This window comes from Phoca vitulina, unplaced genomic scaffold, assembly GCF_004348235.1.
Source record: "Phoca vitulina isolate PV1807 unplaced genomic scaffold, GSC_HSeal_1.0 scaffold20, whole genome shotgun sequence".
NCBI classification, from domain to species: Eukaryota; Metazoa; Chordata; class Mammalia; order Carnivora; family Phocidae; genus Phoca; species Phoca vitulina.
This window is the reverse complement of record NW_022589723.1, coordinates 9,881,135-10,023,874: the sequence shown is the minus strand read 5'-3', so window position 1 is coordinate 10,023,874 and position 142,740 is coordinate 9,881,135. Positions and strand designations below refer to the sequence as shown.

The 142,740-nt window shown below is 43.0% G+C and overlaps 4 protein-coding genes and 1 pseudogene across 7 annotated transcripts; 3 read left to right on the top strand and 2 right to left on the bottom strand.

The window, feature by feature from the left end:
* Positions 1 to 3,662: 3,662 nt before the first annotated feature.
* Positions 3,663 to 54,878, bottom strand: RTF1 (RTF1 homolog, Paf1/RNA polymerase II complex component). 2 transcript variants are annotated; one of them, XM_032417431.1, is made up of 18 exons: positions 54,675 to 54,878; positions 41,063 to 41,173; positions 27,924 to 28,071; positions 26,952 to 27,156; positions 20,138 to 20,252; positions 19,311 to 19,422; positions 13,471 to 13,606; positions 12,555 to 12,732; positions 11,519 to 11,601; positions 10,064 to 10,151; positions 9,863 to 9,970; positions 8,983 to 9,060; positions 8,261 to 8,382; positions 8,016 to 8,073; positions 7,500 to 7,577; positions 6,911 to 7,006; positions 6,087 to 6,198; positions 3,663 to 5,845 (listed from the first exon to the last, which is right to left on the bottom strand). In XM_032417431.1, the coding sequence occupies exons 1-18, from the start codon at positions 54,876 to 54,878 to the stop codon at positions 5,739 to 5,741; spliced, it is 2,139 nt and encodes a 712-aa protein (XP_032273322.1). In that variant the 3' UTR covers positions 3,663 to 5,738. The 2 variants fall into 2 exon arrangements, with proteins under 2 accessions (XP_032273322.1, XP_032273323.1); XM_032417432.1 differs by lacking the exon at positions 54,675 to 54,878 and adding an exon at positions 51,822 to 51,944.
* Positions 54,879 to 72,577: 17,699 nt separating this feature from the next.
* NDUFAF1 (NADH:ubiquinone oxidoreductase complex assembly factor 1) lies at positions 72,578 to 89,242 on the top strand. Its single transcript, XM_032417816.1, has 5 exons — positions 72,578 to 72,856; positions 76,342 to 76,990; positions 81,465 to 81,650; positions 87,765 to 87,839; positions 88,590 to 89,242. Exons 2-5 carry the CDS (start codon positions 76,418 to 76,420, stop codon positions 88,737 to 88,739), a joined length of 984 nt encoding a protein of 327 aa, XP_032273707.1. The 5' UTR covers positions 72,578 to 72,856; positions 76,342 to 76,417; the 3' UTR covers positions 88,740 to 89,242.
* Positions 89,243 to 89,916: 674 nt separating this feature from the next.
* NUSAP1 (nucleolar and spindle associated protein 1) lies at positions 89,917 to 124,264 on the bottom strand. 2 transcript variants are annotated; one of them, XM_032417814.1, is made up of 11 exons: positions 124,102 to 124,264; positions 118,025 to 118,093; positions 113,587 to 113,730; positions 112,747 to 112,906; positions 108,085 to 108,186; positions 102,872 to 102,981; positions 98,373 to 98,560; positions 95,934 to 96,091; positions 93,596 to 93,712; positions 92,380 to 92,488; positions 89,917 to 90,821 (listed from the first exon to the last, which is right to left on the bottom strand). In XM_032417814.1, exons 1-11 carry the CDS (start codon positions 124,204 to 124,206, stop codon positions 90,728 to 90,730), a joined length of 1,356 nt encoding a protein of 451 aa, XP_032273705.1. In that variant the 5' UTR covers positions 124,207 to 124,264; the 3' UTR covers positions 89,917 to 90,727. The 2 variants fall into 2 exon arrangements, with proteins under 2 accessions (XP_032273705.1, XP_032273706.1); XM_032417815.1 differs by having other exon boundaries at positions 112,747 to 112,861.
* Positions 103,718 to 104,699, top strand: LOC116640671 (annotated as a pseudogene).
* Positions 124,265 to 124,554: 290 nt separating the features above from the next.
* Positions 124,555 to 138,741, top strand: OIP5 (Opa interacting protein 5). 2 transcript variants are annotated; one of them, XM_032417732.1, is made up of 5 exons: positions 124,555 to 124,885; positions 125,135 to 125,201; positions 129,675 to 129,797; positions 132,458 to 132,539; positions 137,004 to 138,741. In XM_032417732.1, exons 1-5 carry the CDS (start codon positions 124,564 to 124,566, stop codon positions 137,097 to 137,099), a joined length of 690 nt encoding a protein of 229 aa, XP_032273623.1. In that variant the 5' UTR covers positions 124,555 to 124,563; the 3' UTR covers positions 137,100 to 138,741. The 2 variants fall into 2 exon arrangements, with proteins under 2 accessions (XP_032273623.1, XP_032273622.1); XM_032417731.1 differs by lacking the exon at positions 137,004 to 138,741 and having other exon boundaries at positions 132,458 to 135,302.
* The last annotated feature ends 3,999 nt before the right edge of the window (positions 138,742 to 142,740 follow it).

Sequence of the window (142,740 nt, the reverse complement as noted above, 5' to 3'; positions counted from 1 at the left end):
AATGTGCCACCACGCCTGTGTATGCGCAATAAGAACATTTTCTCTCCTGACACACTTCAGAAACAAGGTTTCCCATCCCTCCCAGGAGCCTGTGTTCCTGTGGTTCTCCCTCCTCCCTCTCTCCAGAACTCAGAACCCACAGGATCTCTCCCAGTGGCCAAGGGGAGGCAGAGGGGACCGAGAGCATCTGAGGTCAAGGATGCGGCTGCCGGTCGAAGGGACTGTTCTGAGAACGCCCGGCCTCCGTCCCCCAAGTCCCCACCAGGGCACCTCCCGGGATCTTGTACCCGATGGCGTGGGTGCCTCCCCTAATTCCATTGGTGATATCTCTGCCGGCCTGACTTGCACCCCGGGTGCCCGGCGACCGAGTCCGCAGAGCATCCGGTGGCCGGGCGAAACGAGGAGCCCCCGGGGGTGGGGGCAAGCCGCGCGCAGGCCCCAGGTCCCGGGAGCTAGCGCCGGCTCCGCCTCCGCGCCGGCCTTGGGGGTTGAAAGCTGGGGCCGCGCTCCCAAGTCCGGAAAGTCGCCGGGACGCGCATCCCGCTGGGGTCCACGCCTGGAGGAGCGGGCGCACGTGCAGGCGGCGGGGCCCCGAGTGGGCGAGCAGAGGCCGAGGCTGCGGGCTCGTCGGGGCCCCGCGGCGCACCCGCCCCGGGTGAGCGGGCCGCTGCCATCTGCCGCAGCCGCCTTTCTCGCCGTCTTGGGTCGAACGCAAAGGATGGGCAGCCTGGGGTCTCAGACCCGCGGGCGCTGCCGTCTGGGGACAGGGTGGGACGGACAGGTGGGATCGAATGCCGCAAACGCAGCGGCTCCGCAGGACATCCGCTTGCCCCCTTCCTCCCCCCACATTTATTGGGCGTTAACTAAGTGCCAGGTGGCGCTGGGTGCTGGGGATACGCGGCAGACACAGTTAGCTTCCAGGCTGAGGGTGGAGACTCATAAATAATAACAGTACAGAGTAGTGAGTGCCGCGCTAGGGAGAGCCAGCAGAAGCTGCTCCCAAACCCCAGTGGGAGGGGAGATCAAGGAAGGCTTCCGGAGGAGGTAACCGTTGGGCTGAGCGCTGAAGGGTGAGGTGTTCTCCAGGGGAAATGGATGGAGACAGACCAGTGCATTCCTGCTGAGAGGCGAATGTGGGCTGAGCAAGATCCCGTCTCTGCGCACTTTGCAAAGCAGGGTCACTGACAGCTAAAAAAGAAAATCCTTTAAGTAGGCTCCATGGGGCTAGAACTCTTGACTCTGAGATCAAGGGTCGGTGGCTTAATTGACTGAGCCACCCAGGTGCCTCATAATAACTTGATATTTTAGAGGGTATTGAGATAGTCCCCGTGGGAAGGATCAGAACATTTTGTTAGTCTTCTTTCCCTGTACTTTCCGGTTTGGTACTGTTTTATGTTTGAATGACTCTTGGTGGTGGTGGGTAGGTGAAGCCTCACCATCTTCCTGAGCCTGCTGGGGCGGTGGTGAGGTGGGGTGGCCTTCCGAGCCACGTTCAGATTGGCCAGTCTGGAGAGAGCAGCCCAAAAAGCCGCTCTGCGCCTCTGGACTTCCCCCAGGCCAGCCCCAGTGCCCACCGGAGTTTCTGGGCCAAGTGAGTGCTCCACTCTGGCTGGTCTCCTGCCGCCTACACCGCGTCCCTCGACCTGCTGCCCACTCCATCCCGACCCCTGCCACTCTGTCCCCGGAGTCTCTCCTCCCAAGCCCAGCAGCCTCTGCTCTAACAACAGCTTCTGGGGAAAGGTACACTTAATCTTTGCCAGGATCCTGACAGATCCTATGTTAAAGATGGGAAGTTCGTGGCTCAGCGGGGTTAACTAGCTCAGCCCTAGGTAGTAAGTGGCAGAACTGGGATGTGAACCCTGTACTGAGCCTGCAGTGCCTTGTGACTCCTGGCTCCCCCCCCCCCCCCCCGCCCCGGGCCCAGAGCACCATCTGGGATCCCGAGATGTGCCTGTGCTGCAGTAGCTAAGCCCCTCTGCAGGGCCAAGAAACTCCACCTCCAGGTTCTGCTCAGCCAGGAAGCCAGGCTGCCCCTTGGCCCTCTTACAGTGTTGCTGCTCCCTCCAGCCCAACGCTTTCCTCCTCAAGGGAACTCAGAGGGCCCCAGTGGTCAGTGAAGTCACGCAAAAACTCCATGCTAGGGGTTGATGGTCTCCTGGCTCCCAAGAATTGCTGGACACTGGCGTCCAGGACTACCCAAGGAAAGCCCCCCACACCAGGGCCCTAAGATTAAGTTGACTGACCCTACACCTCTCTCCCCTCTGCATGTGGCAGTCAGCTTTCTTTCTGCCTCCAGGTATGGCTGCCCCAGGGCACTGGATCCTGGGAGATGCACAGGTAAGGCTGTTCTCTGCCAAGAATCCCTGCTCTCGAGGGCGTAGGGAGCCCCCTGTTCCCAGCAGTCAGGTAGTGGGCATGTTAAGGAGTTGGAGAAAACCTCACTGGGCACAGTAGCGGGGTGAGCTCCAGGGACGCCCCCTCCCCCAATACCAGAGGCAGGCTTGGACTGGGCTCCTACCATTTTGATTGTTACCTCCCACCTTCCCATCTCTAAAGGGGAGTAGATGATCCAGGATGTTGCTTCCTAAAACATGGTCAGGAAGGTCTGAGACATCTCCTCAGTGAGTGCGGGGTGTGGAGCCCTTACAGATCACCCTAGTGTGGGAGACTGAGGAAAGGATTCTAGTATTTCCTCCACAGCCTCCAGTCCCTAGGCTCCCCCTTCACAGTGCCTAGGTCAACTGAAGGCTGGAAGCAGCAGCCTCTCACTGGGGTTAGGCAGTGTTATCAGGGTCCTACCAGGTTCTCTTGAAGCTGGTGGGTATCTTCCAAGGTAGGAAGTAGAGCAGGCCAATTGAAGGGCTCCCTGGCTCTAGACAGCTTGCAGAGAAGCTTCTGGGGGAACCAGGCTGCTGAAGAGCTGTAACAGCCACTTTCACTTTGAGGAGTGTCAGGCTAAGAGAAGGGGAAGGAGGAAAACCAAGCAAAAGAGAGGCTCTCTTGGACTTTCAAAACATGACTTTGAGAGTCGCCACTTGGGATGAAATCCTTGGACCACATCTGATCCCCTCGTTCAAACGGTGGAAAGTTTATTTACAAATATCTGTACAGTTTGAGTGACAGGTCAAGACTCCAATGAAGCAAAGAAAACAAAAGCATTCTTTTTGAAGGGAAGTTGTAGGCAGCAGACTTTCCCTGCACCTGTCAGAAGCCAAGACAGACAGACAGACCTATACATCATGAGCTAGGCTGATGGACATTGGCCTTTTTGCTTCTTGGAAGGAAGTGAAAAATGTACAAAACAGCCTTAGGTGCTGCACCCTTCAACACTGAACCACATGGAGGGGGGTGCGCGTGGAGCAGGGAGCCATGGCAGCAACTCCCCAGCCTAAGAAAGACCGAGAACTGCCAAGAAACCCAGCTGGGGTGGGGGCTTTGGGGGAGGGGGACCAAGCCAAAGTCTTACGCCTGGTCAAGATCTCGGTTCAGAGGCCTTGCCTCAGTGGAGATTGGAGACAAGTTCTCGGTCCTGACTCCAATCACCGAGGAGAATACTCAGGAGATATGCTGCTTGGCCTCTCTCCTAGCCGTGTGCTGGCATCTCGGAAGCAAGTTTCAGCAGCTGCGTGGGGGGAGGCAGGGGCAAAGTGGCTACAGTGTGATGCAGTTTTAATAAAAATTTTATTACACAGCCATAATGTAATCGACACTTCTCCAAATCCAAATGATACTAAATACAGATCTACATGGTGGATCAGAATGACTCCAGCAAATTATATGGATTCTATAATTTCATGTCTTTGAAAACCAGAAAGAAAAAAACAGTCCAGGTTTGTCATGATAGGAGAGGTCCCAGCAGCCTCTAGGACTCTGCCGGAGTCCGGGCAACGGTTCGCAGTCTGTGATTCCACATTTACACAAGAGTCTGTAAAGGGTTTCGGTCAATGGACTGTTCAAGTATAGATGATTTAATGAGCCCATCGCCCACCTTTGCCCAACCGAACTGCGACACAGCCTACCGCAGAGCTGTGTGACAGTCACAGTTCACCAAGTTTACAGTCACAATACTTTTTAAAAAACCATCCATTGCTGCTTCTTTTTCAAATAAAAAAAGTGTAAACTAAGTTAAAGCAACACCGAGGCTCCACTAAACCCAGAAGAGTCACCAAGTTCATTTTTCTGTTTAAATACAACTGAAGTCCGTGATTTCCCATCATCCCACTTCCTTACGGAAAAGTAGGGTGAAGAAGTACAAAGCGGAGCCTCTAAGTTCCTCTCCCTCTCGTGGGACTCAGCAGCTCTCAGCTGTTTCTTTAGCTTAGTTCTGGGTATATATAGTCAGCTGTACTTTGTTCTGAAAAGATTTGTTAAATGCCGCTTTTATTTACACTTGGAGCTTTACACCTGAGAATGATTATCAAGCAGTCAGCTTATCTCTTTTCAAACATTTCATAAAGACACACACACTTCTTTGCTGGCTTCACCCTAGCTGCACAACAATATATATGCTTACCATATATATATGTATACACACACACAAAACTGCACATGCTTGGAACATCTGCAACCTAAATCCTTTTTGTGTTCGTTCTCTCCGCATTCACGTTGAATACTTTCTCTTAAAAAAACAAGACAAAATATTATTCTTTCTGAAACAGCAAAACAGATTCACTAGGAAGAGACACGTACATGGGGTGGGGAGAAGATATAGTCTGTGTTCAGCCAAGAAGCTGCGGGCCGTACCCATGGGGTGAGCAAGACGCCTGTGCTGCCCCGTCTGGTACCTGGCCGGGGGGCTTCCCTCCCACCTGCCGGGACACAGCCTACAGGGCAGGGGCCACACGGGGTGCTTTCTGGGAGGTGGGAGGGGAGGGGGGAGGGCTGTGGGGGAGGGGAGGTTACACAGCTACAGCAGTCAGGCCTGTTTAGTAAGAAGAATCACATTTAATGAGTTTCTTTCTTGCGGTTTCAGATGCTCGAGTACAGCTGAAAAAAATCTGAAACGGCTATAGACCCATGACAGACTGATACAAAGAGTACTGCAGTTTAAAAAAATGATAAAAAAATCCACACACTTACAGACACACACACACACACACACACACACACACACTCTCTCTCTCTCTCTCTCAAATAGCCCCCCTCCCTCCCCACAAATGTACACTTTTTGGAAACTAAATTGGATTTGAAAACCTCTCTTCTGCAGAGATGGGAAGAAGAGAAAGATGAGGAGAGAGGAAGGAGGACTGCAGGTGCCCAGTCCCCACTCCCTCCACAAGGGTCCGGTGCCACATGGTCAATGGTTGGGTCCGAGGCAGCCCACGGAGGAGACTGCCGAGTGCCGCCGCTGTCGCCACCAGGGGCTCCAGCAAGAATCCCAGCTCCACGCTAATACTGAATGTGTGCAGAGTGGCCAATGAACTGTGCTGGTTTAAAAACAAAAACAAAAACAAAAAACAAACAAAACAAAAAAAAGGCAAACACAAATCTAAAGACATGGATAAAGCCCAAGAGAGCCCAGGCCCACACTGGGTGAGAGGCCTGGCGGGTGGGTGGGAGATGGTGCAGACAAGGGAGGTCTTTACAGCAAATGGTTTATATTACAGATGACTGGCAGTTTTAGAGTCTCTTCCCAGTTCTACTGCTGCTCCAGCCCAAAGAGGGCAAATCAAAGGAAAAGAGGAAAAGAGGACACTGTGATGGGGCATGCAGGGTCAGAAGCAGCAGGCTGGGTGCGCTCAAATAAGCCCTCGTCGTTTTTTGTAGTCTTCCAAGTTTAGCGATCTCCTTGGAGCCCCATCTTTGGCTGGTGGAGCTTTGGAGGTGATGGCCAAAGCCTTTGACTCTGTGGGAGAGAAGAGCAAATTGGCATCTGAGGATCCTACCAAGGCCTTTGTAAAGTCCTGCGCCCACTCCTCCGGTAGCCTCCCTCTCAGGCACGCCCGCAGCCCCGCTCACTCTGGCCTCTAGAGCCACGGAGGAGCGGACACCCGCACTTTTCCCCGGACACTGGGCCTCCCTGCTGGCCAAGTCAGCCCTGGCACCGTCTGGTCCTCAGCCATCACCGCTCCCCCGCCCTCACCTACCCGAGCTGGGAACCTGTAGATCAATCTTCACGTCGAAATCATGTACTTTGAACAAATCTTCAGAGAGGTCGCTGGCTGACTTAGAATTCAAATCTTTATCCTTTCCCTGACCCTGCAATGTGAAGGGAAAAAGCATCAAAGTATAAATGCAAGTGGGCTTCAAGAGGCGGCAGCCGCTAACGGTCAAAAAAGCTTTGGCTCAAGTTGACCAGCTCTTTCTGGTTCCTTCTCTCACAGGGGCTTTAGGAGAGGCCACAGGAAGGCTTCTTCTCTGAAGTCTAAAAGAGGAAAGGGAAGGCTCATGTCTGTGCTGTGGGGGACGAGGGGCTTAAGACAATAAGCTACCTTCTGACCCAAGATTTCAGAAATTCCTGGGACAGTTTGGCCTCCACAGGAAAAGACCTAACTTACGCAAAAAACTGCTTCTAAATGGGCAGTTTCTCTGTTAACATTTTAGTTCTCAAAGAGCTTTCACCTTTACAACTATCTGATCGTTATGTGTCATCAGCTTCTCCTAATTATCTTGTGAGGCAGCAGGACAGAGTATTATTCCCATTTTACACGTGAGAAAATGTCGATCAGAGGGCTAGATGTCAGTCGCCTAAAGCTGTAATCAAGGCCTTAGTTAAGTAGTGGTGTTGGGTTTAGCATTTAGGTTTTCAAAGTCAAAATTCAGTAGCTGTTTATCGTATTTGTAAAGAATCAGGATGGAGAAAGGGCTGCAAGTGGGATGCTATGTTCCCCCAGGTGGGAAGAGTCAGGCCTAACCCAGGCCGAGTGTCCGGGCCGGCAGCCTGCAGGCCACAGGGCAGCACCGCACTTGCCTTGCTCATTTCCTTCGGAGCATCTGGTAACACTCCAGAACCGTATTTTGCATTCAGCTGGGCCAAGATGGCAGCTTGAACAGCTGGGTCTCTGGACTGAGAGAGAAATTAAGTTATTTTAGAGATTATTTAACACTCACACAGTGCAACGCCAGATTCTTTCCCATCGACCATGATAACATCATAAGCACCACAGTGGACCCATCAGCAGCTCAGTGGGGTTTTCCTCAAGGCAGCAAAGAGAGGCAATTAAAGCTCTGAAGCCCAGCCCAGGCCGGCCTGGCCCTAGGTGGCCCAGCCTCCACAGTCCTAATGTCTGCTGCATCGGTAAACCCACCCCGACCCAGGAGGGGTGAGTCTGGAGGTGTCTACAAATCCGTGCCAGGTTTTCACTCCCTGTATGGCCTACAGCAAGATTTAAAAAAAAAAAAAAGAAAAAGAAAAAGAGGAAGCCAGACCCAAGAGTTCGAGGCAAGCAAATCCCACTAAGACAACATTATTTTTAACTTCCTTATTAATGTCCTAATGGAATTCATTTTATGTCCTAGAATCTAGGTCCTGACTAAAAACGTCCTCTTTCAGCACTCACATTAGAAACGATGGTAGGTTTGCACTGCCGCCTCGTAAAGGGATCCATCTGTTGGTTTTTCATGTTGTGACTTTCAGCCTGAAACAGAGAGCATGCATTACAGAACTGTGTCTCCTTTTCCCCGCCTTTTGTTGATCCTAAGCTTACGTATAAATAACAGTCTTGGCAAGGGCTAAAGAAAGTCAAAAGTGGTCTCTCATCCTCTTCCCTTCAAGAACACCAGAGCAGATACGGGGGCAGCAACTGAAAGAACAAAAGCTCAAGTCGATAAAGACGAACACCTGTGGAGTGGAAGCTAAGGGACGGGGAGGGTAAGACGGGCAGGAGACTGCTGCTTTTCGTTATCCATCAGTAAATCCTATGGGTATATGTGTGCACCCAGAGCACGTGTGTGTGAAGTGTACATGTTACGCCAGTAACTACAAAAATAAACGGGAGCAAGATGTATAGAAGATTTCGTATCGATTTATTCATTAAATCTGTTTTCAGCGATCCAAATACAGTTGTCTTACTCACCACAAGGGCCTTCTCAGACTCCACAATGTTCCACTCCCGGTTCCGCTGGTTGATGTAACTGTGGATGAGTGAAAGGGGGAGTCAGTGCGCTGCGGAAGGAGGGAGGGAACCCCTCAGCCCGGACCCCGGAGCCCCACGGAGCCAGCGCAGCGCAGCGTGTGCAAGGCCACGGGCTCTCCTGACGACTGTGACAAGGTCTGTGGGTCCAGAGTAGGAGCCCGACGGAAACAGGCCCTGTAACACACCTGATAGCGGATATGTTCTTGGTCCGCTGGCGGTCCAGGGCCTCTGCCCGCTCCTCCAGCTCATTCAGCTGGTCTTGGATCTGTTTGGCCTTGTCCTGATCCCCCAGGTCCTCAGCCATGGCCTGCACACAGACAGACGTGTGAGTTCTGGGCCATGACGGGCCCTGTATCAAGTGTCCCCTTACTTCCAGCACAGGCGAGACAGCTCACGTGATGAACAAATGACAGGATATATGACAGGACACTGAAAACAAGCTTTACAAATGCAAGGTATAATTCTTATTATTGTCATTAACACCTTGCCATATCCTATCCAGCCCTGGGCCCCTGGTAGCAGGGATGTGTAACACTGACCTTGGAACCCAGGCCCCATGGGGCTCACTCACCCTACCAAGGCTCACCCCCATCCTGATGTGAAGAATGGAAAGCCACCCACCTCAGCTGGGCTTGGCAGGATCATCTGTTCAGACCCAGTGCTGAGAGGACCCTGGCTTCTGTCTTATTACACATAAAACAAAAGGGACTAGGACGTAAGGAGAATGGAATGGACACGATCAATTTACAGAAAGGAAAATGGCCAAGGGATGGTGCCCGGGTGCCAGGAAGCACCGTGTTGCTTCCTCTGGAGCCCAATCCCGCCACCACCGACTGAGCAGGAGATGAACAAGTCTGATTTCCGCATCTTACAGGACGAGGAAGGAGGTTCAAGTGCAAGTCCTCACCTTTTCCTTTAGCAGCTGAGTCTTCTTCATAGCATAGTTGGGTGGAGCTTTCCTGAACCTTTCTTTCTCTTTTACAATCTGTATCAGAGAGGAGATACCAGCAGTGAGGTATTCCTAAACTATTTCTGTAGACAGGCTAAGTGAGCCCATTTTGGAGGCAAGCAGCTAGTTAAAAGGGGGCTGCTCTTCCTATAGCAGTGTCACGCCCCGGAGAGAGAGAGCGAATTCATTCCAAGGGATACTATGCTGCTTCCGGGGTCACGGAGATTCTTCTGGCACAGTCTGAAGGAACATGCACCAATAAACAGCAGCAGCCCAAGGACCTGGTACTGTAAGGCTAGCCACTGTCCAAGAGAACAGAGATCAAAGAATTTTACCAAAATGTTTTTTTGTTTTTTTTTGTTTTTTTTGTTTTTTTTTTAAAGATTTTATTTATTTATTCATGAGAGACAGAGAGAGAGAGAGACAGAGGCAGAGGGAGAAGCAGGCTCCCCGCGGAGCAGGGAGCCCGATGCGGGACTCGATCCCAGGACCCTAGGATCACGACCTGAGCCGAAGGCAGACGCTTAACCGACTGAGCCACCCAGGCGTCCCTTACCAAAATGTTTTGGAGAAAGGAAACTCTTGAAGGACCAAGCCTAGCAGAATACAGATCCCTGAACTCTCAATACACTTCTGTACTCTAGGACTTCAAATGAGAATGTACAGAGAAAATCTGGATGAACTATTAAGTAGGTAGTAATATCAGTACTCTCTCATCCCTTATGCAATAGTAGCACAGATAAAATCGTCAAGATACAAGGAAAGAGAAGAAAGTCACGATCTTCTTGAACACTGGTTCTTACTGAACCTCCAGTCTCTGGGGCACCAGGTTTCTTACCTCTTCAATGTCCTGATCATTGAATTTATAATTAAGAGCTTCTTTAATAGACAACTCCTTCTTATTGATTTCATCTAGAGTGGGCAACTGCATGCCAGCAGAGAACATCTAGACCAAAACACGACAAAAGGTTATTAATGAGAGATTCTGGAAACTTCCTCAGGGTTTTCATGAACTGCTAGGTACTATCTATAAACTTACCGCTTCTTTCCATTTCATGAATTCGCTTTCAGTGAATTCTTGGTTTGAGACAAACTCTAGGCGGAACACTCGTTGGTCGTTGCCATGCCTATGTAAAAAAGAGACAGCATCTCCAAGAATGGGTATGTTACCTGCGGTAACAGCAAAGCAACCCAACCAGACTGTGAACCACCCATCTCTGTGGTTCTCAATCCTGGCTGCTCTTTAGAATCACCTAGGAAGATCTGTAAAAATTCTTATGTCAAAGCACCACTCTAGTTCAACTGAATCAGAATCTCTGGGAGAAGGGACCAGGCAATGAAATTAAACAATTCTTCCCAGGCTGTTCTAATGGGCAGCCAGGATAAAGAATCACAGCTAGACTGGGGAAAAATTGGACTTGGCCAGTGCTTCAAAAGTCCATTTACAATAAAATCTGTCACTGTCAACTGGCATCAAGAATATGAAATATTATGTAGATATCTGAATTACAAGGAAACTCCATTCCCTAGAGAGAAAGCACACTGCCTTCTGACTGACCCCTATGGTGGCAAAGTTAAGAGAGTCAGTGCCATTCTCCTAGGGACAGTCACTCTCTGCATGTCATCATCACTGCCTACCCCAACTAGTTCTTTTCAAACAGACCAGGAAGGATGATGGGGACAGGAGAAGGGAATGGAGACCACAGAGACCAAATTAGGCCATGGTACAACCGAATCTATCAGCTACTATTTGCAGTGATTCTGGCAAACGACTTCTATTCCTTCTTACACAGGGTCTCTAGAATTTTCAGGCTCCAAGAGGGCAGGGATTTGCATGTGTCTATTTTGTTTTTGCCTCTATCCTGATGCCCAGAACAGTGGCATGTAGCAGGCACTCAGTAAGGATCATGTTACAGAAGAGGAAACCAAGTCCTGAAAGGTGGCTTGACCTGTCAAAGATCAGGTTAGTTAGGGACAGAGCCAGGACCAGAAGCAAGCCTCCTGACCATGGTCACCAAGGAAATGCCTGCAGGACTCTGGATGGGGGGAGTTCCCAACCTGCTTTTTTCCTTCTCTGTGTCCTACCACTTCTTGTCCCGGATTTCCCCTGTGAGAGAGAGATCCCAAAGGCAGAATAAGATTCCCTCCAAGTCCCCTATGGGGACAAGAGAAATTCACTCTAACAAGAAACATCACACTGGGGGGCGCCTGGGTGGCTCAATTGTTAAGCGTCTGCCTTCGGCTCAGGTCATGATCTCAGGGTCCTGGGATCGAGCCCCGCATTGGGCTCCCTGCTCAGCAGGAAGCCTGCTTCTCCCTCTCCCACTCCCCCTGCTTGTGTTCCCTCTCTCGCTATGTCTCTCTCATATGTCAAATAAATAAATAAAATCTTAAAAAAAAGAAAAAAAAGGAACCATCACACTGGGTGAGGCCGCCCCACCAGGCGGTGCCCGTGTGCAGCAGGAGCAGAAGCCCACAGCAGCGCCTCCCCTACCGTAGCTGTAGCCCTTTGTTTGTCCTGGTGCCACCAAGCTGGTAAACTTTAGCGGTTTCCACAACACCCGTGATCTCAGCCACCTAAGTGAAAGGACAGAGATGCCAGTTAAAAACACTTTCAGAGCTCTCCACACCACTCCCTCTTTGGCTCTACCAACCTAACTGCGGACGAGTGGCCCTGCACTGAGAGGACCCCACAGCTGCCCGGGGCTCTGGGCACCTTCCTCAGGTTCAGAACCCAGATGGCCAAGCACCAGAAGCCCCGAAAACAGAGTGAGCAAGCGCCAGGAGAGGAAGCAGTTAGCCTGGTGGGGACCATTAGGAGCTTCCCCTCCGACTTAATTCTACCTTACTAAGGGGGATGTACTTGGGATCCCAGAGGTCACTTTTATCAACCAAATATGAAGACTATGGAAGTCAGTTTCTGTTTGTCAAGCTTTCTGGGACTCGGCATGGCTGCTGGTCCTCACAGAAGGAGGTAAACACATATTAAAACCATACAACCCAGGCTAAAACAAACAAAAAGAAAAAAAGAAAAAAATCAAACAGCTACGTTCCAGCCACCCAGATCATAGAAGCAGTGCCAGAACTCACAAAACAACCTCAATTAGGTTGGAGGGTGGTTTTTTGTGTTTTTGTGTTTGTTTTTAAACCTCAGTATAATTCTGTTTCCATGTAACATGGAAAATTTTCATTTATTTATTTTTCAAATGAACAAAGCTTCCAGATTATGTAACTCCCAATGAATACTCCCTAAATGTCTCTCTTCTTGCTTTTGTATGAAGGGAAAATAAAGAGAGTTAGTCTAAATTCAAACCCCCCTCCATTGGACTCTGAAGACTCTTTCTGGCAGCAGGTCATGCATGATCTCTGGTTACTTCAGACTGTCATTATTCTACAGGCATCTCAATTAGAGTCTATTTTCCCATCAAATGGTAGCAGAAAAGTGACAGACTTGTTCAGCAGCTCCTACTCCCAGTCAAGAATCATTATATTTAAAACATGGACAATTGTCCATGGAAAGAAACACCAACCCGGTAAACTGGTTTGCTGTTGTGGTTTCCAATGCCAATCCGTACAAAACATCCTGTGACCGTTTTAGCAAAGAAGGGCATGTGACACCAACGCTCTAGCTTATGCCGTGATAATCGAACCCGATTCAATTCCTCGGGTAAGGAGACTGGTTGTGATTTGGGAGGGATCTCTTCTTTCCTGTGAGGAATAAAGGGCAATGGGAAAAGTGTTCCTCATAAAAACAGATCAAGGGGTGCCTGGGTGGCTCAGTCGGTTAAGTGTCCCCGACTCTTGATTTTGGTTCAGGTCATGATCTCAGGGTTGCGATATCCAGCCCCGTGTTGGGCTCCACACTGGGCATGGAGCCTGCTTAACATTTTCTCTCCCTCCCTCTGCGCCCCCCACCCCAGCCTCTGGCATGTGCTCTCTCTCTCTCTGGAAAAACAAAACCAAAAACCCCACAAACAAAACAACAACAACAACAACAAATCAGATCAAGATACATAAATACTACCAACTTCTTAACACTTAACTCAACCAAAGTACATGTGATTAACCATAAGAGAAATAAATGAAGCCACAGCAAAGAGTGGTAAGAGAATCCTGCTCCTGTATAAACTGTCTTCAATGAGGCTGTCATTCCAGATAACTTATCAGAGTAAGAAAAGTAATGGAAGATCCAGACCAGTCTGAGGTGACATGAAGTCAGTTCTTACCTGCCAGGCCCAGATGAAATGTCGAGGGGTGCAGGCTAGATTGCCAAAGGCAGGAGCATATTTTTGGGCTGATGTGTTGGGGAACTCAGCGCTGCAATTCAGGGTACTGAACCAGATCAAAGTTCACCATCCAAACAAGAACATTTTGGAAACTACACTAAGTTTCTCCCCAAAGAACCCACCTATCCTGACTACTAGACCAAAATATACACAAGCTTACTCCTCTTCTTCATCAGATGACGATGTTCGGGATGAGCGGTCTGACTTTTCACTGGACTTGTCATCCTCTTCCTCTTCCTCATCATCAGAGTATACCTCACTGGTTTTCAATGGCTGTTTTTTAGCAAGGAGCTCAGCTAAAAAGAAAGGGGAAATGTTTATCCACATTCTCTCAATAAGAAACTGAAACATCTTTCATCCTTGAAAAAGAACCTGGACATGGGAAGGGACTCAAGAGACAGCCCCATCCTCCCTAGATTGCACGGTAATCACTTGGGCTACACACAGAAGTGAGTTAAACCAGAGTTAAAAACATTCAGGCACCAAATGTCAAGCTTTAATAGACAAAAAAGGGCTGTTAAGTTTATTGCTAAGTGGGCAGAAAGGGTCACCCACTCTACTGACAGTTGTCTTTATTACACTCAAGATGCCTGAAGATGGGTAAGAAAGATGGGGAAAAATTTTGTGATGTCTTCAGAGAGTCTTGGAGAAAAACTTTATTTTCAATTTAAAGTACTATTTGAATTAGGAGAAGACTGAAAACAACCCAAATGTCTGCACAGGGGAGTGGCTGAATCACCTCTAGTACATCCACCTAAACAGACTACTATGCAGCTATAAAAAAGGAATCAGGGCGCCTGGGTGGTGCAGTCAGTTGAAAGTCTGACACTTGGTTTCCGCTCAGGTCAGGATCTCACAGCTGTGGGACAGAGCCCCATGTTGGGCTCTGGGCTGAGCACAGAGTCTGCTTCAAATTCTCTCTCCCTCCCGCTCACACTAATAAATAAATAAATAAAATCTTCTTTTTTAAAAAAGATTTTTATTTATTTGAGAGAGAGAGAGATAGCAAGAGAGAGCACAAGTGGGTAGGAGAGGGAGCAGACTCCCCATGAGCAGGGAGCCCGATGTGGGGTTTGATCCCAGAACCCTGGGATCATGACCTGAGCTGAAGGCAGACACTTAACTGACTGAGCCACCCACGCACCCGTAAATAAATAAAATCTTAAAAAAAAAAAAAAAAAAAGGAATGAGCCATTACACTACATCCTGAGTCAGAGAATGTTTTTTGGAGGGGTAGTCAGTAAATATTTTAGGATTGTGCTTCATGTGGTCACTATTTCAACTACTCAACTTTGCTGCTGTAGATAAAAAGCAGCTACAATTATAAACAAATGGGCACTGCTGCTTTCCAATAATACTCTATTTACAAAAACATGTAGTTTAGAGGTGCTTGGCTGGCTCAGTTGGAGAATGCGACTCTTGATCTCCAGTCATGACTTTGAACCCCACAAGGGGTATACAGATTACTTAAACAAAACTTAAAAAAAAAGTCATCTACCAACCACTATGTGACATAAAAACTAAGGAGTGACCTCTAGGATCTGTGGTTAAGTGAAAAAAGCAAGGTAGACGAAAAGTATGCATGGTGAGCTACCATTAATCTAAGATGGAAGGTGAATCTGTGTCCTTTCATTAAAAAAAAAAAAAAGGAAGGGTAAGATATAAAATTTTTTTTTTTTAAAGATTTTATTTATTTGACAGAGAGAGACACAGCGAGAGAGGGAACACAAGCAGGGGGAGTGGGAGAGGGAGAAGCAGGCTTCCCACGGAGCAGGGAGCCCCATGTGGGGCTCGATCCCAAGACCCTGAGATTATGACCTGAGCCGAAGGCAGATGCTTAACGACTGAGCCACCCAGGCGCCCCATAAAAAATTTTTTTAAGTGGTTGTCTGTTACAGGAAGGAGGCCAGGGTGAAATAGAAAGGTATAATACGGGACGCCTGGGTGGCTCAGTTGGTTAGGTGTCTGCCTTCGGCTCGGGTCATGATCCCAGGGTCCTGGGATCGAGTCCTGCATCGGGATCCTTGCTCAGCGGGGAGCCTGCTTCTCCCTCTGCCTCTCCCCCTGCTTGTGCTCTCTCTCTCTCTCCCTCTCAGACAAGTGAATAAATAAAATCTTAAAAAAAAAAAAGAAAGAAAGGTATAGATACTAAATCTCTTTGAATATACCTTGTTTAGCAGCTTTGATTTGGGGAACCCCCCTTTTTTTTTTTTAAGTAAGCTCTACACCCAACATGGGACTTGAACTCACGGACCCTGAGATCAACAGTTGCATGCTCTACTGACTGAGCCAGCCAGGCAACCCTGGAACCTTGTATTTCATATAATCATGGAATAAAATAATAAAAAACTCACCTCTATATATCACAAGAAAAATAAAATATTCAACTGATGGCATAATCACACAACAGGAACTATAAGAGTTGCCATTAAAATACAGACGTTCCAAAGAAAGACACATAGATCAATGAAACAGAAAGCCCAGAAAAAGACCCTTGCATATATGGTCAAATGATTTTCGACAAGCGTGCCTGAGAAAACTGGACATACCATGTGGGGGGAAAAAAAAAAAATAAGTTAGACTCTTACTCTATACTATACATAATTCAAAGACCTAAATGTGGGGCGCGTTGGGTGGCTCAGTCCGTAAAGCGTCCAACTCTTGATTTTGGCTCAGGTCATGATCTCAGGGTTGCAAGATGGAGCGCAGGGCTCCACAGAAGATTCTCTCTCTCCTTCTCCCTCTGCCCCTTCCTACCCTCTCTGTCTAAAAACCAAACCAAACAAACTAACCAAAACCAAAAAACAAAGACCTAAATGTAAGAGCTAAAACTATAAAACTCTTAAAAGAAAACATAAGGGGGGGTGCCTGGGTGGCTCAGTCGTTAAGCACCTGCCTTCGGCTCAGGTCATGATCCCAGGGTCCTGGGATCGAGCCCCGCATCAGGCTCCCTGCTCGGCGGGAAGCCTGCTTCTCCCTCTCCCACTCCCCCGCTTGTGTTCCCTCTCTCACTGTGTCTCTCTCTGTCAAATAAATAAATAAAATCTTTTTAAAAAAAAAAAAGAAAACATAAGGGAAATGCTTCACAACACTGGATCTGGCAATGATTTCTTGGATAGGACACCAAAAGCATAAGCAACGAAAGAAAAAAACATTAAGCTAAATTGTACTTCATCAAAATTAAAAACTTTTATGCAACAAAAAGATACTATCAAGAGTGAAAAGAAACCTATCAATGGAAGAAAATATTTGCAAATCATGTATCTGATGAGGGATTAATATTCAAAATATTTGAAGAACTCACAACTCAACAACAGAAAACAAAGAACTTGATTAAAAAATGGGCAAAGGACTTGAACAGACATTTCATCAAAGAAAGATACCCTAATGGTCAATAAGCACATGAAAAGATGCTCAACACCACTAATCATTAAGAAGATGCAAATCAAAACCACAATGAAATACCACTTAATTCCCACTAAGGTGGCTATAATCAGAAAGACAATTAACGAAGTCTTGGTAAAGATGTGGAAAAAGTGAAATCTTTATACTTTGCTGGTGGGAATGCAAAAAGCCTCTTTGGAAAACAGTCTGATAGTTTATTTTCTTTCTTTCTTTTTTTTTTTTTTTAAAGATTTTATTTATTTATTTGAGAGAGAGAGAGAGAGAGAGACCACAAGCAGGGGGGAGAGGTAAAGGGAGAAGGAGGCTCCCCAGCGAGCAGGGAGCCCAGTGTGGGACTTGATCCCAGGACTCTGGGATCATGACCTGAGTTGAAGGCAGATGCTTAACCAACTGAACCACCCAGGCATCCCGTTACCTTTGTTTTATCTCAGCATCGCTGTTATAAAAAACAAAACAAAAACCTTTGCATTCTGATTCTGAAATGGACTTATCAATATGGAGCTCATAAAGATAAAATTTATCCTTAAAAAAAAAAAAATCCTAGCTCTCTGTACTGAAAGGCTTAGAAGTAATAGCCAACCCAGTAGCATGGGCCCTCCTTATGTCTAGACTATGGTGTCTAGTAACAGTTTCTCATGAAAAGGCTCCTTAGAGAAATGGCAGATTCCAAATCCAGAAAGCAAGGAAGCTACTGAAGACTACTGGAGTCTCACATCAAAAGGACTCAGGCTAGCGACTGAAGATGGGACAATTTGAGAGTCAATTGATTAAATAAATGGATTAAAATACACAAAAGGATGTTTAAATCCATGAATTCAAAAGGATATTCAAAATAAGCAAACAGGGGTGCCTGGGTGGCTCAGTTAAGCCTCTGCCTTCAGCTTAGGTCATGATCTCAGGGTCCTGAGATGAGTCCCACATCGGGCTCCTTGCTCAGTGGGGAGTCTGCTTCTCCCACCCCCACTTGTGCTTTCTCTTGCTCTCTCTCTCAAATAAATAAATAAAATCTTAAAAAAAAAAAAAAATATATATATATATAAACACACACACACAAAATATGCAAATAAACCTCAGTGGTCACCTTTGGAAGCTGCTAAGGTACTATCTCATTCTTTTGAAAACTAGTAATAAAAGGAAAAAAAATCCACCTTTCTGCCTTTCCTATACAAAATGTACCTAATGTACCTAATGATAACTAAACAGCTGATGTGAAGTTTCTCTTTATAAAAGTAGACCGGATAATAAATGAAGAAAGAATGATAGATTAGAGTATCACCATTTTGCAACTCATAATAAATGAAATGATCTAGGTAATGATTATCAATGGCTACTGGGAAAGAACATATTACTATTTCCCAATTCTTCATCCTTCTCGGTACCCATGCCCTTGGCCATGTGACTCAGTAGTTCTCCCAGCCATTAATGATGGGATGTCATGTGACTTGCTTCAGCCAATGGAATATGCACAGACCTGACGTTGCACCTGCCAATGTCAAGTCTAGGCCTCAAGAGGCGTCTCGCGTTTCTGCTTGCCGCTATTACATTTCTACCGTCACCAAGAGAAGAATGTGCCCTAGGTATACTGGTCTGGGGAAGGAGAGAGACAGGTGTAACAGACCTGGTCCCAACCTGCAGCTTGGAGACAATCCCAGCAAACTTGTATATAAGGCAACCCTCTGCTCAACTGCAGATCCATGAGCAGGAGCAAATGTGTATTTCTGAGTTGGGAGCAGTCTTTTATTTCACGTTCTTATGGTAAAAGCTAAATGACAGAGCTGGTAATATCACAAAATGTGAGACACAGGTATTACGTGTCTCCTGATGGAAGTATACACCACCACTAAAACTCAGCCTCCCCTCCCCATCCCCCCCAAAAACCGAAACCAAAACAGAATAAATCCCAATGTGTCCAATTCCCTAGCTCTAACTACAAATTACAGGAAATTCAAGAGACTAGAGCAACATATTCCACACCTCCAATGGGATGTACCCAGCATCTGAGAAACTATAGGACGAAGGACCTAGTTTCTTCAAAATAAGCTGCAAGGGGGAAAAAGAGATGAACAGGAAAACCTAAACAGATTAAGTGACCTCAGGGACATATTAACAACTCAAAATGTGTGGATTTTTTTAAGATCCTGATTCAAACAACCAAATTAGTATATTTTAATTATACATCAACTAGAGAAATTTGAACACTGACTAGATATTCAGTAATATTAAGAAAGTCACTGTTACTGTTTTTTAGATGTGATAATGATATTGTAATGTTTAAAACAAAAGAGTGCTTATCTTTTAAAAACACATACGGAAATATTTATGGTTGAAATACAATGATGCTGTGATTTACTTCAAGATAACCCAATGAAAGAGGGGAATATAGATTTAACAAGACTGGTTATGAGTTGATTGTTGAGGCTGGGTGATGGGTTCATGGAGGTTCATTATACTATTCTCTGTGTTTGGAATTACCCAAAATAAAGAGCTTATAAAAAAAAAAAGAGCTGATAAAAGGGGGGAAAATATAAACGGGCACCAGAACGTCAAATCATATGATCCCAGAGACAAAGCAGCCATTACATTTTCCCCACTTACCTGTTCTGTTCTTCCGTTTTTCTCGCTCTGCTTTTAGCTCCTCCATGGCTTGAGATTTCTTATCTAGTTTCTCATCCCGTTTGGAACGCCGTTCCTTGTTGTGGGATGTTACCTGGGAAAGGAAAAATATGTAGGATGGTGCTTTTTATTAACAGCCAATGACAACATTCTCTATACCCTAACAATCATTCAATTTTCCAGTGGGAATCTATATAGGCTGCAGAAACTGAAACTTGTTTAGGGGAAGAGAGCATCCTCTAGTGGACAAAGAGGATAGAGCATAAAGTCAGCTCCTGTCTTACCTGCCTAATAAACAGAAAGCCTAAGAATTACAGGAATAAACACTTTATGGAAGGCCACCCTAGATGGCTCATATTTGCGGATATTTTTAACAAGCTTTTGTGATGAATTCAGAGATGAATAATTTTTCAGCTACATTTATTACCAAGTCCAGGATGACACACATGTGAGTAAACCTCAGAACTAATCAGGCTACCTGGGACAGGACGTTTATCAACTTTCCCTTAAGGAAGGAATGCTCACACACCAGTGAGTTGTTTTTTAAAAAGCAGACCTGAATGAAGAATTACTAAGGAATTAAACAGCACAGCTAATGATGAAATGATATGTCCAGAGATTAGTGAACCTACAAGATAAAGACAGTATGTCTTGCATGAACTGAACTAGACTGATTAATATAAAACCATCATTTTTTTTCTAATAAAACCATCTTTTACATAAACACACAAATACACACACACACACACACACACACACCCAAAACTGAGGTTTATCTTTTGGATAACAAGGACCACTGAATTTCCTACCTGAGATTCTTGAATCTGTGTCAGCTTTTTCTTTTCCTGCTCCTCTTCTTGCTTTTTCTTTTTTTCTTTCTTTTCTTTCTTTTTGGCTGTTTTTAGTTTTTTCCTGATTTCAAATCTGGTTAAAAGATATTTGTTTGGGTTTTAGATGGCAGTGAAGTATGTACAAAAACTGATTTCTATTAGATAGGATAATGGAAGTAAGTATGGGGAAGGAGTTAAACATCTTGGTTTCCTGCAAGAAACTCCAATGTACCTTATAGGTACATTAAAAATAATGAACATAAGTATACCAGAAGTACTTGAAAGCATTAAGTTGGAATAGATTTAAAATGAGAGAAAATATTCAGGATACTATTGTACCCTGTTGATAACACACAGCTCTTCTTCAACCTTCATATAACATAGGAAAATAGTTGATTTCTGGATCAACTGCAATGCTGTTCCATTAGAAACAGAATGAAACCACAGAGAGCCACTGTCACATTTTTTTTTTTAAAAGATTTATTTGAGAGAGACAGAGAGCGGGGGAGAGGGACAGAGGGAGAGAGAATCCCAAGTGGACTCTGCGCTGAGCTTGGAGCCTGACATGGGCTTGATGTCATAACCCTGAGATCACAACCTAAGTCGAAACCAAGAGTCGGAAGCTCAACCGACTGAGCCACCCAGGTGCCCCCACTGTCACATTTTTTTTTTTAAAGATTTATTTATTTGACAGAGAGAGACATAGCAAGAGAGGGAACACAGCAGGGGGAGTGGGAGAGGGAGAAGCAGGCTTCCCGCGCAGCAGGGAGCCCGATGTGGGGCTCGATCCCAGGACCCTGGCATCATGACTTGAGCCGAAGGCAGACGCTTAACGACTGAGATACCCAGGCATCCCCCCACTGTCACATTTTTAAGGTGGTCAGAACAAAGACTATATCTTAAAAACACCACTCTTGAGGTGCCTGGCTGGCTCAGTTGATGGAGCACATGATTCTTGAACTCCAGGTTGTAAGTTCGAGCCGCACACTGGGTGTAGAGATTATTTAAAAATAACATCTTAAAAACAAAAATAAAAAAACCCACCACTCTCCATCTTTCTTCATTAGGAAAAATGCCCTCCCCTTCACCTCCACACCAGCAAACATAATGAATAAATATGCTGTGAATAAATACACTATTCTCTTCAACAAATGCAATCTAGGCTCCTTCCCTATAATAAAAATCAGGCTCTTATGAAACAAAACTATTTTGGGGGTCATGAATTTAAGGAACATTACGGAAGGAATAAAGGAATATAATAAACATTAAACTTTTCATAACACTTTAAAATAACCCCAACTATCAATTTTTTTTACTTAATTTTTAACAGAGTACACAAATCTCTTTTGTTATGTCCTTTACACTCAAGATTAAGGTTGTTAATGTACTTTTGTAATATGATATAAAGGAGCACTGTTAATGAATTTACTTTATTTAGAAACACATAGCAACATACTATTAAATAACCAATGAGTCAAAGAAGAAATCACAAGGGAAATTTGAAAATAATTTAAGGACTGAAAATGAATATACAACATAACAAAACTTACAGGATGTAGCTAAAGCAGTGCCTACAGGGAAATGTATAGCTATAAATGCCTATATTAAAAAGCAAGGTAGGCATAGCTGGTTGGCTAGCTGGCTCAGGTGGTAGAACATGTGACTTTTGATCTTGGGGTTGTGAGTTCAAGCCCCATGTTGGGCACAGAGCTTACTTAACAACAACAAAAAAATTTCAAATCAGTAACTTAACCTCTACCTTAACAGAGTGGAAAAAGAAGAGCAAACTAAATGTACATCAAGCAGAAAAAAAGAAATAAAGATTAGAGCAGGAATTAACGAAAACACAGAATAGGAAAACAATAATCGATGGAACCAGAAGTTGCTTCTTAGAAAAGATCAACAAAATTGACAAAACTTTGTCTAAATAGGCCAAGAAAAAATGACAGAAGATTCAAATTACTAAAATCAGGTATGAAAGAAAAGACATCACTATCGACCTTACAGAAACATAAAAGATACCATAAGGGAACCCTATGAACAACTATATGGCAACAAAGTAGGTAATCTGGATGGAATGGGAAAAATCTCTAGAAGGCCACAAACCACCAAAACTGACTCAAGAAAAAATAGAAAAATCTGGATAGACCTGTAATAAGAGATTGAAATAGTAATTTTAAAAGTTCCCACAAAGAAAAGCTTATGCCCACATGGCTTCCCTGAAGAATTCTCCTAAACATTTAAAAAAGAACTAACACCAATTCTTCACAAACTCTTTCAAAAAAGAGAAGAGGCAACACTTCTCAAATTATATTCTATGAGGCCAGTATTATCCTGATACCAAAACCAGGCAATGAAATTACAAGAAAAGTAGGTAAATATCTCTTATGAATACTGACATAAAACTCAACAAAATAGTAGCAAATTAAATCCAGCAACTTATAAAAAGGATGATATACCATCACCAAGTAGGATTTATCCCAGATACGTAAGGTTGGTTCAATGTAAGAAAATCAATGTAATATACTTATTATTAATAAAGTACAAAAATCTCATGACTATCTCAACAGACCCGGAACAAGCATTTCACAAAATCCAACAACCTATCTTGATAAAAACTCTCAACAAACTAAGAATAGAAGGAAACTTCTTCAAATGGATAAAAGATAACTATGGAAAAACCACAGCTAATGATAAAACACTGCTTTCCTCCATAGATCAGGAAGACAAGGATACTCTCATCATTTCTACTCAACACCGTACTGGAGGACAAGAAAAAGAAATAGAAGGAATCCATATTGAAAAGGAAGAAGTAAAATTTATCTTTTTTGCTCACATGATCTTAGGTATAGAAAATATTTTTTGTTTTTTAAGATTTTATTTATTTATTTGACAGAGAAAGAGAGAGAGAGAGAGAGAGAGCACAAGCAGGGGGAGAGGAAGAAGGAGAAGCAGACTACCTGCTGAGCAGGGAGCCCAATGCGGGGCTCGATCCCAGGACTCTGGGATCATGACCTGAGCTGAAGGCAGACGCCCAACTGACTGAGCGACGCAGGCACCCATTATGTACAGAAAATCTTAAGAGTCTACTAAAAACTATTAAAACTAATAAATGAGCTCAGCAAGGTTGGAGGGGGCAGGATCAGTATACGACAATTAATTGTACTTCTATATACTTACAATGAACAATCTGAAAATGAAACAAAGGAAACAATTTAATTTATAATAGCACCGAAAAGAAAAAATATATAGGAATAAATTTAACAAGTGCTAGCTTTTTACACCCAAAACTGTAAGACAAGTGTTTAAAGAAATTAAAGAATACCTAAATAAATAGAAAGATAACAGGCTCATGGATTGAAAGACTTAATATTGTTAAGGTGGCAATACTCCCAAATCTGATCTATAGATTCAACACAATTTCTATAAAAATCCCAACTGCTTGGGGCTTCTGGCTCAGTCGTTAAGCATCTGCCTGTGTGTGTGTGTGTGTGTGTGTGTGTGTGTGTGTGTGTGTGTGTGTGTGTGTGTGTGTGTGTGTGTGTAGATAGATAATTGATTTTTTTTTTTTTAAGATTTTACTTATTTGACAGAGAGAGACACAGTGAGAGAGGGAACACAAGCAGGGAGAGTGGGAGAGGGAGAAGCAGGCTTTCCGCTGAGCAGAGAACCCGATGTGGGGCTCGATCCCAGGACCCTGGCATCATGACCTGAGCCGAAGGCAGACGCTTAACGACTGAGCCACCCAGGTGCCCCTGGATAATTGATTTTTGACAAGTGTGCCAAGACTGCAGAAAGAATAGTCTCTTCAAGAGGTACTGAGACAACTAGATATTGGAATGCCAAAGAATAAAGCTGGATCCCTACCTCATAACACATTAAAAAATGATCTCAAAATGGATCATCTAAAACTGTACGACTCTTACAAGAAAACATAGGGGTAAATCTTCATGATCTTGGATTTGGCATATTCTCAGATACGACATTAAAAGCTTGAACAAGAAAGAAAAAAAAATTATACTTCATCAAAATTAAATACTTTTGGTGCATCAAACAACACTAGCAAGAGAATGAAAAATACAACCTACAGAATTGGAGAAAACATTTGTAAGTCACATATCTGATAAGGGTTTGATAAGCAGACTATACAAAGAACTCTTACCACACAACAGCAAAAAGACAAATAACCCAGTTAACCCAGTTAAATAATGGGAAAAGGATTTGAACAGACATTTCTCCAAAGATATATAATTGGCCAACAAAGATATCATAGGATGCTTAATATCATTAGTCAACAGGAAAATGAAAAATAAAGACCACAATGAAATACTACTCTACATCCACCAGGGTAGTTATTATCAAAAAGAGGGGAAAATAACAAGTGTGGGCGAGGATGTGGAGATACTCGACCCCATATATACTGCTGGTAGATAATGCAAAATGGTGCAGCTGCTGTGGGCAACAGTTTGATGGTTTCTCAAAAAGTTAAACATAAAATTACCATATGACCCAGCAATTCCACTCTTAGGTCTATATTCAAAGGAACTGAAAATAAGTACTCAAACAAATATTTGTACATGAATGTTCATAGTAGCACTATTTACAGTAGCAAAAGGTGGAAACAACCAACACGTCAATCAACAGATGAACAGATAAACAGAATGTGGTATACACATAGAAAGAAATATTATTTAGCCATAAAAAGGAATGAAGTACTGATGTGCTATGTGGATGAACTTCAAAAATGTGCTAAGTGAAAGAAGCCGGTCACATATTGTATGATTCCATTTACATAAAATGTCCAGAAATAGGCAAATCCATACAGATATAATTGTATGATTCCATTTACATAAAATGTCCAGAAATAGGCAAATCTATAGAGACAGAAAGTAGATTACTGGTTGCCTAGGGCTGGGAGGCCTGGGAGGAAATAGAGAAATGACTGGTAGTGATAGAGGATTTCCTTCCAGGGTGATAAAAATGTTCTGAAATTTATTGTGATGAACAGCTTTGTGAATATATAAGAGCCACTGAATTGTACACTTTAAATGGGTGTTGTGGTATGCAAAATGTATCTCAATAAAGTTACTTCAAAAAGTTAATAGCTTATTATTTACACAATATGCTTATACATATCATCTCACTCAAGGCTTACAATAATCCCAAAGAGGAAGCTGAGGCAGGAAGAAGGTAAGGGACTCATTCAGATCACCTGGCCAGTGAGTCTGAACTGAGCCTAGACAAATGTCAGCGCTCTTTCCACAAACAAGCTACCTTTTTATACCACCTGCACCCACCTTAAAAAAAAATTTTTTTTAAAGGGGCAGGCCTAGAATAAGTTTAAGAACCTAACAACTAAAGATGACATCTCACTACTGGTGCTGCTGGCTATAAAATGGGATGCTAATGGTGTTTACATAAACAGACTGTTATTAAGATTAAATGAGATCAATATATTTTCATTAAAAAAATTTTTTTTATATTATTAACTAGGCTCCGGGTGTGGAGCCCAACACGGGGCTTGAACTCACCCCCACTCTGGGATCAAGACCTGAGCTGAGCTCAAGAGTCAACGCTTAACTGACAGAGCCACTATAGGTGCCCCTATACAGACTTTTTTTTTTTTTAAAGATTTTTTAAAAAATTTATTTGATAGAGAGTGAGAGAGGGAACACAAGCAGGGGGAGTGGGAGAGGGAGAAGCAGGCTTCCCGCCGAGCAGGGAGCCCGACGCGGGGCTCGATCCCAGGACCCTGGGATCATGACCTGAGCCGAAGGCAGACGCTTAACGACTGAGCCACCCAGGATTCCCTACTCTGTGATTTTATCACGGGGCCCTATTGGCCTTATATAAGGATCTCGTGGGGCGCCTGGGTGGCTCAGTCGTTGAGCGTCTGCCTTCGGCTCAGGTCATGATCCCGGGGTCCTGGGACTGAGGCCCGCGTCGGGCTCTCTGCTCCGCGGGAAGCCTGCTTCTCCCTCCCCCACTCCCCCTGCTTGTGTTCCTTCTCTCGCTGTGTCTCTCTCTGTCAAATAAAATACAATCTTTAAAAAAAAAAGAATCTCGTTAAGCTCGCCACTGTTCATACAAATTTTAAGCCATCCTTAACTATCTGGCAACTCCAGCACAGTTTCTTCAGTCCTGTTTGTCCCAACATAGGTAACCTTGAAAGCATTTATAATCAAAACAAATGTCTATTACTTGCTGCTGACTGAAAGTCAGACATTCTTGTCCAGGATAACTAACTATAATTAATATGGTCTCCAAAAGGGACAAACAGATTTCCAAATGAAATGGAACTAACTGTGGTCAGAGAAAATTCTATTTTTCTTTCATGTTATTAGTTAGGTAGAAAAGGCTCCTAGTTCTGAGGACTATTTTATTTCTAGAGACAACAAACACGTTTATTTTTACTGTGAAATTATGTTATGAGATAAGGAAGAACTCATGATCCCAGGGTCCTGGGATTGAGCCCTACATCGGGCTCCTTGCTCAGTGCGGAGTCTACTTGTCCCTCTCCCTCTACCTGCCGCTCCCCCTGCCTGTGCTCTCTCTTTCAAACAAATAAATAAAATCTTAAAAAAAAAAAAGAAAGGAAAAAAAATACTGAAGCAGCTTTTGACTATCAAAAGGCAATTTAACATTTGAGTTTTCAAAAAAAAAAAAATACAAAAACTATGCTGGAAGGATAGTCAGATACTTATCTCAGAGATTATGAGAAGTTCTAAGTCCTGAATTCTGGGAAGACAGGGCTCCAAATATGAGTTTTATTATTAAGGAATTACAACCTTACCTTTTTTTCAACACCTCCCTCTTCTCTATGCGGTTGAACAGTTCTTGTTCTCTCTCCTTCTCTGTCATCTGCTCCAGACGGGCCCGGTCTTCCTCATCGCCCATGAGGTCTTCTCCATAGCCATCATGGAACTCCTCATCTTCTGAGGAAGAGTCTGAATCTGAACTGGAGGAGGAGCTGTTGCTGTCAGAATCCGACACCTCACCTACAACAAGGCCCAAACACAAGATTAGCCTATGCTACAGAGGACTGAGGCCACAGAGATGACCCCACGGTGTTGATAATCACTGCCACCCCCCCTTTTATTGAAGTAAGCTCTATGCCCAATATGGGGCCTAAATTCATGACTCTGAGATCAAGACCTGAGCTGAGATCAAGAGTCGGAGGTTCAACTGACTGAGCCACCCAGGTGCTCCTAAGACTCATAATTCTTAAGTAAATCAGTTATCACCATGAAGGTTGAAAAATGGCGATTTTCAATAATTTCTTCTATATTTATTAGTTGGCATTTAAAATATTCAATGTTTTAATGAGTCATTACACTGGTGAATTCTCAATGGAACTGGATCTTGATAGGATAAAGGGTGATGGAAAAAGGCAGTATACATTACAAATGAGTATTAAGTTAAACTAGCAATTTAGTAAGAATTTACTTAACTCAATTTGAGCTAACATTCACAGGCAATGTGCTTAAAACCAGGTTTGGCCAATTCTATACAGGCCAGTTTGCACATAAATGTTATTTCTTAAAAGAAATGTAAGGTGTATCATTCTAGTCCCGGAACAAGTTCACTTTCATTCCAGTGTCAGCAAAAGTTCTGGAACTGGTTTCAAAATAAGAACATTTTTTCACTGAGTTTTGTATCTGGTTCAAGGATTTTCCTCCTCAGCCAGACCATGCATGTGTAACCAAGAAAAAGGAAAGAGAATACACTCAGGGTAAAGTGAGTTGAGACTCTAATGCACGCTCACCTTCCTCAGGGGCTGAGCTCTCAGCAGAGCTGTCTTTATCCGAACTGCCTGAGGAAGCAGTTTTGTTGGCTTGTTTCTTCATGGTTCCTTTCTTCTCTATTTTTCTGGCCTTGCCTTTCTTCTTATTTTTATTGCTCCCAAATGTCCACTACAAGGAGAAAAGAAAAAGGAAAACTAAAACAAGGACTTTATTGGGAAAAGCTGGAAGAGTCAAGAGTCGAGTCTCTGATATTCATCAAAATGATGACAGGAGTCTTTACTGCTTTCAACCCAAAACAAATATACTGTATACGAAGAAAGATGGATTTTTTTCCAAACCTTGCTTAAAACTTTTTAAGTTCCAGTTTGCAATTTCTTAGAGATGGTAGATAATGGATATAACAAAGATAAAATTTAAATAATGTACTTTTTATCACAACAGAAAAACAAAGATATGAACCTTACAACAAGTCAACTGAGCTAACTCAGTTGGTACAGAACATAGCTTCTAATGTTTCTTGTGACATAAAGGGCAGGCATGGCTAGAGGTTGGTATGACTGGGTTTCAATACACAGAGGAAGGTTTAGTTCTGGAGTGGGTCCCAGGAAGGCAGGGAATAAAGCTTGTTAGCAGGAGAAAGCTGCAGAAAGCACAGGGAGAAAGGATGAAGGCCAATCCCTGGCACGGATGGTAGCACTGGTACCAACCGCAAGGAGGCAGAGAGTAAACTATATTATTAAATATATATACGTGTGTGCATCTTTTTTTTTTTAAATCTGCGTATCTAACACTACAACATAATGTTTAAATTGGATCATAAACAGGAGATCCTAAAGACATAAGAAGCTTGCAATCTGGGTTAACAAATAACAGGCAGGCAATACACAGTCACCTCAAGGCCAATAAAATTGTCTCCATCAAGCACTTTAATTATAAAAATGAAAGACTATATGGTTGTTTTAAAAATTCATAAGAACTATTTGGTTAGGGGCGCCTGGGTGGCTCAGATGTTAAGCGTCTGCCTTCGGCTCAGGTCATGATCCCAGGGTCCTGGGATCTAGCCCCGCATCGGGCTCCCTGCTCCGCGGGAAGCCTGCTTCTCCCTCTCCCACTCCCCCTGCTTGTGTTCCCTCTCTCGATGTATCTATCTCTGTCAAATGAATAAATAAAATCTTAAAAAAACCCCCACAACTATTTGGTTATATTGGGGTGCCTGGGTAGTGCAGTGGGTTAAGCACCCAACTCTTAGTTTCGGCTCAGGTTATGATCGCAGGGTTGTGAGATCGAGCCCTGTGTTGGGCTCCACCCAGCACAGAGGCAGCTTAAGCCTCTTTCTCTTTCTCCCTCTCCCTCTGCCCCTCAACCCCCTCAAATAAATAAATAAAGCTTAAAAAAAAAAAAAGACTGTTAAAAACTATTTGGTTATATTAAACCATACCTCATTTGATAGTTTAACTTGCCAATTTTAGGAGGATGATTTTAGGGGAAAAATACTTTACTTGGGAGCTTTATTTTATGTACCACAAAAAATAATCATTTTTCTAGCATCACATTGAATTATAGATCTAGTATTAACAGAAAATTTCTACATCTACTATTTAACAAAAGTATAAAGTCTTTGTTACTCCTATAATGTGACTGTAAATTGATTTCCTACCTCACAATAGTTAAGATCAGAAGTAAATTTATTTTGGGGGTATTTTTGGGGGGTGGTGGAGGGGTAGTTCTGGTGGAGTTTCCATCTTAGAAAGGTCGTTATGAGCTATTCTTTTTTTTTTTTAAAGATTTTATTTATTTATTTGAGAGAGAGAGAACGAGAGACAGAGAGCATGAGAGGCAGGAGGGTCAGAGGGAGAAGCAGACTCCCCGCCGAGCAGGGAGCCTGATGTGGGACTCGATCCCGGGACTCCAGGACCATGACCCGAGCCGAAGGCAGTCGCTTAACCAACTGAGCCACCCAGGCGCCCCGTTATGAGCTATTCTTAAAAGCCCACAGTCTGCCAGATTAAAGTACTGAAAAATCAAAGAATTAAAATCCCTTTCACATTTTAATTTACTGTTATTTTTTTTAAAAATTTGAGAGAGAGAAAAAGTGAGAGGAGAGTGTGCACATGTGCACACACATGAGCAGGGGGAGGGGCAGAGAGAGAGAGAGAGATAAGCAGACTCCCTGCTAAGTGGGGAGCCTGATGCGGGGCTCGATCCCAGGACCCTGAGATCATGACCTGAGCTGAAACCAAGAGTCGGACGCTTAACCAACTAAGCCACCCAGCCACCCCTACTCTTGGTTATTTTAACTGCCACTTATTTTTGTACTTATGAGCTAGGAAGAAGGGAAAAGTGAAAAAAAAAGTCACATGTTCAAGAATGATATATTAAATGAGTAAAGAGCAACTTTTCTTTATTAAGTGAATTTACCCCTCAAACTTTAACATTTCAACACCTAGATTATTATTTAGTAAGAAATCCCAATGCTTCTCCTCTAAAGCCTACTTTTTTTTTTTTTTTAAAGATTTTATTTATTTATTTGACAGAGAGAGAGATAGCGAGAGCAGGAACACAAGCAGGGGTAGTGGGAGAGGGAGAAGCAGGCTTCCCGCGGAGTAGGGAGCCCGATGGGGGGCTCGATCCCAGGACACCGGGATCATGACCTGAGCCGAAGGCAGACACTTAACAACTGATCTACCCAGGCGCCCCTAAAGCCTACTTTTCAACCATTTCAAACTTTAATCACTCAAGGAAGATAATTTTTAGGTCAGTTTGAAAGAATCCAAAAGAGGCCAATGGGTTCAGTATCTTAGTCAACTGAGCTAAAATGTATCAACTTCCCATGCTGACAATACACGTATTTCTACAGGCAATAATATATAAAACACCTTTTGTATGGGCTTTGGTTACGAGAAATAGCACAACTACACACATAATAAGTAGTCAATAGTTACTGGTTGGTTATGAAACCTCTTCCAAACAGTGAGTCTTGGCCCTTGGTACTTCTACCAATGGGAATATGAAGAGGCCAAGAGGGTAAAGATTGAGCTACCAGGGTCACATGTGTGTTAAGAGTGGCTAGGTCTATTTCTGCCTACAGGTTGCAGTTTCTCATGTGCAACAGAGTCAATTCTGAACTCCCCAGAAGGGGAAAAAAGTTTCTATGAGAGCAAAAAAGGTGAATGTTAAATCAGGTCACACAGGTGAGTCGAATTCAGGATGTGCCAGGAAGCTACTTGGCTTCCTTATCCTTCCCCCTCTATCTGCTTCGATCTGCCACTGCCTGAGCCTAGCAGCTGTCCCTCATTTGCAGTCTCTGCTATTTATCCCTTGGGGGAGAAGGAGGAAAGATAAGAGTAAAAATGGAAGAAAATAAAATGTTTTGACTTCACAAGGGCTTTCCTGGCTAAATCTGAGTGGGAAGGGAACCTCATTTTTTTCCTTCTAGCAATTTCAAAAGAAATGAGACAATAAAACCACCTTCATCTCCCATGACACTGACTCAATAGGGTCTGTCATGCCACTGACAACCAGCGTCACATATATGTGACAGGGCTTTAGGGGAATTGTACGTACATGACTTTACTTTAAAATACAAAATCTTGGGGCACCTGGGTGGCTCAGTCGATTAAGTGACTGACTCGATTCCGTCTCAGGTCATCATCTCAGGATTGTGAGATTGAGTCCTGCAATAGACTCCAAAAGACTCCGTGCTCAGCAGGGAGGCTGCTGGAGATTCTCCACCCCTCCCCTGGCTCATGCTCTCTCTCTCTAAAATAAAAATATATAAGTAAATCTTTTAGAAAGTAAAAAAGTAAAAAATACGAATTCTTATGAATATGCCTTTCAGTACTGAGAAGCTGGATTAAGCTGTTTGTATATTTACTTTCTAAAAAAGTATCTTATTTTTGATATAACTAAAAATCGAATTTTAAAAACAATATATGCTCATTATATCAATCTTTGAAAACATACGAAAGTATTTTTAAAGTTTAAAAAAAAATCACTTGGGGATGCTGGGTGGCACAGATGGTTAAGCGTCCGACTCTTGGTTTCGGCTCAGGTGGTGATCTCAGGGTCGTGAGATCAGGCCCCATGACAGACTCCATGCTCAGCGCAGTCTACTTGAGATTCTCTCTCCCTCTGCCCCTCCTGCTCATGCTCTCTCTCTAAAATAAATAAATCTTAAAAAAAATTACTTGTATTTCACTACCCAAAGATAAATAATCACTTAAAATGTGGGGGCCAGTCTATTATTTATGTATTATTATTTAATATACAGAAAGACACTCAAATGAGTTCCAATCATCTTCCAAAGATTTTTTTTTTCCCCTGGAAAATAGATCACATTTGTTTTTTGTTTATTTTATTCTATTTTGATTCCAGTATAGTTAACATACAGTGTTATATTAGTCGCAGATCACATTTGTCATATTTGACTTTTACTCCCATAAACTACAGGTTCCTGAATGTTTTTGGTCTAAGCACCTATTTGAAATATTTGTCCCGCATCTCTTCTCCCAAGATCACAGTCTCTGATAAACCATAAAGGACAGGGTCAAAGCTTATGGCAGGTAACCCGTGAGATCAGGACCTGAGCTGAAACCAAGACCAAGAGCCAGGCGCTTCATCGACTGCGCCACCCAGGCGCCCCTGACTGGCATTTTAAAATGTGTTCTGGGAACCGTGACTCTACTGAAAGGCAGGCTCTGCTGTGACCGTGGATGTGGCACACGGAAGGCAAGGATGAAAAGGTAAGTGCCTGCTGATGGGCATCTGAGTGCAAAGGCCAGAGCATCCCCAGTGAGAGCTGCTCAAAAACAATGTGGGAAAGGGCAAGGATGCGTTGCCAGTCAGGAGCGTCACACACGTGACTTCCTGTTCGCCCGGGCCTTCTATGCGGAGGCAGGCCCACACTCCCCATCAGGGAAGCGTCATGTAGACAAGCAGCTAAGAAAACCTCAAACAGAGACTGGAAAGAAGATGCGTTCTTCACTACTGAATTAAAATGAGCACTCTGACTCTCGCTGATGTAACAGATCCTATAAAGGGCAGCATGATCTAATGATACAAGGAGGGTTAGTATCACACAACCCTGTACCAGCTTTAGTGTGTGGGGGTGGTGTAGGCCGGGCCTACTCTGGGAAGCAGCTGACAGACCGGAGGAACACGGGGTGGCAAGTGGTTGTTCTGGACTTGGGTAGTATTGAGATGCAGGATTTTGAACATCCTGAGGCAGAAACTTCAAGATTTCAGAAAGGTTATTTCTAATGGGCAAGGAAGATCATATTCGAGGTCTCAGGATCCAGAGTAGAAACCACAGCAGGGCAATTACTCTGAAATGAATTTACAAGTAAAATGAAATACATCGAAGTTAGTAGTGTTCAAGAACAGCTGGGCTAGTGATAAACCACGCTGGGATCAGGGGTTAAAAGAACTGGAATACAGCCCAAGCCCTTCACCTGAGAGTGTTACCTTATCTGTAAAGTAGGAATAATAATACTACCTTGACCACCTATCAGGGTAGTTTGAGACTCAAAGGAGACAGAATAGAAGTACACAGAGCACATCAGAAACCATGAAGTTCTATATAAAGGCAGGATATTCTTTATGATGGGAAAAGGAAATCAGAACTTCTATTAGCCTGTTTTAATACCATTTCTGAAATAGGGGAGTCCAGACGATCTCTATGACCCCTCGGATTTTTTTTTTTTAAGATTTTATTTATTTGAGAGAGAGAATGAGAGAGAGAGAGCACATGAGAGTGGGGGGGTCAGAGGGAGAAGTAGACTCCCCGCCGAGCAGGGAGCCTGATGCGGGACTTGATCCTGGGACTCCAGGATCATGACCTGAGCCGAAGGTAGTTGCTTAACCAACTGAGCCACCCAGGCGCCCGACCCCTTGGATTTCTAAAGTTGTAGGATTCTTCATGAAGTGGTATACTAAGTCGAAGCAACTATCAAAAGGATTCTGTAGTCATCATTCTAGACCTTAACAGTGGCGAGCAAAGAGGTATGTGGGGAGGACATGGTTCCTGATTATGTTTTTTTCTTTTTTTTTTTAAAAGATTTTTTTTTTTTTTTAGAGAGAGAAAGAGAGAGAGAGAGAGAGCGCACAAGAGGGGGGAGGGTCAGAGGGAGAAGCAGACTCTCCGCTAAGCAGGGAGCCCGATGTGGGACTCAATCCCGGGACTCCAGGATCATGACCCGAGCCGAAGGCAGTCGCCCAACTGAGCCACCCAGGCGCCCCTGATTATGTTTTTTCCCCTGAAGGTAGAAAACGGTCAGCGGAGTTGAAGAGTAAATGCAATTTAACAGAATATTAAAGAGTATGAAGGATAGCTAAAGAACATGAAGGGTAGCTCAGCTTTCTTTTTCCTTCTACTGTGTAATTAGAGTACAAAAGATACTACTGTATTCTGTAATCAGACAATCACATATATTTAACTGGAAAACACACAGAATCCCTACATTCAGTCATAAAAACTTGCAGCCTGATTATGGAGACAAAAACAGAAGTGAAACAGCAGTCATACAAAAAAAATGTAAAAGATAATCAGTACCTCCATTCCACTGCTTGGTGGAAGTGTCAGAATGTAAACAAGTTTGAGCAAGTGGTCCACGAAAATCACTTCGTTTTTTTCCAAATTCTTATGATGAGATTTTATGGTGTCTAGATAAATGAGGTGCTACTGTATGGTTATCTACATAGCCAAGAACCAAGATGTTAAAAAAAAAAAAAAAAAAGGCTTGTAAGCAATCCACATAGCTGTTGCTAAAATCAAGTACTAATGCAGAGTATTCTGACCTAAACTGTAGCGGGTCACCTGGGTTCCTGACCCCCGAGATCAGATGCAGGAAGTTGGGAGTAGAAAGACTACCAAAAGAGGAGAACAATGGCCACTTCTTACAAACATTCACAGAGGAGAAAGGTGTAAAATGCGCTACACACAGCTCAATATTCTGGAAGTCCTTATTTCACAATACAAGAACTGCCATTCATAATCATGACTAAATCAGCAAGAAAAACAACCATATATAATAATATCTATCAAAAAATTTTCCAACTATAATGATTTTCTGGATTTTCAAAGATTTAGTTTCAGTACTGGGGTAATTCATCTACGTGTAACATCTTGTTCCAGAGGTATGGTGTGTATGGAAACTCCACTAAACCAATATACACACGGGGAAATACTAGCTTAGCAGGGAAGACCTTTCTTGAGAGCTTGTGCTAATTAAGTATTATCTGTATGGTAAAGCAATCACAAAATGCTCTTGGATATCTAGGTTGACTTCCTGGAGAAGTTGTTACTAAATGAATTCATAAGTTGTATCATTTTCAAAATGTTCTATTAATAAAAATACTGGAACCAGCAAGAGATAACAGAGTGGGAATAGGAGCACAAATAGATCCAAATGAGAGAATCTGAAAGATCAGATAAGAAAAAAAGAGAAGGAAGAAGCCTCAGAAAGAAAGTAGAACGAAATGAAATGGGGGAAAAGCAAGAGGAGAGCAAAGTCTTCAAAGAGGCAAGTGGAAAGAAAAAACAGGTGTGACAAGTACTGAACTACAGGGCTGGGCCAAATGCTTTTATTTCTCAAAAATGCTGCAAACAAGACTATACATGAAACTTTAAAAAATAACTCTCGCTTAGGCAGAGGGTTTTAGAAGATAATTCAGCTGTTTCCTTACTTTGTCTAATGTAGTTTTATTCAATTCTGAACAATAAAAAAAGGGTTTTGGTTTTTCAATGTGATTTTTACTAATAACAAGTAAGGAAATCAGGGCTTCCTTCTTATCTAGCTGTAGCTGTTTCTATGAAATCCACCATGTTTTTTGTGGGTTTTTTTTTATGATTTTTATTTTTAATTAATTAATTATTTTAAAAAGATTTTATTTATTTGAAAGAGAGCATGGGGGCGCCTGGGTGGCTCAGTCATCAGGCGTCTGCCTTTGGCTCAGGTCATGATCCCAGGGTCCTGGAATCAAGCCCCATGTAGGGCTCCCTGCTCCATGGGAAGCCTGCTTCTCCCTCTCCCACTCCCCCTGCTTGTGCTCCCTCTCTTGCTGTGTCTCTCTCTGTCAAATAAATAAATAAAACCTTAAAAAAGAAAGAAAGAAAGAAAGAAAGAGAGCATGAGTGGGGGGGAGATGGAGCAGACTCCCCGCTGAGCAGGGAGCTGACATGGGGCTTGATCCCAAAACCCTGAGATCATGACCCGAGCTGAAGGCAGACACTCAACCAACTGAGCCACCCAGGTGCCCCAAGATTTTTATCTTTAAGTAATCTCTAAATCCAATGTAGGGCTTGAACTCACAACCCCAAGATCAAGAGTCACACGCTCCAACTGAGCAGCCAGGCGCATGATCCACCATGTTTTTTTTTTTGAAGATTTTTATTTATTTATTTATTTGACAGAGAGAGAGAGAGAGGGAGAGAGGGAACACAAGCAGGGGGGAGTGGGAGAGGGAGAAGCAGACTTCCCGCCGAGCAGGGAGCCCGATGCGGGGCTCGATCCCAGGACCCTGGGACCATGACCTGAGCTGAAGGCAGACGCTTAACCGACTGAGTCACCCAGGCGCCCCTCCACCATGTTTTTGAAAAGGATTCTGGGGGTGCCTGGGTGGCACAGTCGGTTAGGCATCCAACTCTTGATTTCAGCTCAGGTCATGATCTCGCAGTCATGACATCAAGCCCAGTGTAGGGCTCCGCACTCGGTAGGGAGTCTGCTTGAGATTCTCTCTCCCTCCCTTTGGTCCTCCCCAGCCCCCACCCCCACCCCCCCCCCGCTAAAAAATAAAATCTTAAAAAAAAAAAAAAAAAAGGATTCTGAACTATTTGATTTAGGACTCTCTTCTTTCTAACAAATGGACATTTTTGTTTGGGCCTTTTTTTTTTTTTTTTAAATCCCATCGTGTGAATGAGTGGTTGCTAGCTCTCTCCTCCTCCCTGTTATTTTTCCTCCCTATCACTCCTGTTTGTACCCTTGGTGGTGTTTTGCCTATCAAATGCTTTCAGGGACAGGAAGTGACAGCACCAAAATGCCACACCATGGTCTTATGACCTACCACTGAAGTGTGCTTTCCAATTTCCCAGGCTTGGGTAATGTAAGCCTTACAGAAAGAGTCCTGCATCTTATTTTCACATGTGTCCCAAGATATCATTGAGAATAATCTCTTCACCAAACATAATACACAAGTATATTCTCTTTCATTAAATTTAGGTTTTCCTCCCTGCAAAGATACTACATACGAAATATCTACTATTCCTTCCCTACTTGAACCTTACCTTTATGTCCAATGTACCAGTTTTTTCTGCATAGGAAATGTCTATTAACTTCTCTCTATTCCCCTCTTCTACTGCCCCTGATTAATTAGCTAGATACCTTCTGGCTCTAAACTTAGGGCATGTCTACCCTTTTAACAAACCACCCATTAGCTTTCTAACTCAGTTGTTCTTTTTTTTTTTTTAAAGATTTGATTTATTTATTTGAGAGAGAGAATGAGATAGAGAGAGCATGAGAGGGGGGAGGGTCGGAGGGAGAGGCAGACTCCCTGCTGAGCAGGGAACCCGATGCGGGACTCGATCCCGGGACTCCAGGATCATGACCTGAGCCGAAGGCAGTTGCTTAACCAACTTAGCCACCCAGGCACCCTAACTCAGTTGTTCCTGACCAGTTTTCTGTTCTAGCAAATCTGAAGGGACCGACATACTTCTACCAGTATTCATGGCTTACTAATAACAATGAACAATAAAAGAGTGGAAGGGGAGAAGGGCTGGGAGGTGTATTTAAAAAAAAACTCCAGAGTAGCTTCTGGAACAGAAGTTAGATCATAGACTCTACCTAACTGAGAACTGCAACTTGAACAACCAAATTCCAAAAAGGCTATGTTGTAGCTCATACGGATATAAGCGCCACAGCAGGAATCAGAAGACATAGTAAATTACTTCAGTATGTGGTTTTTACCTACAGCGATGTATGAACATCACGAGAGAGGGAAAAAAAGCAAAAGCCTCTGCCTCAAACTTCACATTCTAAGGATCTTGCAGAAGTCCCCTACCTACCTTAGAGTATCTTTAAGGCAGCCAAAAATCTGAGTTCAGAGTAATACCACTGAGTTCTCCAGTAGTTGGCAGGATTTTTTTTTTTTTTAAGATTTTTAAAAAATTTATTTATTTGCCAGATAAAGAGAGCAAAGAGAGCATGAGAGCACAAGCAGGGGGAGCAGCAGGCAGAGGGAGAAGTAGCCTCTGCACTGAGCAGGGAGCCCGATGCGGTACTCGATCCCAGGACCCTGGGATCATGACCTGAGCTGAAGGCAGATGCTTGACCGACTGGCCGGCCACCCAGGCGTCCCGAGGATTTAAAAAAAAAATATTTTAATCTTTCTGGACAGTTTAACTGTCCAAGTTAATGAAATATGCACCCTAACTTTGAGGTCATCTGTGCTAAGCTAGTAGCCTGGGCCAAAATGCAAACCAAAGAGGCACCTTTCAGAATGACCGTGTTATAGAGGCTGCTATTCCGAGTGGGGGTGGGGGGAAGGCGACTGGAGTAGAGCCTGGGACCTGGAGGCAGCAGCAAGAGCAAAGAACCTCGTGGGGGAAAGTTACTCAAAGTCTCAGGGAGCAGGGTGCCGCTTGTCTGTCAGCTTGTTCTCCAACAAGCGCATAAGCAGTTGGGTTGCATTCTAAGGTGAGGACATTTAGACTTGGTTAAGTAGCTGTGAGTGACACAGGGAACTGTAAGCTGTAAAAGCTTTTAGAAACGCTGGATCTACTCCAGTACAAGTTTTGGACTCCTCTAATGCTAGGAGGTTGACACATACTCGGCCCTTCTGGTAGAAGCAGCTAAAAAGGATAAAGGGACTCCCTACAGTGACTGCATACCTAGGACTTTGATCTAATGACAGGACTATGGAGAACCAAATACTTCAAAGGATAGTTATTGCTTGTATCTTAAGGAATTGCAAAGACCATAACCATGTTACAGGGTATTCCGGACGGAACACAGATTCAAACTTCTCAGATATTAGGGGGGAACCCACAGAAGCTGACTTTTGAAACATGAAAAATAAAAGTAGTTCATGTAGGAATGGTGGGAAAGGGAATTATTTCAACATTTTCCTGTACTGTCTACGCATTTTTTTTAAGAAAAACAAAAAAGCAAAAAATTGCTTCACAGAGCCTACTGCTTTTCTAACAGACTGAGTTATTTTATCAATTTGAGAGGAATTATAGTTCCTCCAGTTAGTTAATATAGTATATTAAAAATAAACAAAAGAAAAAAACCCACATTTTCACTACCTCTTGCTATGGAAAGCAATTTTAGATTAAATTATTTAAGATTAAGAGAACTTCACTACAGTCAATCAGAATATAATCACTCCTAATTTGCATATGCAGGGCACTGGTAAATATTATTCTAGATGTTAATTAAATTTCATTATAATAAAAACATTTTTTTACTTTAGTGGAACTTTATTTTTTTTTATTTTTTTATTTTTTTAGTGGAACTTTAAAACAAAATAAATACACTGTTAAAAATATTTTCCTAGGGGCACCTGTGTGGTTCAGTTGGTTAAGTGTCTGACTCGATCTCAGCTTGGGTCTTGATCTCAGGGTTGGTGAGTTCAAGCCCCGAGGGGGACTCCTCTATCTATCTAATCTCTCTATCTCTCTATCTCTCTCTCTATCTCTCTATCTATCTATCTATCTATCTATTCCCACCCCACTCCCAAAGACTGCAGGGTATGAGCTTCAACAGAAAGGTGGTATCTGGCCTCTCTCCAAGAAATTACTAAAGGAAAAAAAGTATTTTAAATCAAATGAGGAACTCGTAGGAGGGCTTCAAAGACCTTCCCCTCATCCCTCTCTTCCATTAAGGTTCTAGATCTTTTACAACCTTGTTTGGTGGTGGGCAGTTTGGGAAAGTCACCTTGGTTTAAACAATGAACAGCTGAATATTCCTCCTTAAAAATTACCACCATTGGGGCGCCTGGGTGGCTCAGTCGTTAAGCGTCTGCCTTCGGCTCAAGTCCTGATCCCAGGGTCCTGGGATCGAGCCCCATATCAGGCTCCCTGCTCACCGGAAGCCTGCTTCTCCCTCTCTCACTCCCCCTGCTTGTGTTCCCTCTCTCGCTGTCTCTGTCAAATAAATAAATAAAAACCTTTAATTAAAAAAAAAAAAATTATCACCATCACCCTGAGGCTGTTGATTCAATCTATCCAAAGAAAGCCTCTTGTCTTGCTAAAGTATCTCCCACTAACATACGGCATTCTTTTTTTTTTTTTAATATTTTATTTATTTTTTAAGCCATACCCAATGTGGGGGGGGCTTCAACTCAGGACCCTAAGATCAAGAGTTGCATGCTCCACTGACTGAGTCAGCCAGGCACCTGAACATATGGCATTCTCTCTCTTTTTTTTTTTAAGATTTTATTTATTTATTTGACAGGGCCACAGCGAGAGAGGGAACACAAGCAGGGGGAGTGGGAGAGGGAGAAGCAGGCTTCCCGCCCAGCAGGGAGCCCGATGCGGGGCTCGATCCCAGGACCCTGGGATCATGACCTGAGCAGAAGGCAGACGGTTAACGACTGAGCCACCCAGGTGCCCTCTCTCTTTTATTTTTAAGATTTCTTTATTTATTTGAGAGAGTACTTGCACATGAGTGGGGGGAGGGGCAGAGGGAGAGAATCTTCATGCAGACCCCTTGCTGAGCACAGAGCCCAACAGTGGGCTCGATCTCACAGCCCTGAGATCATGACCTGAGCTGAAATCAAGAGTCCGATGCTTAACTGACTGAGCCACCCAGGAGCCCCCAGAATTTCTTTTCTAACATGAGAGTGGAATGAAAACAATGACAAAAAATAGATAAAATAAAGAGATGAAGACTAACAGGTTGTGCCTCTTCTTTTGCAACAGGGCTGGAAACAAGCCACTAAACGATGACCGCAAGTGCCCTGCAGAGGGGCCCACTAGGTAACTGACAGCACAAGGACACATGACAATTCGAGAGCTTTCCTTACACAATTTTCTTTCCCTAAGAAGTTCTGGTAGATCTTAGGCAGAATGGTCTCTGTTTAAGGAAAAGAGGCTGTCAGGAGTCACCACCTCAGGGCCCTCAAATACCACGCAGTCCCTGGGGCCGAGCCCCTCCACACCCACCTCGTCATCACTGTTGGATGTCTCAGAGTCTGAGGAGGCTGCAGGCTGACTCACAGGCGGCTCCTTCTCCTCAGAGTCACTTCGCTTCCGCTTTGCCAGGGACAAGAGCTCCTAACAGGGCAGAAGTAGACACATGAGTTTGGTTCAACGGAGAAAAAACATTCAAGAATAGCCAAATGCCCACCTTCCCTAGGTCTCTTCCACCTCTTTGTGCTTTCAATTCAAAGTTGTCATCATGGGCACTTTTATCACACGAAAAGACTGACTGCCAGTATTCCTAAGCACTAAAGACAAAATCTGTCCCTTTCTTCTTAATGGGAAATGTATGTCTGAAATGCAAAAATGACTAGAAAACTGAACTGGAGGTTACTCCCAAACTGTCACCATTTCCTCTATAAGCTACACAAGTACTGATTCTTAGGAATTGATATGAGAACCATATTTTCAAAGGTAATCTGCTCACTGTTCTAACTGGTATAGCTAACTAATACTCCAAGCATCCTCTTATTGTAGTCATGGAAAAACTGGATTTGTGGGATTGCTCTGAATAAGCTGACAAACTACAAGTTTCTAAGATAATTTTTTTTTCAGTGGGCTCCACACCCAACAAGGAGCCCAGAGCGGGGCTTGAACTCCTGACCCTGAGATCAAGACCTGAGCTGAGATCAAGAGTCAGATGCTTAACCAACTGAGCCACCCAGGCGCCCTTCTAAGATCATCTTTTATTTTGAATGCTTGAACCAGGGGGTAAAATAAGTCTATTTTTGGTGTTTAATCCAGAGCCTGACAACAAGCAGTAAGTGTTCTGGCATCCACATCAGTATCCTAATTTGACAACCCAAATGTTCCCATTCACCACCTCTGCTTTGTCCTGGTGATTTATGACAGATTACAGGGGGAGGGATGTGCCAGTAAGTGTCATGGCTAGAACCAGAATTTGCTTTCACATGGTTCCTCTCTCCTGTTACTTCTCACCAACTCAGTCCAGTCACTCAAACATGCAACAAAAGGAAACTTCTCTGGTTCTTACCCTCTATAGTATCAGCACCAGTCCAAAATTATACTGTACTTACTAGGCACCAAGTACTTTTCTAAGTATCTAACACTTAATCTTCAGGACAACCTGAAGGTAAGTATTGTCTTCATCCCCATTTGAAGATAAAGAAACTAAGCAGCAGAAAAGGTTAGAAACTTACTCAGGGTAACACAGCTAGTACATGATAGAGCCAGAATGCAAGCCAGGGCAGACAGACCCTACCTCGTAATTCAGTCATGGTTTACCAGTCTAAAACATTTTTCCCTTCTGCCAAAAAAGACAAAAATACAACTAATAAATACTAGTAGTATTATTTCTTGATGATGATGGTGCTATACAATTATAAGTCAAGTGCCAAGATGGATTTTAAAATAATAGACTTGCTACAAAGTATCTGTTTTCTTCTTCCAGTCTCTTTCTATTTTAGGTGTATACTCCCCTGGCCAGAATGAGAAAATGACCTTCTCAGATTAACAGCTGACCCGCTCTCTTCCTTCATAAGTAGTCATGAAATGTTACTCTTCTCATTTCATTGAAGAGAGGTACCACACCAACTTCCTGAAAAGGCTGAAGATCATAAGAACACTACTTTTTCATTCCAAAATAGAAACTCCTATTGACCAATGCAAATTACAGCAATAAGTATGTGTGTTTACTGTCTTTTAAAAACCTGAGGGGGCACCTGGCTGGCTTAGTTGGTGGAGCATGCCTCTTGATCTTGGGGTTGTGCGTTTGAGCCCCCCATTGGGTATAGAGATTACTTAAAAATAAAATCTTAAAAAACAAAAACAAAAACAGGGGCACCTGGGTGGCTCAGTCAGTTATGCATCTGGCTTTAGCTGAGATTATGATCTTGGGTCCCGGGCTTGAGCCCTGCAATAGGCTCTGTGCTCAGTGGAGAGTTTGCTTGTCCTTCTCCCTTTGCCCCTCCCTCCACTCAGGTGCGTGCACACTCTCTCTCTCGCTGATATATGAAATCTTTAAAAAATAAATAAATGGGGATGCCTGGGTGGCTCAGCTGGTTAAGCGGCTGCCTTCGGCTCAGGTCATGATCCTAAGGTCCTGGGATCAAGTCCCGCATGGGGCTCCTTGCTCAGCAGGGAGCCTGCTTTTCCCTCTGCCTGCCACTCCCCCTGCTTGTGCTCACTCGCTTGCTCTCTCTCTCTCTGGTTAAAAAATAAAAATAAATAAAATTAAAAATAAATAAAATTGAAGAAAAAAAACCCAAGGTGTAACTTACATATAGTACATTTTATCCTTTCTTATGCATAAATTCTAAGAATTCGACAAATACATACAGTTTAACTATTCCCACAATCAAGATATAGGACAGTTCTATCATCCCCACAAATATTGCTGTAATTTGCATTTGATCAAGAGGAGTTACTGTCTTGGTATAAAAAAAAGTAGAGTGTTCTTACGATCTTTAGCCTTTTCAGGAAGGTAGTGCTCTTTATATCCTTCCCTCCATCCTTCAACAACCATAGATCTGTTGTAGAATATCACATAAATAGAACCGTATAGTATGCAGCGTTTTGAGTCTGGCTTTTTAGCATAATGCATTTGAGATTCATCCATGCTGCAGCACATATTGGTAGTTTGTTCCTTTTTATTGTTAAGTAGTATTCCATTGTGTGGATATACCACACTTTACCACTTGAAAAACACTTGGGTTGTTTCCATTTGGAGGCAATTACATGTTCATACACAGGTTTTTGTGTACATGTAAGATTTTTTTTTTTTAAAGATTTATTTTAGGGGCGCCTGGGTGACTCAGTTGGTTAAGCATCTGACTCTTGATTTCAGCTCAGGTCATGATCTCCAGGTCCTGGGATTGAGCCCGCATCAAGCCTCCTGCTCAGGCAGGAGTCTTTTTTTTTTTTTAAGTATTTTATTTATTTATTTAATTGACAGAGAGAGAGAGACACACAGCGAGAGAGGGAACACAAGCAGGGGGAGTGGGAGAGGGAGAAGCAGGCTTCCCGCCGAGCAGGGAACCCGATGCGGGGCTCGATTCCAGGACCCTGGGATCATGACCTGAGCCGAAGGCAGTCGCTTAACCAATTGGGCCACCCAGGCGCTCAGGGGGGAGTCTGCTTCACCTTTTCCCTCTCTCTCTGCCCCTCCCTGCTGCTCGTGGCTCTCTCTCCCAAATAAATTTTTTAAAAATCTTAAAAAAAAAAAAAGAAAAGATTTGAGAGAGAGTGCATGTGGGCGAGATAGCGCGAGTGGGAGGGGGGTGGCCAGAGGGAGAAGGAGAGAAAATCCTCATCCCTGCTAAGTGTGGAGCCCAATGTTGGGCTTGATCCCAGGACCCTGAGATCATGACCTGAGCCAAAATTGAGTCAGATGCTTAACTGACTGAGCCACCCAGGTACCCCTAAATGTAAGTTTTTATTTCACTTGGGTAAATACCTAGAAGTGGGATTGCTGGGTTACCTGGTAACTGGCATACAGCCTTTACTATTATCTTTTTCCCCATATTACCTTAATGCGAATTTTATAAAATTTAGAAAGATTTCTGGCAAGTAATCTCTTTCCTGACCCTTTGAGGTCCACAAATGCACTAGAAATCTGTTTTAATACCAACTCATTATAACAGGGGTTTAGATAACTATCAATCAAATCCTACCCTGAAACATCACTATTATTAGTAGACATTCATTAAAAGTTACTATAACTGAAGTGTTAAAATGTTAAAACTGCCTTCTTGCTAAAGTTCCACTCTATACTAAAAACCTAACAATGGCTCTCCTTTATCAACAAACAACTGCATCTGACAGACACAGTCCCTCTTCTCCTATGACATAAATACCATATTAACAATAGTATGGTGACAGCAAAGACCTTCTTAATAGTGTGATATATACCCTTTCCACAAGTTAAGATTTGTACAGGAAGTTACTGGGGGAACGCGTGGCAAGGTTACTCTTTATAGTTTAGTCCCCTAGTCTACTGAGGGCTCAAGAGTACAGCTAAGCAGACCAAGGTGCAACAGAAAGGTCTTTCCAACATGCACAGGTGAAGAGACCATCAGATTTACTACCTGTAGCGGTGACTGATCCAACACCTGGACTTGAAAAAGCCAATCTAAAACTAATTCATGCACAGGGTGTAGGTCCATCTGCAGCTCTCTCCTAACAGCTGGATTCAACTGTACCATGCTGGTTGAGACGATCCTGTGTGTCCAGTGGTTCTCTCTCACCACTGTCCCCGTATTTCATCTCATCCAGTGAACACCTTCCCTACTTATCTTGGTATTTGTCTAAGGGAATGGCAGTCGGGGGTGACAGCATGGTATATCAAATTTAAGATGAACTAAAGATCTGGTTAAATCAAGGCCAGTGCCCAACATACTACAGGTATGGCTGTGTAGGACACAGCTGGCTTCTAGAGCAGTTTCATTAACATTGCTTAAAAGCCTTATTTAACGTTAAACTGGACTGCCAAAACTCAGACCCTAAAATAAAGCAAATCTAACTGCACTTATGTAATGATTGTTAAAATAGCATTTTTCTGGTTAAGATTAGAATTCTAATCCCATCAACACGTGAAGACTCATAAACCTTAGGATTTAATCCTCCCCCCCTTCACAGTATACATTTTGTGATGTCATGTCAGGATCAATTGGTAATAAAGCAACTTAGCTCCCTCTCACTTAAAGGAAATTAAATCTCATCTCTTTAATCAAACCTCCATGATCACATGAAAGTGGGATACATATTCTAGACCCCAGAAATGAGACTAAAAGCCCATATGGGTAGGCCCTAGGGGTTTCTATGGCTAATTAGTATGCTGAGGTCTTTTTCCCTTATTCATTCCACAAATATAAGTACTGTAAATAATTACTACCAGCTAGCGTGACCAAACATCTTGGTTTGCTCAGGACTGTCCTGGTTTTAGCACTGAAAGTCCTGAATTCTAGGAAACTCCTCAGTTCCAGGCAAACCAGGACAGATGGTCACCCTACTACCAGCACCTATGATGTACCACCGAGCCCTGGGTAGACAGTCATGAAAAAAGGATACATAGTCCTTGACCTCATGGAATTTAAAACTGAGTGAGGGAGAGACAATAAACAGAAACAACTCATTATATCTCCTGATAAGTGCTAAGAAGGAAGTGAATCAAGTGAATGGGGAATAGATCTGTGATAGGGTGATCTGTGGGGGCTTCTCGGAGACAACGGCATTTAGGCTGAGACTAGAAACTCAGGAGGAAAGAGAGGTGCAGTTTTCTGGACAGAAATCTCCAGATGGAATAGCTAAGGGCCTGAACTGGCAAGACCTTGGCTTGGTCAAAGAACTGAAGAAGAACTGGAAAAAAAAAAAAAAAAGAACTGAAGAAGAACCGTGACTGGAGCTTAGCAGGCAAGGGGGAGAAAAGAGTAAGGTTGGTTAGAGGTAAGAAGAAACGAGTTCATTCCAGGGTTTACAAAGCAAGACCAGGAGCAGCCATTCTTATTTGAAGGCAATGGGAAGTCATCAAATGGTTTTAGGTGGAGTAACCATCCCCAGAGGATTTTTTTAAAGAGCACTCTGACTGACAGAGGAACAGACCAGAGGGGCCAGAGTGGAAGTGCAGGAAGGAGTCAGAAGGAAACCTCAGCAATGTCATCAGAGTGGATGGTGACCTGGACATGGGAAGTAGACACAGGGACAAAGAGAAGAGGGAGAACTAGAGAGATAATGAGGAAAGAGTAGTAATTCACATAGGTTTAAATTTGATATGTTGGGGTACCTGGATGGCTCAGTCAGTTAAGTGTCTGACTCTTGATTTGGGCTCAGGTCATGATCTTAGGGTTGTGAGACTGAGCCCTGCGTGGGGCTCCACACTGGGCATGGGGCCTGCTTAAGATTCTCCCTCTCCCTCTGCCCTTCCCCATCTCTCTCTCTTTCTCTCCCTTTCCTTTCCTCCCTCCCCCTCTAGAAAAGAAAAGAAACAGATTTGAGATGTTAATTCCTATTCTTTCTTTCATATCAAAACTATAGGTAGAGGAACAGGATTCCAATGATGGACACTTGACTACCTTTCAAGAGTAAGGAATGGAGCCATTGGGTGTATGTATGTTTTTGGGACAGAGAGGTATTTGTTTTGCTGGAACTGTTTCAACAAGCATCTACTATTTTTATTTTTTAATGTTTTAGGAAAGATTTATTTATTTATTTGAGAGAGAGAGACACAGCACGCACACGTGCGTGCCCAAGTGGGAGGAGGGGCAGAGGGAGAGAGAGGGAGAAAAGCAGACTCCCTGCTGAGTGTGGAGCCTGATGTGGGGCTTGGTCCCAGGACCCTGAGATCATGACCTGAGCTGAAATTAAGAGTCGGATGCTTCGGGATCCCTGGGTGGCTCAATCGGTTAAGCATCTGCCTTCGGCTCAGGTCATGATCCCAGGGTCCTGGGATCGAGTCCCGCATCAGGCTCCTTGCTCAGGGGGGGCCTGCTTCTTACTCTCCCTCTGCTGCTCCCCCTGCTTGTGTTCTCACATGCTCTCTCTCTCTGGCAAATAAATAAATAAAATCTTAAAAAAAAAAAAAAAAAGAAGAATTGGATGCTTAACTGACTGAGCCACCCAGGTGCCCCCCTACTATTTTTATTGAAAGAAAATAAATCCAAACAATGAACATATATACAAAAACCTTTCGGAGTTAATTCCAAAGCGGCAGTATAAAATCCTTTATATTTCAGATGATTGGCACTAAATGTGGCAACTTCCCCTTCAAATTTCCAGCCAAGTAATTATAATTGTAGATAAAATACTGAGTTGTAAAAATGCCCACAATGTTACAAAATTGACAAAATCATTTTTCAACCCATTCAAAACAAAAGGTACAGAAAATTAAAAAAAATTCTACTATTGTTACTTGTTTTTACTTGGTTTCCTTTTCTAATATACTTTCTAACTAATATACATTTCTTCTACACTTTAAAGAAGGGTTATCAGTATTACAGTAGAGGGGCTGAAGTAAGAACTTCCAAATTGACGCTTTTATCTCTGAGTAATCCTGCTGTAACCAGAAAAGTCAGAAAACTTTCCACCATGGATATGCCAAGTAGCATTTGCATATTGAACAAGATTAAGTGCTTACTCTGTGTCAGGCATTATTTTTTTTCTCTCTCTCTTTTTTTAAACGATTTTATTTATTTATTCCAGAGAGAGAGAGAGAGAGAGAGAGTGTGCAAGTGAGCAGGGGGAAGAGCAGAGGGACAGGGACAAGCGGACTCCACACTGAGTGCAGAGCCCAATGTAGGGCTGGATCTCAGGACCCTGAGACCATGACCTAAGCTGAAGCCAAGAGTCGGATGCTCAACCAACTGAGCCACCCACGCGCCCCAGGCAGGCATTATTTTCAACTACCTACTTGACGTCACCACTGAGATCTCTCACGGACAACTTTAAACTCTTCACCTTTAAATCTGATCTTCCTCTGCGTTCCCCATCTCATGCCAGGACTTCCTCTTCCTCACCCCCAACATCCAATCAATCATCAAGTCCTCTCTTTATCCTGAATATTCTGTCCAATCAAATCTACTTCTGTTGTCTCTGTGAGTACCATACCAGTCCAAGTCAGGCATTCATTCAGCAAACATTGACGGGGTACCTGCCGCATACCATCCCCTAGGGTGCAGGGATAGTACAGTGAACAAACAGCCTGGCCTTCCCGGAGCTTCCATTCTAGTGGAACTTATGCTTTCCACCATCTCTCACCTGGACTCCTCTCTCTGCCACCTAACTGGTGTCCCTTCTCCAGATTACTCTCCATGTAATAGCCTAAGCAAACTTTTTTTTTTTGAGAGAGAGAGTGCACACGCAAGAGAGAGCACAAGCAGGGGGAGCAGCAGAGGGAGAGGGAGAGCTGAGCAGGGAGCCTGATGTGGAGCTCGATCCCTGGACCCTGAGATCATGACCTGAGCTGAAGGCAGACGCTTAACCGACTGAGCCACCCAGGCGTCCCCTAAGCAAACTTTTTAAAAAACAAATGTGAACACCTCTTCAAGCTTAAAATCCTTCAGTGGTTTCTCATTACCCTCAGAATCAAGTTCAAAGTCCCTTAACATTGCCAACATGGCCCTACCAATAACTTTAAAACTTCTTTTTAACCCCAGCCCACAGTAAGATCAATTCTACCTCATAAGCCAGTATACATGTATATGTATATATGCAAAATACAGGTTACAGAAAACAATACTCCTTTTTACTAAGTCTGACACATAATGTTTTCTTTCTTTTTTAAAATTTTTTTAAAGTAATCACTACACCCAACATGGGGCTCAAACTTACAACCCCAAGATCAAAAGTCACATGCTCTACCGACCGAGCCAGCCAGGCACCCCTGATGTTTTCTATTTGGTTCAATTTCATTTTCATTTTTAATGCTGGTTGTGATTCACTAAACTGACTTTTCCATCTTCAAAGGGTCCAAACAGGGACTACTGCAGCTTCCTTTGTACCTTCTCTCTCCAACTTGTTATATTCCAGTCACTGTGTGTTTCTTTCAGTTTCATTAGGGTGCTAGGTCCTTCCTGCCCCAATGCTTTTGAGCATGCTGGTCCCTCAACCATGAACACTCAACACGTCTCTGTACTCTTCAGTCTCCTAATCTTTTCCTTAACACATATTCCAAGTCCGTTTAAGTGTTACTCCCTCCAGGGTAGTCTAGGGCCACTTGTCACAATCTCACAGTATCCTTGCTCTTCCCTCACAGCCTCTAGTGAAACTGTGAGGAAATGACTCTCTGGGCAATGCCTGCCCCACACTCAACCCCCTCCTGTCTCCTCTAATCTTGAAAGTGGAAACTGCTTCCATTTTGTTCACCCAATAGTCTCAGTGCCTAACACTGTCTAACACATTTGTTGAAAGATAATCTCTGCCCTTGGGGAACTTACAGTCTAGGAAGGGAGCAATAAGTACACCAATAGATCTGGTGTTGAATTTTTCCTAAAAGCCTCTCTGCTAAAGCTCCCAGGGGGACTCAACCTTCCCTGCACAGAAAAGGTAAGTGAAATTAGCAAATGAGTTACATCAAGCTGGATGCAACATTATGACACAAATTAAAAAATTCACAAGTTAACACTGACACTTCTCACAAGTTTTTCATCCTAGACTTCTATGAAATATAAAAAAGACTATAAAAAGCAGCACAACTTTTAAACTTTCCAACTCTGGTGCCTGGGTGGCTCAGTCAGTTAAGCATTTGCCTTCAGCTCAGGTCATGATCTCAGGGTCCTGGGATCAAGTCCTGTGTTGGGCTCCCTGCTCAGCCGGGAATCTGCTCCTCCCTCTGCCTCTCCCCCAGCTTGTGCTCTCACTCACTCACTCACTCTCTCAAATAAATAAAATCTTTTTTTTTTTTTTAATAAATTTCCCAACTTTTATGGGGAAGGTTTATGGAAGGATACTTTATAACAATGTTATTTTTTTACATATATCTAAAAATAACTCCTAGAAAATACTTAGGGGTCTGTTCTTTCAAAGACAAATATAATTATTGCTACTTCAAGTATCATAAGCAGAGAAAAAGAGGACATGACAACACCACCATTTTAAATGAGAGGAAATTATGAAATAAAGCATTCCAGTATGCAAGTAGCTCAATTTTTTTTTTTCTTGAGAAAGGCAGAGTAAAGTTTTTATAAATACTGAGTTGTATTAATCTGAATAGAGAACTCTATTCCTTTATTATCTTGGATGCTTTTCATTTTATAAGACCCACTGCATAAATATTATTCCATAACAAGTGACATACATTATTTCCATGGAAGTACATGATGGGGAAACAAACAAACAAAAAAACCTAGGTTTGCCTCAAACTCTTTTCCAAGAGGTGCCAAAAGCAAGTATCTTCAGAATTTGCAATTTTAAAAATGTTCAAAACAGGGCGCCTGTGGGGGGGCGGGCACAGTCAGTTAAGCATCTGACTCTTGGTTTCGGCTCAGGTTGTGATCTCAGGGTCGTGAGATAGAGCCCCACATCCAGCTCTGTGCTGAGTGCAGAGTCTTGCTTGAGATTCTCTCTCCCACTACCCCTCCCACTCATGTGTGCTTACTAGCTTGCACTCTCTCTAAAATAAATAAATCCTTAAAAAAAAATGGTGAAGAAAGGGTGTGCCCAACATAAAAAATAAGGTCACTATCAGGTCACATGTTAAAAGAAATCCTTCAAATTCTCAAAGGTCTGAGTTTTGTTTTGTTTTTTTTAAAAGATTTTATTTATTTATTTGACAGAGAGAGACACAGCGAGAGAGGGAACACAAGCAGGGGGAGTGGGAGAGGGAGAAGCAGGCTTCCCGCTGAGCAGGGAGCCCAACATGGGGCTCGATCCCAGGACCCTGGGACCATGACCTGAGCCGAAGGCAAACGCTTAACGACTGAGCCACCCAGGCGCCCCTCAAAGGTCTGAGTTTTTAAAACCTTTCAAAGCTAAAACAATTTTAAACTACTCCGATTCAGTTCCTACACACCCCTCTTCCCATCATGAAGAAAGGAAAAAAAGGAAACAGGCCTCAATAAAAAGCATCCCAACAATTCAAATAGCTTCAGAGATTTAAAAGCCAACAGCTTTGCTACCTCAAACGTCTCCGTCAAGTTTCTTCAGTTGTGCACACACTATAGCCGGGACAGGAGGCTATTTCTCTCCCAAACTAGAGTGTCTTACCAAAAAGATTAATTTGCACACAGACAGTGGTCTCAATCATTAACATAAATGAGTACCTGGGCTGTACCTGGTAAAAATGCAGAGTCCAGGGCTCTATCCCCTGAGGGTCTGATTCAGTAGGTCTGGGATGGGAGCCCCTGCAAAGTACATTTTAAATAAGCAACCCAGGCAGCTTCTGACACAGGTGGTCCTCCTCCCACCACCAGGAAGAATCAGCACAGTAGGCTCACCTGCCTCACTTTTAGCAAGGACTAAGTTGGAAATAATATTTCTGACATAATGACTTCTATTACCATCTGGAAAATCTGAGAACAAAGGACCTCCTTTCTAACTGCTTTACTCTTACACTAGACACTCAGAGGTTTGTTATGGTTTTGTCTTTTCCACAAGGACCTTACACTAGACAGCAAATATGATGTTATACCCCCAATGAAGACCCAGAACTAGATGGAGCAGCCCAAGGCATCTTGGTTAGAAAGGCCCAGATGCATTAATTTTGTTCTGAGGATTCCAAAGACCCCCAAACCGGCCTGACTTTGAACTTCTGCTAACGGTCTCTGGTGAAAACTTCTAGAGGGCAGAGATCTTTGTTTTTGATTCCTCTGAGAGCCTGGTGCAGCACTGAACAGCTAGACAGACAGAAGGCACAGGTGCCTCTGTTAGGATGTGCTGGGAAAGGGAATTTTGATCTGGTTCCCATCTGATAAAAGAATGCCAATGACAGTGGTTGAAGAGGAGAAAGTTGAAATTGCTGTTAAATTGTGTTAGGTATTACTTACAAATTTTATGCTAATTTCTTTTTATAAATAGATAGAGCTGGGTTTAAAGTTGCAATCCCTTCCAGTGTCCACTTTGGAAGAGCTCTTTGTGGATCAGGTAAAACCTCTTTACCACAAAAGGAAGCTCTGAACTCATTTCATTTGTTAGAATTCTGTGGAAAATCATTACAGACAGAGTAATTTGCAGCTTAGTTCATTCATCATCAGAACAGATGTCTTAGAGTGCTTTACCAAAGAAGCTCCCAAATAATCTTTTTAATTGATGTAACAATTTCCTCCAAACTATTCAATGTACTTTACAAACAGGAATTCTAGCAATGTGGAAAATGACCATGAAACACATTCTCAATTTGCACTATGAAAAATTAAAAGACTAACAGATTAAGTTGGTATAGTGAAGAGTATGTGCCTTACTATCGTGCAGATTTGGAGTTCAAATTCCAACTGTACCACTAACAAGTTGTGTGAATTTAGGTATGTTACTTCTTCAATCTCCATCTTCCTCATATGTAAAATGGAGAAAATGATACCAAGTTCACCATAATTTGAAAACTTGACAATGTAGATAAAGTACTTAATTGAGGTGACTAGTTCACCTCAAGCACTATGTAAATGGTAGCTGATGTTTTTATTGGAAATACCCACATTTCTAGATTAAAAAAAAGTTCTAATCCTCTTAAGTACCAGTCTAAAGTTATTGAACAAATTTTTCCAGCCAAGAATATATTTTTTATATTTTTGTAAATTTCAGGAGCCTTTCAGTGAGGACATTTTCAATTTACCTTTCAATTCCTATCCCCAAACAAGGTTTTCTCCCTTTGATGAAGCCCCACGACTTTCCCACCTCCATACCACCATTTTCGAAACAGTCCTCTTTTCTTCAACACATTTCCAGTCCCTCCTTCTTAAAGTCCACCCCTTTTATACCCTAGTACTTTAGTCCTGAGACTTGTGGCCTAATACAAAGAACCCCCAAGAAGCCATTGATACAAAAGCCTTAGTTTGCAAGTGCTTGTACCAATATTAATTCTTAAAAATACTTGATCCTTATAATAGCCCAATTTGCTACTCAAGGCTAATGTTGTATCTAGATTTTACAGTTACAGACAAAAGATATATAGCTAGAAAACAGCACAGCCAGCCTAGAACTCAAAATTTCAGATTCTAAGTTCAGTACTCCCTCTACTTAACTTATAAAGCTACTACCTCTTGCATATTCTTTGTATCATTTGTTCCCAAAACATGAGGGGAAACTGTCTTTGAATCTTCTAGTATCACTAGAGCACTGTTGTAAAGGACAGCTTCCTCCCTACAGTATTTTCCAGAGCACAAAAACAGTTCAACCCCAAGACAGTGAGACCAAAAGTTACTTTCAATGGTTCCTGCACAATCTTCAAGTAAGAAAGAATTCTGGGATGCTGCATGAAAAGAGCCGAGAGGCCAAAGTCATAGTCCTTCCAAGTCGTCCTATATATTTATCCACTTCTGCCCTCTTTCCTTCTCCCAGGAGTTTTCTTTGGTCTGACATCTCAACGGGGACCCTTCTCAACCACAAACGACCCTAGTTGCCAAACAGATTTGTGCCCACACCTAAGTCTTCCTCATCAAGCACCGCATAGGTTCCCCGGAACGTTTAAGGGTGTCTCTCCTCCAGGTCCACACCTCTAGTCTGAAAAACTTCATCTTCCAGAGCCCGCACCATCTCGCCCCCCGCCCCCACCACCCCACACTCACCCTTGCACCTCCTCCAAAATCTCCCAGCCTCCCGGGTTGGCGGGCGTATGATACTTCCTATCTCTCTGGGCCCGGATCGCCAGGCCTGCAGCCCGCTGCTCCGATCTGACCCCGGCAGATCACGGACCCCTCGGGTCCCCCGAGCCCGAGGCCCACCAGCCTAGTCCCTGCCCCGCCTCCCCGCCCAAGGCGCCAAGTCCTCTGGGCTCCGTCTCCAGGCCCCGTCCGGACTCCGAGGGGCCCGGGAGCTGCGGGGAAGACAAGAAAGAGGTGGCAGCGGAGGTCAGGGCACGGGGCGGGCCGGGAGCTCGGGCCGGGAGGCCCGGGGCCCGGCCGGCTCCAGGCTCCCGTGGCCCGGAGTCAGCCCTCCCGCTCCGCTGGCCCGCGCCTCCGCGGCCTGCCCTCACCTGATCCAGGTTCTCATCGCTGCCGCTGTCCTCCGTGTCCGAGTCGATCACGACGCGGCCTTTCCGCTTCTTTACCATGGTGGTCCCCCGGCTCCCACGCCGGACGCCGCCCGGACTCCCCTCTTGCCCGCCTGCCAGTGGGACCGCCACTGCCGCCGCCGCCGCCGCCGCCGCCGCTCGACCCACACAAAGGCGACCGCGCATGCGCGCTCCGCTCCGCCCCTGGCCCCGCCCCCCGCTCGTCGCACGCCGTTCGCCGGCGCCCAGTGCCCCGCCCTGCCCCACCCCCGACGCAGCGTGGGAGGTGGGCCCCCGTACAGGGTTGGGTTCCGGACAGTGGACAGCGGTCCTGTACCCTGCGCGGGCCCCTGGTAGCTTTGGGTGTGTCTCCTCTGCGGGGCCAAAGCTTGGTGTGCTACGTACCTGTAGTGAACTGGCGCTGCAAGCATCTGGGTCTGCTCTGACAAGTCTTTCAACTGGCCCACACTGATGGAGTGTCGAGGGCGCCGTCAGGGTCTTGCCCGCCTGGAAGACACAAGTCGGCTGGACCACGCAGAGGGCACCCGTCCGGAATAAAGCCTACCTACTTGGGCTGTGCAAGTGACACCTGACCTGGAACCTGGAGGATGCATCCGAGTTACCCAAAAGAAGAGTAGAAGGAAGGGTGTTTCAAGCAGAGAACCGCGTGGGCAAAAGCCCGTAGATAATTGAAAAAATTGGGTTCGGGGAACTGAAAGTTCATTATGGAACAGAGAATATGGTGTGTGGAGGGACGCAGCGGCCACATCCTTCAGTGCCTAATAATCTATATTCAGAAGTTTGACTTCAGTATTCAAAGATTTTAAACGAAGAACGACGTTATTAGATTTGTGTTTTAAAAAGATTACTCTGGGTGCGGTGTGGCAAATGAATTAGAAGGGAGGGAGCCTAAGGGTGAGGAGACCACTTAGGCTGTTGGTGTCATTATGGCAAGAGATGATGGTGCCCCAAACTAATGAAGAGGCAGTGCAAATGGAGAGAAGTGGATGGATTCTGGATAATTTGGAAGGTAGAATTCCCAGGACATTAGTATTAGTTGGGAGGGGGGTAAGGTGAGGTCCCTAGCACAAATGATGCTTAGATCCTGGCTTAGGAAGCTGGTGGTGAATGGGCCCTTCATCAAGATAAGAAACACAAGTGTAAAGGAAGTTTGGGAGACTGGTGTATGAAGGAAATAAATTCAGTTTTTTGCTTGTTGAGGTCAAGTTAATTAAAAGGGCAACCTCAGGGGCACCTGGCTAGCTCAGTCCGTAGAGCATACGACTCTTGACTTTGGGGTCATGAGTTTGAGCCCCATGTTGGGCATAGAAATTACTTTTAAAAATAAAGGGCAATTTCAGAAGCGATTTCTTTGTGGGATTTGGAATATAGGGTAGGGAACATTCGCAATAATAATTTGAAAATGTTCTAAAAACTTTTGGGGAGTCATAAATTCTTTGTTCTGGTAGTGAAATTGGGAGTTAGACCCCAGTCTTCCCTGGGCATTACTGGGCACAGGCAAGCTGATGAGTTTTTGCTCTCTGGCTCCCTTTTTCTTTTCTCCTTTACTGTCTAAATTTTATTTTCTCCAGTAAGTTAAAATATCACAAATGTGCATGCCTTAAAATAGTAATAAAAGAAAATAACAGGCTTAAAGGAATCCCTGGAACTAAACACATACCTAGATGTCCAGTTTGCTGCCAGTTAGCTTGAAAATGCATTCAGGATTTAGAGAAAACTAAGGCCCAATTACCTTTTTACTCCAAAAGATTGTTCCTAAGATATAACCCCTAGACCTCTCTCCCATGGCCAGAATGACTCAAAATGACCAGGCTAGTTTCCCTATTTCTAGCCACCCTGAAGTTTGGTGCCTTTCTGTAAGGACCCTCTTTAAATGTGTTAATAGAAGAAGACCAGGGGCGCCTGGGTGGCTCAGTTGGTTACGTGTCGACTATTGATTTCAGCTCAGGTCATGATATCCAGGTTGTGAGACAGAGCCCTGCTTTGGACTCCATGCTGAAAGTGGAGCCTGCTTAAGATTCTCTCTCCCTCTCCCTCTGCCCACCTTCTCCCCCCCCTTGCCCACTCTTGCACGTTTGCTCTCTAAAAAAATTTTTAAAAAGACCATAATAGGGGCACCTGGGTGGCTCAGTTGGTTAAGCCTCTGACTCTTGATCTCAGGGTTGTGAGTTCAAGCTCCATGTTAAGAGACCATAATATGGTCAGTATACTTGACTGCAATTAAGAAAGATAGGTCCTAGGGCATCTGGCTGGCTCAGTTGGGAGAGCATGCAACTCTTGATCTTGGGGTCTTGAGTTCGAGCCCCATGTTGGGTGTAGAGGTTACTTAAATAAATAAAACAAAAAAAAAAGGTTGTTTTTTTTTTAAGATCTTATTTATTTGACAGAGAGAGAGAAGGGGGAGTGGCTGGCAGAGGGAGAAGCAGGCGAGACTCGATCCCAGGACTCTGGGATCATGACTTGAGCCGAAGGCAGACACTCAACCGCCTGAGCCACCCAGGCGCCCAAGGTATGTTCTTTTTTTTTTTTCCTAAGATTTTATTTATTCATTTGACAAAGAGAGACACAGCGAGAGAGGGAATACAAGCAGGGGGAGTGGGAGAGGGAGAAGCAGGCTTCCCGCCGAGCAGGAGCCCAATGTGGGGCTTGATCCCAGGACCCTGAGATCATGACCTGAGCCGAAGGCAGATGCTTAATGACTGAGCCACCCAGGCGCCCCAAGGTATGTTCTTTATTTGAGTGAAATCTATTGCTTTTGCTCTTTCTTCAATGAGTCTTCTAATGATTCATGTACTAGAGTTAGTCCATATTGAGAGTAAACAGCGTCTTTTTTAAGATTTTATTTATCTGAGAGAGAGAGCATGCACACAAGTGCATATAAGCGGGGTGGGGGGGTGGGGCAAAGGGAGAGGGAGAAGCAAACTCCCCGCTGAGCAGGGAGCCCGATGCGGAACTCGATCCCAGGACCCTGGGATCATGACCTGAGCCGAAGGCAGACGCTTAACCGACTAAGCCACCCAGGCGCCCCAAGAGTAAATGGTGTCTAGATTGAATGAATAAACATACTATACTCTAAATTTCCTCTTGAGTTGGCTTCCCAGAGAACCTGACCTGTGCACGTTTTCCCTTAGTAAAATAAGGGTAATGATTATATATGCCTCTTTGGGTTGTAACAAGGTTTAGATTAGTTAACATGTGTTTAAAAAGTGCTTAGAGTACTTCCTGGCAAAGAGTAAGCACTCAATAAATGCCAGCTATAATTGTTTCGGGAGGGGCTGAAGGAAGATGGTTAGAGATAGGAGATTTTTATTTTTTAATTTGTACACCTTGGTGCTGTTTGAGCTTTTTACGCTGAGTATGAATTTTTTATCATAATGATATTTTTATTTTTTTTTTATTTTTTTTTTTTAAAGGTTTTTTTATTTATTTTTTTGAGAGAGGGAATGAGAGAAAGAGAGAGCACATGAGAGGGGGGAGGGTCAGAGGGAGAAGCAGACTCCCCGCTGAGCAGGGAGCCCGATGTGGGACTCGATCCCGGGACTCCAGGATCATGACCTGAGCCGAAGGCAGTCGCTCAACCAACTGAGCCACCCAGGCGCCCCATAATGATATTTTTAAAGATTTTATTTATTTGTCAAGCAGGGAGAGCAGCAGGCAGAGGGAGAAGCAGGCTTCCCGCCGAGCAAGGAGCAGATGCAGGATTGATCCCAGAACCCCGGGATCATGACCTGAGCTGAAGGCAGACCTTAACTGACTGAGCCACCCAAGCGTCTCCCATAATGATTGTTTAACAGTTTTGGGGAAATAGAATATTTTTTTCTTACTATAAAAATTATTCCTACTGGGGCACCTGGCTGGCTTAGTTGGTAGAACTTTTGACTCTTGATCCCGGGGTTGTGAGTTCCAGCCCTACGGTGGGTGGAGAGATTACTTAAAAATAAATCTTAAAAAAAAAAAAGGTAGAAAGAAAGTGGAAATACATGTATGTGTGTGAACGTTGAGAGAAGTACTGGAGAAACCATTACTGTGTATGTTTGCCATGTTTTTGTTTTGTTTTGTTTTTAAGATTAGAAGGGATTTTTTTTTTCTTTAAAGTAGGCTACACGCCCAGCATGGAGCCCAATGCAGGGCATGAACTCATGACCCTGATGAGATCAAGACCTGAGCTGAGATCAAGAGCTGGACACTTGGGACACCTGGGTGGCTCGGTGGGTTAAGCATCTGCCTTGGGCTCAGGTCATGATCCCGGTACCCTGGGATCTAGTCCTGCATCCGGCTCCTTGCTCAGCAGGGGGCCTGCTTCTCCCTCTGCCTGCCGCTCCCCCTGCTTGTACACATGCACGCTCTCTCATATTTCTCTCTCTCTCTCTCTGACAAATAAATAAAATCTTTTTTTTTTTAATTTTATTTATTTGACAGAGAGAGACACAGCGAGAGAAGGAACACAAGCAGGGGGTGCCTGGGTGGCTCAGTCGGTTGGGTGCCTGCCTTTGGTTTGGGTCATGGTCTCAGGGTTCTGGGATCGAGTCCTGCATCGGGCTCCCTGCTCAGCGGGGAGTCTGCTTCTCCCTCTGCCTCTCACTTGTGCTCTTTCTCTCAAATAAATAAATGAATAAATCTTAAAAAAAAAAAAGCTGGACACTTAACCTACTGAGCCATCCACGCACCCCTATGTTTGCCACAGTGTTGCAAGGTCCTTCTTTTGGTTACCAGACCATTTATTTATTTATTTTTTAGTTTTTTATTTAAATTCAATTTAATTAACATGCACCGTATTATTAGTTTCAGAGGTAGAATTCAGTGATTCATCAGTTGCACGCAACACTGGAGCTTTTCTTAATTAATGAGTTCAGGGTCTGAAAACTGGCTCAGATCCAAAGGTGGGAGAAGGATGTCACTTTTTACTGGGGCAACTACCTTCAGGCCCTTGATCACCCAACCTTGATTTCTTCTGATTGAAAATTGAGGATTAGCCCTGTTAGCTCTTGGAGATGCTGTATTCTGTTAACCATCTCCGTAAGTCTCTGAGGTTCAGGCCTCCCTGGCTGTCACTCCGCCCTTTCTGCTGTTAGAATAATTGTATCTACCTGGCTTCTGGTAGTTAAGTGCTGCCACCTGGCCTCTTGTTTCAAGTTCTATCACCCCATTACTGTTGTGAGCCAAAATGTTTTGTAATGGTCTCTCCTACTGTCAATCCTGGCCTGCATTTTTAGCATGTAGTGAAATTTCATTGATGCTGGTACTCCTCTTTACCATCTCATTCCCTGTGGCCTTGGTAAGTGGAGTATGCTCTTGATCTTCCCATGGAACATAATCATTCAGTGGGATTTCCAGTCTTCCTACAGTACATCTACTTCATTGTGCTTCCCTGAGTTTTTAAATCTGTTCCTACACTGTCTTAGCAATTCTGATTTTTTTCCCCTTTGTGTGGGTTGTAGTTTTTCATGCTTCTAAGAGCCATTCTGGTAGCAAATTTGCACCATTTCCTGGGTCCTTGGCAGAGTGATAAATGCTGTATCTCGGGAGAATGCTTCCAAATCAATAAATTCTCCCTTACCCAATTTTATGATCTGTTCCTCTTGATCAAGCACCTGCAGAATCCAGTCCCTTGCTACTCTCCCAGCTCCTGCCATTTTATGTGTGGCTAGTTCTTGCAGCAACTTTGGGGGATAGTCCCTTAATGAGTCCCTCCCTTATGAGGCCCAATACGTCCCTCACTGGGTTATGTAGTGTTCTAACCCTGGTTATCAGCCTAGTATCCAGGAGGGAGGTAAGAGCAGACTTTGAGAAGGGTACATGCAGTCTTACAGGGTCTGGTCTTCTGCATTGTCTACAAATGAGAGGGAAGCACTGGATGATGGGCCATTTCTGCACATTCAGGGTTTAGGAGAATCTGGGAATTCAAGATCTTCAGGGGCACCAATCAGATATCTCCATCCCACATGTCATGTTCCCATTATTTCCCAGCTAGGGTCTTTAACCAGCTTGCCTTGCTTGGGAGTTTAACATCATTGTATCTTAGACTATTCTGATGATTATCCTGGGCCTCAGCTTTCCCTACCCTCCCACTACAGGTGATGAAGCTCTCTTCATATGCCATTAAGGGGGCCCTCTGGCTTTCACACTTGGCTGTCAGTCACAGTGACCCAATTTCACTATTCTTATAGTTACTCTGGCCCCTCTATTTTATCTGATACATCCCACCAGCTAGTATGGTCCCTTCTGCCAGCATACTATCCCTATTCACCAATGATAATATATTTAACAATTGGACCACCAGATCTTCATCTCCAGCTGTGTGTTTAGTGACCTTGCTTCTAAACATCCTTTTGTTGCCTGCTTTCTTGGATCACTCCTAGCATCAATTGTTGTAGGTTGGGTTCTCCAAGAAGCAGACTCTGAGATAGAGTTTAGTGTGTAGGATATTTACTAGGGAGTGTCCCTGGGAATTGACAACCATAGGGAAAAGTGGGAGAAGTTGAGCTGCAGTGTGTACCTGACAACAGTGTCAACTAATCACGTGGGTAATCCGAAGCCAAAATAGAGGGTCAGTTGTCCCACACTGGGCTGAAATGGCCAGACCTTTATCGCCCTGCCTCAATCATTCATTATATGTAGGCCACGTGGGAAGGCTGTGACCTTGAGCACAGGGTCTCTCTGTAGCTTAGCCGAATGCTGAAGTATCTGAAAACTAGAGGCCATCAGCTGGGCCAGCAAGTCCTCCTTACTGGATGTCACATCTCTGTGTTCTTCTGGACAGTGAGGCACAGAGAGGTTCCCAAGGCCGCACAGTTAGTTAGTAATGGAACATGTCTGACTCTAGGGTGGTGCTCTTAACTGCTGTCAGCAGTTCTGTGCCTCTCCCTGGTCTGGCAGACAAGCAACTACAGCCTGCTTACCTAGAGCAATCAGGAACCAGCACACTGGAAATAACTTTAGTGTAAAGCAGGTGGAGGGGCAAGATCATAAATGTGGTCAAGATGGGGTAGGGAGGTATAAACACAGTAGCCAGAAGGGGGGCTAGGCAAGGGAGAATTTTCTTTTCTTTTTTTAAAGATTGTTTGCTTGCTTGCTTGATTGATTTGCGAGAGAGAGAGAGAGAGAGAGAGAGAGAGCTCGCACATGCGCGCCCATGTGCGCCCATAAGCAGGGGGAGGAGCAGAGGGAGGGGGTGAAGGAGAGAAGTAGACTCCTTGATGAGTATGGAGCCAGACACAGGCCCGACGGGGGCTAGATCTCATGACTCTGAGATCATGACCTGAGCTGCAATCAAGAGTCAGACACTTAACAGACTGAGCCACGCAGGCACCCCAAGGGAGAGTTTTCTAATGCATTTCCAGAGCTGCAGGGGGGGGGCCCTGAGCAGCTACCACATCCTGTCCATCACCCTGGTCACACTCTCCTGGGAGCCCACGAGTGACATTCCAGACTTCCACAGTTTGGAGAAAATGTCACTTCATAGCCCCCAAATCCATCTGCATTGAAGCCCGTGTTCTCCAAGCAGCCCCCTAATCCCAGAAGGCTTTCCCTTATGGGAAGAGGCTACATTGCTTGGCTGACACAAGTATTCTTGGTAAACATACTTCTCATGGTAGGTTGTTAGTCAATCTTATAAACCATTCTGTCTTTGGTTATTGGTCTCCCCAGAGTCTGGTCGCTTTTCAGTGACGAACTAAGCAAGCTGACTTTGAGTAGAGAAGAGAGTGGCAGCCTGGGGAGACTCTGAGCTCTGTGTTCTCCCGGGCATAACACCATATTTTTCTTGCCCAGTTCCTTCCTTTTTCTCCCCTATCTCTTACTTCTCTGCCTTGGACTGGATGACTCTACCTTTCAACTTAAAGTCATCCCCTAATGCCCCATTGTGTGTATGAAATCGTATTTTCCTACCCATTACTTTCATGTACTTGCGTGTTTCTGTATTACTACTAGAGGATGGCATGGTAAAACTCCTTTGCTGCACTATGCTGTTGTTGCTGCTGTGTGGGGTTTCTTTGTGGTTTGTTTGTTTGTTTGTTTGTTTGAAGAGGAAGAATATGGGGAAGAGGAAAAAGAGGGGGAGGGAAAAAGTGGAAAAAATGAAATCAAAAGGAAAGGAAGAAGCTCAGCTCCTACCGTGTGGAGGGCAGAGCTTAAGGCCAAAGTTTCTTTCAATGTCTCCTCTAGGCTTTTTCTTTATTCATTCAGCAGGTGTCTTTTGGAAGCCAGTAAGTGCCATCTAGGTTCTGTTCCCTTGAGTAAAGTATAATTTGTAAAGTATAATTTGGAGAGTTGGGGGTAGAATGTGAGGCGTGTTTCAGTCACTCGCAGGCCCTTTTAAATTTATGTTTTGAAGTACAAAATTAACACATGCCCATTGTAAATAACAAATCCAAATACAGAAGTGTATTTCCCTCCAAAAAAGAAGCTCTCATCCTCATACCCCTTCTCCCCAATCTCATTCCCCAAGAATAACTCCTAGGACCAATTTCGTATATATTGTTGCAGACCTTTTGGGACACATAGGTAAACACATCCAAAAACAGGATCGTGCAACATGTATTATCCTATAACGTAACCTCTCCCTGCAGTGTTAGACTGGCTTGACAGCCAGGCCTAGGGGCACACGGGGGTCTGAGAAAATGCTGTGTGAGACTACAAGGTAATGTCTACCACAATCAGCCTGTGTGCATGATTAAGTTGTGCGTGTCCAGTGAGACCTGGGCTTCCTTGCATTTAAGTGTTCCCTCTGCTAAGTGTGAACTGATTTTCAGATGTTATGAAGTCAGCCCTATCTCTGGCCTCTCTCAGTATAGCTGCATGATTCATAACCTTTTGTTCCTGCCTCAGCACATATAACAGATGCTGTCTGTATTTGATATGTACATACCCTGAATTGTCTCCCATATTCAACACACACACACACACACACGCACACACACACCCACACACACACACACCACACAACACACACACACCCCTCAAGAAAGCATGTCAGAATGCCAGGGAGTGAATGGGATGTTTCCATAAGGATAACCTTATATCTTTTCTTTTAAGATTTTATTTATTTTGAGAGAGAGAGTGCACACAAGCAGGGGGAGGAGCAGAGGCAGAGGGAGAGAGAGAATCTTAAGCAGAATCCACGCTGAGCACAGAGCCCAATGCAGGGTTCCATCTCACAACCCCGAGATCATGACCTGAACCAGCCCAAACCAAGAGTCGGGCGCTTTACGGACTGAGCCACCCAGGCGCCCCACATTTAGGTCTTTGATTCATATATGGTATAGAGTAAGGGTCTAACTAGTCATATGATTGCCTAATCGTAAGGAGGCAGAGAAGTGTAATCCTCCCGTGTGCCTGGAGGGATAGAAAAACTGGATCTTGATGAACACTAGAAAATTCTACCTTATATTAATATATAATAATATATTAATAGTTATATGACTTGGTCATAACACATTTCATTTCTTACTTTGGGTCCCAGTAAAAAAAAGCTCTTTGAGAAACTGCTCAACCGCTTCCTTCTCTCTCTGTCCTCCCCACACCCTGCAATCATAAGAAGTGCATAGAGTTAGCAGACTGGCATTCAGCTCACTCCCCTGCTTCTGTGAATGTAGTTAGGTCACCTAAACTCTCTGAGCTTCATTCTCCTCAGAGGTAAAAGAGGGAAAAAGTATCTGCCTTACAAGATTGTGGTAAGGCATAAGAGACATGATATAGTAAATGTCTGGATCCAGGCTCGACTCTGTGTGTGAATTTGGTCAGTAGGAATTGTCACCATTCTGTCAAGCAGAACTCTTACATTTTTCTAGATGTAATGTCTGTTGCGTAATTCCATGCCTTGGGCCTGTGTGCTTCCTTCCGTGGATTGATTTTCCTCCTCTCATCTGCGTGTTACACGCCTTATCCTTCAGTACTCATGTCCTCCCTCTAGAAACTGCTCCCCAAGGTGAGCAAATAAGCAGATACGATACAGAGGAGTGTGGATAATGAGCATGTACCCTGTAGAGAGCCGGCAGATGTGGTTTGAATCCCAGCTCGACCACTTCACCAGCTGTGACAGGCCTGCGACTAGCAAGTGACTTCACATCTCCAAGACTCAGTTTACTCACCTGTGAAATAGGTATGATATTCGTACCTACTTCACAGGATCATTGTGAGGATTAAAAGGGAAAATGTTCAGTTCAGTGTCTGGCCCACAAGTGTTCATGACACCCTTCTTTGGGCCACCCCTGGACGTGGCACCTGCCTCTCGAACTGTGCTGCTGTTACTTGTTTGGTGCCATGCCCTGCACTAGACTATGTACTTGCGGAGCACTGTCCCAGAGTTCAACAATAATATCTAGCTTTTAAAAAATATCTATTTTTTAAAAAATCCCAAGGATTATGCTAAACACTTTACATATATTATCTCACTAAATGTTACTATTTTTTAAAGATTTTATTTATTTATTTGTCAGAGAGAGAGAGCACAAGCAGGGGCAGCGGCAGAAGCAGAGGGAGAGGGAGGCTCTCCGAGGAGCAGGGAGCCCGATACGGGGCTCGATCCCAGGACCCTGGGATCATGACCTGAGCCGAAGGTAGACGCTTAACCAACTGAGCCACCCAGGTGTCCCTCACTTAATGTTAATTGGAAACTCGATAAAGGTCCTGCTACCTACTAAGGTTGGCCAGGGCTGGACAACACCTCTGCCTCTTTCCTCCCTGCAACGTATGTGACTGCAGAGCTTTACTCATTCATGTCCTGATGCACAGAAGCTTCAATGTCCTCTGGTTCCAGGTTTCCAAATGGTGCTTTTAAGGTTCATTTCACTTTGAGTAAGGGAGCCTCTCCTTGTAGTGGCCAGTTCTTGATCTGCTTCCCTTTGTTTCTTTTGTCATATTATTTCTGGGTGTTTGGCTGCCCTGTGTCTACAAATAGATAAACTGCCCTCTCTTGTCTCCATTTCTAATTTGGGTGGGTTTCAGTTTTGTTATGAACAAAGCTACAGTTAAGCTCTGGTGAAGCCCACTACCTAGGAGCTTCTGGGAGGCTAAGAAAGAAGATGGCACAGACCTGGCTGGGTTAACCTAAATAATCATTTCCCTCAACCCTTTGCCTTTATTTCCCTCCCGTAATGCCCCCACTCTCTCTGTTGCCTGATATACTTCCTTCTTGATTTGATCAACTTCCCTCCCTTCAGCCTCCCCTTCCCCACTGCTAATGAATACACATGGGGTTTCCTATACTTAAACAAACAGTTGAATAGGGAAATGCAAATCAGACCACTGTGAGATACCACTTCACACACTTTAGGATGGCTCTTATAAAAAAACAAACAGAAAATAACAAGTGTGTTGAAGAGGTAGAGAAACTAAAATGGTTGTGCATTGCTGGTGGGAATATGAGATGGTGCAGTCACTATAGAAGACAGTAAGGTGATTCCTCAATTTTTTTTAAAAGTAGTGTCCACACACAACATGTGGCTTGAACTCATAACCCTGAGATCCAGACTCGCATGCTCTACCTACTGAGCCAGCCAGGCACCGCTGAGTCCTCAAATAATAAACATAGATTTACCATATGGGTTTAATACCCAAAAGAAGTAAAAGCAGAGACTTGAACAGATATTTGTACACTCAGTTCATAGTAGCATTGTTCACAATGGGCAAAAGGTGGAAACAAGCCAAGCTGCCAACAATAATGAATAGATAGGGGCACCTGGGTGGTGCAGTAGGTTAAGTGTCCGACTCTTGGTTTTGGCTCAGGTTGTCATCAAGCCCCGTGTCAGGCTCTGTGCTCAGTATGGAGTCTGCTTGAGATTATCCCTCTTCGTCTGCCCCTCCCCCCTAAAATAAATAAATAAATAAATCTTTAAAAAGGAATGAATAGATAAAACAAAATGTACTAAATACATACAATGGAACATTATTCAGTCTTGAAAAGGCAGGGAATTATTTTTTAAATTCTTTTTTTAAAGATTTATCTATTTGAGAGTGAGAGAATACACGAGCAGGGGGAGGGGCAGAGGGAGAAGGACAAGCAGACTCCCCACTGAGTGGGGAGCCCAACATGGGGCTCGATCCCAGGACCCTGAGATCATAACCTGAGCTGAAGGCAGATGCTTAACTGACTGAGCCACCCAGGCGCCCCAGAAAAGGAAGGGAATTCTGATACATGCTAATATATTCAAGGTTGAACCTTGATTATATTATACCAAGTGAAATAAGTGAGATACAAAAGAGCAAATATTGTATGATTCTACTTATATGAAGTACCTAGAGTAGTCAAATTAATATAGAGAGAAAGTAGAATGGTGGTTGCCAGGGATGAGGGAGAGTGGGGAATGGAGAGTTCATGTTTAATGGGTACCAAGTTTCAGTTTGGGAAGATGAAAATATTCTGGAGATGGATGGCACAACAACGCGAATGGACTTAGTGCCATTGAACTATATACTTAAAAAATGGTTAAAATGGTCAATTTTATGTTATGTAGATTTTATCACAATAAAAAAAGCATACAAACTTTGGTGAAACCTGATTACTGATCTCCATTTGAACAATATAATTTTATGATTTTATGACTTGTTACTTCTCCCCTTCCATTTTCAGTTAGTTCTATTTCTGGAGCTTTTCTGGGCCTCAGTTTCCACATCTGTACAATGATAATGGTAGCTGCTTCATGGGCTTGTTTTGAATATTAAACATGTTAATGTTTAATGTTAATATTAAATGTTAATATTAAACATGTTAATGTTTAATTCAAAGAAGAAAGAACAACACTTAGAAAAATGCCTGGTACGTTGTACATAACTGATATTATCATCGCTCTTGTAATAAAAAATTTGATTTTCTGTCTAAATTAGTATTTCTTGGGGGTGCTTGGTTGGCTTAGTCAGTTAAGCATCTGCCTTTGGCTCAGGCCATGATCCCAGAGTCCCGGGATCGAGTCCCACACCAGACTCCCTGCTTCTCCCTCTGTCTCTTACCCTGCTCGTGCTCTCTTTCTGGCTTGCTCTCTCTCAAATAAATAAATTATAAATAAATAAATAAATAAATAAATAAATAAATAAATTTGCATTTCTTTTAATTCTCCTATTTGCTCCTTACTCCTCTAAAATCAAGATTCTATGCAAGCTGCTTAAACTGTTCTCACAGAGAGTATGACCAACATTAATGTATAACCACTTTTAGCCTTTTAAATATTATGATCCTTGGAAGGTTCAATCTATGGCAAAATTTATACTAATCCTACTTCCCATATCATGCTTATTAATCTCAGGCTTTCACATGCTGACTGATTCCAGAGTAATTCATAGTTCTGTCTCCATTATCTAGGACTATTCTGTCCAATATGGTAGCCACTAGCCACATGTGGCTATTGAAAATTAAATTAGGGGCACCTGGGTGGCTCAGTCGGTTAAGCATCTGCCTTTGGCTCAGGTATTGATCCCAGAATCCTGGGATTGAGTCCCGCATCGGGCTCCCTGCTCAGTAGGGAGTCTGCTTCTCCCTCTCCCTCTACCCTTCCCCTGCTTGTGCATGCTCTCTCTCTCTCTCTCTCTCACTCTCTCTCTCAAATAAATAACAAAAATCTTAACCCATTTCCATCATCACAGAAAGTTCTATGGATTTAGGAGGTCTCTTTATTTGCCTACATTTCTCATTGGTCCACCTGGATGTGCTATTTTTATTAAAAGAGAAACTTGACCCAAAGTTGGTTAAGCTGTATACTTACAGCCCAAACTGGAGTATATTATTTAGGATTAGAGTCACCTGTGGGTGATAAACCTTAATTAGCAATTGCTTAAGTAGGGAAAAAATTTATTTTTCATGTTAAAGTCCAGATGTAGGCAATCCAGGGCTGTTTTGGTGGCTCTCATCCACAAAGTCCTCGAGCTCCCAGGCTCCTTCCTGCTTTCTACTCCTTCTGTGGGAGGCTGCCCTCATCCTCATGGTCCAAGATGGAGTTCTGTCATTTCCAAGTTCTACGCGTTAATATGAAAGCAAAGGGGAAGGTGGGAGAAGACACATGACAGCTGTCTTTTAAGGAAAGCTCCTTGCAGCTATCACAAGACAGTTCCACTCCCATTGGTAACTGCAAAAATAGGCGGGGAAATGTAAACTTTATTCACCTGTCCAGGTAAATATTCTATTGCAATAAGATGAAGAAAGAACAAGTATCAGGAAACAATGAGCAGTTTTCCCCTCAGGGCTCAACTGAATACTAGGATCAGGCCTGGGAATGCCAGTCAGAAACTGGAGCTATCAAGTCTGTCCAATTCTTGCACCCTGGCAAATGAGGTTTAGCCAGAAGCAGTTCAGGTTGAGGAGATTTGTGATGGTACGCTCGATGCAGCAGGTCTTTCCCAAATCCAAGTCAGGAAGGGACTGTGATAGAGCCTCCTGGCTTGTGACTGTGATTGTAAAGGAGAGTGAGTAAAATCGCCTCAGTGTGAGGCGACTGTCGTGCTCACATATTGGTGGGGGATGGACTGGGGTTACCTGCAAAGGAGTCAACTAAGAAAAAAGCCATAGAAAAAGAACATGCCTAGGGCGTCTGGGTAGCTCAGTCAGTTAAGCATCTGCCTTGGGCTCAGGTCCTGATCCCTAGGTCCTGGGATTGAGCTTCAAGGTGGGAGTCTGCTTCTCCCTCTCCCTCTGCTCCTCCCCCAGCTCGTGCTCTCTCACTCTATCTCTCAAGTAAATAAATAAAATCTTTAAAAAGAAGAAAAGACAAAGAACATGTCTGTGTTCAGAAATTTATTAAAGTAGCACCAGAAAATGCTTGGTCTTCATGCTGCAGATAGGAATAACCCCAAAAGAAGAATAGAACGTTTATTTTGTTTCATGGAAAATCTGCTTGAACACTCTCAGTTCTTTCTAATTATTTGACCCTTCTCACCTAGTAGTCTGGCTTCCCCATCAGGAGGGACTGTCCTGGGTCGATGGCCTCGGCTCTCAAATCGGGCCCATTCTTTGTTGTAGATGAACAAATGGACATTCTGGCTTGTTATTTCTCCTGTGAAGTTGCTTGGCATGAAGTAATCCTCTGAGTAAACAGATAAAATTAAGTTCCTGGATTAGCAAAGCAGAGAGTGAACCATGGATCTGTAGTGACACCACCATGATCCCAAACTCCCATGAGGTAATATTCCTTTCTGAAATACTTCAGTTCCTTGGCCTGGCTCATACCCTCATCATCCTCAATCTTGATTGGACTCCACTGAGGGATGCGACCACTGAATGATATTTTGAATAATATTGAAATATTTTTTGCTGACCTCTGTCACCACAGCCCTGAAGGTTTTCATGAAATTTCTCTTTTGTTTAGCCTCTTTAGGCAGTACCCACTCTGTGTGTAAAATTGTGCAGATTACTGTAGGAAAAAAAATATATTTTTTAAAGATTTTATTTATTTATTTGACAGAGACCTAGAGAGCACAAGTAGGCAGAGTGGCAGGCAGAGGGAGAGGGAGAAGCAGGCTTCCCGCCGAGCAGGGAGCCCAATGTGGGGCTCAATCCCAGGACCGTGGGATCATGACCTGAGCCAAAGGCAGGTGCTTAACCGACTGAGCCACCCAGGTGCCCCGAAAAAATATATTTTATTTTATTTTTTTTATTTTAAAGATTTTATTTATTTGACAGAGAGAGACACAGTGAGAGAGGGAACACAGGCAGGGGGAGTGGGAGAGGGAGAAGCAGGCTTCCCGCCGAGCAGGGAGCCTGTGGGGCTTGATCCCAGGACCCTGGGATCATGACCTGAGCCGAAGGCAGACACTTGACGACTGAGCCACCCAGGTGCCCCCGAAAAAATATATTTCAAAGTATATGACAAAAATCACTACTTCGAAGGTTTTTACCCTCCTATTCAAGAGAAAAGGCTTGTATGCATAAAACAATGAATGAGCAGTTTAGTCATGTTTATAATCTAGTTTTCACTTGAACATAATTAAGTGCCAGTGTCACAATATAAAGCATAAATATTATAGGGTGTCAGAAGGAGAGCAATCATTATGAGATGAACCCATTAGGGAAAGTTTTTAAGGAAAAGACGGGATTTAAGGTGTATTCAGAATAGGTGGAGTCAGTGTATCAATCAGGACCTACCTATTGGTTGCAAGTGGTAGAAACCACTCAGATTAATTTAGGTAAAAAGAATTTATTGGTGCTTAGAAATCAGGGAAAGACTAAATGGCCAAGCCATGGGAAGATAATTGATGCAGCTGGGCCTCAGGAACAACTGGAACTGGCAATATAAATGCTAAATGGGTCTTCTTTTATCCTCCCATTACTGTTTCTCTCTGCACCTTGATTTTATTTTCTCTTGCTGCAATTCATTCCCCCCCCCCCCCGGTGTTACCAGTTAGCTCATGAGCTCCGCAGGAGCCATCAGGGTTAAAAGGACTATTTTCCAGTTTTACTTCAGAAAAACCCTGGGAATAACCTGATCTACCTGACCGCTGGACCAATCAGCTAAAGTGGGAAGAGAAGAGAGTCATAAATCCTTGCAACCAACCGTTTGGGAAGCAGAAGAGGGAGAAATGCTGAGCAGAAACAATGTTAACTGATTATGAGGAGGAATGAGTGTGGTTTAGGCAGATACCAGCTGGGCTGAGAAACTGAGGATAAGTATGAATAGCATAGATGGAGTAGGAGATTATGGAGGGTTTAGACCAGTGGAATGTCTGGAGGCCAGAGGAATTTGGTGTTCAGCTCTGGGTGCCACGTTTTAAAGTGGAAAAAGACAAAGTGTTGTGTCCAGAGTAGGGCAATCAGTAGACTGAATGTCAGTTTGTATAAGGGCAACAGCTATCGGGGGATATATGGGTTTGGAGGGAAGGAGTGAAAGCTCGAAGATAGCAAAGAGAACTCAGTAGATTTAGGGTTAGTGAGAAGAGGTTTAAGGAGAGGTTTTACGGCAAGGATTTCCAGCTTAGAAGGATGTGGGCATTTACAGAAACAGGGAACATAAGAGGAGTTAGAGTAAATACACATTCAGATTCAGACATATCTAATTTGAGATGCCAGTGCTGTATCTCACAGCTGGAACTGCTGTCCAGAGATTGGAATTGTATGCTGGGATTTACAGAAGGAGATAAAATTGTACATAACTCATATCTGAAACTAGAAAAGAGGAAAGCGCAGTCTGGGTTTTGGAGACAACCCACATTTAAGGTTGTGGGAAGAGAGTCAGTGGAGGAGGCAGCTGGGGCAAGGTTCTAGAAGGTAAGAGAACTAGGCAAGTGTAGAGTCTAGAAAAGTCAAAAGCAGAATTTCAAGAAAGAAGAGGTGGTGGCGTGGAAACAAGTGGTGGAGGAAACTTGGAAAAGCCAATTGTGTTTGGTGAGGCCTTAACCTTGGAGAAGAACGGAGTTAACTGCCAGGGGTTACAATTCATTCAGATACTTGCTGAGAGTTTATTCCTGCTAGTGCAGTGCTAATTGCTGGGGACAGGAGGAGCAGCGCAGTTCTGGACCCAAGAAGCTCACAGTGTGGCAGAGAAGTGGGAAGTGAATGAATACTTAAGATACAATGTTGAAAATGCTCAAACTGAGGTGTGCACAAGATACAATATAAGTCCTGCGGAGTGGGCGGCCCCACTGGGAGGGACTGGGCGAGGCCAGGAAGGACGGTTTGCTGTCCAGGTGCCTGGTGGGTCTCCTAAGATTCCACGGGGGCGATTCCAGGGGATCGAGTCCTCTGAGGCCATGGATAGCTCTTAGGAGGTTGCGGGGAGTGGCGGCACCGGGGAACCCTGGCGCCCCGGGGTGAAAGGACGTTCGTAATATTTGGGTCCTATTTGAAAGATGCGAGGTTCAGATGGCAGCCTGAAGGAGGGATGCAGAAAGGGAAGGATCCTCTCTAAATTCTCCCCCACTTTCTCACACAGAGCAGAAAAGATCAGGAGGAGTGGAAGCCGAGCCCTTTGGGAGGCTAGTCGACCAAAAGCCTCAATTCGCCGGACTCCAGGAACCTTGTTACTCTGTTCCCGCCTGTACCTCGGCCGGAACTCTCGTGCCCCAAGGCTTGGTTCGGCGCCGGACTGGAAAAGCAGATGGACCCACACGAGGAAAGCGGAGTACCCGGTCGGGAAAAGCGGGGACCCGGGTGGAAGCCGCTCTCGGGCGCCGGCGGAGAGGCCAGCGGGCGCCGGCGGGCTGTCGGGGTGCAACAGCCGTAGCAGGTGAGGGTTGAGGGGGCTGCCTCGCCGCGGCATGGCCCGGACCGCTGCCCCGAATCAGATCGGGAGTTAAACACTGGGGCTCTAGAGTTTCGTTTTGCCTCTTACTAGCTGTGTGACCTCCAGTAATTTATTCTTGGAACCTCCTTTTCCTCGTCTCTGTAATCGGAATAATAACAGTACCTCAGGGCAGTTGTGAGGAGTCAATGAACTATACTTGGAACGGTTTCGGGCGCGTGGTCAGCCCTGGTATAAAGTCTTGACGACTACTCTCTTTTAACTCCGTGGGTTACGTTGCGGTCAAAAATGACCAACTTCAGCCCGGGGTCATCCAGTTGATGGGTTTTACTTTATGTTTATTGGTAAAAATACGGAACAAAAATTTATAATTCAAGCTATATTATTAGAGAATTAACAGCACTACTGAGGGCTTGGAAAATACGGTGAATAATATTAGAATCCCATCATCCTACATACGACTTTAAGGCTTTTTTCTTTTTTTCTCCCTCAAATCTTTTTTTGTCGGTACACTTTTATGTTTGTAATATTAGTATATATGCAATTTTGATTCCTCCTTATTTGCCACTTAGTGTAGCCTGCGGATGGGGTTCACGAGAATCATTTTTATGATTGTACAAATTCCATTTTATCAGATTATCATTTGTTTCCCAAATTCCTTTGTATGTAGAGGTAAAATTAATTAAGCACAAGCAGCGAGGGAAATTGAAATATTACCTATGATTCCAGGACCTCAGATCAACTAATTTTCCTGGTTCCCTTCTTTTTTTTTTTTTTTTGGCGGGGCAGAGGGAGAAGCAAACTCCTGCTGAGCAGGGACCTCCCCGCCCTCCCCCTCCCCCTGGATCCCAGAACCCCAGGATCATGACCTGAACCAAAGGCAGACGCTTAACTGACTGAGCCACCCAGGCGCCTCTACCATTGGTCTTAATAGAGCTGAGGTGATTGGCCATGGATGTGAGTAGAAGTTAGGTCAGGGAGTTGGGCCTTGTGTACTATTTTAGGAGTTTGAATTTCTGGGGGAGGAATTGCTGACTTATTATAAGGGGAGTGCATTTATATTTAGACACATCCCTTTTATTGCCAGGCAAAGGATGGATTGGGAGAGGTAGAGATCAGAGTCTGGGAGATGAGTTAGGACTTTGCTACTTAAAGAGTGTGCAGTGGGCCAATGACGAGAGCATCACCTGGGAGCTTGTTAGAAATGCAGAAGGTAAAGGATGTCTAAATTGAGTACCAAAGGATAAGTTAGCTAGGTAAAATCCACGGAGGGCACTCCTGGCCCGGGAGCAGCAATTTGCCAAGGCCTGAAACCCAGAGAGGGACTATCGGTTGGCACTTGTTGGACTGCAAGTGTTTATGGTTATTGGAGTAGAGAGTGGAATGTGACTAAGGTGAGGCTGGGGAGGTGAATGGAGGCCAGATCTGGAGGAGTCTTAGAGACCCTGTGGAGAAAATTGGGCTTTATTCTGAAAACCATGAGGGAGCCCTGGAAGGTGTTTTTTTTTTTTTAAGATTTCACTTATTTACTTGATAGCCCGTGCAAACACGCCTACAAGCAAGGGAAACAGGGGGAGAAGCAGGCTCCCTGCTGAGCAAGGAGCCCGATGCAGGACTTGATGCTAGGACCCTGGGATCAGGACCTGAGCCAAAGGCAGACCCCCAACTGACTGACCCAGCCATCCAGGCACCCCCCTGGAAGGGTTTTAGTCAGAGAAGATAAATGATCAGTTTTGTGTTTTAGGCCCTTTTAGATGCTGAGTGGAGGGATGAGGTAGAGGTGGTGGCTGCAAGCCTGGAGGCAGGAAGCAGAGTACAGTGATTTAGAAGAGAGAAAGTGGGGATCCATTTAATGTGGGGCATGAGGGAGGAGGGGCATTCTAGAAGGATGAGCACTTTTGTGTTTTAGTTAGTGGTCTGGGGGCCATTTTGATGTAGACTCTTGGGCAATTGAGGCAGGTAAGCCAGATTGTTGGATTTTGGCATTTTTGAGGCTTTTTGTTTTTGTTTTCAGTGTACTGTTTAGTTCCTCATTCAGCTCCATGTTCTGACTAGTGGGTGAATTTTTGTTTGTTTTTCCTCTCTCCTGGTCTTTGGGCCAAAACAGGAGAACAAAGAACTTGGCATTGCATATTTTATTCCTTTTAGGGGTAGCTGGAGTAAGTAGAAGAGAGGACTGTTTAGCCAAAGTTGTTATTTTACAAGAGCTATAGAACTTATTGCTGATGTTTTCTTGTTGTTGTTGTTTGTTTATTTAAGATTTTATTTATTTATTTGACAGACACAGCGAGAGAGGGAACACAAGCAGGGGGAGTGGGAGAGGGAGAAGTAGGCTTCCCGCTGAGCGGGGAGCCCGATGCAGGGCTCGATCCTAGGACCCTGGGATCATGACCTGAGCCGAAGGCAGACGCTTAACGACTGAGCCACCCAGGTGCCCGTGTTGCTGATGTAGAGGCAGCAGCACGTAGTAGAAGGACTTAAGGCTAGGGTTGTAGTTCGAGCTTCCATACTGATTAGCATTGTCAGCTTAGGCAAATCACTTCACCTCTTGGTATCTGTTTCCTAGAAAAAGGAAATATCTACCTGATTTGTCTTACAGGAGCCTTGTGTGCATTCAGTCAGATAATATATGTCAGGTGGTTTGAGAATATTAAGATTGGCATTGAAATGTGATGGTATTGGTGTTTTTGTTTAGGTTCTAGATTTGAGGAGCTCAGATAGTAACTGATAGTCCAAGCCTTGCTACTCAAAGTGTGGACCTTGAACTAGGAGTTTGTTAGACATGAAGAATCTTGGGGGTTTATCAGACTTACTGGATCAGAGAATGCTCTTATAGCCGTCATTCATTCCATTTGATCTTCAGAAGAATCCCTTCAGGTAGGTAGAGCAGATGTTAACACAGCCTTACCCCCGAGGAAGTGGAGACTTCAAAAGATTAATAGCTTTACCTGAGGATAAAGAGGTTGATTAGGTTTAACAGCCTGAAATTGCCAATATTCACAATACTCATAACCTAATAAATGGGCACGTTTTCTGACTCCATATGCAGTGCACACTGTAGTCCCTCTTTTTGTAGACGAAGTGCTAAAATGTCAGTTAGCCTAGGTCTGGAGTGAATTAGTTGAATATTCTATTTTAGGAATCAATGATTTCTTTAAAAACCCAGCATAAGAAATTTTCTTTAAGATTGACACAACCTTTTGAAGCGCATAATTGAATTATTTTAGGGTCAGTAATTAACTCCATGAATGGGGCCTGTGTTTCTTTCCCTTTCTGCGTTTTTTCACAAGGCAGAGGGATGCTTTACATACAGTGCAAACAATATTCTGCTCATAGTAAGGCCCTGGGTAAATGTTGACAGAACTAGAAAATAAGTTCCTGAATTTCACAATACATGATCTGTGTTGCATTTGAAATTGTGATGCATTCATTGCTACCCTGGTAACTGTTCAATGTCTCTTCTGTTCTAGGTGGAATTGGGCTATTTGCTGAAGCTTCTTTCCCTCGTAGCCCAGGGAGAAATTTAAATTTGGACTTTATCTTACCATGGCTTTGGTTCACAGATTTCTGAATGGTGCTTATATTTTCAGACATTGTCCCAAGCCAAGTGCCTCATGTCCATTTTTGGGTACTCGTTTTGCAGACTATTGTTCTAGTAGTCTTCAGAAACCCGTGGCTGCTCCTGGCAAAACCTCCTCTCAGAGGAATTCTGAAGGGGATTTGCAAGGACATCACCAGAGAGAAGTTGCTTTGGATATAACCTCTCCTGAGGAGAAGCCTGAAGTTAGTTTTGATAAAGCAATTAAAGATGAAATAAAGGACCATTTTAGGCGTTTGAAGGATGATCTTGTGAATCATTGGATAGGCCCTGAAGGCCGCCCTCTGCATGAGGTCTTGCTGGAACAAGCCAAGGTTGTCTGGCAGTTCCGTGGAAAAGAAGATTTGGATAAGTGGATAGTGACTTCTGATAAGACTATTGGAGGCAGAAGTGAAGTGTTCCTGAAAATGGGCAAGAATAATCAGAGTGCACTGCTGTATGGAACCCTGAGCTCTGAGGCGCCTAAGGATGGGGAAAGTGGCCGCAGTGGGTACTGTGCAATGGTAGCCAGGAGTCCAAGGGTAAGTGAAGCCCCAGAGCCTCTGTTTTCTAGTGACCTGCGGTGAATTCCACTGTAGCACGAACCAGAGCACATGGCTTTGTTTCTGTAAATGAACACACCTGGCAGGCCGTCTGGGCATGGGGTTAAGTAATGACTGGGCACAGGTGTAAAGCAGAAGCATAAGGGGGAAGTGGTTCCTGACCAGGGGGTACTTGTTTCTGGGCATCACTCTGGGCCAGGGTGGGGCCATTCTTATGTTTGAGGAGCCCTGAGAAGTCAGACATTTGAGCAATGATTTGGGGAGATTTGCATCTTCTCTTTTTTTTTTTTTTTTTTTTTTTTTTAAGTTTTTTAATTTATTTTTTGACAGAGAGAGACAGCGAGAGAGGGGACACAAGCAGGGGGAGTGGGAGAGGGAGAAGCAGGCTCTTCGCTGAGCAGAGAGCCCGATGTGGGGCTCGATCTCAGGACCCTGGGATCATGACCTGAGCCAAACGAAGGCAGACGCTTAACGACTGAGCCACCCAGGCACCCCAGATTTGCATCTTCTCTAATAGACCACAGACCCTGTGATGGCCAGGGTTCCTTAGAGAAGATGTAGGGTTAGCCTGTGGCTTTTTTTTTTTTTTAAGATTTTTATTTATTTCTCAGAGAGGGGGAGAGAGAGAGAGAAGAGAGCACAAGCAGAAGGAGAAGCGGGCTCCCTGCCGAGCAAGGAGCCCGATGTGGGACTCGATCCCAGGACCCTGGGATCATGACCTGAGCCAAAGGCAGATGCCCCTAAACTTTCTTTTTTTTTTTTAAAGATTTTATTTATTTATTTGACAGAGACAGTAAGAGAGGGAACACAAGCAGGGGGAGTGGGAGAGGGAGAAGCAGGCTTCCCACGGAGCAGGGAGCCCGATGTGGGGCTCGATCCCAGGACCCTGAGATCATGACCCAAGCCGAAGGCAGTCGCTTAACCAACTGAGCCACCCAGGCGCCCCGCCCCCAAACTTTCTATTTTAGAATAGTTTCAGTTTTACAGAAGAATTGTACAGATAGTACAGAAAGTTCCATATGCCCCTCACCCATCTTCTCCAACTGTTGCCATCTTATGTTGCTATAGTACATTTGTCACAACTAAGAATCTGACATTGGTACTATTAACTAATTCCAGACACTATTTGGATTCGACTAGTTTTTCCACTGTCCTTTTTTTGTTCCAGGATCCCATCTGGGACACCACATTACATCCAGTTGTCATGTTTCCTTAGGCTCCTTAGTCTCCTCTGGTCTGTGATAGTTTTCTAGTCTTATTTTTCATGAGGATTTGAGAAATCCTGGTCAGGTATTTTGTGGAATGACCCTCAATTTGGGATTTTCTGATGTTTTTTCTCCTGGTAAGACTGGGTTTCTGGGTTTTTAGGAAGAATACCACAGAGTTGAAGTACCGTTCCCATCCCTCATACCAGGGGTACATGCTAGCAACCTGACTTAACACTGATGTGTTCACCGTGATTACCTAGCTAAGATAGTGTTTGCCAGGGTACTCCATTAAGTTACTTTTTTTTTTTTATTCTTTCCATACTCTGTTCTTTGGAAGCAAGTTGGTAAGTGCATCCTACATTCAAGGCACGGGATAGGGCATGGGATTAAGTTGTATCTCCTGAAAGGGGTGGTATTTACATAAATTATTTGGGATTCTTCAGAGAGGAAGATTTGTTTCTTGTCCCACATTTATTTTAGGCAGTCATTTTGTATGGACTCGCACTTCCGGTTATAATCCAATACTATGTTATTTATTTTGTTGCTCAAATTGTTCTAGCTTTGGCCATTGGCAGGTCTTTCAGGTTGGCTTTTGTCCCTTTGCCAGGCCTCCGTTTTTTTTGTTTTTTAGCACTTTCTTACACTACAAGATGCTCTAAGCACATCTTGTATTTTCTCTGTCCCAACCCTAGAATTAGCCATTTCTTGAAGGAGCCCTGGTTCCCTTTTTTGGAGATCTGGGCGCTGGGTATGCTTGTTGCTACTGGGTAGACATTACTTCCAGGACCTCTCAGTGGACACAGCAGGAAATACAGGGATGTGTACCAACCCAGTGGAAACACGTCTGCAATTATTTCTATATCTGTAGTAAACTAAATATGAGTTCATACTGTGCTCTGACTCTAATCTAGTGCCATGTGGTTCATTCTGGGCCTCTCCCTCTTGCTTATCTATAATTTCCCTCTGTAATAGGGAGAAACCTGACTCCCATCATTTACCATCAGCTTACCTATTAATTTGACTCCAGTGTACATACAAAGCAGTTTCAGAACTTTTAACCTGTAACCCTGTGAGAAACAAGTTTACCAGCCAGAATACAATGTCGGTATATAGTTTCTTTTGTCTTTAGCCTTAGAGTTTCCAATCAGAACACTGATTTCCACAGTCAATTTGGTTGCCTCCTTTGTCTTACCGCCAACCTATGGCTTTTTGCAAATTTGCTGACCAGCTGTTGTTCCAGGGCTGCCTGGACAGGCCCTCATGCCTTGGCCTTGGCCACAGCCTCTGGATGTTTGCTTGGATATTGTGCTCTAAGGAGAAAGGCAAATGTTAGGAATAGTCTTAGGCTCCCTCTCTCCAGATAATGATGAGAAAGAAAGGTATGTGTTCTTGGAGAGACCTCTGCTTACAAAGATTTTTTTTTTTTTCAGTGCCTGAAATCCACAGAATGGATTTGGTCATTCTGCAGTAGAAAATAATTCTACAGCTAGATACACACTGTGGGGTATTGAAAATAGGTGATAAAATTTATTAAGTGTGCCCTGCCAGTCCTTGTGCTACTTTATATATGTGTGTGTGTGTGTGTGTGTGTGTGTGTGTGTGTGTGTGTATATACACACACATATATATATATATAAAACTCTAAGGTGTGGTCATCCTCATTTTACAGATGAGGAAACTGAGGCTTTGGGAGATTTAGTAACTTGTCTAAGGTTGTACAGCTAGTTGGGGCACCTGGGTGGCTCAGTTGGTAAAGCGACGGACTCTTGGTTTTGGCTCAGATCGTGATCTGAGGTTGAGACCTGCGTGGGCCTCCGAGCTCATGTGGAGTCCGCTTGTCCTTCTCCCTCCCCCTCTGCTCTTCTTCCTCACCCCCCACTCCTGTTCTCGGTGTGTGCATACACTCTATTTATTTATTTTTTAAGATTTTATTTATTTGTCAGAGCGTGCATGCACAAGCAGGGGGAGTGGCAGGCAGGGGCAGAGGGAGAAGCAGGCTCCCTGCTGCGCAAGGAGCCCAATGCTGGACTCAATCCCAGGACACTGGGATCACGACCTGCCTAACTGACTGAGCCACCCAGGTATCCCACTCTTTCTCTTTAAAATAAAAAAATTAAATCTTTGCGGGCATCTGGGTGGCTCAGACGGTTAAGCGTCTGCCTTCGGCTCAGGTCATGATCTCAGGGTCCTGGGATCGAGTCCCGCATCTTCTCCCTCTGCCTCTGCCTCTCTCTCTCTCTCTCTCTGACTTTCATAAATAAATAAATAAAAAAACATTAAAAAAAAAATTAAATCTTTGGAAAAAAAAATTATACAGCTAGTAAATAATAGTTCATATGTGAGCACTGCTATTCTTGAAATCAGATTATCTTTGAGACTGGTATAAATAAACACCTTTGTTAATTAACACTAAATTCCACTTTCCCTGAGAGAGACAGTTTTTAGTTAGTTAAGAATACAGATTTTGGAGTTAAAGGGCACTGGATCTACCACTTCTAGTTGAGTGCTCATTTTCTTCATCTGTAAGATGGAGCACAATGATATGATAGTACCTATCTCACAGGGCTGTGAGGATGAAATTATGCCTGCACAGTGCTTAAGATAAGTTTTCAGTGGATGTTAGCTATTGTTATAAAACAGCAGTTTTAAAACTTGAGTTCTTTCATAGTTTTCTGATTTATGGGAAGGCAATTGTCATGCCCACTCAGAATCCATTGCTCCATAGGACTGGGCGGGGGAAAGGTACATACAGTAATTTGTTTCCATTCATTGATACAAGTGAGTACCTACCACACGTCAACACTGTCCTGGGCCAATCACGTCTGGGATATTACCTTAGAAACATAAAACTGTGTCAGTATATATATATTTTTAAGATTTTATTTATTTATTTGACAGAGAGAGAGACCGCGAGACAGGGAACACAAGCAGGGGGGAGTGGGAGAGGGAGAAGCAGGCTTCCCGCTAAGCAGGGAGCCTGATGTGAGACTCGATCCCAGGACCCTGGGATCACGACCTGAGCCCAAGGCAGACGCTTAACTGACTGAGCCACTCAGGCGCCCCCTCTGTCAGTATTTTGTACTAAAATAAGAATCACCAGATTTATCTGTCTCCTTATGGTGGTGGAAAGCCAAAAAAGACAGAAAAATGCCTAATGGATCCTTTTGATGCTGCAAAAGATGATGACTCACATTTTGCTAATAGTGGAAAATGAGATGAAATTAATTTTCGTTTCTGTACCGTAGGGCCCTTTTGAGAGAAAGAGGGCTTATGATTGGTCCCAGTTCAACACTCTGTATCTCCGTGTACGTGGAGATGGTCGGCCTTGGATGGTGAATATCCGAGAGGACACGGATATAATCCAGAGGAAGAATCAAATGTACAGTTACTTCATGTTCACCCGCGGGGGGCCCTACTGGCAGGAGGTCAAGGTAACAGCACAAGTCTTTACTGTGTATGAAAATGAAGTCTTGAGATCATGGTTACACTGTAGTTTGTTTGTTTCACTTGTTTTCCTTATTAATCCCTCTTGGAAGGTATGGAAAGGGAAAGAAGGAAGATGACCTAGGGGTGAGATTTATATAATTGATTTTTTTCTTTCATTAATATAAATGTTAGTTTCCTAACCAGTAAATGTTTTTTATAAAGATGTGGCCAGTTCCATGCTAAGTCATGGGTACATCTCTGCTCTGGGCTCAAGTAGATGCTTAAGTTTCTGCCATATCCCCTCTTCCAGGCAACTCTACTAAAAAGGCTCCCTTAAGAACAATAAATGCTTCATATTTCACAATCATGAAATTTTTATTCCTTGGTAATAAAGTACTTTGTCAGAAGAAGCTTTGAGAAGTTAAAAAATGTTAACTTGGAGGAAAATAAGTAGAAATTCAGGGAATGAATTTCAACTGCCTAGTCTTTTTTTTACACCTACTGAAAGGTTTTTAATCCATAAACTCAAAAGAAAGTCCTCATTCTGCTTAGACTTAAACCTAAGGGTCATTCTGGATTCCTTTCTCCCTCATCCCACATACAGTCTGTTAGCAAATCTTGTCACCTATTCTTCTGAAATACACCCAGAGTCTGACCATTTCTGGCCATCTCTCCCACTGTCACCCCAGTCCAGGCCCTTAGATTACTACAGCAGCTTCTTTATTGATGTCCTTTGTTCTCTTGCCCCCTAAAATCCACTCTCCACACAGCAGCCAGAGTGATCTAAGGCATAATGCACATTACATCACTCACATGCTTAAAACCCTCCAGTGGCTTCCCCTTACATTTAGAATAAAGCCCAGACTCCTTAACATGGCCTACTGGGCCTACAGTATTGGACCCTGTCTTTATCCTCAGTCTCCCGCCTACCTCCCTCCTCCATACTAGCCCCTTTTCTGTGGGTCAGACCCAACAAGCTCACCTCCATCTCAGAGCCTTTGTACTTCTGCTGATATGCTCTTCCCCCATATCTTCACCTTCCTCTTTCCTGTCATTCACCTCTCAGCTCAAAATTCACCTCTGAGATGCCTGACCTGCAGCTGCAGTTGCACCCTCTAACCCAGTCACTTTGAGTAACAATACCCTGTTTTTTTTTTTTTTTGGTTTGCTTTTAAGATTTATTTGAGAGAGGAGTGGGGAGGGGCAGAGAGAGAGAGAGAGAGAGAGAGAGAATCTCTCTAGCAGACTCCCTGCTGAGCTCAGAGCCTGAAATGGGTCTTGATCTACGATCCTCAGATCCTGACCTGAGCTGAAATCAAGAGTCAGACACCTAACCAGCTGAGCTACCCACGTGCCCCTCTGTTTAATTTTTTCATAGAACTAATTACTAGGTAAAATTACTTTGTTCATTCACTTGTCTCTTTGTTTATTGTCACTTTCTACCCTTCTGCCCTGGAACATAAATTCTGAGAGCAAGGACCTTGTCTGTATTATTCATGGCTATTTGCCCTGGACCTGGAACAGTGGCTAGCATATAATAGGCACTTGATACATATTTGTGCACTAATAAAGAAACATAAAAAAATATTTATGTAACACTTGTATACAAATAATATATATACTGAATTATGAAAACAAGGATTTCATATAGAAAATTTGGAAAACAGCAAAAAGGAAAAAAAATGTAGTACCACTACCCAGAGGCAAACTACTTCTCATGTGTACCTTTAGATTTTTGTTTATACTTTTTTTTTTTTTAAAGATTTTATTTATTTATTTGACAGAGAGAGAGACAGCGAGAGCAGGAACACAAGCAGAGGGAGTGGGAGAGGGAGAAGCAGGCTTCCCGCGGAGCAGGGAGCCCGATGCGGGGCTCGATCCCAGGACCCTGGGATCATGACCTGAGCCGAAGGCAGACGCTTAACGACTGAGCCACCCAGGCGCCCCTGTTTATACTTTTTAAAAAATTTCTTAACAAAAATGGTATTGTGTCAGTGCTGTTTTATAACATATATTGTTTACTGAATTTTATATATAACTTTCTGCTGAAATATATTTTTACATCATTTTTAATTTCTGCATATTTTACTGTATAAGTAGATGAGAATTTACCTAGTTCATTCTCTATTATTGTACATTTAAATTGTTTTCAGAATTTTTCACTGTTGTACCAAACTCTGAAGTAAATATCCTTATTTTCTTAGGATATATTCTTACAAAGAACATTCCTAGAATAAATGATATATTTTTAAGGCCTTTGCACATTGCCAAATTATTCTGTAGTATTACCATTTCATTGTTAACAATTACTTTCTTCCCTGAAAATACATACAGTCCTAATCTTTGTCTGGAAAAAATAGTTGTTTGCAACAGCTCTCTTTAAATTATTGAGGAATGCGCGCCTGGGTGGCTCAGTCGTTAAGCGTCTGCCTTCGGCTCAGGTCATGATCCCGGGGTCCTGGGATCGAGCCCCGCATCGGGCTCCCTGCTCAGCGGGGAGTCTGCTTCTCCTCCCTCTCCTGCTCCTCCTGCTTGTGCTCTCTCTCCCACTGTATCTTGCTCTGTCAAATAAATAAATAAAATCTTTAAAAATAAATAAATAAATAAATTATTGAGGAAAAGTGTTGGGGAAGAGATTTTTTCTTTAATTGAAATATTATTGAGGTACAGTGTTATATTAGTGTCAGGTGTACAACATAGTGATTCAACATTTATATACGTTACTCAGTGCTCACCACCATTAAGTGTGGTCACAAGAGGTTTTATTTTTAAGATTTTATTAATTTGAGAGAGAGCACGTACATGAGCAGGGGGAAGGGGCAGAGGGAGAGGGAGAAGCAGACTCCCCACTGAGTGGGGAGCCCAATGCTGGGCTCGATCCCAGGACTCTGAGATCATGACCTGAGCCAAGGCAGACACTTAACCGACTGAGCCACCCAGGCGCCCAAGAGGTTTTTAATTAAGAGTTACTAATCGGTGTTTACTTGTTCATGAATAATTCTCCTGTAGTAAATAGAAGTGAGATGCTCAAATATTTACTCTGATTATAGAGAGAAAACAAAAATGATGGGAAAATTACATAGTTTACTGTCACTTGTAGAGAAAGAGCAATTGTGCTTCCTTTTCTTTTATACAAGATTTAATGTTCCTTCTTAGCTTTTTTTATCCAGCTTAAAAAAATCCAGGTAACTACCTTGGTGTAGACAGCGGTCTTAGAGAATCATGTGTCAAAAAGAAGAGATTAGTTTGAGGGGATGGTGCAGTATGTGACACATGACAAGTAGGTAGCCTTGATCCCATTTCCAAAATATGTTTTGTTTTCTTTTTTTTTAAAGATTTTATTTATTTTTGACAGAGAGTGTGTATAAGCAGGGGAAGCAGCAGGCAGAGGGAGAGGGAGAAGCAGGCCTCCTGCTGAGCAGGGAGCCCGACATGGGGCTCGACCCCAGGACCCTGGGATCACGACCCGAGCCGAAGGCAGACGCCTAACCATCTGAGCCACCCAGAGGCCCCTCCAAAATATGTTTTGAATAATGAGGTAGATGAAGTGCCAAACTAGGATGCAAAATGAGAAACTGATTGCGGGGGGTCCCCTCCAGGTTTGTTTGACAGGAATGCAGAGAGTAGGTGAAATAGGATGTGACCGTATATATGTATGTATTTATGATTTATTTAGATTTATTTATTTTAGAGTGAGTGAGCATGAGTGGGAGTGTAGAGGGAGAGAGAATCTCAAACAGACTCCATGCTGAGCGGGGAGCCTGATGCAGGGCTCCACGCAGCGTACCACCCTGAGATCATGACCTGAGCAGAAACCAAGAGTCCAGCGCTTAACTGACTGAGCCACCCAGGTGACCCTGGATATGACTGTATTTTAATCTGCTGTGGAAGCAATGTGATCTTGTATAGTGGTGGGTTGGAATCTGAGTTTTGAATCGAGTTTGTTTTTGTGTTAAGTGCTTTTGGTGATAAATAATCTGAACAGCACAATTTTTTTTTTTAAAGATTTTATTTATTTATTTGACAGAGAAAGAGAACACAAGTAGGCAGAGTGGCAGGCAGAGAGAGAGGGAGAAGCAGGCTCCCTGCTGAGCAGGGAGCCTGACGCGGGGCTCGATCCCAGGACCCTGGGATCATGACCCGAGCCGAAGGCAGACACTCAACCAACTGAGCCACCCAGGAGCCCCCACAATTTTTTTTTAAACATTTTTATTTTATGGTTCAAAAATCAAAATCTAAAATGATGTACAGTGAGAAGTCTCACTCCCACCCATGTCCCTGTCCACCCTTTTCCTGCCCACCCTCTAGTAGCCACTTTCAGTATTTTCTTTTGTAGCTTGGCAGTTTCATTATGTACAGATGAGCAAATGTAAGTACATACTCTTATTTTCTCCAGTTTTTTTTTACTCAAAAATAAAAATAGCATACTTTATGCATCTTCTGTGCTTATTTTTAAAATTTAAATCCTAGGGGTGCCTATGTGGCTCAATGGTTAAGCGCCCGACTCTTGATTTTGGCTCAGGTCGTGATATCAGGGTCATGAGATTGAGTCCAGCATCAGGCTCTGTGCTGGGCATGGAGCCTTCATAGGATTCTATCCCTCTGCCCCCCACCCCTCTAAAAATATATAAAATAAAATAAAATTGAAATCCTACATAGCTTCCATATCACTATGTGGAGTTATTCTCTATTTTTTTGTTATTATATGGAAATCCTGTAGTTGATTCCTCTAATAATAGATACTGGGTTGTTCCCAATTGCTAAAAGTTTATTAGTTTTTTTTTTTGAGGGGTTTTTAAAATTTGTGTTTATATTGTGGATTCTTGTCTAGATCCCCTTCACTAATATATTGTAGAGGTCTTCCTTCCCATTGTATCCTGTGTAGATCTGCATTAAGAAAATAGCTGCATAGTATTCAGTTGTATGCATGCACCATAATTTAACCGTACTCCTATTTTTCCTTTTTTTTTTTTTTTTTAGAAAAAGCTACATCTTTATGTATTTGTCAGAGTTTATAACATATAAGTGAAATAACATATAAGTGAAATTGGTAGGTCAAAGTTATGGCATTTCATAATCTGCTAAATATTGCCATTAGTTTTCTACATAAAACATTACCATAAAGTTAGCAGCTTCAAACGGCCCATGTTCATTAGCTCATAGTTCAAAAGTTCAATAGGTCATGAGTTGGGGCTCAGTATACCTGGGTCCAATGCTCAGGGCCTTAGAAGGCTGAAATCAAGGTGTCACCTGGGCTGCATTCCTTTCTAGAGGCTCTGGGGATAGGATCCACTTACAAGTTCGTTGTAGTTATTGGCCAGATTCAATTCCTATGATTGTAGGACTAACATCCTGGTTTCTGTACTGGTTGTCAGCTGAGCGCCCCTCTCAGCTCCTAGAAGCTGCCTGCAGTCTTTGCCATTTCACTTCTTCTGTCTTCAGAGCCAGCAGTGGATAATCTGCCCCCGAGGAGATGCTTTTAACCTCTTTTGCCAGTCAACCTATGGGCCCAAGTGATTAAGTTGGGCCTACAGAGGATAATCTTCCCTATATTAAGGTCAGGTGCTTTGGGACCTTCCATTTGCAGAGTCCCTTCTCAGCGGCAGAGGTTAGGGTGGATACCTGGAAGGTGTGTGGACACAGAAGGTGGAAATCTTGGGGCCATGGTGGACTCCTGCCTCCCAGTTGCGGGTCACCCTCTAAGAGTTGTATCAATCTACACACCTACCAGTAGTATACAAGTGTGCCCGTTTCTCCCCTTCCCCATGTTTCCATTGGTTGTTAAATCTTAGTTACCTGTGAAAGCTTTGTGGATACTAGTTTTTGTCCATAAATATTACAAATACTTTTTTCCTAATTTATCCTTTGTCTTTGCTGTCAGAAGTTAAATTGTACTCTTATCGTTTTTCCTTTGGGATTTCTGGCTTAGAAAGGTTTTCATCTGTTTTCTTCTAATACTTATTATTTTTTAAAAAATATATCTATGATCCAAATGCCTAGCCACTTGTCATAACTGCATATATTACAATTGTTAGAATTAAACTATTATCATTGCAATTCCATACAAATGCCTCAGCTGCTTATATTTTAGCTCTGAAGTAAATGGTTTCTCTTTTCAGATTCCTTTCTCCAAATTTTTCTTCTCTAATCAAGGAAGAATCCGGGATGCCCAGTACCAGCTTCTGCTTGACAAGGTAACATTTTCCTGTACTTTGACTCAGAACTGTTAACTTTAGTAAAACAAAACTCCCGTGAGGATGATTTCAGTCCATTTTTGAGGGTTGGCAAATGAAAGATGAAAATTCTTATCAAGGCCTCCCCTGTTATTCCACGCAGAGGTTGACTCAGACCTCTTCTGTGAGCCAAACCCCCCGCTGGGAGAGCTTTCACTATGGTCATCTTTTCAGCCTGCCTACATTTTATTTTAGCTCTAAAATAAAAGAACAGTATTCCAGTTCAGGAGGGCTTCAAGGAACCTCCATTAGACATCCATGCTGTCCTAACCAGTCTTAAGTGGCACTACTTTTTCTTTTTTTTTTTTAAGGTTTTATTTATTTGACAGAGAGAGAGACAGTGAGAGAGGGAACACAAGCAGGGGGAGTGGGAGAGGCAGAAGCAGGCTTCCCGCTGAGCAGGGAGCCCGATGTGGGGCTTGATCCCAGGACCCTGGGATCATGACCTGAGCTGCAGGCAGACACCTAACGACTGAGCCACCCAGGCGCCCCAAGTGGCACTACTTTAAAGAGAGGAAGAGAAAGTAGAAAGAAAAATCATCCCTGCACTTCCTCTTATGATTTGCTATATGGCATAGGAGAACTATGGCATACTTGCTCAGGGCTGATAGTATAAAGACCCAGTTATATGAATCACCTCATGGAACTTGAAAACTCCAGGAACAATGTCAGTATATGAGATTTTGATCAGTTTCTCTATTTTAAATGTAGATCTCTTCTATTGGATTCACTCTGGCTGATAAAGTGGATGGTCCATTCTTCCTAGAAATAGATTTTATTGGAGTGTTTACGGATCCAGCCCACACAGAAGAATTCGCCTATGAAAATTCTCCAGAGCTTAACCCAAGACTTTTTAAATAGAAATGGTAATTTTGTACTACCAAACTAAGTAGTAGTATTATCCATGATGACAGAGACAAAATAAAGTACTTCTTTAATGGCTTCCAACCAATGGCTGGTATGTATTCCCTGGGACAAATCTAAATGCTATTGTCAAGAGGGGCCACACAGAGGGAGACATAGCATGAACCTAGGTTCTAAGCTGTAACTTAATACAAGTCCTGATGCGGAGGTATCATGTAAAGAACTTAACTGGTTTGGGTTAAAATGATTCATTAGGAACAATTCCCCTACACACATAGGCATTGCCAAAGCAAGGAGTCCTCAAGATGACTGTTGATGTCTTTCTCCTACTCTATTCCTTGTAGGTTTCTTGTGTTTTCTAATCCATCATTTAAGGAAAGGAGATTGCTAAAGATTGCTATGCAATTCAGTGATTTTTAGTATATTCAGACTTGTCAGCTTTACCACAAGCTAATTTTAGAAAATTTCTATCTATCTATCTGTCCTAGAAGTAACCTTAACACCCCCCACCCCCAGGTATCTACTGCTCTACTTTCTCCATAGGTTTAGCTTATCTGGATATGTTGTACAAAGAGAACCATATGTGACCTTTTATGTCTGGTTCTTTTCACTTAGCATAATATCTGTGAGATTCATCCATCTTGTAACATTTTATTAATATTTTATTCCTTTTTAGTGCATCATCATTTTTAATTTATTAATGGACAGCTGGATGTTCTCTACTTTTTGGCTACAATGAATAATATTCCTGTAAATATCTGCCTAGAAGTTCTTATGTGGACATGTGCTTCTCTTTCTCTTGGGTATATACCTAGGAGTAGAGGGTCATGTGCGTCAATGTGACCCATGCCATTGTTGGGTAATGTGGTAGACATATTTAAGAAGCCATCAACCTGTTTTCCAAAATGATTAGATCATTTTACCTTCCTAGCTGCAGTTTATTTGACGGTGGTTTAATTGATGTGATCTCTGCTTCTCAATAGCAAAATGTGAGTTTATTCAGCACCCGGGAGTATGCCAATGTTCTGTGGGCTCGTGTATGTTTAACAGTAAGTATAACAGAGTTGGACATGTGCTGTGAAAAATACAAGAGGAAAACATGGTCATTTCTTAGGGTGAGAAGAGGTGGTCAGGACAGGATGCACAGAGTATAAGTAAACTTCTTAATCTTAGCTGGTCAACTCAATCATGAATTTATTTACAAAGAATCTACCACCATGAGAAAACATTTATGAAAATCTTAAACAGTATAAAGCTCTGAAGCTCCACTGAGGTGCAACAAACATGGCTATGAGGCTAAGCAACTCTAGTCTTTTCCATAAAGTAAGATGTAACTCTGACAGAGCATATTAATCCTTGAAGCAGCAATCCTCAGATTTCAGTATGGCCCTGTATATTTTTAAGGCTAGAATGAGCTATAGAGTTTTTAAGAATATATTGAGTGACAGAGGGCAATTCCATCAAGTGATTGGAACAAACGTGCATAGGTAACAAAACACTTCACATAGGTAGAATATTTATGCCATTACCAACCCATTTGGTTCCCTGTTTCATTAAGACGACTCGATCCTCTGGAGGAGGATGAGGTGGCTTTCTCAGCTTGTTAGTGGTTTAGGTTCTACTAAAGGTTGTGGTAGAACTACCTACCATCAGGTTAATGCTTCTGTCTGGAAGAGGATTCCAGTTCTGTCAGCAGAGGGAACTTGACATTAAAAATCTAGGTCAAGAATCTATAGGATGAGTCTCATTAGAAAACTGAATTGTACAGAGACTTAGATAAAAACCATTTCAAAGAATTTGTGAGCTTTACGGTCAATAACAACTTTCCAGGGATGTAGTATGTGAAGAGAACCACCAACACTACGTAGATAGTGAACACAAAGAGCAGAAAAAAGTCTTTTGACTAAAGTGGGAAAGACAGTAGAAAAATATTTACAATAAAGAAAGGGTTCAGAATAAAATACTATTTACAGGATGTTAAAAAATTAATCTTCAGCCATAATGAGGCCTCTTCGAGCTCCTAAAACCTTTGCTTTCTTCTCCTTCCGTCTTTGCTCATGTTGTTTCCGTTGTTCCTCCCTAAAGAGGGGGGCAGGTACACATTAGGGTCTAGTGAAGCTCCACAAAAGTCCACTTTAAGTACCTGTCAGACTAATGTCCAAGCTTAAACCGAAATCCAGTATACTTGTACAAAACACACTCTTATAGGATACTGTGCTCTAGCTAGTGGGCTGTCTATGGAAGCCACATCTCTAAGTCACTTGTGTTAAAGGGCTAGAAAGTGGTATTTTCCTTTTAATGTTAATGTAGCATTCTAAAATTAAGCATGGAACTGGAACAAAAGGCACCTCGGTACCTTAATTTGTTTATATATATATATATATATTTAAAAGATTTTATTATTTATTTGACAGAGACACAGCAAGAGAAGGAACACAAGCAGGGGGAGAGGGAGAAGCAGACTCCCCGTGGAGCAGGGAGCCCAATGCGGGGCTCGATCCCAGGACCCTGGGATCATGACCTGAGCCGAAAGCAGATGCCTAACAGCTGAGCCACCCAAGTGCCCTCCTTAATTTGTTTTAAATGAGAAATCTCTACCTTTGGAAATCAGATGTCAAGCTTAAAAATCCTATAGTCTGGTGAAGTGCTAGAACTAGGGTCTGCTGACCTAAGCCACTGTATGTTTCTGGAAGGGATTGGGGATTGGTAGGAGGGGTGCGGGAAGGCTAGGTTTATGTTAAAAAAAAAAAAAGGGGGGGGGCGCCTGGGTGGCGCAGTTGAAGGCTCAGTCTGCCTTCGGCTCAGGTCATGATCCCAGGGTCCTGGGATTGAGCCCCGCATCAGGCTCCCTGCTCCGCGGGAGGCCTGCTTCTCCCTCTCCCACTCCCCCTGCTTGTGTTCCCTCTGTCTTGCTGTGTCTCTGTCAAATAAATGATTTTTTTTTTTTTTTTTTAAAGATTTTAAGTAATCTCTACACCCAATGTGGGGCTCAAACTCATAACCCCAAGATCAAGAGTCCCATGCTCTTCTGACTGAGCCAGCCATGCGCCCCTATGTTAACAATCTTAATAGCAAATATAGTTAGTAAATGTCTTGGTGGCAGCTGGATATAGGCAAGTCACATGATGGGTAATCCTGTATCAGGATGGTTTCATGCAGGGAATCAACTCAACCAGGACCAGCTACAGCCCACAGCAAGCTCTGGCTTTGGTTTTCACACAGAAGGAAGCCTGTAAGGATCATCTGGGGATTTCTTCTGGGTAGGTCCTTGAAGCCTAATAAGCCTGGTTTCCCTGGGGCTGAAGAATTTACACCTGGGCCCTTGGATTGGCGTCTGGAGGGATATCCAGGTACACTGTTTGGGCTGGTAGGTCCTGTGAGAACATGGTACCCTTCTGTGTCACCTATGGAGCTTCGGAAACTGTGCAGCTGCTTGGGCCTCGCCTCCCAATTTCTGAATTAAAAACCACTGGGGGGGGAGGGGCCTAGGCACATGTATCTTCAGGAAGTTTTATGTGATTCCCCGACTACCCTTTCCTTAAACACCGCTATTACTGAACCTCTCTACCTCAGAGGCTTTGCTTTTATAGTCTTTCAAAATTAAAATTACTATAGAACTGGATAATTATGTACTCACCTAGTCTGGAGAGGAGGTTGTTTGTAAGTTTTCTTGTGGAAGCTAACTCTGTTTACATGCTCCTTCAGAGAATTATTTTCTTTAGATTGACCCCATGGTTTCAGCTTGCCTAGTTTAGGAGAGACAAAGATTTAAGAAGATTCTTCTACTTTTATTCCCAATTTTATTCTCTTCATCTGAGGCTATTTGCTTGCTATCAATATTTATACTTTATAGACATTTGCCACTATATTTCTATTAGTTTAATTCCTATTCCACAAATATAAATGATATAAATCGTATTTTTTTCCCTCTAAAAATAAGTTTTTTTTTTTTTTTTAAGATTTATTAAGAGAAAGAGAGCATGTGTGCACACACGTCCTGGAGGGGCAGAGGGAGAGGGAGAAAGAATCTCAAGCAGACTCTGCGCTGAGCACAGAGCCCGGTGCGGGCTCAGTCTCATGACCCTGAAATCATGTCGTGAACTGAAATCAAGAGTCGGATGCTTAACCAACTGAGCTACCCAGGCACCCCAGGAATTCTTACTATTTTAAAGCAATTCTAGGGACGCCTGGGTGGCTCAGTCCCTTAAGCATCTGCCTTAGGTTCAGGTCATGATCCCGGGGTCCTGGGATTAAGTCCCACGTCGGGCTCCCGGCTCAGTGGGGAGTTTGCTTCTCCATATGCCTGCCGCTGCCCCTGCTTGTGCTGACAAATCTTTTAAAAAAAAAAAAAAAAAAACAATTCTAGAATTACTGAAAGATCACATGAAGTATTGGTTGTTTTTGTTTTTAGAATTGGTATTTTAAATGGATATACAGATACTTTAATATAGGCCCAATTTATATGGGCATTTATATAGCCAATAAATGTCCCAGGTTGTTGGACAGGTGGATTCCAGCCTGGGACCCTTTGAAAGTAGTAAAGAAAATATTCATTTGCCCACAGACCAATTTCCAAGTTTCTTGATTTTGCCTGAAATTTTATTATTTCTTTGCTGTAACACTGATTAGAAGTTATGTCTTTGATTAACAAAAATGTAAGTGAATTGATTATTTAGTATTTGCTTAGTGGACAGTCTTTTAAATCATGGGTCATGTGGACCCAGGGGGAAGAAATTCTAGGTGGCCAAGTATGGCTTTCCATTGAGGCACTAGAATTTTTCACATCCTCAGATGTAGAACTATTTAATCCTAAATCTTTGGCACGTCTTGTATCTCAGAACATCTGCACGTACCTTTGTGTGGCTCATAGTTGAGGGGACGAGACAGACTTGCTTTGAGATCAAACACTGGCTTCTTGTTGGAGACTGGAGTCTGTGCTGCCTGAGTTGTCAATTTGAATGGGGTAACAACTATGAAACCGAGAAACAAAACCCCAGGGCTTAATTAGGAAAAAAAAAAAAAAGGCCTATACAGTTTTTTGTTGAAGTACCATTTCTCAGTCTTAAAAATATGATCTCTATGGACAGTCTCAAACATGAAGGTTTAAAAAGGAAAAGGGAGAAAAGAATAACTAAGGAAAGCTAACCACCAAGACTTGCTTCCCTTGTGAGTAGTTCCCCAAATAGTCTCAGTATTAGGATATTTCCTAGAGTCACCTGGGAGTTGAAAATCCTGTTTAAATAATTGATGGGTAAATGTTCAGGCCATGTCCCTGATATTTACCCTTTAATAATATGTTAGTAGTAACATTTTCAATCATACAGATATAAAGCCTGCAAGGAACCTCATCACATATAAATGAAAAGATTTGTGGCTCTCGTTGTTATTTATAAAAGCAGTTATTTAAAAATGTGAATTTTTGTACCATAAATATACCAGAGTGACAGGACTCAGTAAGCCAAATTTTTGCCAGTTGGCACCATATATTGGGCACATTTTATTAATTCTTTCCCATCACAGCTGTACTCAGGCTATTGTCGAATGTCAGCACTTGCGTGTGTATGTATGAATAAGCAACCAAAATCTAGGGCCACTTGGTTCAATGAGAAAAGCACAAAACCCCTGTTTGAAAGTGATCCCATTGTGTGGCTATCTGGTGCTGGCAGGGAGGGGAACACGGGCTGTCCACCATGCCGAGCAGAGTTTCAATAGGTACAATTCAGCCTGTCCAGTAACTGCAGCCCCGCTACACCCCAGTCCCTCCGAGCTCTAGAGAAGCTCTCACACGTGTACAGGAGACGTGGTTAAGAATGGTCATGACACTGTAACAACAAAAGCTGGAAATACTCACGTAGTCAATGACCAGTAAAACACAAATTGAAGTATATCCATACCAGTGAAAATGAACAAATTTTATAGCTCATTTATCAATATGGGTGATTCTTGAAACATTAAACTGAGTGAACGAAGCAAATCATAGGGAAAAAAAAAATCATACGATTTCCTTTACATAAGATTCATATCTGATAGTTGGGGGAAAAAACTATCCCATCCCAACTGGGCACACCCCTGAATTACCGTGAGAAAGCTCACAATATGGTAAGCATTTAGTTTCTGCCTCATGTTGTTATCTGTGAGCATTTGTGAGTCCTTCCTCATTATGAGGTAAGTGGTCTACTCAGTGACCCCAGCTCTCTGTAAAATAACACCGTCCTATCTTAGGCAAGTCCACTCCATTTGTAGCACTGCCCTCTGTCCAGGCCCCTTTCTTCCCTTACCATAGGAAGATTTAGAAGGTTACATGGAATGTTTGCTTGTGGTGTTAAGATTAAGGGCTAAGCTGGGAATGAGAGAGCTCATTTAGAGGAAGAATCACATAAATTTACTATTCCCACATCTGGACTCGCTTAAAATGTAGCTGTCAGCCTCACTCTTCTGTCTTTAAGGTATGAAGAAACCTTCATCGACTCTCCACGCAGATTATTACCGACACTGTTCTGAAGCCCCTGCTGGATTGCTCTAGTCTCAGGAGTTGGTGAGCCTTTCTATGTGATCAAGGCTCTTGCCTCATGTATTCGATAGGACTCTCAGGAGAATTGTGACATACTCAGTTCTAATATAGGCCTCAATCTGCTCGTTATATATATATATTTTTTAAACTTTGTACTGCTACTGCAGTATTCTTTTGAAAACCACCTAATGATTGTAGGTGATGATTAAGTAGGCCATGTGTAGCAGAGTATCCATATGGCTTATTCTGGCTTACATAATCTAGTCCATAGTGTGGCCTTTATCCCACAAACTCTGGGATCCTAAATCTAGTCCATAGTGTGGCCTTTATCCCACAAACTCTGGGATCCTATTAGTTTCACAGTCCTGGAGGACCAATCAGAGGCTGTAATGAATACTGTGATCCTCCTCCTAATCCTTGAGTCCAAGAAGGACTGAATGATCTTCAGGGAGGGTCACCATCTTAGGACTCCTTACAGACAAGATGGAGTCCTCAGGCAGATACCAGTTTTTTGTGTCTCTGGCATTTTCCTCACCAATATAAAATGAAAAATATGCTATGGTGAAATTTTTGCTTTTGCTTTTATAGTTATGGAGAGGTTTTAAGTAAACAAATACACTTAATAATTTCAGGAGGTTAGATGGCTTAAAGATGAACCGGAGTTTTTTCTTTTGTTTTACCAGAGGCAGAATTTCCATTTGTGGTCTTTAACTTGTCTGTCCCGAGCACAGCCTGGCCTTCTGGGGTATTCCCAGGTATGGTCACATGTGGAGACTTTCTGGCTGGAGTCTTGGTCAGTGAACGCTTATGCTCATTATCTTTGGTAGCAGCTGAAAACCTGAACAGGACAGTGGAGTACCAAACATGAGTGTTTGTGTGAAGAGTAACTTATATCAAGCATACAAGCAAAACCACCTGCCCATCCCCGAGCAGTGAAAGGGCTCGATATGTACTTGTTATGTGAAGGAACCCTTCTTGCAGAATAAACATTTTATGGCACTTGATTTGTAAAATATGGTTTTGTCTTCTCTGCTTTCCTTGCCTTGGCCAATGGCAGAACAAGGTAGAGCTCCAAGGAAATGCCTTTGGGGCTCAAATTACAGTTTAGGAGGTACTCTAAGCACTCCCCTCTTTCTCCTCCTGGTGATGGCCAATCAGGGAACAGGAGACTGCTATGCTAAATATGGGAACGGATCTTACGTCTTCCTAGTAGATGGTCATTCATTTAAATGGTACATAAGCCCATTCTCCTAGCAAATTGCCATATATTTATTCCACTGATTATGATGCATATTTTTTATGCATTTTAACGTCTGAAATTGGGATAGGTTTCATAATTAGTAACACATCATAGTTGGCAATGATTTTTCTTGGTGGTTCATAAAATAATGGTGAGTCTCCAATTGATGGTGTCTTAGATTCAGTGAAATTCAGGAAGGACAGTCATAAATGTACATGATGGTGGTGGTGATGGTGTTAACAGAAGAGAACTTCTGGACTTAAAACTAAAATGTGGTAGGGATCCTGTATCAGGACCCAAAATTATTATGGAATACCGTACAACCCGGTTAAGACAACTGCATGTTAGGTGAAGTCCAGGCTGCTGTGAACACTGCAGTGGGGCGAGGAGTCGCCCCGACCATGGTGTTCCTCAATACTCTTTTTCTTTTCTTTTTTTAAAGATTTTTTATTTATTTATTTGACAGAGAGAGACACCGTGAGAGAGGGAATACAAGCAGGGGGAGAGGGAGAAGCAGGCTTCCTGCCTAGCAGGGAGCCCGATGCGGGGCTCGATTCCAGGACCCTGGGATCACGACCTGAGCCGAAGGCAGATGCTTAACGACTGAGCCACCCAGGTACCCCATGGTGTTCCTCAATACTCTTACATACAGTCCGAACTGCCATGGAGAGGTACCTCAGACTCCATGCTAACTCAATAAATAGAGTTCCAAACTTAAGGGCATTTTTAAGCTCTAAAAACTACATCAGATAATTACATGTGTTGGGGAAGTGTTACCAGGCACCAACACTATTAGATGCTGCAAACGCCCTTTAAAAAGAGAAGAGGGGTGCCTGGCTGGCTCAGTTGGTAAACATGCGACTCCTGACCTCAGGGTTGTGGGTTCAAGCCCCACACTGGGTGTGGAGGTTACTTAAAAAACTCTTAGTGGTGCCTGGGTGGCTCAGTCATTAAGCGTCTGCCTTCGGCTCAGGTCATGACCCCAGGGTTGGTCCTGGGATCAAGCCCTGCATCGGGCTCCCTGCTTCTCCCTCTCCCACTCCCCCTGCTTGTGTTCCCTCTCTCGCTGTTTCTCCCTCTGTCAAATAAATAAAATCTTTTAAAAAAATAAAAAAATAAATAAAATCTTAAGGGGCACCTGGGTGGCTCAGTCAGTTAAGTGGCTGCCTTCGGCTGAGGTCATGATCCCAGGGTCCTGGGATCGAGCCCTGCATCGGGCTCCCTGCTCTGCAGGAAGCCTGCTTCTCCCTCTCCCACTCTCCCTGCTTGTGTTCTCTCTCTTGCTGTGTCTCTCTCTGTCAAATAAATAAAATCTTTAAAAAAAAAAATTTTTTTTTTTCTATATTAAAGAAAAGGGGCCTGAAGATCTTCACCTCTGGGATAGTTATAATTGGGGGCTACCCTGTGTCAGGAGAAGTACAAGCAAAGAAAATAGAGGGGTCAATGGGGCCTGGGATAACTGTACCCAGTGCGTTACAAAAGTTACACTTCAGGACGAGTCAGTTAAGTTCACTGCATCGAGATATTTTCTGTAGGAATTTAGCTCAACTTTACATTTAAGTCAATGGAAAAATTTCTCTTTACATGTCTTTATAGGCATACATTAAACTAATAAAATGAATATCCGTATGTGCCTTCTATCTTTACTTATGAACCAAATGTGAGCTTAGAGAAGTTTGATAAAAAAACTCAACGCAAATTTAAAGAAAAAAGATTACAGCTTATAAAAACCATCCACTTATTTTCTCTCCATTCTGATCCTCTTTTGCCTTCTTTTTCATCAACATTAAAACATATTTGATGTCGCCTACCTGAAATGTACAGGAAGCAGTAAAGCTTTGAGACCTTGTACTTGATTACATTTTGGAGCTCTTCTTACCTGACGTTCATTTTAGTAGCCGAGAGAACGGATCGCTTGGCGGAGCCCTTCCCACACAAGGTGCTCCGGCCTGCAGTGCCCAGGGGCCGACCCTGCGAGCGGCACTGGCTGGTGGGAGTGCAAGCCGCGGGGAGCCTTCCCCGGAGAGGAACTGGAGTCACCACCGCTCCCTTGGTGACCAGCTGCTTCTGCAGAAAGACACGGCACCATGTTCAAGCTGGGCTTCTTAGCACTGTCTCCACAGCAGCCCCGTTCATCCCCTTGTTCCATCCCCACTTTTAACCCCACCTGTTACCTTTCCTTCTCAGTGCCTCATCCTCTTCCTACCTGCCAGGTGGGCAGGGCAGTTCCTGGCACCTGTATTGCTATGGTGACCGAGTTAGGAGTAACTTCTGGTTGTGCTGAGTCCTGTGTTACAGAGAGCCTTTCCCAGCTTGCCATGAACCCAGGTATTTTCTGACTAAAGGATGTAGCTTAAGGGGTGCCTGGGTGGCTCAGTCGTTAAGCATCTGCCTTCGGCTCAGGTCATGATCACAGGGTCATGGGATCGAGTCCCGCATCTGGCTTCTTGCTCAGTGAGGAGCCTGCTTCTCCCTCTCCCTCTGCTGCTCCCCCTGCTTGTGCTCTCTCTCTGACAAATAAATAAATAAAAATCTTAAAAAAAAAAAAAAAAAGAATATGGCTTAAAAGTCCCCTGTGGCCAGAAAGGGAGGATCAATAGCTTCTCTTGGACATATAGTATCTTTGAGAACGTGATAAGCTATTTATTTATTTTTTTTTTTTTTTAAAGATTTTATTTATTTGACAGAGAGAGCACAAGCAGAGGGAGAGAGATGGAGAAGCAGTTTCCCTGCTGAGCAAGGAGCCTGATGTGGGACTCGATCCCAGGACCCTGGGATCATGACCTGGGCCGAAGGCAGCCGCTTAACTGACTGAGCCACCCAGGCGTCCCGTGATAAGCTATTTATTAAATACAAACTCAAAGAACCACCTATTATGTAATTAGCACATGGAATCTACAAATAATTCCACCCCTGCCCCTACAACCCCCCCCATGGATTCTTAAAGTTTCTTTAAAACCAAAACAAACAAAAAAAAACAAGAGGGAGGGAGGGAAACCCTCCCTTTGAAATGGCTGGGGAGGGTCCACTTAGGTTATCATTTTTTAGATATTGTCAGGGCACAAAGAATAACAATGTCTTCCTATCACTGGTTTAAGCTCTTGTAAGTAAAAGAAACACAACTTTGTTAAAAGTACAACAGTGGTGGGATTACTGAAATTGACAAGGCTAAGCCAAAAGACAGAAAAATTCTGATTATATCATAGGAAATACAAGCACTCAGAGAATTATATCAACTTCTCAACATACAAGCAGAAGAGATTCTACTGTGACATAAAGTTAAAACTTACTAAAATAGTTAGTAAATGCACATCTATACCATGAGGTGGGAGCCCAGGTTATATGTATTTAAGCACACTGTTCTATTTAATCACACTTTATGCTGCCTTCTGTCTTTCCCCCAAGATTCCCACTTTCCATGCTGTGTCTCCTCACAGTTCACCTGGTGTCAGGACCAACTCTGCGTCTTTGTTCTGAACCATTTACAATGCAGAAATGAGTCTACTAGCTCTTACCCATCTGACTTTTTTTCAGGTAAGCCGTACTAACTTGTTTTGTTAGCAATGTATGTAAACAATTCCTCTCTTTTAGCAATAAAAATCTGTTCAGTCCTAACAAAGAGCTCAATCATACCATATACAAAAAGTGGGTTAAGGATTAAATATAGGTGAAAATAATAAGAGCAGTACAAATAAATAAGAGCTTATTTTTATGACCTTGAAACAGGCAGAGTGTGACAAAAAACCCAAAAAACCACGCAGACCCTTAAAAGGAAAAGCTGGATAAAATTAAGAAAAAAATCTTTCATAAGACAAAAGACACCATTAATATAGTTAAAAGATAAACTGAAGGAAAGTATTTATAATATAGAATATATAGCATTAACATAAATGGCTAATAGGTGAGTAAAAATTAAGAAAAAACAAATTCACAAAAAACCCCAGCCAATAACAACACATAAACATATAGTGATCAAAGAAATGCCAACTCAATTGGGATTTTTTCATATTATATTAATAAAGATTTAAAAAATTCATCATTCCCACTGTTGGCAAGATAAACCGGCATCTTGGGGCGCTGTATTTCTGATGCTTGTAGAGGACCATTTGGCAACTAAATCAAATCGGTCTCCCTGTTCTAATGAAAGTCAAGGAGAGACAGGTCGTGGCCCAGATGATTCTAAGATCTCTGCTTATTTATTATGATCTAACACTGTCCAATGACTAATCCCAAAACATGTCAACTGTCAAGAAAAACTTCCTATTAGCTATGGTGAAGTCACTGTAATTTTTTATTTTTTTATTTTTCAATTTCCAAATAGATCATACCAATAACCCATCCTTAGTGGGGAGTGGGGTGATTTTAGAACTAAATTCATTCAGGTGGGGTATCGGGAAAAATAAGATAACCTAATCATTATTTAACACATCTTCAGAGCTACAGTCAAGTTTATGGTTGAGGCACTTGTTCTGCCCTAATTTTTGCCTAGAAAATTAACTCACCTGTATTATGTAGTATAGAAAACTTGACTTTCAATCACGTATTTAAGTAGACTCAGTTTCATGGTAAGGAAAATGAGTGGCCCTGCTTGCAGGCATATTTGCCCCTAGCTCATTTTCATGCGAAAAAGAAGAAGACAAAAAGAAACTAGAGGTCTACTTCCTGTAAATCATCAGCATGGGCCTCTTGTCCAGGTATTCAGCTGTCAGCAGAGTGATGCCCAGCCCTTGCTAATACTTAAGCAAGCATTATTATGGGCATACTGAGTATGTCTTTTCTGATTCTCCACCTGAGCTGTCGGACCAGCCTGCAGCCTTCAAATGCCACGGCTTGGCTTTGTCGCTGTCAGCTGGTTGATAAACGGTGTCTTCAAGGAGGTTAGCAGTGGTTTTATAAAGAGTTCAAGTGAATGTTACTACTCTAGATTCAGCTTCTTGCTAAGAAGCTTATGGTGTATGTTTTTTAAAAAAAATATATTTAGAACTTGTCACCTAGTGTGTTTCTGTGTTGGGATTTGTATCAGAAAACGTGAAACTCAACTGACACAGCAGATACCGTCCCTGCTAACAGTGCTCATATTGTGCCCCTTTCAAACCAACTTTATACTGTTTTGTGTTATAATACCAAACACTGCCTCCAAGTCTTTTTGAAAAATAAGCACATGGCATGTATTATGAAATTCTAAAATAAATATTCCCCAGTCCTCTATGTGGCACCTCTTGAACACCAGAGACCAAGTAAGGTAATAACAGGATGTTGTCAACTCAGTGCTCTAATTCAACCTTGGGGTTGATTTCCTCCCCTTTTCTTATTCGAAGGGACCTTGAGTCTGGCAGGACCTGGACTGAAGGGCCCCCAGGAGCTCAGTTAGCAGGAAGCCCCTAAGTTGCCCAGTGCAACTCGTTCCTTTTTCCTTTAGGTGAGAGAAAGAAAATGGCTTCACCCATAAATCAGTCTAGCCTCAACAAAAGTAATAAGCACAATGTGTGAAGGCTGAGAAAAGAACAACTTACTGGCATTTTGGAATTAGTTCTTTATAGTGAGGACTCCCGGTTTTATTCTGAGGGTTCTGAAAATTCTTATGGTGGGGGAAGCAATTTCAGATAATAAAGATATATTAAACTCAAATCCATTCCACTGGTAGAATAGAAAGCTGGCTATATTAGCTAAGGTATTGACATTAAAATCAAATAATTCGGGGCAACAGGGTGGCTCAGTTGGTTAAACATCTGCCTTTGGCTCAGGTCATGATCCCGGGGTCCTAGGATCGAGCCCTGCATCAGGCTCCCTGTTCAGCGGGGAGCCTACTTCCCCCTTTACCGCTCCCCCTGCTGGTGCCATCTCATTTTCTCTCTCAAATAAATAAAATCTTTTTTTTTTTTTTTTTTTAAGATTTTATTTATTTATTTGACAGAGAGAGACAAAGCGAGAGAGGGAACACAAGCAGGGGGAGTGGGAGAGGGAAAAGCAGGCCTCCCACCGAGCAGGGAGCCCGATGAGGGGCTCGATCCCAGGACCCTGGGATCGTGACCTGAGCCAAAGGCAGACGCTTAACGACTGGGCCACCCAGGCATCCCTCAAATAAAATCTTAAAAAACAAAACAAACAAAACATAAAATCAAATAGTTCAGTCCCAGTAAGAACATAATTTTAGGGGCACCTGGGTGGCACATCTGAGCATCTGACTCTTGGTTTTGGCTCAAGTTGTGATCAGTGTCTTGAGATCAGGCCCGGAGTTGGACTCCACGCCCAGCTCAGAGTCTGCTTGGGATTCTCTTTCCCTCTCCCTCTGCCCCTCCTGCTCGTGCTTGCTCTAATAAACAAATCTTTAAAAAAAACAAAGGAAAAAACCCAAAACACATAATTTTATCAGCATACCTTCAGTTCATTAAATGAATTGTGTTCTTCAAAATGTTTCTTTTTTCTCTCAATATATTGATCAATGGACTCCATTTCCTTAAAACGAGCCTCATGAAGCTTCTTAAAGTCTGGAATGTTCCCCAAAATATGACAATTAATAGCAAGACAAATCCATTTATTCACCTTCCCTTTGTCTTTCTGTTAATACTTATTCTCCTCTCTGCATCCCTGACATTCAGGGATCAAACATCATCTTTGCTAAAACTTCAATTTTGTATCTTTCAGTTTTTGGAAACTCAGGGACAAAGTATATTCATCTTATCAACTATCAAACATTTACCATCTCTCCTCTGTCCATTTCACTGCTAACTGTGGTTTAGTCCACAGAATAAGAAGAGAATTAACAGATTTGTCCTTTCCCCTCACCAATTAATCAAATGGCCTTTACTTAATCATAAATTTGACATTTTATAATGCTTAGAAAGCTTTATACCAAGGATTGGCAAACCTTTCCTGTTAAGGGTCAGACAGTAAATATTTTATTTCATCTTTGTGGCCACATATGGTATAATCTTTTTTTTTTAGACAATCCTTTAAAACTGTAAAAACCATTCTTAGCTTAAGGGTTTTAAGACAGGCCAGGGTTGGCAGGAGTTTGCTGCTCCCTGCTCTGTGCTATTCTGATTAAGAATATTTTTGGGGGGCCTAGCTGGTCAGTCGGAGGAGTGTGTGACTCTTGATCTTGGGTTTGTGGGTTCAAGTCCATGTCGGGTGTAGAGATTACTTTAAAAAAATAATTGAGTCCTTTCTGCCCGTGGATGCCGCCGAGTAAGCATCGTTAAAGTCTCCCCTCCCACCACCGTCATGTCTAAGTCAGAGTCTCCCAAAGAGCCTGAACAGGTGCAGAAGCTCTTCATCGGAGGTTTGAGATTTGAAACAACCGATGAGAGTCTGAGAAGCTATTTTGAGCAATGGGGAATGCTTACGGACTGTGTGGTAATGACAGATCCAAACACCAAGTGCTCCAGAGGTTTTGGGTTTGTCACAATGCCACTGTGGAGGAGATGGATGCAGCCATGAATACAAGGCCACACAACGTGGATGGAAGAGTTGTGGAACCAAAGAAGGCTGTCTCAAGAGAAGATTCTCAAAGACATGGTGCCCACTTAACTGTGAGAAAGATTTTTGTTGGTGGCGTTAAAGACGACACTGAAGAACATCATCTAAGGGATTATTTTGAACAGTATGGGAAAACTGAAGTGATCGACAGTATGGGAAAATTGAAGTGATCGAGATCATGACTGACCGGGGCAGTGGCAAAAAAAGAGGTTTTGCTTTTGTAACATTTGATGACCAGGACTCTGTAGACAAGACTGTCATTCAAAAATACCATACTGTGAATGGCCACAACTGTGAAGTAAGGAAAGCCCTATCTAAGCAAGAGATGGCTAGTGCTTAATCCAGCCAAAGAGGTCAAAGTGGTTCTGGAAACTTTGGTGGTGGTCGTGGAGGTGGTTTTGGTGGGAATGATAACTTTGGTCATGGAGGACACTTCAGTGGTCGAGGTGGCTTTGGTGGCAGTCGAGGTGGTGGTGGATATGGTGGCAGTGGGGATGGCCATAACAAATTTGGTAATGAAAGAAGCAACTTTGGAGGTGGCGGAAGTTATGATGATTCTGGCAATTACAACAATCAATCCTCAGATTTTGGATTTGGAGGAAATTTTGGAGGCAGAAGCTCTGGCCCCCATGGTGGTGGAGGCCAGTACTTTGCCAAACCAGGAAACCAAGGTGGCTGTGGTGGTTCCAGCAGCAGCAGGAGCTACGGCAGTGGCAGGAGGTTCTAATCACTGCCAGGAAACAAAGCTTAGCAGGAGAGCAGAGCCAGAGAAGCGAGAGGGAAGCTACAGGTTACAACAGACTTGTGAACTCAGCCAAGCACAGCGGCGGCAGGGCCCACCTGCTGCAAAGAAGACATGTTTTAGACAATGCTCATGTGTATGGGCAAAAAACTGAGGACTAATTGTATAACAGGTTATTTTAGTTTCTGTTCTGTGGAAAGTGTAAAGCATTCCAACAAAGGGTTTTAATGTAGATTTTTTTTTTGTACCCATGTGGTTGATTGCTAAATGTAATGGTCTGATCATGATGCTGAATAAATGTGTCTTTAAAAAAAAAAAAAATTGAGGGGCGCCTGGGTGACTCAGTTGTTAAGCGTCTGCCTTCGGCTCAGGTCAGGATCCTGGGGTCCTGGGATCGAGCCCCGCATCGGGCTCCCTGCTCTGCAGGAAGCCTGCTTCTCCCTCTCCCACTGCCCCTGCTTGTGTTCCCTCTCTTGCTGTGTCTCTGTCAAATAAATAAAATCTTTAAAAAATAAATAAATAATTGAAGTTGAATTTTTAAAAATTAAAATTCTAATGAACTATTAAATATATGTATTTCTAATATATGCTCAGCAGCATTCTAAGTACTATAAATATATAACACTCAACATTCTATGTACCAGGCAATATAGAACAATTAATTACATGTTTAGATATGGAATCCCTTAAACTCATTACTGAAAAAAAAATTTAGGGGCTCGTTGGCTCAGTCAGTAGAGCATGTGACTCTTGATCTCGGGATCGTGAGTTCAAGCCCTGTATTGGGGGTAGAGAGTACTTAAGAAAAAAAATTACAAGGTGGACATTGTACCAAGTACTTTAAGACATCCATTCTCAGAGATTTACTGTGCCATGTCCTGGTTGCTATGTTAGGTGATCAGAGGTAGAAAAATAGTCTCAAGCATACCTTCTTTTACTGCACTTTGAGATACTGGTTTTTTTTGTTTCTTTTTGTTCCTTTTTATAAATTGAAGGTTTCTTGCAACCCTGTCAAGAGCCATCTTTCTAACTGCATTGGCTCACTTCATGTCTCTGTATCACATTTTGGTAATTACTGCAATATTTCCAACTTTTTCCTTATTGTTACATATTTGCTATGGTGATCTATGATCAGCGATCTTTGATTTGACTACTGAAATGGTTTGGGGGCACCACAAGCAGTGCCCAGATAAGATGGCAAAGTTAGTAAGTGTTGTGTGGTCGACTGCTCCTACAGTGGCCTTTAAGTCTTCAGGTGAAATGAAGAGTTGCACATCCCTCACTTTAAATCAAAAGCTAGAAATGATTAAGCTTGGTGAAGAAGGCATGGTAAAGGCCAAGATAGGCTGAAAACTAGGACACGTTAGCTAAGTTATAAACAAAAAGGAAAAGTTCATGAAGGAGAGGACAAGTGCTACTCCAGTGAACACATGAATGGCAAGAAAGCAAAACAGCCTTATTGCTGATACGGAGAAAGCGTGAGTGGTCTGGATAGACTAAACCAGCCACAGCATTCCCTTAAACCAAAGCCTAATCCAGAGCAAGGCCCTAATGCTGTTCAATTCTATGAAGGCTGAAGAAGTTCGGGAAGCTGCAGAAGAAAAGTTGGAAGCTAGAAGTTGGTTCATGAGGTTCATGTTTATTCCAGGACATAAAAGTACAAAGTGAAGCAGCAAGTGCTGATGTAGAAGCTGCAGCAAGTTACCCAGAAGAGCTAGATCTTTAATGAAGGTGGTTACTATACTAAACAATAGATTTTCACTGTAGATGAGACAGCTTCTATTTCAAGATGCCATCTAGGACTTTCATAGCTACAGAGAAGTCAATGCCTGGCTGCAAAGGACAGGCTGATTCTTGTTAGGGGTTAATGCAGGTGGTGACTTAAAGTTGAAGCCAATGCTCATTTACCATCTGAAAATCCTAGGGCCTTAAGAATTATACCACTTACTCTGCCTGTGCTCTATAAATCAAACAACAAAACTTGGATAGCACATGTTTACAACATAATTTACTGAATATTTTAAGCCCACTGTTGAGATCTACTGCTCAGAAAAAAAAGATTCTTTTCAAAATATGACTGCTCATTGACCATGCACCTGGTCACCCAAGGGCTCTGAGGGAGATGTACAAGATTAATGTTGTTTTCATGCTAACACAGCAGCCATTCTGCAGCCCATGAATCAAAGAGTCATTTAGACTTTCAAGTCCTATTTACGAAATACATTTTGTAAGCTACAGCTGCCATGGACAGTAATTCCTCTGATGGACCTGGGCAAACGTGAAAACCTTCTGGAAAAGATATACCATTCCAGATGCCATTAAGAACATTTGTGATTCATGTCAAGAAACCAAAATATCAGCACGAACAGAAGTTTGGAAGAAGCTGATTCCAGCCCTCAAGGATGACTTTGAGGGGTGCAAGGCTTCAGTGGAGGAAGTCACTGCAGATGTGGTGGGAATAGCAAGAGAACTAGAATGAGAAGTGGGGTCTGAAGACGTGACTGACTTGCTGCAATCTCAGGATAAAACTGTACTGGATAATGAGTTGCTTCTTACGGAAGAGCAAAGAAAGTGGTTTCTTGAGATGGAATCTACTCCTGGTAAAGATGCTGTGAAGACTGTTGAAATGACAACAAAGGGTTTAGAATATTCCATAAACTTAGTTGATAAAGCAGCAGCAAGGTTTGAGAGGATGGACTCCAGTTTTGAAAGAAGGTCTACTGGGGTAGAATGCTATCAATAGCACTGCACGCTACGGAGAAATCATTTGTGAAAGGAAGTCAACGGTTGGGGCAAACTTCACTGTGGTCTTATTTTAAGAAATTGCTGTAGACACCCCAACCTTCAGCAACCACCATCCCCCATCCCTCAGAGGCCATCAACACCGAGGCAAGACCCCCCAGCAGCAAAAAGATGACCACTTCGCTGAAAGCTCAGATGATGGTTAGCATTTTTTAGCAATAAATTATTTAATTCAGATATGTGCATTGTTTTTTGAGACATAACACCATGACACACCTAACAGACTAACAGTACAGCGTAAACGTAACTTTTCCATGCTGAGGACACAAACTCATTTGATTCACTTTACTGCAGTCATCGCTTCAGGCAGTGATCTGGAACTGGAGGGGCAACATCAGGTCTGTCGGTATCGGCCTGATGAAATCAGTCGTCTACTCACTCCCACTGTCAGCTGAGGAAGTGGGTTTATTGAGGATAAGAGGCCCCTGGTCTCAGAGCTAGAAAGTGAGGAGGAGGATGCAGGGCCCAGGTCCAGCATTCAAGCTTTTAGCTGTCCTTGCGCACTGCCTATTCGGCATTAGCCTGCAAGCGCCAACTATTACTTTGTTTCTGTGTGTGTAAAACTTACTTGGAGTAGTGCTTGTATTTCTTTTGCTTTTTCCAAGTTTGGAAAACCCATCTGTGTAGAGAGGCTTCTTTCTTTCTGAAGGTACCTTTGAATCTTCATTACCTGAATCGAAAGATACAGAACTAATCAAAGATCTCAAAACAAGTTCTTCCTATTAAGAAACGTCTAGTAGTTGGGGGTGCCTGGCTGGCTCAGTCAGAATGTACGACTCCCGAATTCAGGATTGTGAGTTTGAGTCCCACATTCGGTGTAGAGATTACTAAAATAAATGAAACTTAAAAGAAAAAAAAGGTCTAGAAGTTTTGGGTTTTTTTTAAAAAGATTTTATTTATTTACTTGACAGAGAGAGACAGCGAGAGAGGGAACACAAGCAGGGGGAGTGGGAGAGGGAGAAGCAGGCTTCCCGTGGAGCAGGGAGCCCGATGTGGGGCTCGATCCCAGGACCCTGGGATCATGACCTGAGCCGAAGGCAGATGCCTAACGACTGAGCCACCCAGGCGCCCCAAATTTCTAGAAGTTAACATGAAGGTATTTTCATGTGATGAGGTCTGCAAGGTGGTGGGAAAAATGAGCACAAAGAATGAATTATAGCATCACTACAATTTTAGCTCATATGCTTCAAGCAGGAAGAAATTTTATGTTTCCTGTATAGAAGTTACATAAATATATCAAAATTTAAGGGGTGCCTGGGTAGCTCAGTCGGTTAAGCGTCTGCCTTCAGCTCAGGTCATGATACCAGAGTCCTGGGATCAAGCCCCGATTGGGCTCCCTACTCAGTGGGGAGTCTGCTTCTCCCTCTCCACGCCCCGCCCCTGGCTCATGCTCGCAAATGAATAAATAAATAAATAAATAAATAATAAAAGAAATTTAAGAACACTTTTTCAAAACTTTTGCTATGAACAGGTTATTGTAACTAGAATGATACAAATCACACAATCCTGGGATGGCTGGCTGGTTCAGTTGGTAGAGCATGTGACTCTTGATCTCAGGGTTGTAAGTTCGATCCCCAAATTAGGTGTAGAGATTACTTAAAAATAAAATCTTAAAAAAAAATTACACAATCCCACCAACCTAAGAAACATCCTTACCATGAGCATTTTGGCATATTTCCTCAGGTCCTCCGCTTCCATACTGGTTTTTATTCTTTAAATCTAGCTGTAATCATGGTGTATGTACTAGCCATTTTCCCTCACTTACAACAACATTCTGTTATCTTTTTCAACTTGAGGCAATCTACTTAAAAATATCCAAGTGGGGGGTGCCTGGGTGGCTCAGTCGTTAAGCGTCTGCTTTCGGCTCAGGTCATGATCCCAGGGTCCTGGGATCGAGCCCCGCATCAGGCTCCCTGCTCGGTGGGAAGCCTGCTTCTCCTTCTCCCACTCGCCCTGCTGTGTTCCTGCTCTCGGTATCTCTGTCAAATAAATAAATAAAATCTTTAAAAAAAAAAAAATCCAAGTGGGTTTTCAAGAATTACTATTTATAATCATGTCACTCATACTAAAGGTTTCCCAATGCATCCATAAGACATCAAAGAATTACTGGGTAGAGCAGGAGGGGCTGCAGGAGCTTCTGCTTGGAACTTGCCTCTAAAACCAGAAACGTAAAGTTCCATGCAAAACAGGATACTGATGGAGTCAGAGTCACGCCTCACCAGATACTTACTATAAATGGAAAAAAAGAAAAAAAGCAACTTCCCAAAGGAGTAACTTAGCAGGGTGATCACCTGTTAACAAGCCACCACCTGTGCCTTCTGGGGGGGCACCGAGGATTACTCTGTGGGATCCCTGCCACAGGTGCTGGATCTAAATCTAACCCTCCGCACATATTAGACAAATCAAGGCTGAGGACCCCCAAAATTGGCCTGTATTAAAAAATGTAAACATTAAAAAAAAATCCTCAAAGACTTCAAGGAAGACTGAAGAATGTTCCATATTAATGTAGACTAAAGACACATGACAATGAAATCCAAGAGCCAAGATTTTCCTTTGCTTTAATGGATATGAATAGAATAACTCATGAAGGGATGTCTGGGTGGCTCAGTCAGTTAAGTGTCTGCCTTTGGCTCAGGTCATGATCCCAGGGTCCTGGGATTGAGTCCTGCATGAGGTTCCTTGCTCAGCAAGGAGCCTGCTTCTTCCTCTGCCTGCCGCTCTCCCTGCTTGTGCTCTCTCTTGCTGACAAATAAATAAAATTAAAAAAAAAAAAAAAGTTTTCTTTAACAAAAAAAAGAGTAACTCATGAAACAAATAAGGTCATCTATAGAACAGATTAGCAATTCTCACACTTCTAGTCTCAGATCATGTTATACTCTTAGAAATTATGGAGGACCCCCCTGTTTTTGTTTACATTCTATCAGTATGTGCCAGTAGATATTACAATTAAAACATTAAAAAATGTTTGATAAACAAGTACATTGTTTTTTAGTGTATGTTAACAAGAACATTTATGAAAAATGGCTAAAATTTCCAAAACAAAAATAGTGAGAAGATGGCATATTTTCACTGATTACTTAATGTCTGACTTAAAGACAGCTGGATTCTCTTATCTGCTTTTGCATACAGTATATTATGATATACTGTTTTAAGTATATATGAAAACAAATCTTGCCACAAACAGGTGGTTGAAAGGGGAGAGTATTGTAATATTAAGCCTTTTCAGAGAACTGTGGATATTCTTTTCTGATACTATGCTAAGTACCTCTTGACAAATGGTAGTTTCTTTTCTTTTTTTTTTTTTTTAAAGATTTTATTTGACAGAGAGAGAGACAGCCAGAGAGGGAACACAAGCAGGGGGAGTGGGAGAGGGAGAAGCAGGCCTCCCGCCGAGCAGGGAGCCCGATGCGGGGCTCGATCCCAGGACCCCGGAATCCTGACCTGAGCTGAAGGGAGACGTTTAACCGACTAAACCACCCAGGTGCCCCGACAAATGGTAGTTTCTCAAAGGTTAGTTGCAATGTGGACTATGAATCCTTACCAATGAGCTTTTTGTACTCCATACATTTGTGAGAGAAAGTCCTGTGTTTTTTTGTTTTATTTTAAGCTCTAGGCCCAAGATGGGGCTTGAACTCACGACCCTGAGATCAAGAATCGCATGCTTGGGACGCCTGGGTGGCTCAGTCCGTTGAGTGGCTGCCTTCGGCCTGGGTCATGATCCCAGGGTCCTGGGATCGAGTCCCACATCGGGCTCCTTGCTCGGCAGGGAGCCTGCTTCTCCCTCTCCCTCCCTCTGCTTTGTGCTCTGTCAAATAAATAAAATCTTAAAAAAAAAGAGTCGCATGCTCTACCAACTCAGTCAGCCAGGCAGGTGCCCCTAAAACCTGCGTTTTAAGAAACACACGCTGAAGTATTTAGGGGGCAAGGAGCACATTTCTGCAAATTACTCTCCGGGAACAAAATGTAGACACACCTATACAGATGCGTATGTGTATATAAACAGAGAAGGACCAAAGTAAATGTGGCAAAATGTTAACATTTCGGAAATCAAGAACAGAGCAACACTTGGTACTGTTCTTGCAACTTTAAGTCTGAAATTATGTCAAAATAAAAAGTTAAAACAAACAAAAAAACCACCTCTTACCAGAAACTACGTGATCCTATTTTTGTTCTTCCAATAGCTTGTGTTTCATCAGGGGAACTTAATGCGGCCACCCTTGTTTCTCCATGCCCTTGAAACCGGGTCCTGCAGCTAAGTCTCCCTGACAAAATGATGGGTGCAACAGCAGACACCAGTAATCCCACCCCCACTTCTGACTCTTCGTCACATTTCTATCTTGCTCTAAATCATGATTTTAAAGTGGGCTTATGAGGCATATGCATCTTAATCCCCCAGGGTGTTGATCAAAAATTGCAGGCTCAGTCAGAATCAGAAACTGTACCTCCAGCAACTTTGTACATTTGGTAAGACATTCCAAATTCTGGGGAAGGAGGGAAGGCTCAGCGTTAGAAGTTCTGCGCGTAACTGCGGAGAGGCCACGGGAGTGGGTCCCCCCCTCTCTCCCCCCATCAGGCGCCGCCTCCGGGGCGCAGACCGGGCTGCAGCGGGGACGCGAACACGAGACACCGCGGCAGTGGGCGCGCTTCCCGGGGAATGAAATCATAAAGCACCCAGTCCTGTTAGGTCTGGGGGAACTGAAGGTTTCTGGTCTCACCGAAACAGACTTTTAGTTGACACAGTTTAGGGAAGAGGATTTTAGGTTAGAGACTAAGAACCCCCCCAGGAAGGGAGACTTTGCGGCCCCCTTTCTGCGGTCGTGAAGGAGCGGGTACACAGCTCTGTGCCCCGGTGTCTGGAGCGGGTCAGAGGAGCTGATGGGGAGGAGGAGAGGCCAGGTTTTATCCACATGGAGATCAGCTTCCCTCAACTTCCCAGCTACCACTCTTCTGCTGGTTTCTCCACAACAGTACTGGAGAGGACTTGATGGGCTAGTGTATTTGGTCTTAACTTCTGCTGTAATTATAGAACACTTAGTTCTACAGCATGGTGTCTGGGTTGAATGGTGTTCCTCAGAAAGGTAGGTGGAAGCCTTAGCCTTTAGTAACCCTGATGGGACCTGAGGACAATGCGTCTAGTTTGTGGTACTTTGTTATGGCAGTCCTAGGAAATGAACGCACAGGGGTACCCCTAGGAATTTCAGGGTTTCGTTTTGTTCTTATTTTGGCATACCATTTATTCTTCTTTTTCCTGAGGAAACGGCATTCTCCTCTTCTTGGCTCTCATCTGGTGGTGAAGGAACTTCTGCAACTGTTCTGAGATCCTGGTTTTCCTGCTTCTCTTGATTCTGCAATTCAGCGTGATCATTTATTTTTATCTCTGAATCATCCTGCTACAAATGTTAAAAGGGAATAAAGGATTTAAATGATAAAAAGTCACCACTGCCTTCCAAAGACAGACACCCACACTGAAAAGGGGCTAAAGGAAGAAAACTAGGAGAATTAGATTTCTGGGTGGCAGAGTTGGGAATAGGACATACTAGGGGGCCACTGAAAAGCTTAAATGGCAAGATTAGCTCTCCTAGGGACTATATGGAATTAGAAAATAAAAATTAGGACTGTGTCTTGTAAAGTTACATTTGAATGAGAGGATAAAAAAGAATAAAATCAGAGTCCTCTCAAAGTAACTGAGGGAAGCCCCTGGCTAATCACCTGACCATTATGCTGAATGACCAACCGAAGAGTGATCACTAGGTCTGAGGCTAGTTGAAAAGAAAAAAAAAAAAAATCTTACTAATGTTAGTTTCTCTTTCCTTCTTACTATCCCTCACTTAAATGAGCACTTAATTCTTTCATATTTACTCAACGAATATTTAATTTGTGCTCAATCCTCAGTGAGTGCTTCTCACTCTGTGTGATGACCAGTCTAGACTTGGGTCTCTGCTTTCATGGAGCTGACAGCACACACAGTTTACAACCACTGGATGTCAGAAGGAAATTCAAAGAGAAAGTTCCCTAAGAATATACCCATTTTGGCACAGGTGGTGGTCAAAATTTGCACACATCCATTCACCTGGGAGTCAGGGTTCCTGTGGAGCGTCCTGCGCCTTCTCCTGGTTTTGGTGCCATGGCCAACCGGCTCTCTCTCAGCTTGTTCCTGGCTGCCACTCTGCATCTCAGCCTCGTCACAAGACGATGCAGAAGTTTGACTTCCATCCTGAAAAGAAAGGCATTCATCTGCCTTTTCCTATTTTTAGAGTTATAATGTTCAGGAAGAATCAGAATTTAAACTGAATAAAAAACATTTTACAAAAGGTAATTTTAAAACTCTCTTATACTAAAGGTATAGGCCAGGACAAGAATTTCAGAGCATTTGAAAAGAAACAATCAGGGGTGCCTGGGTGACTCAGTTGGTTAAGCATCTGCCTTTGGCTCGGGTCATGATTCCAGGGTCCTGGGATCGAGCCCCGCATCGGGCTCCCTGCTCTGCAGGAAGCCTGCTTCTCCCTCTCCCACTCTCCTTGCTTGTGCTCTGACAAATAAATAAAATCTAAAAAAAAGAAAGAAAAGAATCACATTTAACAACCCCAGCTTAAAAACTAGGCTAGGAAAGCATTCCAAGTTTTCTTAATGTGAGTAAATAAGCAAATTAGCATTAATTTTTTGAATATACACAAAGCATAGTACTAGGCAGTATGCTCTAATAACTATAGCTAATATAAAAAATTTTTTGGGCTAAGTATTTACATGGGTTATCTCATTTATTCCTCAAAGCCTATGAGAAAGGTATTAACATTATCCCCAGTTCGGAGGGGGAATTGAGGCTTAGAGAATCTAAAGTAACTTGTCCAAGGCCAAAATAAGGGAGTAAGGTAAGAATGACACCTGTACTACCATAAACTAAAAGTAAAGAGCTCCGTTATCAGAACAGTGTGGTACAAGTATCAGAATATCCCCAACAGATTTGCTTACGTAAGAACTCACTGTTTGGTAATAGTTGCACTTCATACTAATGGGGAAAGACTAGAGTCACGATTCAACACGTGATGCAGAGAAAACTAACTATGCTTTTTTATCTCTTTGGTGGGGGGAGGAAAATGAAGCCTGATTTTTTTTCACACCAAAACACAATCTGGATGGGTCAAAGATTTGAATGTAAAAATGAAACTATGGAAGCACTAGGAAAAAAAAAAATAAGTGAGAAATGATCATGAGTATGAGGAAGGCCTGTCTTCACTATAAAGGAGATTTGCTTTTGGTGTTGTTTTCACACATAAATTCTAATCGAGAAATCAACTAATATTACACACCTGTGGCTAAAAAAATTAGGAGGTACTGAAGAGATTCTAATGGAAAGCCGGCCCTCCCATTTCTGGGGCTTCGCTTCAGGTAGTTCCTTACGTGCGGTTTGTTGGTGGGCCACGCGTTTGTATCTGCAGCAGCTGTTTTCAGAGCCTAGCACGGGCTGCAGTTTAGCTCACTGGTCCCACTCTCCTCTCCCATCTTCTTCCTGAGAGCACTGTACCCCTTCATTCTATTAGTTACCTTTGCTGCTCTAACGATTCTGAAACCTTTACATCTTGTCCCACACCTACACAAAACCTCCTGTAAAATCCAAGTACAGAATCCTTATACTTCTCTTCACCTGTTGTCCTCCTTTTCTTGCTCAATGTCTGTCATCTATTCTCTAAGTTGTTAACATTTATAGCTTGTTATATAACCTTAATTGAATCATCTGTGCCGTGTCTGTGTAGCTGAATTCTAGTTGATAAATCATTAAGTTTTTTGTAAGGTTTTTTTTTCTTTCCCCCCCTTAAAGCTTTTGTTTGTTTTCTGGGTCTCCTTTAGGGTCATCTTTTTATCTTCAGCTCTCTCACACTGCAGGCTTCCCCTCAAATGTCTGGTGACTGTAGGCTATCTATCCTATTTCAGAAAACAAGAAAGACCTCATCAGGGCCTTGGATGTGTGGCAGGGTCTCATCTGGCAGGATCTGATCTACTAGGATCCTTAGGTGGGGAGGAGGCTGTTAGGCAAGGGAATCCTTGAATGCCAGAAGACAGAGGCCTTAGCTTGATGCCATCCAATTTCCTTACAGAGAAGCCTTCCAATATTTTACAAGGCCCTGACACCTGGCGCTCTGCATGTGGGAGTGGTGGCTAGAGTGCTTTGTATCCTGATTTTTCACTCCATCTCATGACGCTGCCTGGACCCCACCCCCTGAGAGCTGATTTAGTGAGGCCTATATACCACCATTTGTAAAAAGCTCCTCATATATTCTCCCATATATCCTGCAATGAGAACCACAATGTAAATGTGTTGGAAGTCCAAGAATAAGGAGGCTTAGAGAATGGCAGGTTTTAGACAGAGGTAAAATAGAACAAAAGTGAAACACTTGCAAATGATGTCAGGTCCAGGATGAAGAGTGGCAAGCAAAGTTACAGGAGCTAAGGAACAAGGAGACAAGCGTGGTAAAGGACATCCAGATGCACCTGTGAGCTCACCCCAAAGGTGGTCAGCAAATGACAGGTGAAAACAGGTAAACAAATCCAAAGGTGGGGATACAGGAGAGTAGAAAGAGGCTATCTGGAGCACATTTCCCAACTCCCTGGAGAGTCATGGGCAAGAAACACAAACTGCTTCCACTATACACGTGACGCCGTTGTGGTACATGTATCGTTGGATCGCAGACACTTTAAAGTACTTATTTAGGGCGCCCGGTGGCTCAGTCGTTGGGCGGCTGCCTTCGGCTCGGGTCATGATCCCGGGGTCCTGGGATCGAGTCCCGCATCGGGCTCCCTGCTTCGCGGGAAGCCTGCTTCTCCCTCTCCCACTCCCCCTGCTTGTGTTCCCTCTCTCGCTGTCTCTCTCTGTCAAATAAATAAATAAAATCTTAAAAAAAAGATTTGAAAGAGAGCGAGCGAGCACGAGTGAGACAGCACAAGCCAATGGTAAGGGAGGGGCAGAAGGAGAGGGAGAAGCAGACTCCCCACTGAGCGGGGAGCCCGACCTGGGGCTCGATCCTGGGACCCTGGGATCATGACCTGAGCCAAAGGCAGACGCTTAACCAGCTGAGCCACCCAGGCGCCCTAAGCTCACTATTTATAGATTCAACACTTAGGAATTTTTTTTTTTTTTTAAGATTTTATTTATTTATTTGACAGAGAGAGACACAGCGAGAGAGGGAACACAAGCAGGGGGAGTGGGAGAGGGAGAAGCAGGCTTCCCGCGGAGCAGGGAGCCCGATGCAGGGCTCGATCCCAGGACCCTGGGATCATGACCTGAGCCGAAGGCAGACGCTTAACGACTGAGCCGCCCAGGTGCCCCAGGAATTCTTTATCTGACTGAATTTGGACTATCGTCATGCTTTTGTGAAATTTTTTCAAAATGGAATGGCCCCTGAGATGTTGAATTTGGAATATGGTAGATGATTTTACTCTATTAACTACCATCCAAACTAAAATCTTGATTTCAAATGGCACTAATCATGTATCCTTAATCATTAAAAGAATTATATAGAGAGACCGAGACTTAGTTGATGTAAAATCTTAAAGCTAGAATTCAGAATTAATCCTTTTTTGTTTAAGTTAATCAAACCTGGAATCAAAAGGATTTTGCCTACATTTTTAATTTTTATTCATGTTTATTTTTTAAGTAGGCTCCACACTCAGCATGAAGCCCAATGCAGGGCTAGAAAACACGATCCTGAGATCAAGACCTACACTGAGATCAAGAGTTGGATGCTTAACTGACTGAGCCACCCAGGGACCCCAAAAGAATTTTGAATATTAACTAACAGTTTTAAATGTTTATAACTTGGAATATAGTTATAGAGATGATAAAGACGGGGGTGGGGCTAGATTTTGAATTCATGTTTACATTTACCTTCATTTCCAGATAGATAATGGATGCTCTTCAAAGCCCAGGGCCTTAAGGCCTTTCTGGATTTTCCTCTATTTCGAGTTTAGAATCCTGGCCCTAACGCAGCATCCACGGACTATGTCAGGCCCTGTGAAAACCTTCGGTCTAAGGCAGCGACGACAGCCCCTCCCCCATCACTCTGGTTTCCAGTTCACCACAAGCCACTCTCACAGGCCCCATAACATTCAATTCAGCAGAGCAGATGTTATTTCCATTTAAAGAATAGGAAACTGAGAATTAAGGCATTTGAGTTTTGCAAGATCACATAAAAAGAAATGACAGAATGCTACTTAACCTGGATTTTTGGGGCTTCGAATCCTGTTCCTTCCTTGCTGATACCAAGCTAGCTCTTGTAAGGTTTGGCAACTAGTAATTAATTAACCTTTGCATTTTTATGAGAACATCTTATTCAACAGGTTACTCGCTACTAGGCAGTTTCTTTATAACAAATACTATTATCAAAGGATTTATTATTACCAATAATGATCTCTTCAGGGATAAATAGCATGTCTTAAGTCAACACTAGCTGTGTTTACCACTCATTAAATATAATTGTTTTAGTATTTAACAGGTGTTAAAAAATATTACTTACCCGATTATCATTTTCTTTTTTTACCTCGTGTTTAAGGTGGGCTTTCAAGGCTTTTAACAACTTGTCTGCCTGTAGGAGAGTTAAAGAGTTTATCAGTAGGGCCAAAAATCAAGTAAGCAAAAAAGAAAGGTTAGTAACTTTCCCTTTTTTGAGGATAATTATTCTCCTGTCCTTGTACTCCTCAAATGTCCTCCGGGCAGGCTCCGGATTACCAAGACAGAATTGCCGCCCTCCCCTCCCACCTGCCACCCCAATTTCACACAACGGGGAAGTCAGACAGGGAAAGAGGCAATGACGACAGACACACCGGGCTAAGCGCCAGCATGAGGATGCCCAGGCTGCTGTGCAGAACACAGGTGGGCTCGGCCAAGGTCTGGACTGCTGGGATGGACTTGAGCTGGTAACTGGCCACACCAGTTCTAAGCAAAGACATGATGTCTGCAGCTGCTGAGGTCTGAAAGATGAACGGGACAGCGGTGGCCATAGGGAAGGGGTAAAGAAAATGCACGGGAAGGCAAGAATGGAGTTTGGGGAACTCAAGTTCAGTGTGGCTGGAGCATGGAGCTGTTCAGGGAAGGGGAGAGAAGACCCTGGGAGAGTGGGCAGAGGCCGATCCCGCCAGGCTTTGTAAGGCTGTTAAGAGTAGCAACTTCACCCTCAGAGCAAAGGGCAGCGTCTGAGGAGTCTGTAGCAGGGCAGGAGGTGACCAGTTCTCCACTGCTCAGAATGACCACTCTAGCAGGACGATGTGCAGGATGCACTGGATGGCAGAAAGGCGGAAGCCAGCAAAGCGGCTGGGAGGCTGGTAGAGGAAAGCAGGAAGGTCTGTGGCCTGAGCTAGAGCAGGACTAAGGCAATAGGGACAGATTCAAAATCTTTTTAGGAAGTAAAAGCAGTATGAACACAGGGGTTGAGGAATAGTGAAACTGTATTACACCCAGGTTTCTGGCTTGGGCAGCTGATGGAACATGGTGGGGGTCTCTCAGATCAGGAATGCCAAACAGGCAGGCTTCGGGGGGAGGATGGTTACAGGTCCCTGGGGGAAAAGGACTCTTAGTTTCTCTTCTCACCCCGAGAAACCTTCCCTTCCTGAATGAGAAATACTAATCTGATTGGTTATATTTTCTTGTGCTTTTAAAAGGTCAAGCATATTGGCTGGGTCTTTTCCTCTTCTTCCATTCAGCCAGGCAGCTGAGAACCAGAGATTTCCTTCTCACTGTGGGCCCAGCCACCACATCTCATACCATTTATCACTGGGCGTGTGTCCAGGACAGAACGGCAGAGATCCGGATTTGGTTTGGGCTTCAGGGGACAGGAGAGGCTGTAGGGTGTGCAGCACATCCCCCAGCTGGTTTCCCAGTGTGCCCTGCATCGAGTTCCCAGGCACCGTACCAGCTCGTAATAAGGTGGTGCGTATTTTCTACCACTGTTGTTCCTTGAATCTCTCTTGGGGTCTTCTCTGTGAAGGGGGTGATTGGCAGGGCAGAATTCAGGCATTCTTGGTTCTTCGATCATTTCTTCCCCCAACCACTTCATTGAGGTATGATCGACATACAAAAAGCTATAGATAGCTAATATACACAATGTTGTGTGTTTGGTGATAAATACATACCCGTGAAACCTTTATCACTGTCATACACTTATCTGTCACCAATAGTTTCCTACACCCCTTTTGGGTTTTGTCTTTTTTTTTTTTTTTGGTTTTAAGAACACTTCACATAAGACCTTAGCACATTTGTAAGTATACCATACACCATACAGTAATGTTAATCATAGGCTCTGTATTGTACAGGTTTCCAGACTTAAAATACCACAAAAACCTCCTCAAACACGCAACAATGACGAAACAAGGTGCCTGAGGCAGAGCCGAGGCAGGGCATCAAGCCGGCTGAATGCTACAGGGGTGCTCAAGAGTGCCGAGCGGAAGTGCACGTGTTAGCAGCCGCACGTGTTCCCTCACCCCCTCGGCTAGCATGTACCATGCTGCACACTGTTCCAGGCGCTGGACAGACAGTGCTGAACCAGAGGGACAAGGTCTCCACTCTCTAGGAACCTCCAGTGGTGGACTACTGGGCAGTCTATTAATGAAGCTCAAAATAAATGATACGACATCAGAGGCTACCAGAAAATTAAACTGGGGACTGGGGTAGGGTGCTACCTGAGTTGGGAGGGTCAGGAAAGGCCTCTCAGAGGTGGTGACTTTTAAGCCGAGATGTGAACAAGAAGGGGCAGCAGGTGAAGATGCGGGGAAGAGCATCCCAAGTAGAGGGTGCACCAAGGCCGGAGGTGGGCTGGTGAATTGGAAGGACAGAAAGACACCAGTGCCGGGGAGCATGTGAACACTGGGGTGACTGGGGGCCGGGAGATCAAAGATGGAGCCAGAGGCCGGGTCAAGTAGAGGGGTATAGGCCACGGCAAGGTGTGGATTTCTTCCTTGTACCTTTTTAATTTTTTAAGGATTTATTTATCTTAGAGAAAGAGGGAGAGGGTCTGGGATGGGGGTGGGGCGGGGGTGGTGGTGGCAAGAGGCAGAGGGAGAGGGAGAGAGAAGCTTAGGCAGAATCTTTGCTGAGCTTGGAGCCTGATGCAGGGCTCGATCTCCTGACCCTGAGACCATGACCTGAGCCGAAACCAAGAGGTGCATGCTTAACTGATTGAGCCACCCCGGCGTTCTTGCTTATAACTTTTTATTAATAAAATGTCAAGTCCAGGGGCGCATGGGTGGCTCAGGTCATGATCCCAGAGTCCTGGGATTGAGCCCTGCATCAGGCTCTCTGCTCATCAGGGAGCCTGATTCTCTCTCCCCCTCTGCCCCTCTCCCCTGTTCATGCTCTGTCTCTGTCTCAAATGAATAAATTAAAAGAAAAAATTTTTTTAAGATTTTATTTATTTCAGAGAGTGAGAGAGAGATAAGAGAGAGCACAAGAGTGCCTGAGCAACAGCAGAGAGAGAGGGAGAAGCAGACTCCCCACTGAGCAGGGAGTCTGACTCGGGGCTCCATCCCAGGACCCTGGGATCATGACCTGAGCTGAAGGCAGACGCTTAACCGACTGAGCCACCCAGGCGCCCCAAATAAAAAAAAGTCATGTCCATAGAAAAGTTGAAATAGTATAATAAACACTCTTATCCTCCCTACCTAGATTCAGCAATCATTAATACAGTCTCATATTTGCTCTACAGTAATGTTTCTTGCCAACCTATTTGAAGATAAGTTCTAGCCAACACGATACTTTCCCACTAAATACATCAGCCACATCTTCTAAAAATAAGGAGCTATTCTACATAACCTCTAATGCATTATCATACCTAGGAAAAATATTAATTTCCTAATATCCTTTGATATGTAGCCCACAATCAAATTTCCTCAATTGCCTCGATTTTTAGCTGTTTTCTTTTTAAAAAAATTCCCTCCAAATCAGGATCAAACCAAGTTCCTCACATTACATTTGCAGGAGTCTGGATTTTATTTTAGGTGTGAGGCAAGTCAATGGAGGGCACTGAGCAGAAAAAGTGGCGCCTTCTAAGTTTCAAATATTGCCTCGATTACAAGAGAATAACTACCGTGAGGCCAGAGTGAAGGCGGGAGAGCAGCGGACAGGCTGTGGCCCAGGTCCGCAGCACTGGTGATGGTAAACAGAGGTCAGATTTCAGGAGTGAAAAGCGGTGAAAGTGGTTTGAGCAAAAAGGATTCAATCCTGCCGAATAGCAGGGTTGGATAGAGATGTACTACAAGCTTTGGAAGATGCAGAGCCTGGTGGTCTTGGTAAGCGCAATTTCAGTGGAAAAGAACAGAGAAATTGAGTAGAAGATGAAGAACAAGTGGTCAGGAGAGGTTTTTGTTGTTGTTGTTGTTTTTTAAGATGGGGAATATTAAGACTTGATTGCATCCATTATGGAAATGAGCCAGCTGAGTGGGAGAAACTGATGGAGGAGTGGAGCTAATTGCAGGTGTGTAGCCCTGGAGGCGGGAACAAGGATCCCCGGCGCAACCGGCAAGGCTGCCCGTAGGAGAAGGTAAAGTATAAGGGGACAGATGTGAGATGGCCTGAGGGTTTGATGGTGGAAAGATGAGGTAATGCTCTGCTGACTCCATCTATTTTTCCAATGACCTATGAGCAAAAGTCATCAAGTGAGGGAAGGGAGCTAATTTGAGGTAACATAGGAAATAAGTGTCCTCAAAAATGGGAAAGTTAATGACTACCAAGGAAGCATCTGGGGATCAAATGCTCATTTTACAATTTATGGTCATAAATATAAGTTCAGTCAACAAGGTTAGGTCATTTTCTCCAGGCAGGGTCAGCTGGTTGGGTACAGAAAAAAGGTGGGGGGTGGGGTCGGGGCATAACAGCAACACCATTCTTATACCCAACAAAATTAACAATACCTTAATTTAATAACTAGTTCAAGTTTAATTTTCTTTGTCTCAAACTGTCTTTCTACAGTTGCTTATAACAAAGCCTTATGCGGTCAACTTTGTCTGGAAAATAGTACCTCTCAATAAGTATTGACACCTACCGTGTGCCAGATAGGTAAGGGGGTCTGTAGTGCCCAGAAACACTGCACTATTCTACTCTATGAAAACGGGGGATAAATCGGCTAACCTAGATCAGGTGCCTCAAGAGAACAACAGGTGGGGCTTTTAGAAAAAGATCTCCGTTGCAGTAGCTCTTCAGAGACCCAAATGATTGTAGGGCGTTAATGTTATCCAGAGCACTGAAATCAGGAAGCCTCCGCTGTAACCGTCTTGCCACCGTCTGGAGCATTATTCTAGCACTGCCAACAAGTGATTGAGAATAATTATTCAGTATCTCCCAATAAAATGTATTGCACTTAGTGTTGTAAAGACCTTCCAAGGAGCATGGATGAGATTCTTGTTCAAGGAACTTAACTTGTAGGGGAGAGGATAATGTAATACACAAATAACCAGAGTGCAAGGTAAAAGCCTGCAAGTGCTCAAAGAGAGTACCTGAAATTAAACTGTTTTCAAAAGCACATAGGGCTCCTGGGATTACGGGGGTGGCAGACCCGGGGCCAAGGGACCGAAGAGGAGGAGATGAAGAGCTAAGTCAGTGATAATTCTATTGGACTCTGAAGAGCAGGTGGGAATTATTAATGCAAATAAAGAAGAGGGAGAGAGAAGGGAATCTGAGGCCAAAGAGTCAAAATTAGCGAAGGCAGAAAGATGGACTAAGGTGCCAGGTGTACAGGGACCAGCACAGGCCGGATGCTATGCTGTCTGGGATAAGATTCCAACCAGACTGCAAAAAGCTTACGGGATTTAAGCTAAGGAATTAAAGCTTTATGAAGTAGTAGCTCAGAAGTATCTCCAAATACACTCCTTTACTATTAAGCCCTAACAGGTACCTGGGCACTGATAATTTTAACTCACTTAAAAACACTTGTAATGCCTGATTTAGGCATTCACTGTGTAAATACCACACCCTACAGAGTACCAGTAAGTATTTTGTGGGAAAAGTCCACTAAAGAATATATAAACCCCAGTCCCAAATTGAATCCCCACATTTTCCCCTCATCGTTTTACGCCTCGGAGTCAAAGACCTTACGGGTTTTGAAACAGAACACTACCACAATGGTAATTATAAATGAACAATCATTCTAGGTCAGGGCTGAGTTATAAAAATTTGTCCATGGGGTGGTCCTCTGAAAGTCATCCTTTTTTTCCAGGTCCTCCAATAAAGTATTAAGAGATTTGGGATTCATTTACAATTCACAGAATTGTTAGTTTCGAATTTTCCAGAAGCCAAGGCAATTATTTCCGCGACGGCCTAACAACCTGAATTAGACACAGCATCCCTGAGTTTTCTGGGCCTGCATTTCCTAAATTAATTCCAGAGTACTTCCAATAACATCAAGCCGAACAAACCTTTTTGAAGTCAAGGCCTGTGTGAGCCCCCCCAGAAATCAGCCCCAAAATAAGGTGAATGCTATGGCCCCCTTTCCGTTTTTTGCACAGTTGGAGGGACAGGTGGCTCAGTCCCCGGGATTCCCGTTCTCTCCCTTCCCACCAAGTCTACCGCAGGCCGCTCACCCTGCCCTGCCCGCTACCGGCTCCGTACCCTCAGGTTAGCCCGGAGGCCCAGATTCTTGGCTAAGTTCTGCAGGTCGCTGTACTTGAAGGAGTCCAGCTCCTCAAGGGAGGGTACGGCCATGGCAAGCTGCATCCAGGCGACCACGCAGAGGACGCGTACTCCAGCCTCCGCAGTGGAGTTCAAAACTCTGGCGCCACTGTAAGCGTTGGTTAAACCGAATTTTATAGGGAGTTTAAATTGAAAATGCTCCACTTCTATTGGTTAAAAATGCCCTGAAGGCGGGGTTTCCTGGCGTTGACCAATAGAAACGAAGATTCTCCACCCATCCCCCTCACCCCTCAACACCACTTTGGCGCCGAAGGGCGTATCCAGGCAGAGTGCGTGAGGCAGAGCCCCCCCTCCCCGCTCACGATGTCCAATGAGGATGCAGGAACCGTGCTTGGGCGGGGCCAGGTGCGTCTTCGAAACAGAGGCGCGGGCTGCGGGAAGATGGCGGCTCGGCCGAGGCGGCATCGTTCGCGATATGCAAAGCTTCCACGGGGTGATTTTTGTGATGGCGCTAAGAAGACAACTGACAAACACTCTTGTACGACTTCTATGGAGTGGGACACGCAGGTAGTGAACGGGTCCTCGCCGCTTGGCCCCGCAGGCCTGGGGACGGAGGAGCTGCCATCCAGCCCGCGGTTGCCGTCGTGGCTGCAGCCCGAGAGGTGCGCCGTGTTCCAATGCGCACAGTGCTACGCCGTGCTCGCTGACTCTGTGCACCTCGCCTGGGACCTGTCGCGGTCCCTCGGAGCCGTGGTCTTCTCCAGTGAGTGGGGGCGGAGTCTGAGGAAGGCGGAGGAGGGCCAGAGAGGGGGTTCCAGCTTTCTCACGGGATGGTCGAGAGCGGGTGGTGAAAAAGACGGGGTGAAGATTTAGAAGGAAATTAACCCCTCTGCCAGGGGTGGGGGCAACTTTTCATAGATTTTTGTGGCTATGATGAGTCTATCTGTAGCGGGTAGGTTTTCCCTTTCAAAGCTTCACAGCTACTCCTTCTGACCCGTGTTTGTCTTCCTAGGAGTCACCAATAACGTGGTTTTGGAAGCTCCCTTCCTAGTTGGCATTGATGGTTCGCTCAAAGGCAGGTATGTACTGGGAGTTCTCGACTGGTTTCTAGTCCCTCACTTAGTAAGACTGAGGAGCGTAGAACCGACATGCACAAGGTGAAAATGGTTTGTTCTTATTTGCGCTAGAAGCTTATTCAGTCCTTACAGTGTATTTGAAGGATGTTTCTTTTTTTTTTTTAAGATTTTTATTTATTTATTTGACAGAGAGAGAGAGTACAGGTAGGCAGAGAGGCAGGCAGAGGGAGAGGGAGAAGCAGGCTTCCCCCAGAGCAGGGAGCCCGATGCGGGGCTCGATCCCAGGACCCTGGGATCATGACCTGAGCCGAAGGCAGCCGCTTAACCGACTGAGCCACCCAGGCGCCCCTTGAAGGATGTTTCTTTTACCTGTTTGCGACTTGTAGGAACTTGATGTATTAATGAAATGGAAAGGTTGTATTTGTGTGTAGATTTTAAGATCATTCTGAGGGCCACATCTCTAGTGGCTTGTGCAAGTGAAGTGAGGCTACGACGGTTATGTCTGGTGTGGGAAAAGGGAGAAAAGTACCTTTTGGTGTATAGTGAGAATCATAAACTACAGTCCTTTGAGATAACTAGGACTTTTAAATTTGGAGTTTGTAATAAGCCATGGTAGGACTATTTCTTCTGTAATCTAGGGAACCTGGGGAAGAACACAAGTTGAATGTTAAGGACTTGAATACCGCGGGTAAACTGCATCTTTCTGTGCTGTGATCTACAAGTGACAACGAAGTGCTCAGTGATTTTAGTATTAGAAGGCTCCTTAATTTTGAGCGTTGGCTTTTACAGCAAAACAATTCATTCTGACCACAGTTTTAGGGTTAAATAAGGTATAGGAATTCTTAGTTGCTTTACTCAGTAACCAGAAAGAGTTTTGCAGTTCCTCTTTCCCAACTGAAAGAGCCTAGCTATCCTTACCAGAGTGTCCTCTTTCCACCCAAAGGCAACAGGGAAGAAGAGAATAGTGATTTGCTTGGAATTGGGTTATTTGGGGCCAGAAGCAGAAGCTCTCCAAATGTCTTTCTTAGAATAGGATAAGACATCTAGACACATGCTGTCCAATACTGTAACCATTAGCCACGTGTAGCTGTTGAGCACTTAAAATGTGGCCATCCTGAATTGGGAAATACTGTGAGTGCAAAATACACACTGGATTTTGGAGACTTGATACAAAAAAATTAATAGTTTAAAAATATTGATTACATGCTGAAATGATATTTTTGATATATTGGGTAGGATAAAATGTATTAAAACTAATTTCACCTGTTCATTTTGAATTTATTTTTTATTTATTTATTTTAAGATTTTATTTATTTATTTGACAGAGAGACATAGCAAGGGAGGGAACATAAGCAGGGGGACTGGTAGAGGGAGAAGCAGGCTTCCCACAGAGCAGGAAGGCCCGATGTGGGGCTCGATCCCAGGACCCTGGGATCGTGACCCGAGCCGAAGGCAGACGCTTAACGACTGAACCACCCAGGCGCCCCTTGAATTTATTTTTAACATGACAGAAAACTTTAAGTTACTTATGTAGCTCACATTACATCTCAACTGGATAGTACTGATCTAGATGGTTTCTAAAACACTGGAGGGAAATTCCCAAGTATTTGTGTACTTTTAGAATTAGGGGAGCCATGGGACTTGGCAGGAAGAGATTTGTCAGGAAATGGTTCATGGGCTTATAGAGGGTGAGAAGTCCCAAGAGCTGTAGTTGGCAAGCTGGAGACACAGCAGAGCCAGTGGTTTAGATCTAGTCCAAGGCCACAAGCCTAGAACCAGGAGAGCCAAAGTGTAAGTTCCAGTCCAAAAGCCAGAAGGCTCTAGACCAAAGAAGAGCCTACATTTCAGTTCAAGTTCAAAGGCAGGGGGTAAACAACAATGTCTCAGCTTAAAGCAGTCAGGCAAGAGGAGTTTCCCTTTATTCCTGACAGGGTCAGCCTTTTGTTCTGTTAAGACCTTCAACTGATTAGATGCGGGTCCCCAAATGGGGAGGACAATCTGCTTTACTCAGTCTACTGATTCAAGTGTTAATCTCATTCAAAAACACATTCAGAATAATGTTTGACCTAATAACTGGGTGCCATGTGGCCTAGTCAAGTGGACCATAAAATTTAACCATCACTTGTTAACTTGGCACCCACACGCATCTCCTAAAACCATACTTAATCTCCAAATAAAGACAATAACAAAGTCATAATTCTGTCTAACATGTTACAACTATCATGCATACAACTGAAAACACACTAACCCCTTCTCTGGAAAAGGAAGTTAAAGTCCTTAAATGACGTTTACATTTCTCTTTGATCTCTTGTAATTTAAATACTGTGATATAAAACTAGTAATACTTAAATTGAATGTATAGTTTGATATAGTAGTATGATATAAAGTATGATCTTATATAATGGAATAAGAGAAGAACAGAGATAAACACTCAGACACACAAACTTACTCATAACAAAGTACAGAGGAAATACTCATGACAATTACAGTCCTCATTTCTGTAACTGGTCCCTTGGTCATAGCTGTATTTGTAACTACCTTCTTCCACTACCCATCTGTATCCCCTTTTGCCTTCAGCAAGCACTCAGCTGGTCATAGTTCTTTTCCTGGTGTGGTAATACAAACTTTCATTTTTGAAGGACTTGAGCCATTAGCGGACTGATACTCAATGAAATATTTTATATTGCACACATAAGCATAATTTTGGGATTTTTTCACATTTTTGCCCTGTGCCATAAATTAGTATCTATCAGACATTTTTCTATAGGTACTGTGCTTTGTCTGATACCATTAATTCCTACAGAGGAATTAATTCAAATTAATGCAATTTATTTCATGGCTTGCTTTTTGGTTACTGTATTCACAAAAATACAGTACTACATGTGTGGTGTGGGACTTAATTTACCAATGAATTGGGATACTGTATTGCTTGGTCTTTTTTAGTATACACTGACATGAATCTTTTTCTCTGTAGTCATGATTTTTATACTCTATTGATGCAGTTTTACTGCATAGTATATTTATACAAATACTTTTTTCCCTTACCAAACCACTTTAAAATTGTTTTTAGGAGGTGCCTCGCTGGCACAGTTGGAAGGGCATACAACTCTTGATCTCGGGGTCGTCGGTTTGAGCCTCATGGTGCGTGTACAGAGTGAGTGAGTGAGAGAGTGAGTAAATAAATAAATAAATAAAGTTTTCAGTACATGCCTGATGGAACATAGTTAATTTTTTTCTTAAAACATTTCTTCATAGGGGCTCCTGGGTGGCTCAGTCGTTAAGCATCTGGCTTCGGCTCAGGTCATGATCCCAGGGTCCTGGGATCGAGCCCCGCATCGGGCTCCCTGCTCGGCGGGAGGCCTGCTTCTCCCTTTCCCACTCCCCCTGCTTGTGTTCCCTCTCGCGCTGTGTCTCTCTCTGTCAAATAAATAAATAAAATCTTAAAAAAAAAAATTTCTTTGTAGTATTTAGGATGCCTGGGTGGCTCAGTCAGTTAAGCAGATGCCTTTGGCTCAGGTCATGATCTCAGAGTCCTGGGCTCCCTGCTCAGCAGGGAGCCTGCTTCTCCCTCTGCCTTTGCCTGCCGCTACCCGTTTGTGTGCTCTTTCTCTCTCTCTTTGATAAATAAATAAAATCTTAAAAAAACAAAAAATATTTCTTTGTAGTATTTGGATATGTCTTATGTATCAGCAGATATGGTGAGTGACTTACCCAAGTGGTATAACTAGAATCATTACCTGTTTCCTCATCCAGTAATCTTTCAGAGGATAAAAGAAAAGAAAATAGATGGCTTGCTAGGGTAATAGGATTTCTTTTCTTTTTTCTCTTTTGGCATTTTGTCTGGGTATTTTTTTAAGTTAATTTTTTATTACATTTGCAAAAGAAAAATCCTGATTTGAGTTCTATTAATAAATTGCTTGGTAAACCCCAATCAACTTGATTATTTTTCTTAAGCTAGAAATTGGTTTAATGGTAGCTAATTTATATGGTCATGTGTAGTTTTCTTTTTTTTTAAGATTTTATTTATTTATTTGACACAGAGGGAGAGACAGCGGGAGAGGGAACACAAGCAGGGGGAGTGGGAGAGGGAGAAGCAGGCCTCCCGCAGAACAGGGAGCCCGATGCGGGGCTCGATCCCAGGAGCCTGGGATCATGACCTGAGCCGAAGGCAGACGCTTAACGACTGAGCCACCCAGGCGTCCCAGGTCATGTGTCGTTTTATATGTTAAAATGTTAATCTGATTTTAGTATGATTTTTCTGCTTTTCAAATGTAAATTATTCTATAAGTGACAGTTGTACATCCATAATAATCTAGGATGTAATTATATTAAAAGCTGAGTTAACCTTTCTTGAATATGTCATTTCTTCAGTCTCAGTCCTATTATAGCACAGTTTTTAGGAGAACTGGTTCTAGAGACTGGTTATTTTATATTTCTTCTCTGATTTTCTTACCCATATTCTATTTTTCATGCCAGCACTTACAACCTTTTATTCTGTACTTCCTGTGGGATTCCCATTGGTTTCCATTTGTATTCTACCCATGCTGCCCTGGCTGCCTTGAGAGGTCACTTTTGCCTTTCCAGTGACAAAATGGTGTGGTGAGTAGACTTAAAATATTCTTTATCAAATACATTTTAAAAGAGTTTCCAGAAAAGGCAGAATGTTTGTACCAAAGAAAATGCTACAGCAAGGCACTGTCTCTTACACAAAAAGATGGGCAGTGGGACCAAAATATAGTTTCATAACATGCTCATTTTAGAAGTCTTATGATCATACCATGTCTTAATAAGCTTACCATGGAATAGATGAGAGAATATTCTTTTTTACAGAAACTTCTGGAAGATAAGCTTTTTGCAAAATTATGTGGTAATAGGCACTTATTGGGTTTGTGCCCAGCCCCTTTTTCTTTCCCTTTAGAGTGGGACCTTGTGGCCATGTTTTTTTATCATATGTGATACCACTCCCAGGTGATAGGATCAAGAGTGAATACCTGACCTAAGCTAAGCCAAATTCCTATTCTAGGAATTTGAAATAAGGACCCAGAGACACTAGTCATTTGTAGATGGTACTGGTGCCAAAGTTGGGAAATGAAAGATCTAGGTTTAAGGTAGCTATTTTCTGTTATGCATGTAGATGTGGTGAAATCTTGTCTGCAAAAAAGAACGAAGCAGATAGATACCCAAAGAAAAGTAAAAAATAATGACCTTGTGGCCTCATAGAATCAGATAAAGTACCATACCTGTTCCTTCTTATGTAGTACTTTGAATACTTATCTTCCTAATACTACTATCACTTAAGCTTTTTTTGTTTATTATAACAAACTGAAACATCTATCATAGTCTCTTCTTGACCATTAAAAACAAAAAAACAAAAACAGCCATTGATGACCTAGTTTGTGCCAGGCATTACGCTTACCTCACTGAGTTCTTAATAGAAGAAAACTGGGACTCAGAGAGGTTGGAGGAGCTGAGATTTTAATCTGTCTTAACTCCAAAGCTTATTTTTGTTTCATTGAACAAAGTTTCCTTTTTCTCATTCAGTGTGCTTAGATCGGGGTCTCTAGCTGAGCTATATCTGACAAAATAATACAACTCCTAAGTAAAGCTCGTCCTTCATTCAGGAGGTTGTTCAAAATGCATTAGGTATACTATTTGTTCTTCACTGCAAATTTTCTTTTTTTCTTTCTTCATTGCAGATTTTCAACAGGAAATATATACTTGAGATGGATTGATAATTTACTTCCAATTTCTAATTTCTTCCTAAATATTTTTTTTTTAAGAGTTTATTTATTTATTTGATAGAGAGAACACAAGTAGGCAGAGCAGCAGGGAGAGGGAGAAGCAGGGAGCCCAATTTGAGGCTTGGTACCAGGACCCTGGGATCATGACCTGAGCTGAAGAAGGACGCTTAACTGACTGAGCCAGCCAGGTGCCCCGCTTCTTAAATAATTTCTATCTAGAATTAAGTTTAAAGAGGGGGGAAAAGTGTTTGTAAATGTGTGCTATTAGTAACCTCAAATCTTCTTTAAAAACAGTTAAAAGTAGTTGTTCCAGCTGAGCTGTAATTGAATTTTTGCTTAGGGAAGTTAAGTTTTTTGTAACAAAAAATTGATATAAATTTTTAAAGTATAAGATTTTAAGTAATTTCTTAATCTTTAAAATGAGGAGTTGGGACTCAAAGGTCAGTATATTCTTTTTGATTAAGTAGAAATTAGGCAAGTATAGGTAGCATGAGTCTGGGAAGATAATAATCTATGTCTGTGTGTATCAGAATGAATTTGGTTGTGAGTAAAAGAAAACCTGATTGACAGTGGCTTTAACAAGTAAGGAGTAGGGTAATTGGCTGCTCCAGGAGTCCTTCAGTGGTTCAGCCACAATAGGGCTCTGGATCAGCATCTCTGTTTCTCTTGGCCTTTTCCTCTTGGAATCTACTGCAATTATAAGCATTACATATATAGGCAATAGCATCCCCAACCAGGAGAAGGATATGGGAAGTGGGAACACAGGGAATGGTCTCATTTTATCATCAAAAGTGTCCTTATTATTGGCCAGAACTATGTCACATGATTGCCTTAAGGTGGGAAAGCAAATATGTGAGAGGAGGGAATAAGATTGCCACACTTGGCTTAGCACAGTTCTGATTCATCTCCTAGGATTGAGCATACTCCTGTCCTAAACAAAATCTGGATTCTTGGGCGCCTGGGTGGCTCAGTCAGTTAAGCATCTGCCTTAGGCTCAGGTCATGATCCCTGGGTCCTGGGATTGAGCCCTGTGTCGAGCTCCCTGCTCTGTGGGGAGCCTGCTTCTCCCTCTGCCTCTGCCTCTCTTTCTCTCTGTCTCTCATGAATAAATAAAATCTTTTAAAACAAAACAAAGCAAAATCTGGGTTCTGTTAACAAGAAAGAAGTTAGGAATGACTACTTGGTAGGTAACCAACCGCATTTGTCACCATATGATAACTTTTCTTCTAACTGCTATGTGATTTAGTTATTCATACCACCTGGTTTATGTGTTTTAATTTGTCATGGGATAATTTTGTCTCCTGTATTCCTGGCTGGTAAGGGGTGAGATGAGACACAGAGTCTCTGATGATTTCTTAATTGAGAATGTGTTTTTCCTACAAAATACAATATGAATGTTGAAATGAAAATCTGTAAGGAGGCTGTCTTTGCCTGACATTGCTTTAGAGGTCAAATTTCGTTCATTGATAATCTTATCTGTAGGATGATACTAATATTTTCTCTATATTTTCTGTCCAGCTATCTGTTAAAAACAAAAGCCATAGTAAATGCCTCTGAGATGGATATTCACAACTTGTCTCTACCAGAAAAAGTTGCAGAGGTAAAATTTCATGATGGTTGTATGTTTCCTGTAATACAGGCATACCTCAGAGATATTGTGGGTTCAGTTCCAGACCACCACAGTAAAACAAATACCATAATAAAAAGCAAGTCAACTTATTATTTTGGTTTCCCAGTGCATATAAAAGTTATGTTCACGTTATACTGTAGTCTACTAAGTGTGAAATAGCATTATGTCTAAAAAAAACAATGTACACACCTTAATTAAAAAGTACTTTATTGCTAAAAATGCTAACCATCATCTGAACTTTCAGGGAGTTGTAACTGTTGATCACAGATAACCCTAATAAATATAATAATAATGAAAAGTTTAAAATATTCTGAGAGTTACCAAAATGAGACAGAGCCATGGAGTGAGCAAATGCTGTTGGAAAAATGATGCCAACAGACTTTCTCACCCAGGGTTGCCACAAACCTTCACTTTGTAGAAAATACAGTATCTTTGAAGTGCAATGAAGCAAAGCACAATAAAATGAAGTATGCCTGTATAGACAACTCCTGGCAGTTTATTCCAATGAATTCGGTGGTGATAAAATGGTGTAATACTCCAATAATCCTGTATTCCTGGTTTGGCATTCCTTACTGAATTTGTGACACAAAGCCAGATAGTGTAAGGTCCAGTTCAAGAGGAGGAAGAAAGCTGTTTAGCTCCTGGATTTCCTCTACTCTCCCCTCTGTGCTGGGAATGGACACCATCATCTTTCTTAGATCTGTCCATCCTTTCTTTTTTTCTCTTTTTTAAAGATTTTATTTTTAAATAATCTCTACACCCAACGTGGGGCTTGAACCTACAACTCCGAATCGAGAGTCATAGGCTCCTCCGAATGAGCCAGCCAGGTGCCCCAGATCTGTCCTTTCTGTAAGCACTTCATGTTTAGATGTCTCAGGAAAGCGGTGAAATGATCATCTTATCCATTTGATAAGAATCTAGTGGTTGATAGTTTTCGAGTTGAAGAAAGCAACTTTGTTTTGGTAGCTTACTGACTCTTTCTGAGTGGAAATTTGGCTAAAACGTCACTACCCGCAGAAGAACAACCTTAGAATTTATTGTTCATTTTGTTTTTAGTATTGTTAATAGTCTATTCCCTGCTCATTATACATTTTATAACCAATGGCATTTATTTTCCAAAGTTTAAGTATCTTTTAGGACAGGGGAAGAGTGATTTTAGGGGGTGTTGTTTTGCATAGCTAACTAAGCTCATGAAACCATGTTCTAAGCCAGGTGTTGGCAAACTTTTTCTATAAAGGACCAGATGACAAATATTTTAAGCTTTGTGACCATTCATTCTCAAGTACTCAACTCTGCCATTGTAGCACAAAAGCTGCCTTGGACAAATATATAAACAAACGGGTGTGGCTGTGTTGCAGTAAAACTTAATTTACATAAATGGGCAGCAGGGTATCCTGCAGTCACAGGGAGCCAACCTTGGCTCTAAGCAACCAAGTTGATGAGAGGGGTCAGTAACTATTTTCATTGGTATGGGAGATAACTTCTAGAATGGCAGCCTGAGGAACTCCATGGACCAACCCCCCCCCCCCCCAGGAAAACTGCCATAACTGAATAAAATTACAAAGGAAACAACCATTTTAAATCAGTAAGAAATTTTCCTCAAGGCATAAAGCAAATGAGGAGACATTTATTTAAGAAAACGTACAAAACTTCTGTAAGAACAGTGAAGCCCGGTGGCATTTGAGCCTGCTCCCTCTGTCTCATGCCTCTCTACCTCAGAGGAAGGGAGGCTCTGGGCAGCTGTAGCCAAGAACACAGGGATCATTTTTTGCCCTAGCTCCCAGTTGAGGGCTGTGGTATCTTCCCAGGAGGGGCAGGCTATCAGGAATTCTCATCAGAAGCTCTATTCCAGTCAAAAACGGCCACTTGTAGGTGCAAGTTCTAGCACGGGCACAGCAGGGTAAGTACTAGGAGCCCATTCACCCTTCCCCAGCTTGCATGTAGGCCAGAGGTCTCACACGGCAGAGGTAAGCCAAGAAGAACAGAAGCTGGCACCCATACCCAGCACTCTGCTTGTAAAGCCAGGGTGTCATTCCGAGACACTGGCCCCTAGGTCGGGAGGGGCCCGGCTAAGAGGCAGACTGTAAAAACTGCCCCTCTCCCCCTGCCGCACAAGGGAACTGCTGCCCAAGACAGTAGAGATTTTGAGGAAAGCAATCAAGAGGAAGCTGGTAGTTCCATGAGAGCAACAAGCTAAGCCATAGATTCATTTGAAGGTTACCAGACAGAATCAGGGAATAGACAGCTAAGAAGAGCCCTCCTGGCGTCAGAAGAACAACAAAAAGACTGGCTACCAGTCTTTTAAAGACTACCCCTACAAATAGGGGGAGGGGTCCTGAATTTAACTGGATTAGACTGTTGAGCAATTTATGTCCCAGGGCATTGTCCAAACCTGTAGAGCACTCAGCCCAGCAATTAGTGAAGGCGAACAGCTTGAACAGCTTGACACTTGACACGAAGATCAGGGAAACACTGAAAGAGAACCTGCTGAAACCACTGTCCTTCCAGGTGACTGCACATACTCAAGGCTGGGTTCTCTGAGGACTGACAGCAGACTCTCATATGGTGGGGAAAACAGATATCAGTGAAATACTCTCTCCAGCTCACTAAAACAGATAAGTAGACAACAAGCTGAGGAGTGGGTGTTTAGTATCCAGAGTTACTATAATATATTATTTAAAATGTGCAATTTGTGGGGTGCCTGGCTGGCTCCATTAGTGGTTGTGTGACTCTTGATCTTGGGCTTGTGGGCTCGAGCCCCATGTTGGTTACTTAAAATCGTAAAAAAAAATTTTTTTTACAAATGTCTAGTTTGCAACAAAAAATTAGAAAACACTCAAAGAGGAAAGTATGACCCATACATGGGATAAAAAGCAGGCATCTATAACTGCCTACGAAAGGGTCCAGATGTTGGACTTAGCAGACAAAGCCTTCGAAGCAGCTATTATAAATAGATCCAAAAAACTAAAGGAAACTGCTTAAAGAAGTCAAGGAAGGTATGATGACAATATCTCATCAAACAGAGGATATCCTTAAAGAGTTAGAAATTATAAAAAAGAACCACTTGGAAATCCTGGAGTTGAAAAGTACAATAACTGAAATGGCAAATTCACTAGAGGGGCTCAGCAACAGATTTGAGCTGCCCAAAGAAAGAATCAGCAAATTGGAGACAGATTGATGAGGTTATGGAATCTGAAGAAAAAAAAATGAAGGAAAGTGAACTGAGCTTAAGACATCTCTTGGGCACCATCAAGCATACCTAAATATTCTTTGGTAAAAGGGATACATACCAAAGGAGTAGAGAAGTAGAAAAGATATTCAAAGAAAAAATAGTAGAAAAATTCCCAAATTTGATGAAAAACATTAATTTACATATCCAAAACCTCAACAAGCCCACGTAGGATAAACACAGAAGAGATACATACCCCAACACATCATAGTAAAAATGAGTGAACAAAATCTTGAAGGCAACAGAGAAATGATTCGCCACATCCAGGGGTACTCCAAGAAGATTAAGAGGCTCTAGAGTTACCTATTTAAGCAGCATTTCCTGATGAATTTTTATTATTCTTCTATCTTGGATGATAATAAAAAGATTTAGTGTATGGTGCAAATTATGTCAGAAATAAGATTTTTGTTGACTTCAACAGAAGATTGTTATCCATAATTCTGTATTCATTGATAACTTTATTTACTAAGCACATGTTGTATGCTAAATAATACCATTAAGTTTGGTTCTTGATTTAGCTATTCTTAGGTGAAAGAACTATTGAAAATTCCCTAATTACCACAAACACAGGTTCTTAACCCAACAACCAGGGCTACTTTTGAAGGCCATTAGCAGAATATTGAAGAAAGGCATTTGTTACTGTGAACAAAGAGGGGAAAAAAGATTCTTGCCACTGGAGAAGGAGGGGAAGACTCACTGATGCTGCTCTCCACAAACTTTCTTACCCCACCGTATTCTTGTCTTCCTTCCCAATACTTGGGCGTTTAAACCTGGTGAAAAGGGGTAGGAAGGAGGGAGACAGAGAAGAGTGATGCTCAGCAGTGGCTGGTCTTTTTTCATATGAAACTTTGTATCTGAGGATCTTACTGTGCTCTGGGTTTGTTGCATAAAGTTCTTTCAGAAATAGAACAAGCATATTTATGTAGTGTGTTGAGACATTGTCATCTCTCAATCACTAGTTTAAATTTGAAGTGGCTTCTAGAATCATCAAATTGAGTGTTAAGCTTAAGATGCCCTGATACCAGGGCACCTGAGTGGCTCAGGTCATGAACCCAGGGTCCTCTGCTCAGCAGGGAGCCTGCTACTCCCTCCCCCTCTGCCTGCAGCTCTGCCTCCTTGTGCTTGCTCTCTGTCAAATGAATAAATAATAAAATCTTTAAAAAAAAAAAAAAAAAAACCTGATACCTACTCATTTTTCTTCCCAGCTGAAAGAGAAGATAATGTTAACACATACTCACTTACATTCACTGATGAAGATTCTGAAGGAAGTAACTCCCGACCAGCCCAAGCCAGAAAACTGATCCAGAATTAAAGCCTAAGTATCAGGTTCAGGCCTTATTGCTATCTTCTATCAACAGGTGCTATTTGATCAATTCTTGAGAAAGATCAGCTTCAAGAAGGGATGGGAACTGTGGTTTATTATGCTTACCTCTAGGCTGATTTTCCAAACGATTTGTGAAGCTGTTTCTAGAAGATGAGAAACTAAGGAAGCTTCTGTCCAGGTTTTATAGCTATTTGCCTTAAGAACTTATTTTAGCTTATCAATTATTTATTTCTGAAAACATATTTTACTGCAAATTTAGGTTGATTAGGAGGCAATGTCCTGTGAGTGGTCTGATATAAAGATGCACGGTTGTTATGAAAATAGAGTTGCATGTAATGTTGACTACTGTTATTTCTACATGGAGCAGTTATGGTGAAGACCGAGAAACCATTTTTTTTCTTACGTAAAATATCGGTATATATATATATATTCTGTAGGTGATACTCAATAAATTAATTGGATAATATACAATTTGTCTTTCTCTTTTCATTTCTAAACTGGGTAATAATGAGAGGAATAATAATGAGAGGTAACCGGGTAATAATGAGAGGAATGATAAACATCAAACATTCACCAAAATGCTGTTTTTTCATGTTTTGCTTTATGTACCACTTAGGCTCAGTACCTTATCATATTATTCATTTAATAAAAGTATACTACTGAGGATAAAAGGTAAGCAGAAAGCAAAAAGCCACTCTCTACCTGCACAGAGTTTATATCTCATTAGAGGTGGACATTCAAATAACCAGATGAATACATGTGAAATTACTACTCTGTCTTGAAGAAAAGGGACATAGAGCTACCAGCACATAGAGCAGGTAACGGACCTGGTCTGGGGGTCAGGAATGGCCGCTCTGAGGAAGTGACATTTCAGCCTTGGTCTGAAAGAGTAGGGGTTATTTAGGGAATGGAGGGGGAAACCTGTGCAGAGGCCCTTAAAAGAAGACGTGCAGGAGGTGCACCAGTGGCCAGAAACCAGAGGGTGCAAGGACTTACTGGCCTCCTGAAGGATGTTTTTATCCCAAGAACAATGGAAGCCCTTGAAGAATTTGCAGAGGTAGCCCACGGCAGGCTTGGTGTCACTTTTGTAGAACTTCGTTATGGTTGTCGTGGAGAATGGGTTTACAGGGGCAGCAGGCAGACCACTGAGGGGCTGGCAAGAGCACAATCCAGACATGATCTAGCCAAGTGGTGGGGCATAGAAAAGTGGACTCGGTTCAGATGTAGCTAGCAGCCGTTTTCTTATTCTTTCCACTTTATACTGCAGAAAGGCCATTTCCCTTTGAAAATATTTTAAACAAGAAAATTCTGATTTGCTTTATGCTTTTGAGTTGCATAAATAAGGGTGAAGCCTCTGGCAACAAATAGTACCAGAAAAACTTACTTTCTACTCCTAAAGAATGGACCTAATAAATTAATACTATATTGAATCATCCTGGGGTTTTTATTGTCTGTGGGTATGTTCTTATGTAGCTATTCTCCTTAAATTCTGGATTTGCTGATTTGGCAGGAAATTAAATGGAAAGTTAAATGCTTGAACTTAACATCAAATTAAGCTGGCTGTTTTAAATAGGTTTTTTTTTAGGGCCTTCTGGGTGGCTCAGTTGTTAAGCGTCTGCCTTCGGCTCAGGTCATGATCCCAGGGTCTTGGGATCGAGCCCCGCATCGGGCTCCCTGCTCTGCGGGAAGCCTGCTTCTTCCTCTCCCACTCCCCCTGCTTGTGTTCCCTCTCTCGCTGTGTCTCTGTCAAATAAATAAAATCTTTAAAAAAAAAAAAAAAAGGTTTTTCCCCAAATACAAATTACATGCTTACTCTAGGAAAAAAATTCAGACATAGATGTAAGACAAACATAAAGGGTGCAAAGTACACTTCCTTTCCATCTTTGAGAGGCATAGCATAGCATGCTGGGAAGTGAGCAGGCTCTGGAGCCAAACTATTTGGATTCACATTGTGGTTTGGATACTTATTAGCCATGAACATGAAGAATTTATTTCAACTCTTCTTGTAAAATGGGGATTAACAATTAGGGTTGGTTTTTCCTTTTCTGGGGACAGCATCCATAGGCATTCAGAATGGTCCAGCGTTTGACATACCACTGAAGGCTGTCCTACAATACAGCCTCTAACAAAACTAGGCTGTCCCAGATCCCTGGTAATAGAATCGTTTACCTTTATACCGAGAAGATTGGGAAAGCCCCAAAATCTGCATGTGGCGTGTGCCCAGGCTGACTTCAAGAAGTCCATGCTGTGAAAACCTGTAGTTCTTACTGAGGTGGTCTAAAATGAGGAAACACGTCAGCAGGGCCTAGGGTGGTTCCAGGTGTGCTACGTGTGTTCACAACAGGATCAAGCGTGCTTTCCTTACTGAGGAGCAGAAAATCATTTGTGAAAGTGTTGAAGGCACAAGAACAGAGTCAGAAAGCTAAATTTAAAAATGAAGCTTTTTGGAGTAACAAACAATTCAAAAGGCTTGTTCTGTTAAAAAAAAAAAAAAAAGCAAGGGGTACCCGGCTGGTTCAGTCAGAAGAGCATGCAACTCTTGATCTCGGGGTTGTGGGTTCAAGCCCCACATTGAGTGTAGAGATAAATAAATAAATCTTTAAAAAAAAACCCCAAACAAACAGGGCTGTAGTGAAGATTGAGTTAATGAATACATCTAATGTAATTACAGCAGTGCTCAGCACATACTAGGTGCTCAATAAATATAATCTTTATGCATGTAGATGTACACGTATAGACCTAAAACAAAGGCAGTTTTATCTTTCACATTATTCTGCAACCTGCTTTTCACACAATAAATGTCACAACTTTCCATACCAGCTCATACGCAAACTACCTCATTTGTTTTAACACCTACATGATTCAGTGATGTGAATATATCAGAATCTGACCATTCTTGTATTGGATCCTTATACCTATCTTTGCAGATCTGTACTGGTAGGAGTGATTATTAAAGTGGGAAAGTCAAAGGGCATGTCCATTTACAATTTTGATATTATGCCTTCCATAAATGTTACACTAATTGATTGTCTCACGCATATTGACTTTTTAAACAACCCTTTTAAAGGACACCTTTAGGTGGTGTAAGAGTAAAGTCTAGCAAACATCAATGATTGTCTGATATTAACAGATACTAAGTCTACTTTGCTATAGTTTGATATCATTTAGCACTGTATGTTGAATAAAACTTATTTTCAAAAATTCCAGTCATAAGAACAATAAAACTGCATACTGAAGTTCTGAGTTGTAAACTTTTAAGCTCCTGAGTTAACAGCAGAAACTATCTCTATTTTTGTAACCCTAACATCTAGCACAGTACCTGGGAGTGGAGTATATCAGCGTGTGCTAAATGATTAGTCATAAATCACAGGAAGGAACTATTACATTAGTAATCATACCACAAAAACCACGTAGCTTGTGTTCCTGTCCACTTGACAATAGCCAATCCCAAGGAAGTTTGTAACATCCACTTTACTTTAAACTTAAACTTTCCCCTGAATCGAGAAGGATCTTTTTTTTTTTAAGATTTTATTTATTTGTCAGAGAGAGAGAGCCAGCACAGAGGGAGAAGCAGGCTTTCTGCTTAGCAGAGAGCCCGATGCAGGACTCAATCCCAGGATCCCGGGATGATGACCTGGGCCAAAGGCAGCCGCTTAACTAACCGACTGAGCCACCCACGTGTCCCTCTCTTCTCAATTATAGTGTTAAGCCTCTTTAGTTAAGCTAGCTAATAAATATTCAATGTAAAAACATTTAAAATGCTTTATTTCAGATAGGAAGGATTCCCTGCAATAGTTTAAACATTATTGTACTTAGCTCACTATTTCCTTATCAGAAACTGAACATTTGGGGCGCCTGGGTGGCTGTTAAGTGTCTGCCTTCAGCTCAAGTCATGATGACCTCAGGATCCTGGGATCGAGCCCCACATCAGGCTCCCTGCTCAACGGGAAGTCTTGTTTCTCCCTCTGCCTCTCCACCCACTTGTGCTCACTCGTAAAATCTTAAAAAAACAACAACAAAAAAACATTTGCCAATACCTAGCATAAGGTTGGCCCTAAAGGTGGGAATGACGTTAAGTTTAAATGGAATGCCTCTTTGTTCACATGGCTGCCACGTCCCTTGGACTACAGCAGAAACTGCTACGACTTGGTACCACCACCCAGATCTTTGGTCTTTTCTGACATCTGGAGCCTACCTCAGCCCAGGTCTCTGGCTCGGCTCCTCCCATCTCAGTAATCTACTGCATTATTAGAAATTACCCGTTCCGGGACACCTGGGTGTCTCATTCAGTTAAGTGTCTGCCTTCGGCTCAAGTCATGATCCCAGAGTCCTGGGATCGAGTCCTGAGTCGAGTCCCACATCGGGCTCCCTGCTCAGGGGGGAGCCTGCTTCTCCCTCTGCCTGCCTCTTCCCCTGCTTATGCTCTCTCTCCCTCTCTTTAAAAAAAGTAGTCTAAAAAAAACTACCCATTCCAAGTAATGAGTAACACAGTGAAGTTTCAGTGCATTCTCAGCCCATGCTGCTTTATTGCCAAAATATATATATATACATACACACACACACACACACACACACACAGGTGCAGAGTTTCCAACTCATATAGCAGTTCCCTTTTACATCAAAGAATAAAATTTCTGAAATCCCAAGGATGCATAGATTAAAAAGCTGCCTTTTGTAATACTTTATATTCAATGAAATTCTTTTTAACATTATATAATAATGGTGCAATGAAGAAAATACAGAACAGCAAGTAAAAACAGTGAGCAACAACCGTACTTATAGGAGAGTAAATCAAAATATGTTAATGATACTCTAATATAATATGACTCTGTGATGGGTGGGTTTAAGGTAAGTGCCAAGACTATTACTGTTATTTAAGGACTGATGATAATGTATTGCCAGAATACTGTTCTTATCTCTGGGAGGAAAATTGATGGCATGGCATACTATCACCAAGGGAGACAAAACCTTTTGAAAATTGTCAGTAACCTTCCGGTATCTATTTTAATTTTAAAGGAGGTTTAGGAGTAAACGTTCCTAGAGAAATCTGTGACACTTGGTTTTTTATCTATGTGTCTTTGTGGAATAATGGGAACAGAGTTGAGAGAAACTCCTTCCTTGTATCTTTACTGGTTTAATTGGTTGGCAGATGTAATCAGTAAGTGGCAAGGAGAAAATTTACAAATGGGAAATGGTATCTCACTTCCTGTACTTAAGTGGAGACTAAACACTGCAATGATTGTAAGTCTAATTCAGTTCTGAACTCCTGGAAAGTTACCACTTAAACTTAAACATTCCCAGAGGCATTTGGAGTGAAATCCCAGAGCAAACAGGTTAAAATGACTTAAGAAAAATTTTCAATCATAGAACATGAAACCTGGGGAGGCCTATGAGAATCATCTAGTCTAACTCTGAATTCTCTTCTGTTTACGCCACTCAGCTATGAATTCCATTTGTATTATTACTTGTCATGATCATTTGCACTTAACAGGGTTTATTTCAAAGTCAGGAATCTTCTCAAAAATTTTAAGCTACCACAATAAACTGATCTATTTTCTTCATCAAGTAAGGAAATATATGTCAAGTGTTCTTTTTTTCTCCAAAAGTGGGAAAACCTG

What these genes read in the sequence shown, in the direction of transcription:
- RTF1 (XM_032417431.1), bottom strand. Translation starts at nt 54,878, where the DNA reads ATGCGCGGTCGCCTTTGTGTGGGTCGAGCGGCGGCGGCGGCGGCGGCG. An exon ending in AGTCTGAGAAGGCCCTTGTG is followed by an intron (nt 7,578 to 8,015) that starts GTGAGTAAGACA and finishes TCTCTGTTTCAG; the next exon opens with GCTGAAAGTCACAACATGAA. An exon ending in AACCTACCATCGTTTCTAAT is followed by an intron (nt 7,007 to 7,499) that starts GTGAGTGCTGAA and finishes TTTCTCTCTCAG; the next exon opens with TCCAGAGACCCAGCTGTTCA.
- NDUFAF1 (XM_032417816.1), top strand. Translation starts at nt 76,418, where the DNA reads ATGGCTTTGGTTCACAGATTTCTGAATGGTGCTTATATTTTCAGACAT. An exon ending in TGGTAGCCAGGAGTCCAAGG is followed by an intron (nt 76,991 to 81,464) that starts GTAAGTGAAGCC and finishes TCTGTACCGTAG; the next exon opens with GGCCCTTTTGAGAGAAAGAG. An exon ending in ACCAGCTTCTGCTTGACAAG is followed by an intron (nt 87,840 to 88,589) that starts GTAACATTTTCC and finishes TTTTAAATGTAG; the next exon opens with ATCTCTTCTATTGGATTCAC.
- NUSAP1 (XM_032417814.1), bottom strand. Translation starts at nt 124,206, where the DNA reads ATGCAGCTTGCCATGGCCGTACCCTCCCTTGAGGAGCTGGACTCCTTC. An exon ending in ATTCATTTAATGAACTGAAG is followed by an intron (nt 98,561 to 102,871) that starts GTATGCTGATAA and finishes GTCTTTCTGCAG; the next exon opens with AAGCAGCTGGTCACCAAGGG. An exon ending in CAACCTCCTCTCCAGACTAG is followed by an intron (nt 90,822 to 92,379) that starts GTGAGTACATAA and finishes CCCCCTCTTTAG; the next exon opens with GGAGGAACAACGGAAACAAC.
- OIP5 (XM_032417731.1), top strand. Translation starts at nt 124,564, where the DNA reads ATGGCGGCTCGGCCGAGGCGGCATCGTTCGCGATATGCAAAGCTTCCA. An exon ending in CGGAGCCGTGGTCTTCTCCA is followed by an intron (nt 124,886 to 125,134) that starts GTGAGTGGGGGC and finishes TTGTCTTCCTAG; the next exon opens with GAGTCACCAATAACGTGGTT. An exon ending in TCCAGTGACAAAATGGTGTG is followed by an intron (nt 129,798 to 132,457) that starts GTGAGTAGACTT and finishes TTTTCTGTCCAG; the next exon opens with CTATCTGTTAAAAACAAAAG.